The 144,179-nt window shown below is 37.8% G+C and overlaps 5 protein-coding genes across 6 annotated transcripts; 3 read left to right on the top strand and 2 right to left on the bottom strand.

Annotated features, from left to right (window-relative positions):
- Positions 1 to 40,224: 40,224 nt before the first annotated feature.
- cd109 (CD109 molecule) lies at positions 40,225 to 65,551 on the bottom strand. Its single transcript, XM_079889229.1, has 33 exons — positions 65,469 to 65,551; positions 64,381 to 64,553; positions 64,114 to 64,142; positions 63,740 to 63,976; positions 60,145 to 60,270; positions 57,972 to 58,011; positions 57,808 to 57,889; positions 57,638 to 57,731; positions 57,398 to 57,530; positions 57,162 to 57,271; positions 56,080 to 56,355; positions 55,864 to 55,962; positions 55,721 to 55,783; positions 54,674 to 54,850; positions 53,604 to 53,756; positions 53,010 to 53,099; positions 52,836 to 52,905; positions 52,031 to 52,121; positions 51,454 to 51,568; positions 51,261 to 51,374; positions 50,402 to 50,620; positions 49,502 to 49,643; positions 49,213 to 49,389; positions 49,051 to 49,132; positions 47,923 to 48,151; positions 46,954 to 47,125; positions 46,515 to 46,705; positions 44,646 to 44,792; positions 43,978 to 44,043; positions 43,166 to 43,302; positions 41,489 to 41,645; positions 40,581 to 40,683; positions 40,225 to 40,469 (listed from the first exon to the last, which is right to left on the bottom strand). The coding sequence occupies exons 1-33, from the start codon at positions 65,537 to 65,539 to the stop codon at positions 40,273 to 40,275; spliced, it is 4,362 nt and encodes a 1,453-aa protein (XP_079745355.1). The 5' UTR covers positions 65,540 to 65,551; the 3' UTR covers positions 40,225 to 40,272.
- Positions 65,552 to 66,879: 1,328 nt separating this feature from the next.
- Positions 66,880 to 71,635, top strand: naa20 (N-alpha-acetyltransferase 20, NatB catalytic subunit). The gene is made up of 6 exons (XM_079888015.1): positions 66,880 to 66,998; positions 67,409 to 67,433; positions 67,578 to 67,668; positions 69,768 to 69,903; positions 70,045 to 70,190; positions 71,496 to 71,635. Exons 1-6 carry the CDS (start codon positions 66,946 to 66,948, stop codon positions 71,579 to 71,581), a joined length of 537 nt encoding a protein of 178 aa, XP_079744141.1. The 5' UTR covers positions 66,880 to 66,945; the 3' UTR covers positions 71,582 to 71,635.
- Positions 71,636 to 71,752: 117 nt separating this feature from the next.
- On the bottom strand, positions 71,753 to 82,711 carry crnkl1 (crooked neck pre-mRNA splicing factor 1). The gene is made up of 14 exons (XM_079888003.1): positions 82,535 to 82,711; positions 82,224 to 82,376; positions 80,245 to 80,336; positions 80,005 to 80,163; positions 79,218 to 79,384; positions 77,552 to 77,730; positions 77,301 to 77,471; positions 75,890 to 76,081; positions 75,746 to 75,805; positions 75,415 to 75,495; positions 74,470 to 74,709; positions 73,261 to 73,362; positions 72,927 to 73,175; positions 71,753 to 72,842 (listed from the first exon to the last, which is right to left on the bottom strand). The coding sequence occupies exons 1-14, from the start codon at positions 82,580 to 82,582 to the stop codon at positions 72,462 to 72,464; spliced, it is 2,274 nt and encodes a 757-aa protein (XP_079744129.1). The 5' UTR covers positions 82,583 to 82,711; the 3' UTR covers positions 71,753 to 72,461.
- Positions 82,712 to 82,745: 34 nt separating this feature from the next.
- Positions 82,746 to 113,848, top strand: cfap61 (cilia and flagella associated protein 61). Of its 2 annotated transcripts, none has more exons than XM_079887980.1 (25): positions 82,746 to 82,782; positions 83,093 to 83,242; positions 85,552 to 85,702; positions 85,792 to 85,868; positions 86,152 to 86,219; positions 86,320 to 86,437; positions 87,178 to 87,310; positions 88,093 to 88,302; positions 88,610 to 88,710; positions 89,460 to 89,499; positions 90,247 to 90,386; positions 90,946 to 91,072; positions 91,157 to 91,234; positions 91,311 to 91,517; positions 92,129 to 92,257; positions 98,482 to 98,609; positions 102,464 to 102,556; positions 103,582 to 103,750; positions 107,283 to 107,457; positions 108,909 to 109,201; positions 109,937 to 110,264; positions 110,607 to 110,689; positions 111,378 to 111,583; positions 112,778 to 112,874; positions 113,227 to 113,847. In XM_079887980.1, exons 2-25 carry the CDS (start codon positions 83,100 to 83,102, stop codon positions 113,422 to 113,424), a joined length of 3,492 nt encoding a protein of 1,163 aa, XP_079744106.1. In that variant the 5' UTR covers positions 82,746 to 82,782; positions 83,093 to 83,099; the 3' UTR covers positions 113,425 to 113,847. The 2 variants fall into 2 exon arrangements, with proteins under 2 accessions (XP_079744106.1, XP_079744107.1); XM_079887981.1 differs by lacking the exon at positions 82,746 to 82,782 and adding an exon at positions 82,788 to 82,860 and having other exon boundaries at positions 113,227 to 113,848.
- Positions 113,849 to 114,096: 248 nt separating this feature from the next.
- On the top strand, positions 114,097 to 117,383 carry insm1a (insulinoma-associated 1a). Its single transcript, XM_079889171.1, has one exon. The coding sequence runs from the start codon at positions 115,035 to 115,037 to the stop codon at positions 116,205 to 116,207; it is 1,173 nt and encodes a 390-aa protein (XP_079745297.1). The 5' UTR covers positions 114,097 to 115,034; the 3' UTR covers positions 116,208 to 117,383.
- The last annotated feature ends 26,796 nt before the right edge of the window (positions 117,384 to 144,179 follow it).

Below are 144,179 nucleotides of genomic sequence, written 5' to 3'. Positions count from 1 at the left end.
GATTTCAATTAAATTAAATTAAATTCTTGTGATTTGATTTAATATTGACTCATTTGGATAAATATTAGGTACACAAGATAGGCGTTAATTTTTCTCAAGAAAAAAAAAATCTCACCTAATGCTGTAAACATAAAGCCCTGTCAGCTGGTATTATTTAAGGTTAAAAATAACTCAAATTAAATATAATGCGTTTTTTTATTATAATAACTTTAGTAAAAGTAAAATAAAATATGTCAAGTAAAAATATAATAAATATGTAATATAGTAGGCTACACATATTTAGCAAAATACTCTATAGCTCTTTTTTTCTAGCCAACTAACGTGCTATAGACTATATTATTAAATGGCTTTCCTGAGGTAAATGTTATGTGACATAATTGTTCTCCAGCTGTGTTATTGACCTCTTTACGCTGATAAAAAACACTGACTGATCTTAATCATGTAGCCTATGAGGAATATACATTTCGGTAAGTTGTAGGCCTGTATCTTTCAACAGTGTTCGTGTTTATTTAGGGGAGACCGGGGACGGTTGTAACACTTTTTTCTTCAGCACCTAAAACGACCTTTTTTTTTTAGCTACACGTCTGAAACTTTTAGGCAAAGTACCCATATTTGTCTACTACAAATGGCAACAATTTACATTTCTTCAAATATATCAAAGACTTTGTGAGATGATCATGAATACAAGGTGGTCCTTTGTTACAACCTACCCCACTACTGGGGTAGGTTGTAACACATACTGGGGTAAGTTGTAACAGACAAAATGCACAAAAACTAATGGTTTTTATTAACAACATTTTTATTTTAAATCATATGTGTGAATATGGGGAATGTATGTGCATATTTTGTGTGTTCTTCTCATCCCAGGTTTGTGGATGCTGTATGTTGAATTCCACCGCGAGTTGATAGGCAAACTGCATCTTGATTTAAGATTTTTTTTATATTTGGACTGGAAACAAGACAAAAATACTAAGTAAGAATTTTTTTTTTTTGCAGTGTATGTGTTGGTATTTATTTAACTTTGACCTGATTTTAAATATGTTATTTATCATTTAAAAATTAAATTGAGATTGCATAAAAGGTCCAATAAAAATTAAGGTCACTTTCAAAACACGTGTTACAACCTACCCCGCCACTGTCACTATTGTTTAACTAGCTGTATTAGCATGGTGCTTTGAAATTAGTAGGAGGTTGATACACCATTCTTTACTATAGAAACTACAGTTTGACCTGACATAACTCATACAACATTATCTACAACGGTAGAAGTACTAAACAAAATATTATTTTGTTATGTTTTTCACTTTTTTTTTACTTTTTTACCTAAAAATGTGATTTTCTGCGGTAGCTTCAGGAGAGATTGCAACACAGACTTGAAAACCTCCGTGTGCGATCGTAAAGAAAGCCTGAGGAAACTGAAACTGCCACATAACTCCTATCTTATCCCTGATTGGTGGAATTGGTAGTGTTACAACTAACCCCGTGTTACAACTGTCCCCGGTCTCCCCTACTATTAGCGATGATCGGTTCACGTGCTGCTAGGGATCTGTCAATCACATTTACAAGCGCCCAAACGGTATTTATTGTTTGAATTTCGTAATAAAATTTACAGAATCTGAGAGCTGAGATATTTTTATATCATAACTAACCTGCTCTGTCTAGTCTGTCGGTCTCCGTGTCCTCTTTGCGTCGCGATTTTTCTGTGCGTGAGGAAATGGATGTGTGGCGTGAAAGCGAGTGAAAAGTGTCAGTCGCGTGAGTCTCACGGTGAATGCGTGAGGGTTGGCAGCTCTGCAGATACAGCAGCCTTTAAATATCCAGTCAATGTAGGGATTTTTTTCAGGATATCTTGGTCACGTTGTTCTCTTAAAGGAGAACTCGGTAACTCTAGCGAACTCGAGTCACTTCTTCGCTGATTTTCCCTTTAGTTGTCGCATGTTTTCCCCACGAGCTCCCCCTACAGCTGTGGGAGGGTGTATATTTCACAACACAGTCGTAAAAAACTCACTTGCGGCGGCCTCCTCCCCCTCTCTAGTCTCTACCGCTGTTCATGTGCGTTTGTTTTGATCGGAGCAAGCCAACTGTATCGCGTGGAGCTATGTCTACCGAGGTGGGTAATCTGGTAATGCATCATACATGCGTGTGTTGTTTATGTCGAATTGCCGTAAAGCAATTTGTGTTTCGCGCTCGTTCTCGTTCTAGTTCTCGCTTCTCACGAGACTTCCAATTTCTATCTTGCCGGGACGGTAGTGGCCAAGTTGCAAGGTTGGTTTTCCGCCTGGGAACGCTGGGGGGAGCGGGGAAAGTCACCAATATCACCAGAACAGGTTGTTTAACCATCCAAATGATTTCTAGACAGTTTTATTAAGTTAAAAAAGTTACCAAGTTCTCCTTTAACCTTTGTATTTTGCGTTTTTGTGCTCCTCATGCTTTCTTTCGGCTAATCTGCCACTATGCCGTCCAGCAATAGCAGCGACATTAATGAAAATGATTGACATGTTTTGACCAGCAGCAGCTGATTGGATAGCCAATTTACAATCTACCCAATCACCTGCTTGTTTTTTTATTTTTTTTTTATAAAATGGGCCAATTGGTTTCTTATGGGCCAATTAGGGTCTTTATTTTGTTCGCGCTTAAGTAAATAATAATAAAAAAAAAAATTGTCTGGCCAATCCGAGGCCCCTGCACACGTGGCTGCAGCCTATGTGTGTTCGACATCGGCTGCGGCTGGATGTAACCGATCGGCGAGAGTAGCCGCGTGCAGGCAGGGAGGAGCTGCAAACGGAGACGTGAAGTCGGACACTTTCTGGTTCCCCTAGTGACCGCTCACGTGGTGTTTGCATAATTTACCACAGCTGAAGTGAAATAAATGCAATATTTGCCTAATAATGCACAGATGTTTCAGAGACATTTTCATTCAATACTTTATGTACTGCTTCATACAGCATCTGTTTGAACAAGAATAAAGTTCAACATAAGCTACTATCAATGAAGTGGAGTCTACGTTTTTTAATCAGTTTTAATTTGATAAACATGACACAATACAACTACATGAAAAGAGTGTTTACTGTGATAAAAAAAAACTGATTTGAGAGCTTTAGAGGAACTAAAGGTGTTCGAATAAACACGAAACACACGTGATCGTTGTCATGCGGTGAATCCGGCCAATCGTGGAACAGCTGTGTCGTCATCAGAGCTCCTGCAGCCCAGTGCAGCCGCTCTTGAGAAGCTGCGCTGGCTGAGTTCTCCGGCTACTCTCGAATCGCTCTCGCGGTACTTTGATGGCAGACGTCACAGTCACGTGGCGTCGGCGCTGCATCAAGTCGGACAAAATTTCTAACCGGCATGCACTGCTTCAAGTCAGCCACCGATCGGTCTGCGCAGAGCTGCATGAAGTCGAACAAGCCTTATGCAATGTGCATTAATCCGCGCCTGCATCATGGTGACATCACAGCAATTAAAGGGGAAAAACGCTCATTCAGGCAGGTATTCCAGATATATCACAAACCATTTTATGTGAATTATAACAACCAATAAATATGTTTTAACAGTACACTTTCTGTACACAATGTATTTGCGGGTTGTTTTGAACGAGCGGTAAAACGGGGACATTTCAGGGGACAGAACACCAAAAACCCCGTAAGAAGAACACAGTCCCCGGAAAACTGGGACGTCTGGTCACCTTCTTTAAAGTATCTATTGTGTGTTCAACAGAAGAAAGAAACTCAGACAGCTTTGGAACAACATGAAGGTGAGTAAGTAATGTCAATGTTTTTCATTTTGGGGTGAACTATCCTTTTAAGCTTATTTAGCCTACCATATGAGGCTTCTTCAAGTCCGGACGCTCCAAGGTAATCATGTCTAGCATTGCTTAGCCATGTCTGCCACCTAGTGGGAACCTAAATCCATTCAGGCTGAGTCTGTTAGCATCTATAATGTCTGAATTAAGTGGATATACAGGCCGTTGAATCATTTCTTCTGAGACGCTGGGGAGGAAGTGTTGAACCTCCTCTTTCATTTATCACTCCCACGCGCTGCCTCTGTGGATTAATACACTTCCGTTTAGAGTTACAATGAGCTAAAATAAAACTTGATGTAATGTGAAATCATCTGACGTTTATTCCTTTGGAAAACACAGTGGGAATGGGGAGTAGCAAATGCTGGATTCTCTTATGGGAAATGAGTGGAAATCCTTAACAGTACTTCCTCAATTATTCATTAGGCTATATAAGACAAAATGATAGATAGATAGATAGATAGATAGATAGATAGATAGATAGATAGATAGATAGATGATAGATAGATAGATAGATTGTTAGATTTTTCACTGTTTAATAAAATGTATTTGAATGTTAGTGTATTGCAGATTAAACAGAAATATGGAGCAGCACAACTGTTTTCAACACTGATAATAATGTTTCTGATAAGAAATGTTTCTTGAGCATTAAATCATCATATTAGAATGATTTCTGAAGGACTCTGAAGACTGGAGTAATGATGCTGAAATTCAGCTTTGATCACAGGAATAAATTACATTTTAAAATATATTCAAATAGAAAACACATTTTAAATTGTAATAATATTTCACAATTTTACTGTATTTTTGATCAAATAAATGCATCCTTGGTAAGCAGAATAGACTTCATTCAAAAACATTGAATCGTAATTATTCCAAAGTTTTGACTGGTAGGCTGTATATCGTTCAAAGTTTTGGGGTCAGTACGAATTTTTTAATGTTTTCTTAGGTTGTATTTGTTAACCTTGTGACTAGCTGTGGATGTGAATGTATTTATGTGAAAGGGATGCAGATGCGCTTATGGTATTTTGAGGAAAAATGATAGTGTTATAGCATGGGATGTAATGTTTATCTGTTGCTATTTGCTTTAGCAAAGTGTAAAGTTACTAAGTAAGAGAATAACAGCCAAATAAACAGAAGAGAATGGACAAGGAATGACTCAAACTAAGGGCTATAAATACACAGAGTAACTAAAGGGCTAAACGAGGAACAGGTGAACAAATCAAACAATGAGTCACTATGACAACCAATGAAACAAAAAGGAAACACAGAAAACAAAGAGATACAAACTAAAAGTCCATGAAATTTGAAACAAAATCCAAACTGAACGTTACATAACTCTCCCCTCCCGAAAGACACATCCTCGCTCTGTAAATGTCCAACTGAGGATGGAGGGAGGGGGCTATGGTGGTGGACAAAGAACCAGAGACAGAACAGACCCTGGAGGAGCCGGTAGAGGGAGACACCAAAGTGGAGCCAACAGAGGGAGAAGCCAGAGAGTGATCCAGCAAAGGCCAGAGGAGGGAGGAGCCAGAAATCTGACCGACAGAGATGGAGTCGGGAAAGGTGAGACCCTGGCAAAACCAAGAAGACGAAGAGAATGGGCGACGACGAAGGACCAGAAGGCCAAGGCAGAGCCATGGTGAGGAGCGGCCACGGTGGAGCCAAAGTGCTAGAGAACTGAGGTAGATGACGTCCCAGGTAGAGAAGAGGGAGCGAGGAGCCGACTGGTCGATGGGCCGAGGCGAAGCCAGGGGATCAACACACCAAGGTGGAGCTGGAGACCAGAAAGCCCAACGAGGATCTGAGCAGCTGACCGGAGCCACCAAAAGAAGAGCCAAGGGGCTGAAGGGAGCCAGCGGAGGTGGGGCGAGGAACTGAATGGCATTGTCAAAAGAGGAGGGAGCCAGATCTAAAAACTCACGGGTAAGGTGGTCCTTGAAGGAACGATCCTCTTGTGTGAGGCAGAGAAGCTGGACTGCTGGTAGATCCATTATAATCTCTTCTGGGTCTGTTCATCTGTCAAGGTTGGTTGCGTGAAAGGAAGAGGAGAGGCAGGATCTACAATAAACTCAGCAGTCATGTTTATTAATAATACTTGGCAAAAAATAAATAAAAAATATGCGGGAGCACATCAAACCCAGCAGGAGAATAACAGCCAGAGAACTACATGAAGGTCTAAATGAGGAACAGGTGAATCAAATCAATCAAACAATGTGTCGCTATGACAACCAATTAAACCATTGTAAACCATTCCATTCCATGGAAACAAAAAAGAAAACACAGGAAACAAAGTTACAAACTAAAAGTCCATGAAAGCAAAACTGCACTGAACATTACAGTTATATTTTACAGCAAATAAAAATGTTTTTATTTTGGATAAAGAACATGAAGCCTATTTTTTGCATTTCATTACTGCAGTGCAATAAATTAATAAATAAAAATAAAAATTATATATTATTTAAATAGCATCTGTTTTAGTTAATTTGTGCATTTATTTATTTAACAACTACAAAAAAAATCATTACTGTATTACAGCAACTATTTGTCAGAATATAACGCCAAACCGACTGATATACATTTTGAAACATCCTTTGAAATAAATCTCTAGCTGGACAGACGGGGCTTAAATATAGAAATCATGACTCAGAGATAAGTTCCTCTTACACCACAGCATCCATGTGTTTACACTGAATCAGTAATCTGCTGTTTACAAGGATGCGTAGATCACACTGTCAATGTGAAGGTGGAGGATTTGGACTTCAAAAGGAAACGCAGGCCTGCGGGTCAGGATGGAACCGTGTTATGATGCGTTTCCTGTTAGATAAAGCTCTCCATGTGGGCCGCACTAATGAGGTGGCAGGAAAAACATCCCGTACGGCTCAATCATGTGAACATGGAGAAATGAAGAGATTGAACCTCACCATGCTCAGTAAAACAGACTTATGGATCTCTAATGAATCCAAACACATCTTGGGCTCATTACGATACTTTGTCGTAAACACTCATTCAGGGTGACTACAACAGCTTCTGCTCTCGTCATAAGATCAACTAAGTCTGTGGTTTTGCCATCTTGAATTGCGGTGTTGTGTTTGATTGGCTCAAATGGAGCACATTTGTCTCGTTTTCAACTCTTGGGCCAAAGACGTTCATCACTAAACGAAAACATATTTAAGACCAGCACATTACCTAATAAACTGTATTTCAGCAAAGATTTGATGTCACATTGTGTAAATTGATTTTATATTGTCTATACAGTTTGTGTACAATATTGTGTTGATTCGTTTGTTAGGCCGCACAATAAAAAGGCTAGCTTAGCATGCTAACCACATAACTGAAAATACGAAACACAAGAGAAATCAGCCATCAGTGTGTTTATCGTATCACGGTGTAATCTTGCATGATGGATTCAAACTTGAACATTTGCAAAATAAGAAATGTTCATGTTGGTGAAATTGCTGCAATAATGATACAACAACCATATTGTACACAGAGCAGCTAAATTAATCATTTCTATGGCATCACTTATAATGCCAAAAAAAAAAAAAAAAAAGGATAATAGAGAAATGTTACAAAAAAAACATAACAAATAAAGTACCCTAAAGTACATCCTGTTTTCGGCTGAAGTCCACAGTAGTCGATTGTCGAGTTCGGGCACATGATTGTACGTACTAAACCTATGCGCGTGAACTCGACAATCGACTACTGTGGACTTCAGCCGAAAACAGGATGTAAATACAGGTATGAGCGCTGGCTGAAATTTTATCATTTTTATCCATATCTTTCACATCTACTGCAGTCAGATTCACCGCGTGTTGACTCTGAAGGAATCACTCACAATGGCTGGGCACTTGCAATGACACATCAAGGATGTTAAGAGGCTAAAAGCAGGTTTAAAACTGGCCCCATTGAAGTCAACAGGGTGCAAATTTTAAAAAGAGGATAACACGGTGTAGGCAACACCGATTTTTGTCGTTGTTCTCTGTACTAACAGCACTCCAAATTTACAAAAAAATTAGCTCAATGTTAAAATTGACCGGAGTTCTCCTTTAAGTAATTAAGTTGCTAAGAGGAACTCACCATGTCTAAGTAAAGTACTGTATAACTCAGCGTGAAGGCGTCTCTACTCTTCTGACTAGATCATCTATCTGGACACCATCTTGGGCCAAACTGAAGCCCGTGAGTAAACTCACGTCCAGTATGGCTATACCTGTCTGACTCAGGCCCTGGCCTTCCCTCAGACTTAAAAAAATGGACAAAATGATGCTTTCAGACAGATTTCTACTCAAATTTGATTGATTCCATTAATATCTACAGCGGCCCCAAAAAGTATTTGGACATAAATACTTTTGAATTTTATGATTTGCATTAGATATAGAATATATAATGCAATATTGCTAGTTGTCTAATAAACCTGGCATTGTATATTATGATTATTGATTAATTGCTTTTGTTCTTTTCTCTTTGGATAGGATAACAGCATCTGCTAAATGCATAAATGTAAATTTTGATGATGTAGAATATACATATTATTCAAGGATGCTTGCTTTGAAGTCGACACTGATGTTTCTTTTTACATCTATGAGACTATACTGTTTATTAATATTATACTTTTATTATCTTATTGGTAAACGTGCTAAATATTTGTATTTAAATTGAGCTTTTTGTTTGTTTGTTTGGGTAAAATTAGGTAAAAATGGTAAATTTATTTCAATGTTTATTAATGTGCAGTGTCCCTTTTTAAATAAACTTTTTATATAAATAAATGCTATATGTTTTGATATTTTGTTTTGTGAAATTACATGAGCAAAAACAATTTCTAAAGTTAGGTCTCCTAAACATTAGATCGCTCACACCTAAGGCAGTAATTTTAAATGAAATGATCACAGATAATAGTTTTGATGTACTCTGCCTTATCGAAACCTGGCTTAAAACAAATTATTATTTCGGTCTCAATGAGTCTACTCCTATACTGTTATAAACACGAGCCCCGTCAGATTGCCTGTGACGGCGGTGTCGCAACAATTTATAGAGATATTCTTAATGTTGCTCAGAAAACAGGACACAGGTTTAACTCATTTGAAGTGCTTGTGCTAAATGTTACACACTCAGATATAAGAAAAAAATCCCTACCATCTCTTGCTTTGGCTACCGTATACAGACCTCAAGGGCCCTATGCTGATTTCCTAAAAAGAGTTTGCGGATTTTCTTTCAAAGCCTTTGGTCAACGTCGATAAAACATTGATTTTTGGAGATTTTAACATTCACGTCGATAATTCAAATGATGCATTAGGGGCTGCGTTTACAGATTTACTAAATTAATTTGGGGCCAAGCAAAATGTCACTAGACCCACCCATCGTTTTAATCATACATTAGATTTAATTATATTGCATGGAACCAGTCCTACTGAAACAGATATTCAACCGCAAAGAGATGATATCACTGATCACTACCTTGTAATTTGCATATACTGCGTACTGCTGAAATTTGCCATGTCGCACCGCGTTATCGGCAAGGTTGAACAATTCTCCCAAATACTGTCAATATATTCACAAATAACCTACCTGATCCGTCTCAGCTGCTCAGTGTACCCAAACACACAAATTAACTAGAGGAAATGGCTAGCAGTATGTGCAACATTTTCTCTAGTAGCCTCAATTAGAAACTGTTGCACTGATCAGATTAAAAAAAGTTTATGAGAAAAGTACTGCACCATGGTACAACAGGGTTACTCATCACGCTATCAAGAGAAAAACTCGTAATCTAGAGCACAAATGGAAACAAACTAACCTAGAGGTCTTTAGAATCGCGTGGAAATACAGTACTTCCCGTTATAAACAAGGCTTTAAAAGCAGCCAGGGCCGAGCATCTCTGCAAACTTATAGAAAATAACCAAAACAATCCAAGTGTCAGGTTTAGTGAAGACTCAAACAGGTGAGTAAATAAAGCAATGTTTATTGAGAACACAACCAGCAGATGTAATGGTGAGTTGGTCATGCAAACTTGAGATGAAGATAGAACTTAGCTGAATAGTAATATGAATATCTTAGTTTGTAGGTGGAGTGGAAACCAGAAAGGAGAACAGATGATGAAGATGATCAACGGAGAAGGCAGATGGCAGATCGGAATGAAGAATGAGAATGAGTACCTCAGGTTGGTAGCTCAGGTACTGTAAGTAACAGGTTGTGAGTCTTGTGCATCCATGTAAAGATGAGACCAGACACAGAACAGAAGGTGAAGGGTTGTATATAAAGGGAGTGAATGATGAGGTGATGATGAGGTGCAGGTGTGGTGAATCAGTATTCCGGGGAGAGTGGGTGGAGTGTGCAGATCTGGTGGATCCCTGACAACAAGATTATTTAGTACAATGGCGAGATTTACAAATAAACAGACATCACCTGAACAAATTATTCCATTATACAGTTTAGTAGTAACGACTTTATGAATTTCTTCAATGAGAAAATCGAATGCATCAGAAATACAACTGTAAATGTACTACCTTTAACAGCGTCTTATGATTCTGCCTCAATTATCGCCCCTCAAGAACAATTGCACTGCTTTACAACCATATGACACGAAGGGCTAAATAAACGTATCTCTGCATCTAAACCAACAACATGTTTATTAGATCCAAAACCCACTAAATTACTGAAAGAGTTGTCACCTGTGGCAAAAGAGCCTCTTCTCAATATTATCAACTCGTCTTTATCTCCAAGTTATGTTCCAAGATCGTTCAAGCTGGCAGTTATTAAGCCTTTCATAAAGAAATCACAATTAGATCCAAATGAATTAACAAATTACAGACCCATTTCAAATCATCCATTTATGTCTAAAATACTAGAAAAGTATGGAATTCATTTCCACTGTTATGCCGATGATACTCAGTTATACATTTCATCACGACCAGATGAATTCTCTAAATTGTCTAAGTTGACAGAATGTGTTAAAGATATAAAATATTGGATGACCTGTAATTTTCTTCTGTTAAATTCAACTAAGACTGAAGTATTACTTATTGCACCAAAAACCTGTACACAGAATCTCTTAGAATACAATTTGCAGTTGGAAGGATGTACTGTAACTACATCCTCTACAGTTAAAGACCTGGGTGTTATATTAGACAGCAACTTATCTTTCGAAAATTATATTTCGAATGTTACAAAAACAGCCTTTTTCCACCTCAGAAACATTACTAAGCTCCAGAATATGCTATCTGTTTCTGATGCAGAAAAGTTAGTTCATGCTTTCATGACCTCTAGATTAGATTACTGTAATGCATTATTGTCTTGCATCCTCAATAAACAAGCTACAATTAGTCCAAAATGCAGCTGCTAGAGTTCTTACTAGGTCAAGAAAATATGATCATATAACACCAATTTTATTAACTCTACACTGGTTAACTATTAAGTTCCATATCAATTACAAAGTATTGCTACTGACCTTTAAGGCCCTAAATGGTTTAGCTCCTGTGTATTTAACTAATCTTCTAATCACCTTACAATCCATCACGCTCTTTAAGGTCCCAAAACTCTGGTCTTTCGATAGTACCTAGAATATCTAAGTCCACTAAAGGAGGGAGAGAGAGTTTTCACATTTGGCTCCTAAACTCTGGAATAGCCTTCCTGATAAAGTTCGGGGCTCAGACTCACTCTCCCAGTTTAAATCTAGATTAAAGACGCATCTCATATACTGCATCTCCTACCCTTATACTGTTTGCTTCTCTGTTTTATCTTGGGATGCCCATCCTGAGATAATTAGAGAGTATGTCAGCTCCAGTTTGGATCCAGCCTATTATGAAGACTTCAGATGCCAAACACCTATAAAGAGATGGTGCACAACTCCAGCGAAGATTTCAGATGAAACTCTGAATTAACATGCACCAATGCTGTATTTTCTAAATGTCATAATAATTTATTAACAAACAAGTATTCATTACTTCAATGAGCTCATTGTGTCTGCATTAGATTATTACATTGTTTAAATTAATACATTTTTAGCTAACTGTGACTTTGTATATGTACATTTCTGAAATACTCGACTTAGACAGTTACCTCTGATAACGGAACACTCTGTAAAGCTGCTTTGAAATTATCTCTATTGTGAAAAGGGCTATACAAATAAACGTGAATTGAATTGAATTAATTGAATAATTGATCCGTTCAGTTCGTACAGCTTATAAAAGATTAAATTTTTAACGTTAAAGATCAAAATAAGCGCTACAGGTCCAGAGCATCATTGACAAATATAGTTTCTTGTAAAATATGCGGTGTTATCAGTAACAACAGTGTTGTCACAAGGTTTTAATTAAACAAACACATAAACACAGGTAATGTATGCCCAAATGTAGTCAAAGCACAATCTCCAAACACAACTGCAGGCTGCACGGCGACAGCACATAATAAACTCATCTATCAGCCACAAGAAATATATCTCCAATCAAGAAATATAAATGGGCCTGCATGCACAAATCTAAGAGTGGCCTTTCTCCCCGGATTGACACTGATGAAGTCCCGCATGAGGGCATCAATGTCCAAACTGTCTACTATATCTCCATGAACATGCATCAGAGCAAGGTGGGTCAGTCTTTTATGCGTCATGGTTGTGTATAACCATGTCTTCAGACAGCATCTGAAAGTGTCCTCTCCTAATGAAGCAGCTGAGATGGGGAGACTTAGGCAGAGTTTGATGAGGTTTTCAACTTCTCTTGAGCTCTTGTTTGTGGAATGAGTTTAGACATGTTTTTTTGCAATGTCTTTTACAGTCTTGGGAGAATCACTGCAGAGGTCTCCCATCATTTTCAGCTGGATCTCCAGTCAGGCTTTGTCAAAGTGCAAGGGAAGGGAATCTATATCCTCTATTTGTTCCTTGTTGGCTGCCTTAATAAGCACCTTTTCTCTGAAAGCTGCTGTTTTCATACCATCTTGATCAAATCTCTTCTTTACTTCTTTACAGCTTCAAAGAAATCTTGTCTCCATGATGAGTGTTGCACAACTTGTGGTTGTGGCTGGTTCTGCTGTGTGTCGATAACAGGCTGGGGTTTTTGTCACCATGTCCTCACCTGGCATTTTAAGTTTAGCTGTGGATACAGTTTGTAGCATGTTATCCACCACTGCATCATCCCGAAGGACCTCCATGCACCTTCTAAGCAATTTGGCACACTCAAGGGCGCTCAGTACGCTGGCTTTGATATGGTTTAAATTCCTTGCCAGTGCCACCAACTCGCACGGCTCGAATATTGCTTCACAACAGAGGAGGCCATAGTAGGTTTTAGCTTTCATTGCTTGATTGAGTAAGCCTCCAATCTTAGATCTTGTCTCTCCTCTCACACTTCTGTCATCCTTAAGCTGCTCCAGTGCTTTGATGATTTCTTTGTAGGCACTACACACATGTTTGATAGCTATTGATCATATGCACCATCATGTTGGACATATGGCTAGTAAGGCAGCCAAACATAGACTCTTAGAGATCCTTGCGCTTTGCTGATTCACAGATTACCACAGCTACGCCCTGAACAAAATTAAGTAAATCTGCGATGAGACCCACCTCACGAAGAACTAGGTCAAGTGAATGGTTGGCACAGGGGATGAAAAGGGAATCTGGGCATGTTTTTTTAAGCCATGCATGAACACCCAAAACCTTCCTGACATGTTAAAAGCTCCATCGAAACAATATCCATGGAGATGCTCAATTGGGATGTGCAGTATGAAAAATTAATTTCTGATGCACATGAACAGGTTCTCTCTGCTGCTGTCAGGAACACTTTTAAAATCCAAGGTATTCAAAGTGAATATCCAAGTTCTCGTCCACATACTGCAGCATCAATGAGAACTGCTCTATTGTACTGTAGTCTGTGGTACCATCAGCTGTGAGTCCATAGTACGGACTATTTATGGCACAGGATACAATCTCACGTTGAATAGTGCAGGAGAATGCAGCCAGATATCTCTCTTCTGAATCCACTTTCTCTCTCTTGGGAGGTTGTAGGTACCATCAAGCATCAGTTCAAAATGCCATCACGGGTGCTGTCACCCCGAAAAACCACCCCCTTCTTTCCTAGGAAGGACACTGACCTGAATATTAGCTCCAAAACATGCCTAGTTGTGTCTTGAGTTTGGCGGGCAGTGTCAGGTAAAAGGGCAGTATAACAGGTTTAGACTTTTCATGCTCATTACATTTTTCTGTGGCTTTCCACCAGTTTGTAAAGCATCTCTTGACAAAACTGCTGTCAAACATTACACTATATTCATTGATGAGACGTTTCTCCACTGCTTCCACACAGCTGAAACATACAACACGATCACCTTCCTCAATATAATGCAGCCACTTCCATTATTTTAACCAGTTTGCATTGAATGAACAAGAAAACGTCTCTTTTCCAAACTGCTTTCCAGGAAAAAGGAAGTTGGTTGATTGGTGTGGAGAGATTGCCTCCAAAACTACATTAACGCTAGAATTTTGTCCTGGTATTGCCGTGATGAACTGAAATCAGTGTAGAAGCCTTCGAAGTCAAGTCAAGTCACCTTTATTTATATAGCGCTTTTTACAATACAGATTGTATCAAAGCAGCTTCATAGTGAAAATATGAAAATAATACAACAAAGTTTGTTTCTAGAAGAAAATTGCGTCATTGCCCACCCTAAGTAAGGCAGATCAATAATATTGTTGAATATTAAATGTCCCCAACTAAGCAAGCCAAAAGCCAAGTTTGAGCAAACTCTGTTTTGTTGGGCTAAAGAAGGTGTAGGCTATGTGTTTTTTTTTTTTTTTTTTTTTTTTTTTTTTGCAGTGTTCATCGCAATATTATCTTGCACTACATGTATAACCTGCTCCAGAGCAGGTTTTATACTGGGTTAGAGATCGCAAACCAAAACTGGACCAATCAGCTGTGTGCCATGTGACATATGCAATAAAGCCACTCCCAATTAGTTATTCACTTGCATTTAAATAGTCAGATATTTTCTGTCAGCTGCCTTCTCAAACTTTCACTGCAGCAGCAGTGTTTATTCCTGCACTGTAAATGTTTTTAAATTCATGATATTTTTCATAACGATCTCAACTTCAGTAGAGAAGTGAACTGATGCTCTGGATCAAACCCTGAGATGACAGGGAACGTTTATATCGAGCATTGTGAGCCGGCTGAACCTGATCTAAACCAGGTTAGAGTTATATTTTTTTGTCAACTCTAAACCTACTCTGAAACTCAGCCGGTGTTTCATTCTCCCTCTTCATTCTATAAACTGAACTGTTCATTTCCACCCGTTAACTGACACTTTACATAATAAGTTATGTCTAAGAAATAAAAAAGGACAAGATTCTACCTGATTTCTTTTATTTATAGTTCAAGTACTCAACCATTTTGAGTTTTCGGAATTTTGTTTAAAGCAGACATGGCAAGCAAATCAATTTTAAATGAAGATACATGCAATATAATCACTGTGTACAGTATTTTAATATGACAGATCACACTGTTGTACAGTCTGCTCTACTCTGAGGTTCAGATTCAGGTCATGGGAGATGAAGCGGCTCCAGAAGATGATGCTCTTGGTGGGGTTGTGCCGGATGAAGAAAAGGAAGGGATGGTCTGCCACAAAACTCTCAATTCCTATCTGGACATTTCTACCACTGCCTCCAGCTGCCAGATCAACGAAACTCTTTTCAATTTCTCTTTTCTTACGGAGATAAACACCCTGGACATCTGAAACAGTGCCTCCAGCTGCCTCTGTGCTTTCCACGTTCACCTCCACAGAATACTCATGTCCCACTTTGGACAGCTTCATCTTTGCAGATGCCATGCCAGATAAGTTACAATTTTCATCCAACACATCAGTCATGCCCAGAGTCTTCAGGACCTTCTCCAGATCATATTTCTCCTGCAGCTTAAAAAGGGGTATTTTAACAGCCACCTTTGTAGGAATCATATTGTCCGGCTCAGTCCACTCCTGAAGCTTCTCATAAGTGATTGATTCTACCAACTTAGAGGAAAGGGAGAAAAATAAGAGACAGACAGGGAGAGACTTTTAATTCCCATTTCACGTAACACCAAACCTACACAACAATCCATTTCATGTAGACTTTATCTTAATCCATAAACAGTTCCAACTGAAGTAAAAGCAGTAAAGGAGGTTCAGTTGCTGTTCATGTGACTGCCTGTTTTACCTTCGGTAGCCCATCGCTCTTGTTTGGGAGTATAATGAGCATGCTCAGATCTTTATTCGCATAAGGGATCTCCAGAATCCGAGCTTCAGTGGGAAGTTGGTATTGGCTGTGTGGGATGTTACCCAGAGGAAATGTATCCGTCCGACTCATCATTGGCCATTTGAATCCTTTGTCCTGACATTTAAAACACAGACAGATTGGACATTAGTGATGCTGATGTGTTATCTGTGCTCATGTCTCACTTCCTTTACAAAAAATAAGTGTACATCAAGATCATTTTTATTAAGTATACTTAAGTAAATTTCAAGTATATTTTTAAGTATACTATATGTAATAAGTATACTGATATCAATGTAATAGTAGTAAACTTGTAAGTGTACTATTTAAATACTACTTGGGACTAAATTGGCTCACTTTTTAGTGTATAAAAGTATACTTTAAGTTTTAACTTTAAGTACACTAAGTGTAACAGTAGTAACTTTGAGAACAACTAGTTTACATCTAGGTTTTTTGTTTGTAAACTTTATGAAAGTTTATGAAAGGACACTTTGAGGTATTCTCTCAGTAAACTACTATGTATACGAGTATGTTTTCTATAAATTAACTTAACATCATACTTATAGTTTACTATCTATATATTATTTTTGCACTTTAAGTATACTATGTTCCTATTGAGGAACTTTTTGTACTTAAAATATAAAAATGCAAAACTTTTAGAGTCTGCACTCTAAAAATAGTTTTATTAAGTTTATTAAGTAGAAAGAAGTTAAAAAAAAATCTAACTTCATGCATTATCATTTATTTATTTTTAACCAACACTTGAATGTGGGAAAGTTTAATAAAAAAAACAGCAACAAAAGCTGAGAAAATCGTGTTTTTGTCAAAGACTACACATCTGGATCAGATTCAGAACGATGATCAAAACATAGATGGAGTAGATCGAGTCCATCGACACCCGAAAGCTTCAGTCCATGTACTTCGTCCTGGGTCAACATTTTATTCGGTAAGGTTAGGCAGTTTTGATTTATTTGCTGAATTCTTATTTTTAGTTTAAAAGAAGTATTCCAAAAGCACATTTTTTGTAAAGGGTTACGCTGAGTGAGTTGACAAAAACACTAGGACTAAAGCAATAAGACAAGAGAATCGAGATCATGCTTTATAGTGATTAAGGGGTGTTCTTTGACACGATGACAAGCTGAGAATTGTACAGCGGTTTAGATGTGGATCATCCAGTTTTACCATTTTTAGCAGACAAAGCTGAATTGTCTTGATAAAGTTACCTTGTATGTGGGAACAAGTGTGAATGGCTCGACCCACTTATCATTGAAGTGCACTGCGCTGATTAGAACAAGACGTATGTCCTCCATAGACACATCTCTTTTATCCAACAAATTCTTAATTTTATCTAAAATAGAAAGATAAAATCCATCAGAAGAGTGAGAAATTATGAGAAAATGGTCTAGACTATAGTCTAATAGTTAAAAAACGAATCAACAAAAATTAATTGAATTACTCCCGGTCTTTTTCTCCACCCAGTAGTTGATTTGCTTTCTCGCAGCTTCAGGATCTGTCTTGAAGTCAGTATTCCTCACGCTGGCGAAACACCACTCCTCACACTTTTCAAGGAAATCCTAACATCATCAATAGGAAGAGAGGGAACATGGCAGCATGGGATTAAAATAACATCAGTGTTCTGACCCAGGCATCTCACTGAATGACGCATTACTTTACTGTAGATTTCAGGAAGTAAATTAATCATTTGCTGTGCTTTCTCAACCAACTCACGTCATTAAAAGTTTGTGTGGTTTCTCCAAACATGCGGTTCACCAGCTTCAGGCTTCTGTTCTTCCCTCCTTTGTAGAGCTCCTCATACAGATCGTGGTACATAATAATTGTCTCATGGTTAAATCTCAAGTGGAGGTTCTTAGGGGAAACATAACAGGATATTGTTTAATTTTGAGTGAAATGTATTCAGAGAATTTGATACTTTGAAGTCAGAAATGTTTTGAAGAAAGTACTGTAAAAATTAACATGTATTTCGCGATGTAGAATAGCAGCCACTAATGCATTAAAGGGGACATGTTATGCAAAATTCACTTTTACATGGTGTTTGAACATACCACACAACCACCCCTATAATGGTAAAAATCCACCCACTGCTTTGTTATATTTCCCATAAATCATAAACAGTCTCAAAATGAGTCATTGGCATTTTCTATACATAAATGTAACAGGCTGGTTCACGACTGGTGACAGAACCTGCCCTGTTAGCTTAGCTCCCCGCTAGAGCAGCTAGTGGAAACACAAGAATGTCTCAGCTACGTGATAAAAAAAAAAAAATCTAAAATGTTCTGTTGTTGGCTGTATCAATGAACACAGTTTTTTTCCGATCCACTGTGCTACTTTTCCATTGATTTCACAGCCTCTCGCGCAGGAAAGTGTTTTAAAAATGCAGCGCTCAAGTTAAAAGAAGTTTCAACTTTTAAAAAACGCGTCTCGACACCTTGTGTTTTCAACTGCCCATGCGTTTTTAGAGCATTCATGAACATGAGATGAGAGTTTATAGAGCTATTTGGAGGCTTGAGCTCACCTTAAGCATCTGTTCGGCAGTGTTGTACTTAGCACCCAGGACGACCAGGCCCAATGCAGAGGAGATGCTCAGGGGTGAGAATAACACATTGTCTGTGTTGCCCTTACACAGCACTTTTAACATGTCAATGGAGAATTTTGAGTTTGCCAAAATCACAGGTTCAATTACTTGTTCCATTTCGTTTACAGCCTAGAAAGAAGGAAATTCACTTTAAACATCATGTTAGACCAGCACAGAAAACAGAAGTAGAGGAATGAAAAGATCAGAAAACAAAGTGTACATCCTGTTGAAACCATGTTTTACCTGATGTGCTCTCCTAATTTGTGAAAAGTCAAATGCGGAATTTTTATATAAAATCAAATTTATCAAAACAACAGAACAGCCCAAAACTCTTTAGCTTTAAGAAAGCACTGAAAGGAAGCGTCTTTCCCTCTTAATGAAAAGGGTTTTCAGCTTTTATCCTGGTCTCAGGGATGGATTACTGACCGGGCCTATGGGGCCAGTGCCCAGGGGCCCTTGCCTACCAGAAGCCCGGGGGGGCCCTGGGGTAATCCAGTTTGGTTCAGAAAACCCATTAACAATGAAAACAAATGTTTATTAATTCTGTAATATATGTGTACCATAGCCTACACAAGGCCTCTTAAACAAGGCACTTGGACTATGAGGGCTCCCTGGAACTTACTGTTGGGCCCTATGTGTGAATATGAAGGCCCTGTGGAGTTACAAATTTAAGAATGGGAGAAAAAGAAATATGAAGATGAGGAGAGAGCAGGTATTGAAAAATAATCTAATGACAAGTTTTTTTAAAGCTAGCTGGGGGGGGGGGCCTTCGGAGATAACTGGCCCCAGGGCCTTTACAAGTCATAATCCGTCCCTGCCTGGTCTAATATGCGTTTTACATCCAAACTCTTTAGAAGTTATAGTCATCTGGTGGAAATAATGCTGTATAGAGACAATGGGTCTCGTTCATGAAACACGAGCAGAACGAATTTGTGTAAATCGTGTGTAAAGTGGTTCTGGCGTAAATTTTCGGATTCATTAAAATGTTCGTATTTTCCAAATGTTAGTTGGTACGAAAGAAATCTACACCTGCTCCAAGCCACACGTAAATAGTGCGTTTAACATCCGAACGTTTTGTTCATTAATAAGGCTGCATTTTAATTCACCTTAATCGGGTACATATTTACACAGCGTTTTGAAAAAGTATTATATATAGTAATTACATACGGTTTTTCTTTTTACTTTTATTACGAGAGCCAGCATCTGCAAACGGAACACAAGTGAAGTCACAAGTGTTGCAGTCAAGCTTCATGTCGAACCATTTTCTTTTCACTTCTGGGACTGTTCGATTAACAGATGAAACTCCATTAACTGCATCTTATGCTGCCAAGCATTTTTACCTAAAGCATTTAGGTAAAAGCATTATTACCTAAAAAATCCTTTTTTTTTTAGGACCTGATACGCCTGTAGGCTACGCTTGAAAATAAAATGTGGCGTTTTGAATGAACTTCTGATAATAAAACTTCAATTTCTGCATCTGAGAAATATCTCTTCTTCATTCGCTTTTTGTGAATCAGGAGAAGAGTTTTCGGGAAGGTCTCTTTACGCGCAAATCACTCACATATTTACTTCTCCTGATTCACAAATAGCCTACTTGGTAAACGTCAGATGTGATAGTGAAATGTGTGTGTGTTAATGAATTCCAATCAGTCGTAAATTAGCGCGTGCACGCTCATTCTCAATTACCATAAATCCCGCCCATTAAATCCGACTGACAACTATATATGGGCATCATATTATGACCAAACGAAGGATTTCAACATGTCTTCTCAAAAGCGAATGAAAAAGAGAAATTTCTCCGATGCAGAAAGTGAAGTTTTATCAGAAGTTCATTCAAAACGCCACATTTTATTTTCAAGCGTACATAGTAGTCTCTGAAAATACGCCTTTTGCGCAGCGCCCTATCTGCCAAATCTAGCAAAAGCGCTATATCAGCCATCGTAAATGTTTCTTGTTATGCCTGATTTTGGCCATTTTATAGGAAACAATTTCCGTAACAATTAAGGGGCTATTAGTTTACCCAGCCCTATTGAAAGCAATTAAGTATTAAGTGTTCCGTTTGCAGATGCTATTACTGGCTCTTATAATAAAAGTAAAAAGAAAAACCGTATGTAATTACTATATATAATTTTTTTTTTTCAAAATGCTGTGTAAATATGTACCCGATTAAGGTGAATTAAAATGCATCCTTATTAATGAGCAAAACGTTCGGATGTTAAACGCACTATTTACGCGTGGCTTGGAGCAGGTGTAGATTTCTTTCGTACCAACTAACATTTGGAAAATACGAACATTTTAATGAATCCGAAAATTTACGCCAGAACCACTTTACACACGATTTACATAAAAATTCGTTCTGCTCGTGTTTCATGAATGAGACCCAATGTTTTCAATAATACTGCCATGAATAGTTTTTATTTTTACCATTTAACCTCAAACGAAGTGCAGTAACTAAAAATAATAGCCTACCCTTTGCCGTCAGAGCACCAATTGCTTGATCTGGAAAGTGTCTCAGTGTACAAAAATCTCACTGGAAGATAACACTGTTTGGTGAATCTGAAATTAGTGGATCTCATTCATGAAACACGAGCAGAACGAATTTTCGGATTCATTAAAATGTTCGTATTTTCCAAATGTTAGTTTGTACGAAAGAAATCTACACCTGCTCCCAGCCACGCGTAAATAGTGCGTTTAACATCCGAACGTTTTGCTCATTAAAAGGCTGCATTTTAATTCACCTTAATCGGGTAGGCTACATATTGACACAGCATTTTGAAAAAATATATAGTATAGTAATTAGCCTACATACGGTTTTTCTTTTTACTTTTATTATGAGAACCAGTAATAGCATCTGCAAACGGAACACAAGTCACAAGTGTTGCAGTCAAGCTTCATGTAGAACCATTTTCTTTTCACTTCTAGGACTGTTCGATTAACAGATGAAACTCCATTAACTGCATCTGCTGCCAAGCTTCCTTTTTTAGGACCTGATACGCCACTATGTAGCCTACGCTTGAAAATGAAATGTGGCGTTTTGAATGAACTTCTTTTTCATTCGCGTTTGAGAAGACATGTTGAAATCCTTCGTTTGGTGTCATAATATGATGCCCATATATAGTTGTCAGTCGGATTTAATGGGCGAGATTTATGGTAATTGAGAATGAGCGTGCATGCGCGTCCCATTTACGACTGATTGGAATTCATTAACACACACACATTTCACTATCACATCTGACGTTTACGAAGTATTTGTGAATCAGGAGAAGAGTTTTCGGGAAGGTCTCTTTACGCTCAAATCACTCACATATTTACTCGTATATTTACGAAGGTTTCATGAATGAGACCCAATATTTCTTACTGACACAGTAAAGCAGAAGATATAAAATAACCATCTTTTTGCACCGTACATGTATATCATATGTTATTTCAACTACTGTTGTAGTTCAAATTCATGAGCTTCTGAAATACTTACCGATAAAGAAAGCGATGATTCGATCTCTCCTTGATACGACGTGCATCTTTGCGTCTTAAGTATTCCTGTGAAAATAATTATGTGATTTCCTATAATATACCTGTGTAACAAGACACCACTCTTTCCAGATAACCTGAAAGATTACCTTGAGCTGGCTTGGCCTCAAGAACATGTATTGATACAAAAAGAAAGCATTTAATGATACAAAAATAAAGCAACAAAATTAATCTGCAGATTGTCCACATCATGCAACTTATCTTTAGCCTGGCTAACGTCTGACCTCTTCTCATTGAGACGTGGTCTGGGAACCACATGTTCATTTTCTCATATTTGAGGCGTGGTTTACGAATGCCCAGAGCCGTTTATTGGGCGATACGAATGTCTATCAAATGCGCCTGTACGTAGCCCATAGCCAATCGTTTCAATTATACCAGATGAAATTCGACGAGGAAGAAGATGAAATAAACTTGCTTTCTAAACTACTTAGAACACTATCTAAGGCTGCATCGAAAGGTAACTTCGCGTCTGATGCCATGTTGGATCCATATAAACAAACTGCTTCGGTGTGTCGCATAGACGTCGTCATCGTCTTGCTGCTCCCTCCCCGTTCTGTGATTGGTTCCCTTTTTAAGGGGAAAATCTGGTCCATGGTGTCCAGGCTGGCTAGCAGCGTGAATAAAATCGAGGCAGCATGGGGAAACCCAGGCTAACATATCTTGGTGCTCTTTTACAAATCTAACTTCACATCAATGCTGAATAATATCAGTTGAGACAAGATTAGACACAGATTTCTGTATGCTGTTAGAAACTTTCCATAGAGCAAGCATATCTTGGAGAATTGGTGCTGTTCTGTAGGCATAGGGTGGGCCCAACAATCATTGAATTGATTTTTTTATTTGGTTACTGCACTTCATTTGAGGTTAAATGATAAATAAAAAATATCCAAGTATTATTGAAAACTTTGTCACTTTACAGAAGTTTTCCACCGGTGGCCATAACTTCTTCAGAGTATGGATGTAAAATGCACATATTGAAATTACGACCGGGATGAAAACTCAAAACCCTTTTCATTGAGAGGGAAAGATGATTTATTATTATTTTTTTAAGCTGCACTGTCTTTGGACTGTTCTGTTGTTTTGATTGTGTATAAAAATTCTGCATTTGACTTCACATTAGGAGAGCACATTAATGTTTCTTGTCCGTGGCTGGAACAGGATGTACACGTTGTTTTCTGATCTGGTCATTCTTGTATTTCTTTACTGTTTTCTGTGCTGGTCTGTTTTCTAGGCTGTAAATGATGGAGCCTCTGATTGTGACAAACACAAAATTCTCCACTGACCTGTTCAAACTGTAAAGGCAACACAGTCAGCGTGACCCTGATGAAAGCCTGCTTGAGCCGATATGTGTTTTATTTTATTTTATATGTATTCCTGCTCTGCAATAAAGTTTTTAAAAATATATAAAAAAATCTATGTGAGTGCCTGGATGTTGAATTTTATCTCTTCTATGCAAAAGGATCCACTTTTACCAAATGCGCTGTTGGATAATATTTTTTTCTATTACAGGCCATGTGTTATTCTCACCCCTGAGCATCTCCTCTGCATTGGGCCTGGTCCTCCTGGGTTCCAAGGGCAAAACTGCCGAACAGATGTATAAGGTGAGCTCAAGTTCAAATAGCACACTCTCTGTCATCTCATGCTTTAATGCACCGATTGCTGCGATTTTACATTGCAAAATGCACATTTGTTTTTACAATGCTTTTCTCAAAACACTCCTCGCTTCACAGTCTCAAAGAGAGAGAACAGAAACCTGAAGCTGGGTAATTGCATGTTTGGAAAAAGGACACTCGATTTTTTTGACGCGAGTTGTTTGAGAAAGCACAGCGAATGGTTAATTTACTTCTTGAAAAGGATAGTATATGGAAGCATCATTCATGAAGAGCACAATGAGATGCCTGGGTCAGAACACTGATGTTATTTTAATCCCATGCTGCCATGTTTCCTCTCTTTCTATGGATGATGTTAGGATTTCCATGTGTGACAGGGTGGGTAAGTTCCCTGAACATTTGCGAACTACATGATCTCAGCCGACAGTGGGGAACTGATGTCAGGGAGGAACACACGATTCTTTTGCTCGCCTTACGTCTTGTGCTTTTTGTATTTTTAGGACAAAAAACAGTAGATAAGGCAAACAATTTCACCCATACAAAAATGTAATATATGGCCATATATGTACTTATATTTTAAATAGCATGACATATATCTGTACATATATTTGACTTATCTGAGAACACAATATATGCCTGCAACATGAACATTTATGCGTCCAAACATGTGAAGAAAATATTTGAGTTCATCCATATATGATACCATATATCTGCATATATTACAGTATAGTATTGGTTTCTCCCATATATGGAAAACATTAAGTATAAATATGTGACATACATATTTGTTTTCCACATATTTAATAAATGTATGTACAGGGGTGCACATAACTGGTGCTCACGTGTGGTAAAAATAAACGACGCGCAGCAGAAAACATGGAAGGAAGCGCTTTTGAGTACCAACATTCAAATGTTGGTACTCAAAAGCGCTTCCTTCCATGTTTTCTGCTGCGCGTCGTTTATTGTACATACTTTCACTATATATTATTCACTTAAATATTTTTAATACAATAATGCAGTGTTTTCTTTGTCATTTATGACAAATACATCCACAAAGTACCATAACCATATGCCACAGCTTTAAAAATGCATCAGTATCACATGCATGTATGTTACATACACAGGGGTGCACATAACTGGTGCTCACGTGTGGTAAAAATAAACGACGCGCAGCAGAAAACATGGAAGGAAGCGCTTTTGAGTACAATGTTGGTACTCAAAAGCGCTTCCTTCCATGTTTTCTGCTGCGCGTCGTTTATTTTTACCACACGTGAGCACCAGTTATGTGCACCCCTGTGTATGTAACATACATGCATGTGATACTGATGCATTTTTAAAGCTGTGGCATATGGTTATGGTACTTTGTGGATGTATTTGTCATAAATGACAAAGAAAACACTGCATTATTGTATTAAAAATATTTAAGTGAATAATATATAGTGAAAGTATGTACAATGGAAATAAGTACATATATGCATGTATACATATATGCGTCTTACATATATTTCACATTTATGTGCATATATGGGAAAATATGGCACTTACATGAAAACGGCCATTTTTGCTATATTTTGAAATATGTTTCATATATGTCTATGTGTTTTACATATATGAATTTTGCATATATTCTCATATAGGCAGCAAACATACATGGGCACTGACATTAGCCTATATATGTAATTTACATATATCGACATATATTACATTTCTGTATCAGAGCGCTTGCTGAGGCACAGGTCACAGCAAGGTGAGTCATCCCACCTGTGTTGTTCCATCATGCCATTGGACTGATTTCACACACGTGCTTCAGACACAATCATGAAGAGACGCAGTGCGAGTTCCCTCGAAAGGGAACATACATATATATCGATATGTTTGTTATCGATATATATCTATGTTTATGTATTAATTTTGATAGTCTCTCATGTCTGTTGATCATTATAATTCTATTTTGTCACACTTTTTTTTTTTGACGTGTTCGCCCCTAGGAGAGAACATGTTGTTTCATTTATTAAAATCATCCCTTTGGTACACAAAAGTATAGGCAGCTTGAATGCCAATACAAGAAATCAGGTTTAACTGTCCATATAAGCTCATGTATGATGAAGATTTGAGTCAATACACTGAAGCCCCTAAAGCAGCAAGAACAAAGTACAACTCATCTATCGTTAGTGATGGAGCTGCAAACTCCCAAAAAGATTTTTTAGACAATCATCATATTCTTACACCAATTAACCCACCAATTTGTTCCTCTGTGCAAGAGTGTAACAAGTTTCTTAGTTTCTTCATGGAAAAATTTGAGAACATCTATAGTTCTGTCCCTTGCTCTGCAATTCCTGAGAAATTCCTCCAAAACCCCCTCTGGCCCCCCTCTGTTGTTCTGCCACAGTGCGAGGTTGCACATTGCTGGAGGGGGGCGATATGTCACATTACTTCTTCTTCTTCTTCTTTGGTGTTTATTGGCGGTTGGCAAACCCATATGTCACATTACGTTCAGTTAGTTTCATTATGGACTTTTAGTTTGTTTTCATGTTCATCATGTGTTCCTTTGTTCAGTTTTCCCGCTCCTCATTATTAGTTCATATGTGTCAGCTGTGATCTATTAATCATCCTAATTTTTGTTTGCTATAAGTTGGTCCCTCACATTCATTCTCTGTCCGATCACCGTTACCCTATGTGTGTGTTATCCTGCTTGTTTGCCTTCCTTGTGGATATTTATCATTAAACATCATGTTGGAACTTAATTCCTCTGTCTTCCTGAACCCACACGTGACAATCATTGCATTCTTTATGAGATGGTGGGTTGGACACCACTAACTAGGCTATACGAAGAAAACGGCATTGGTACATTTTTATAAAGCAATGCTAGGTAAACTTCCAGCGTCTCTTTGTACCCTTCTTTGTGTTAGTTCTGGCAGGTACCAGCTACGCTCTTCGAAGTGTTTGCTTTTAAATGTACCTGAGTTTTTACAGAACTGGGGAAACTGCATTTTCCTCTCACGGACCCTGGGCATGGAATAATTTGCAAAAAGATTTAAAACTAGACAAATTGTTGTCTATTGGTGAATTTAAAGGCACTGTAAAGACAGTGGTAATAAAGGCTTGTGATTGTTTTTGTTGAGAGGATACATGTATATATATATATATATATATATAGGCCTAAATATATATATATATATATATATATGTGTGTGTGTGTATATATGTGTATATATGTATATGTGTGTGTCAGTGGCGGCGCCAGGGGGGAGCTAGGTGGTGCTGTAGCTCCCCCTATAATAGCCATAGCACCTGCCCAGCACCCCCAATAAATGTCTGTAATTTTTTTATATTTATATTTGATTGTCATGTTTGAATAGTCTTTTTCATGTTGTTAAAAATAGGAATTAAATAATAATTTAAAAATCGCGCGCGGGCGGGCACGGGCGCGGTCGCCGTGAGCGCTGAGCGAGCAGGAACGAGTAACGTTAGTGAGTTGTCGGCGAAAAAGATGGATAAAGCAAAAAAGCTGTCGGGGACTAAAAATAGAAAAAGAAAGAGGAAAAGGAGATGGCATGTCAAATGATGCGACAGCAGCTACTGTAAATAAGTGGATGGTGAAAGGCAACAGGTAGGATTTAAAGTGTGACGTCCAGGCATGTAGGCTACTTTGCCATCGCGACTACCGGGAGATTCCCGGTGGGCCGACGTGCTTTTTGGGCCGATACATCTCATACTTTTTTTTTTTTTTTTGTCTTAACGGACCATAAAACTCGTACATCGGCGGCCCATTCGTTTTGTTTTGCTTAATTGGCGGCGCATGGGTTAGTGCCGGTGTAATGCATTGGTTAAAAAAAAGTCAGCGTTAGTTGTTTTTTTTCTGACACCCCATGAAACCCATGAAACACGTAAGTTAGCTCAGCGGCCCATTGGTTCTTTTCTTGATTGACACTGGGCTGGCCCAATCACATCTTTAATGTGAAGTATAGAAATATAGTCTTTCAAGTATAGAAATTAGTACAAAATTAATTATGGAAGTTTCCTTTATTTTTCAGTGCATTTGTTTTACAATATATGGCTATTACTATCATGGGATTAATATTATAACTATTATTATGTAGTAGTGTAATATAGACTGACACTGCACTAAAAGAGGTTTGAATTTTTCTTTGTTTAATTTGCACACTGAATATGGGTTGGAGCTTTTAATTTTTAACTCTCAAAGTGCACCAGATTGATGATTGCCAAAATTGTTGCTGCATACACCTCTGACACTGGGTAGTTGCGTCCCTGTCTATATCCCTTGCGTTGAATACTTTTACATATATATACAGTAGGCCTATATATATATATACTGCTTATAGTCGCAGAACGAGTATAGTTAATGCGGGCATGTACGCATGTGTATACTTTCATTATGGTGTTGTTCATGATGGCGTTTCATTATGGTGGTCCAATGCGATCTCCATAATGAAATGCCCCAAAATTCAAAGCACCTTCTCTTAAGTGTTGAGCATCCCCATAGCACCTGCAACAGAAAATCTCTGGAGCCGCCACTGGTGTGTGTATATGTGTGTGTGTGTGTATATATATATATATATATATATACTATATATATATATATATATATATATATATATATATATATATATATTAGGGCTGAGGGAATTAACGTGTTAATCTTTGCGGTTAATTTGAGATGTTTAACTTGTTAAAAAAATAATACAATTAACTTTTTTTTTTTTTTTTTTTGCCTCGTTTTAAAGATTTCCTGTTGCAGCTGCTATTGAAAAAGCTCCTCCATGTTCGGCGATCAGGTTTCATTCTCGCGCAGCTTTCATGAGCGGGTCTTTTTCACTCCGTGTGTGCGTGTGCGTGTGTGTGTGTCGGCGCGCTGCCGCGTTCTATGCTCAATGTTTCGCTCTGTGTTTGCGCTTCGCGTTCTGCTCTGTCCTTAATGGCCCAAACGCTCCAATCATGTACCGATCACGCACCGGAAAAGCAAAGTCCGCTCAAATAACGTGACATTTCACAGTAGACTTCTGTTTGCTGAGCTGGTATATTCATGCTGGGCAACAGTTAAATGACTTGCTCTGATCACATGCTCTGGTAATAATAGCTTTGTAGGACTATATTTTATTTTGATAATTAGTAAAAAAAAAAAAAATTTAAAATCTGTTAAATTGATTATGTTGATTATTGAAAAAGAATAATATATTGATATATTGATGTTTAATATTATTTTAATAGGGCTTTTTTCTGTTCCTTTTTTTCCTGTGTTGTTTAATTTAATTAGGTGATTCTAAGTTTAAATATTGATGATTACAAGCTTGGGGGAAATGCAATTAATTACAGCAAATTGTGCAATTAATACGTTTTTTTTTTTTTTAATCGATTCCCAGCCCTAATATATATGTATCATTTCTTTTTTTGTATTTGTTTTTGTCATATATTTTAAAATGTTGCCTTAATGAATGGCTGCTACCTTGGCCAGATCTCCCATCTTAAAATAGATTTTAATCTCAATGAGACTTCCTGTTAAAAAAATTACACTATCTATAAATTATATATTCCTATATATATATATTCCTACTATGTTCCTAGAGATTGGCATGGAGTACTTTCCATAAGATCATCTCTCAATGCAAATCAAACCAGCTATTAGGCTAACTGAAATAAAACCATGCCAATCTCTAGGTATGGTGAAGGCTATGTGATGATGTGGGGCTATTTTAATTCCAAAGGCCAAGGGAACTTTATCAGGATGCATAGTATCCTGGATCCATGTAGTAACTGGCCTTTAAAAATAAAAATCTGCCTGCCTCTATGGGAATTTAACATAGGGGTGTCCAAAGGGGTGATGCACCCTGTATTCTAAGGAAGAACATTTATTTATTTACGATACATTATTCATTCACAAAGAAAATTGGTGTCCTTAAAGGTTGGATTTTTCCTAATTTTTTTAATTAAGGCATTGTTCAATTTCCAAAAGATGATTTTTTATTCCTCTTTTTAGTCAACTTTAGCATGGGTGTCTAAACTTATGCATAGCAGTGTATATGTAGCCTATATATATATATATATATATATATATATATATATATATTACAGAAAATGTTTTGCACTGTTTTTTGGGGTTTTTTAGGAGTATAATAAGAGACATCAAGAATCAACATATGAATCTCAACAATGCTGACAATCAACAAAGCTTTTTTTGTGACTTTGGTATAGCTTGTTTTGTGACGAGGTCAGAGTTGATCTGAATTGTTTTCATTGTCACCATTGTTGCGATTCATACACTGATTTTTGATGTCTGTGTGAGTCTATATGATCCTGTCAAAACTTTTCTGTATAACAACTTCATAAAATCTTTCAGATAATCACAGAACAGTATTGGCATGCAAAATTTCCAACCAATATTTAACAACTTAATCAGATATTAGACTTAAGGTGCACCACTACATGATGACTATCATCACTAAAAAGTGACCAACATCATCTGATCTGAGTTTCTTTTGGATTCCTACCATAACAAATATTTGTCAGCGACACACAGTTAAAGCAGCCAGAGAAAAACTAATGTTTAACACTGAAGGGTCAATAGCCCAACTAAAGCAAACACTTATCATCAAACTTCATTATTTTCAATAAAACATCAACTTCTAAACCTCTGTTAATTCTCAATAAGAATGTTAGTATGAAAGAAATAAAGTCTGGATTGTAACAAGTGAAGATGCTGAGATCTTGAGAGATCTGTTAGTGTTTAATTTTCTGTTAGGATTTAGCCTAAAGGGTTTCTGTTGAGTTTTGTGGGTCACCATTGTACTGAAGAGTAGAGCCTGTGCTTCAATCCAGGATGAGCAGAGAAACACTGCTGTTATGCTGCATGTTGCTTTATTTAAAAGACAGTAACTGTGTAGTCACAGAAAATCATGCATGCACTTTAATGATCAGTAATCCCAAAAAGTGAATAAAAATCATGACCATAAAATATTTTGATCAAGGTGATCATGCAGTCACACTCAGACATCAAGATTTTGCATATGCATCACAACAAGGGTGACAATAAAAACAAAACAAAAAGCTTCATGCTGCAATTCATGATGGGTAGCTTCATATATACACTGAACAAAATTATAAACACAACACTTTTGTTTTTGTCTTTATAATCTAAACCTATACATCATCTTTTTCTGAGGCAAACTCTGAGAATTTCTTCAGGAAAGTAGATTTACTCAAATTTAACCCGATTTTAAAACGACAAGTGACTGAAAAGTATTTTTTCAATTTGAAAATTGAAGAAATTGATACAGCAATAAGGAAAATGGCTTTAGGGAAGTCACCTGGTCAAGGTGGACTTTCTTTTTTCTAGACTGACATAAGAGAAATGCTCTTTCTGAAACACTCAAAAATGTAGGTATTGTCCCTGTTTTTTAATTAATAGATCATATATATATAAAATATGCTAAAATATTTGTTATTTGGACATTATATGTGCCTTATTTAAACCTACAAGTGTATTTTTATGATAGCAATAACTGTAAAGGGACTATTGTTATGGGGTAAATCAAATGTAGGCTAATATACTGTCATTACTAAGCTCAGATTCATCTTACTAGTTAGAATTTATACTGTGCTTTTGTAATTATTTATTTTTCATTTTGTGATTTTAAAAAGCGTTTTTTTGTGTGTGTGTGTGTTCTAATGTTCTTCTAATAATCATAAACATGTACTACAGCTGCCAAACAAAACCAGAGAGAAATGTATTCATAAATCTTTAAAACAATCTAATTAAATCTTGGGCACAAAACATTCAGCCAGTAAAAAAAGAAAACCTGTAGGATTTATATTGTATTTATCTAACTATATATACATATATAGTATATATATATATATATATATATATATTGTCTAATTTATCATTGTAGCCTTATATAAGTTGATTTTCTGTATATATTTATTTTTGGACTAATAGTGGTTAATAAAGTCCAATAATGGTATTAGAGAGTGTCAGTGGTAATATCATTGTGTTCTTGTCGGTCAGTGTTAGAGGATCTGTGTAACAGCTGGGGCTTAGCCTGACCGTTAGCCTGCCCTGGACCAGGTTAGTTTCCCAGCATAAGTTGCCAGGGTAACTGACTTTGAACTATTTTAAGTTTGCTTTATGAAACAGAATCCACCAACAATAAGTCTGACTAACCAAAATAAGCCTGGCTTGTATTCTAATCTTGTTTTATGGAACAACCCTCTGGTTTAGATCAGGTTTAGCCGGCTCACAATGCTCGATATAAACGTTCCCTGTCAACTCAGGGTTTGATCCAGAGCATCAGTTCAAGGTACAATATGTAAGAATTTTGCATTAAAATATCCCATAATCTCAAGGCCAGTGTTATATATTTTGTTAAGTTGATTACTTACAATATCCCAAATGTTTCCAACTATTTTTAAATCGTGAGAAAATTGCGATTTTAACCAAGGAAACGGGGCGTTAGAGCAGGGGGGAGCTGGGAGTCGCCGGTCAATTGCGTCATATCCGCGTTACCCTCGGTTTCCGCTCGTACTGCGTGGAGTCCTGGAAAAATGCGGAAGTTGTAGTTGTAGTGTCTATCAAGCAACACATGTTAGCTTGTTTCTTGCAGTCGTTATGGAACACAATTATTCTTTACCGATTGCAGCTGGTTCTGTCGACAAAGCATGCTTAATTTTATATTTTCCAAAGGTAGCATTCGGTAATAGTTATGTTTGTGTAAGGGAAGTATTATTGCTTTAGGTTTGTGTTTAGTTTATTGACATTGTTTATCACGTCTGGTGTTTATGGCCATGTAAATAAATATAGCATGTGTTATACATAAAGATTAATCAGTATTTTGGCAAATGATGTGGGTATGTTCGAATGTACTTTTACAACAATTGTTTAGAACACGTAAAACTGCGCCGCATTATCACAACAATGAATTCGACATACAGTAACATCTATGATAACCAATTTAGTATTAAACCTTACTTTTCTTGCGGTTAATTCATTTTAATGAAATAAAAGTGTGATGAGGTTCAAGAGTCAGGAAGGAAGAAGACAGGGATCGGCGTGACTGGGACTCGTACTTTATTAAAATAAAGCAAAACAAACAAAAGTCGTGCACAACGCGCGTTCACCGTGGCAACCGCGACGGCACAAAACAGTTCAAAAATGAGAGCTCGGATCCACCGGCTTTCTTTCTCTGCGTCCAATTTTTTCTCCTGTTTCTCTCTCTCGTTCCAGCGTGTGGCTTATAAGCGGTCTCTCCACGCGGATCACAGCAATAAGACACAGGTGTTCGTCATTTGCACTTGACCTACTTGCGTCCCGCTCGTCTCTTCTCTCTCCCATTACAGACCGCGCTGAACCACGCCCCCCTCGCCACAAACAGCATGTCATTATAAAAAAAGAACTTAGCCTCATCCATGAACATGATTTTTCGATTCCCGTCTGACTGATTTACATCCACGGTGGAGTTGAAAAGGACAGTTCCCATCATTCCACGCTCCTTCACATCGTCATCAAGCTACGCCGTTGTTGTTGTTTGGAATGTAGCGCCCTCTAGCGGCAAAACATTCTTGCATATTGTACCTTTCACTTCTCTACTGAAGATGAGATCATTATGAAAAATATCATGAATTTAAACACATTTACAGTGCAGGAATAAACACTGCTGCTGCAGTGAAAGTTTGAGAAGGCAGCTGACAGAAAATATCTGACTATTTCAATGCAAGTGAATAACTAAGTGGGAGTGGCTTTATTACATATGTCATTTTGCACACAGCTGATTGGTCCAGTTTTGGTTTGTGAATGCGATCTCTAGCCCAGTATGAAACCTGCTCCGAGTTACCATTGCAATGAACACTGCTAAAAAACAAATTCACCTTATTTAGCCCGAAAAGCAAGTGTTTGCTAAAACTATTCTCAAACTGAAACAACAGGCCTCAGAGTCTCTCTGTTTGTGAGACAGTGCCTTATCCACTGGAGAGGAGCTGTTCAGTGTGCTTCTATTGCATCTTACTTAACAGATTTGGTCCAAATTGTGTGTGCGTGAGTCGGTGATTGTGTAGGGACACAATACAATCACCTTAGTCCATACCACAACTATAACGATAACGACATAGTGGAACAATATCATTGGAATCACTTTTCGATAGATTTTTCCCTGTTGATGAAAGATTGACAGCCGATCATTTTTGCTGCTTTAAAGAGCTTGAGCAAAAGCGACAGACAACAGCAACAATACCGTCTGTTGGTGTAGTACTATAGCCTGGATGCCAGCCGAACTTAGCCCCTCCCACAACATTTTTAAGTCGGGATTTTCTTTCCTGATTCGGCTGAAACACGTCCCTTGATCACAGCCCAATGGAGCAGTATCAGACTCATATTCTGACTAGAATCTGAGTATGACGACGTCAGGCTAGTAGTACTACATAGATTGTAAAAAATAAAATAAAAAGAGGCGCTAGTAATGACTTTTAATTTTTGAATTATTAAAATGAATGAAAAAAATGAATTTTTTATTATTATTATTAAACAGAATTCAAGTGCAAACAATTGGGTCATTCCAGAATTGCGGGTACATTTCAAGTATAGAAAGAAAACAAAAAATATGTTTTTCTTTTTCTGTTAAACCTTTTTATTTTCATAGAAGGCACTTTAAATTCAACATTTTAAATATTTGCTGATCTTAAACTTGTAAGTTTTAAAATATTAATGCTGAACATCAATTTACTAACTGAACATCAATGTAAAAATCTGTCAACTCTGTTACAGACAAAATAGGTTGATTTATATGGGTTGATAACAGAGTTGACATTTTCCACCATTTTTTGCTTTATCTCAAAATGCTAACCTCAAACCAGATACCACATGGCATGTCTAAAATCATAATTTTATGGGTTTTCACCATATTATCGTTTTTTAAAAAGTGAATGAGAGATTCACTGCAATATCACAATAATAGATTTGACAAATAATTAATCTACTATTGGTGTATATTAAACATTTTGTACAAATTAATGAGATTAGAATAATGACATACTTCACGCTTTCCAGAGTTTCCCACCAGAGGAAGTGACATCTCTTGGTGCAAGTCACATGCTTTTTCTACAAATGCTTTGGAGGTTTTTTTGTTGTTTTATAACAGAGGTAACAGAGTTGACCAGAATGTAGGGACAGACACAAAGGATCAAGTAGAGTCAGCGTAGCTCAACGCCATCTGTTAAATTATCACTATTCCCATAACCAACAGGCTGCTGTATGTTGGTCGAGCTTTTTTGCAATTGTAACCGGTGGCTCGCGACACCAGTTAACGTTATATAAACACTTGTCTACGTTGTGTGGCATTGTGGAGACAGACACGGGAAAACAGTCACTGGATTTTATCTGATGTACAAAACAAATAAAAGCAGCCTCTGAGTATATCGCCCTTATTTTGCTCTATAAAACAAATGTGATGTACATTTAATCACCATGTGCTTTCATTTCCACATATAGGCCAAAGACAAAAATATAACTTAAATGGGGCAAAATGACAAAAATAACCACACAGGTAAGTAAAATAACACAATACACATAAATTGCAGTGAAAATATAGACATAAAAGCAACCATTAAAATAAAGATTAATTAAGATTAACAGGAGCCAAAAATAACTCACCTCTTCAGTGCATTAACAATGCCAAGAGGAAGAGGAGGAGACAAAACAGGAAATTATGTAGGCTCATCATGGTGACATTCACAGCAATTAAAGGGGGAACACGCTCATTCAGGCAGGTATACCAGGTATATGAAAATAAACCATTTTGTGTGAATTATAACAACCAATGCATATGTTTTAACAGTACACTTTCTGTACACAATGTATTTGCGGGTTGTTTTGAACGAGCGGTAAAAAGGGGACATTTCAGGGGACAGAACACCAAAAACCAGGACAGTCCCCGGAAAAAACTGGGACGTCTGGTCACCTTCTTTAAAGTATCTATTGTGTGTTCAACAGAAGAAAGAAACTCATACAGCTTTGGAACAGCATGAGGGTGAGTAAGTAATGTCAATTTTTTAAATTTTGGGGTGAACTATCCTTTTAAGCTTATTTAGCCTACCATAGAGGCTTCTTCAAGTCCGGACGCTCCAAGGTAATCATGTCTAGCATTGCTTAGCCATGTCTGCCACCTAGTGGGAACCTAAATCCATTCAGGCTGAGTCTGTTAGCATCTATAATGTCTGAATTAAGTGGATATACAGGCCGTTGAATCATTTCTTCTGAGACGCTGGGGAGGAAGTGTTGAACCTCCTCTTTCATTTATCACTCCCACGCGCTGCCTCTGTGGATTAATACACTTCCGTTTAGAGTTACAATGAGCTAAAATAAAACTTGATGTAATGTGAAATCATCTGACGTTTATTCCTTTGGAAAACACAGTGGGAATGGGGAGTAGCAAATGCTGGATTCTCTTATGGGAAATGAGTGGAAATCCTTAACAGTACTTCCTCAATTATTCATTAGGCTATATAAGACAAAATGATAGATAGATAGATAGATAGATAGATAGACAGACAGACAGACAGACAGACAGACAGACAGATAGATAGATAGATAGATATTTTGTATTTGAATGTTAGTGTATTGCAGATTAAACAGAAATATGAAGCAGCACAACTGTTTCTTGAGCATTAGCCTATATCATCATATTAATTATTTCTGCAAGGACTCTGAAGACTGGAGTAATGATGCTGAAATTCAGCTTTGATCACAGGAATAAATTACATTTTAAAATATATTCAAATAGAAAAAAACATTTTAAATTATAATAATATTTTACTGTTAACTGTATTTTTGATCAAATAAATGCATATTTGGTAAGCAGAATAGACTTAAATCAAAAACATTGAATCGTAATTATTCCAAAGTTTTGACTGGTATGGCTGTATATCGTTCAAAGTTTTGGGGTCAGTAAGAATTTAATGTTTTCTTAGGTTGTATTTGTTAACCTTGTGACTGGCTGTGGATGTGAATGTATATATGTGAAAGGGATGCAGGTGAGCTTATGGTATTTTGAGGAAAAATAGACAATTGGTCCGCAGAATGATAATGTTATAGCATGGGATGTAATGTTTATCTGTTGCTATTTGCTTTAGCAAAGTGTAAAGTTACTAAGTAAGAGAATAACAGCCAAATAAATGGAAGAGAATGGACAAGGAATGACTCAAACTAAGGGCTATAAATACACAGAGTAACTAAAGGGCTAAACGAGGAACAGGTGAACAAATCAAACAATGAGTCGCTATGGCAACCAATGAAACAAAAAGGAAACACAGAAAACAAAGAGATACAAACTAAAAGTCCATGAAATTTGAAACAGAATCCAAACTGAACATTACATAACTCCCCCCTCCCGAAAGACACATCCTCGCTCTGTAAATGTCCAACTGAGGATGGAGGGAGGGGGCTATGGTGGTGGACAAAGAACCAGAGACAGAACAGACCCTGGAGGAGCCGGCAGAGGGAGACACCAAAGTGGAGCCAACAGAGGGAGAAGCCAGAGAGTGATCCAGCAAAGGCCAGAGGAGGGAGGAGCCAGAAACCTGACCGACAGAGATGGAGTCGGGAAAGGTGAGACCCTGGCAAAACCAAGAAGACGAAGAGAATGGGCGACGACGAAGGACCAGGAGGCCAAGGCAGAGCCATGGTGAGGAGCGGCCACGGTGGAGCCAAAGTGCTAGAGGACTGAGGTAGATGACGTCCCAGAGAAGAGGGAGCGAGGAGCCGACTGGTCGATGGGCCGAGGCGAAGCCAGGGGCTCAACACACCAAGGTGGAGCTGGAGACTAGAAAGCCCAACGAGGATCTGAGCAGCTGACCGGAGCCACCAAAAGAAGAGCCAAGGGGCTGAAGGGAGCCAGCGGAGGTGGGGCGAGGAACTGAATGGCATTGTCAAAAGAGGAGGGAGCCAGATCTAAAAACTCACGGGTAAGGTGGTCCTTGAAGGAACGATCCTCTTGTGTGAGGCAGAGAAGCTGGACTGCTGGTAGATCCATTATAATCTCTTCTGGGTCTGTTCATCTGTCAAGGTTGGTTGCGTCAAAGGAAGAGGAGAGGCAGGATCTACAATAAACTCAGCAGTCATGTTTATTAATAATAGCCTACTTGGCAAAAAAAATAAAAAAATATGCGGGAGCACATCAAACCCAGCAGGAGAATAACAGCCAGAGAACTACATGAAGGTCTAAATGAGGAACAGGTGAATCAAATCAATCAAACAATGTGTCGCTATGACAACCAATTAAACCATTGTAAACCATTCCATTCCATGGAAACAAAAAAGAAAACACAGGAAACAAAGTTACAAACTAAAAGTCCATGAAAGCAAAACTGCACTGAACATTACAGTTATATTTTATAGCAAATAAAAATGTTTTTATTTTGGATAAAGAACATGAAGCCTATTTTTTGCATTTCATAACTGCAGTGCAATAAATTAATAAATAAAAAGAAAAATTATATATTATTTAAATAGCATCGGTTTTAGTTAATTTGTGCATTTATTTATTTAACAACTACAAAAAAAATTCATTACTGTATTACAGCAACTATTTGTCAGAATATAACGCCAAACCGACTGATATACATTTTGAAACATCCTTTGAAATAAATCTCTAGCTGGACAGACGGCGCTTAAATATAGAAATCATGACACAGATAAGTTCCTCTTACACCACAGCATCCATGTGTTTACACTGAATCAGTAATCTGCTGTTTACAAGGATGCGTAGATCACACTGTCAATGTGAAGGTGGAGGATTTGGACTTCAAAAGGAAACGCAGGCCTGCGGGTCAGGATGGAACCGTGTTATGATGCGTTTCCTGTTAGATAAAGCTCTCCATGTGGGCCGCACTAATGAGGTGGCAGGAAAAACATCCCGTACGGCTCAATCATGTGAACATGGAGAAACGAAGAGATTAAACCTTCCGTGCTCAGTAAAACAGACTTATGGATCTCTAATGAATCCAAACACATCTTGGGCTCATTACGATACTTTGTCGTAAACACTCATTCAGGGTGACTACAACAGCTTCTGCTCTCGTCATAAGATCAACTAAGTCTGTGGTTTTGCCATCTTGAATTGCGGTGTTGTGTTTGATTGGCTCTGATTATGGAGCACATTTGTCTCGTTTTCAACTCTTGGATCAAAGACGTTCATCACTAAACGAAAACAAGCAGGACGTAGAGTCAAAGTTTGCAGTTAACATGTCCTGCTGGTTCAATCCTCTGCTCATTGGGTCTGCTATTTATTCCACAAGAGCTGTTTTACAAGCCTAGAATCAGTTAGGCAAATTGTAAATCCTTTGCATTAATAGTGTGGCAATGCTGGGGGAAAAAGAGCTTACACAAATATAAGGTGGTTAGCTAGTCTCACAACTTAACTGGTCTGATTGGGTGGATTCAGAAGTCTCATCTGATGGTCAGGCTGGGAGACCATCTTTAAGACCAGCACATTACCTAATAAACTGAGTATTTCAGCAGAGATATGACTTCACATTGTGTAAATTGATTTTATATTGTCTGTACAGTTTGTGTACAATATTGTGTTGATTTGTTTGTTAGGCCGCACACTAAAAAGGCTAGCTTAGCATGCTAACCACATAACTGAAAATACGAAACACAAGAGAAATCAGCCATCAGTGTGTTTATCATATCACGGTGTAATCTTGCATGATGGATTCAAACTTGAACATTTGCAAAATAAGAAATATATGTGTTCATGTTGGTGAAATTGCTGCAATAATGATACAACAACCATATTGTACACAGAGCAGCTAAATTAATAATTTCTATGTCATCACCTAATGCCAAAAAAAAGGTTTGTAAGAAATTAAGAAAAAAACATAACAAATAAGGTACCCCAGGTAAAATGATCTAAAACATGTGACTAAAATAGCCATTTAGCCTCTGATATTTAGTTTTTAAGGTGATACCGGCGTTAGTCTGGTAGAAGTCAAAACTTTTAAAAAGATTTCCAATTTACGAATTAAAGAGGTTTCAACTTACAAGATCAAAAAAAGACATGAACACATTTAATACTGGGAAATTTGTAATTGTGGTAATTTACAACATGATGCATATTCAACACAGTGGATTATTATAATGGTGACAAGGAATTTAAGAATCACAGTGTTCACATTTCATTGATCAGTTTTGCACCTGACCCTGCATTACCATTTCAATTACGCTCAAAATTAAAACAAAAACTAAAAAATGGAAAATTCTAAAAACAAAAGCATCCCTTATTCACTCATAATTAATTAATTAATTAATCACTTATTTTTCATTAAGTTGTCAGTAAAGTCATTTAAAGAAGCAAAGTTCTGTCTAAACTGTTTGTAAAATCATTCACGGTTGCACTAAATTAAATGTAAATTTTCATAAAATAAAATACAAATCACATTTACAGAACTTTTTGAAATAATTTACACAAACTTTGCTTGTGGTAGAGTGTTATTGATTATAATGGTTGCGGTGTAGGGAATACACTGATTAGTTGTAGATTGACAGGAGGATGATGAGTGCTGTGGTCAAGCTCAGAGCCAGAAGTGGATGTTGGCTGATGGAGGACGTCCCATCAGTCACCCTGATGTCTTGAGCCCCACACTGGGAGCAATCTGACCCACACAGCGAACACACAGACATGTGCTGTCTTATCTCAGATGTGTAGGACCGCACTGTCCTCCGTTCTGCAGAGGATAAGAGGATGAAACAAGGAACTTGAAAAACATACTGGAACACAACAGCAAATGAAGGACCATGAATTAGATTGTTTGGAGCAATTATTGAAAGAGTCTTACGCGGCTCATAGTAGTCGTAGATCATCATCACAGCATCTTGGACATTGGCCACCTTAAAGTCCATTATGGTGGAAATTTCAATGCACTTTTCGAATATGGTCACCTGTGATGAGAGGAAAGATGATAAAATTGGAGATACAGCCACGAACCATCTGATGCATAATGCACACAAAAAAATAACCAAGTAAACCATCATAAGAACAAAAACACACCGCAAAAATGGATTTTCTTGCTTAGTATTTGTGTCTTGTTTTCCAGTACAAATATCTAAACATTCTTAAATCAAGGTACATTTACTTGAGAAGCAAAATGACAGGAGATATTAAGTCTTGTTTTCTGAAAAATGTATCAAAATTGAGTTTTTGCTTAAAACAAGAAAAACAAATCTGCCAATGGGGTCAGAAAAATAAACTTAATTCATTTCATAGGGAAAATAAGATTATAATTAAGTTATTTTTGCAGTGCAGACTTAGCACCCTAATAATAAAATATTGTATGAATATAAGTAATGGCTGGCCCTCACTACAACGTATTAGGGCCGATTTTAGGCCCAATTCTCCCCTTGCATTCATAGGTAAAGTCCCCATTATCTTGATGGATTTACATGTTATTTTATCAGATTTTCCTGTAGTGTGAGATGTGTTAAGAGTGACTGTAAATATCCAACATGTTAAATATTAAATTAAAATGGTAATTTAATATCAGAAATCCTGTCCAAACACTATTACGGCCATTTCTTCTTGCTCGTCGTCCGCCATGTTTGTTTACTCTTAAGTCACGTTTGACCACGAGAGATATTGTGAGAATGTCATGTTTGTGATCTCTCACTTTTAGAAAATCTGATACAATTTTAAAAATCTGTTAATGTGGGCCAGCGTTAAGTAATTAAGTTGCTAAGAGGAACTCACCGTGTCTAAGTAAAGTATAACTCGTCCTGAAGGCGTCTCTACTCTTCTGACTAGATCATCTATCTGGACACCATCTTGGGCCAAACTGAAGCCCGTGAGTAAACCCACGTCCAGTATGGCCATACCCGTCTGGCTCAGGCCCTGGCCTTCCCTCAGACTTAAAGAAATGGACAAAATTATGCTTTCAGACAGATTTCTACTCAAAAGTGATTCCATAAATATCTATAGCGGCCCCAAAAAGTATTTGGACATAAATAATTTGAATTTTATGATTTGCATTATATATAGAATATTGCTAGTTGTCTAATAAACCTGGCATTGTATATTATGATTATTGATGGCTCATTGATGAATTGCTTTTGTTCCTCTTTTCTCTTTGGATAAGAGCATCTGCTAAATGCAAATTTTGATGATGTAGAATATACATCTTATTCAAGTGCGCTGCTTTGATGTCGACACTGATGTTTCTTTTTACATCTATAACGACACTACTGTAACTGTTTGTAAAAATGTTATACTTTTATTATCTTATTGGATAATAATATAAACATGCTACTTATTTGTATTTAATTGAGCTGCATGTTTTTTTCTTTTCTTCCTGATAACATCAGATAAAAATGGTACATTTATTTCAATGTTTATTGTGCAGTGTCCCTTTTTAAATAAATAATTTTGTTTATATAAATAAATGCCATATTTTTATTAGCGCAATTTTCCACCGGACAAAATTGCGATTGTTAACTCGTGATTTCTGTTCTGTCTGTGCGCACCAATCTTGCACTTCTATCTACTCCTCAACCAGACCACCTAGAGACTTCGGGTTTTCGGCATTATGTTAAGGAAGGTCTAATCTCGGGAACGCACAAAAAAAATCCAGGAAAAGATTTTGGATTTCCTGGAAATTCCAGAAAAAAATCCGTTTTCGAGGATATTGAGTGAACACAAGATGTAAAAAATAATGAGCTAATAAAAAAAATGATGTTCAACTAGTCAAGTGATTGTGCCTTTTTTATTATCCATTGCTGATTTGATTTCAGAAAGTTCATTTGAATTTCAAGAGAAAGTTATATTCTCGAGCAACTTATTTTCTCTTTCATTTACTATCTCTTAGTGTTGTGATCCCATGACGTGAGAAAATTGCGCTAAAACACTCACTGAGTTTTTATTACTTGTTTGATAGTTTGTTATGTAAATGCAAATACATTTTTAATTGCAGCTCAAATGTAAATACTTGTTTGGGGCCGCTGTATTTTGTTTTTTCGAGCTGGGCAATTCATTCAAATTAATTTTCATGATTTTGAAAACAATCAAGATTAAACAATAATTGTTGATCTATTATTTATGTAAATGTGTGTGTATATATATATATATATATATATATATATATATATATATATATATATATATATATATATATATATATATACACATACATACAATTATTTTTTTACAAGAAAATTTTTTTTTTCAATAAATGTGTGATGTTTCCAAAGTCAATGAGTAATCTTGTTAAATAATCATGATCTGAATATTGACCAAAATAATCATGATTATGATTTTCCATAATCGAGCAGCCCTATTGTTTTGTTGACTTTTTGTTGATCACATTTTTTGGTGCTGATGAAATAATTTTGGCAAAAAGCGAGTCGTGCGTGTGTGTTCAGTCCAACCGCTCACCTGAAACATATGTGAAGGTTTACACGAAACTCCTCATTGTCCATTACGTCTATATACAAATAAAAGGCCTCATCTGTGTGTGTATCACGCCGTCTGAGAGACCCTCTCGAGTTCATCACGTTGTAGAACACAGTAAGCTGAAACAGCAAGAGAAAATTAATGATAAAAGTCTTTGGGAGTTGTTTTCCCATTTTCCCGCTTTGTAAAGTAACAGCACATCTCTCCTCAACAAGTCAGATGATTTGAGGGATCATTCACGTCTGAAGCACAAATGAACAAACATCAGGTCAAGTCTACTTTCGTGAATCTTCTGAAGAACAGAGATCTGGACACAGTTTTACTGTTTCACTGCTTCTCAAAGCAGCTCAAGATGTTGTTGGTGTCTCAGCGCCTGGGCCTGTTTACGTGCTCCATGGCCAGCAATCAAAGGTATGATTACACACTGGACTGAGAAAGCCATTACGTCTCTATTTATCTTTATGGGGATTTCAGCTATTATCCACAGCTGCTGAACCTTCATAACCTGCTGTTTGGCAGGTGATAGCTTGATCCTGCTAAATTGTCAGGACGGTCCACTTGTTCAACAAGCAACTTGTTTTACTTTTAGCTGTTTTGTAGCTATAATATTTGCTTTTGTACCAGACCAAATTCTCAACCGGGGTTTTAGTGTGCTAACAGAAGTTTTCGTATTAAAAGGCCTGCCGTATGTATGCAGTAATTAAGGCCTGTTTCGCACACACTGCATCTGCTGTGCATGACATCTGTTTTGATCACAACGTACTGGCAGATGTTAACTATGAGTTTAGACATACCTGAAACAGAGCAATGCCTTTACCCTCTGCCACCACTTCAACGTCAATCCCCTCACTTCCATCAATCTGTAGAGGCAAACCAAACATTAGCATGCTTCGCTTAGCAGATCTTGACAAATTACTAAGGTCGCAAACAGTTAGCTAGTTATTTGCAATGATAACTTTGAAATTCTTGTTATTCACTACTGTTGGGGTCGATAAGATTTTTAAATGTTTTTTAAAAGAAGTCTCTTTTACTCACCATGTATTTGATAAGAAATACAGCAAAAAGAGTCATACTGTGAAATATTATAACAATTTTAAATAATTGTGTTCTATTTGAATATATTTAAAAATTTAATTTATTCCTGTGATCAAAGCTGAATTTTCAGCATCATTACTCCAGTCTTCAGTGTCACATGATCCTTCAGAAATCATTCTAATATGATGATTTGATGCTCAAGAAACATTTCTGATAAATAACAATCTTGTCAAACCATAACTTTTTTCAAGTTCAAAACAACAGCATTTATTTGAAACAGAAATCTTTTGTATCATTAAATGTCTTTACCGTCACTTTTGACTAATTTAATGCATCCTTGCTGAATAAAAGTGTTTATTTCTTTCAAAAAAATCTTTTGAATGGCAGTTGGTGTCAGCACAGATCTAGATCTGTGTATTATACATACGGGAAGTTCTTGGCTCTGTTGCAGCAGGTAATTGGATCTGTCTATGTTGAACATGGCAGCTCCGTTCACTGTGATGGTGAGATCCACGAACTCGCCGCTGTTGATGGTGGCGTAGACTGACAGTGCGTGCAACGCCATCACCGTATCCTGACAATAAAGAAAAACACAGAGCACAGATATTACAATAAAGCTTCAGAACTGATAAAGACAACAAAAACAGCATTCAACAAGGGAAAAATGGGATAAGCATGTCCATTTTGATTTCATGTGTAAATGGCAGATGTGTTCATCTCTCAGGTTTACAGCTGGTATTAAGATGCTTTTTGGTCGATCGGATCACAAGTAGACGAGGGAATCACATTCCCATTTACACCTGGTGTTTTAATCCGTCTCTTTTGTCCACTTTCATCCACTTCTGTCCTGATTTCTTCAAGGGGAGGGTCTACGGGCGGGTGAATGTATGGACTTTTTCAGATCTTTCGATCTAATGGATGAAATAAGCTCACGCAATTTACACATGAACATGACCGGAGAAAACAGAGAAACACACGAAGAGCATCAGCTTTAGTTTCTGCTCTGACAGCCGAAAGACCAGCCGAACGCTGTGAGTGTGTGTTAGAAATCAGGAATGGAGAGAGAACATTGTGTTTGGTACGTTTTTTATCTTCCAACCAAATGTGGGTCTTTAGGTGACAAAGTTTAAATCCCTTCTAGCTAGAGCTCTTCCTATAATGTTTACGCATTAGGTCAGTAGATGGAGAGTAGAGCGTTTACATCACGAAAGCAATCCGGTCGAATGTGTTTTCAACTACCTCAGAAGTGGACAAGCTCCAGCAAACCTTTTAGACCCCATTTACACCTGTATTTAGCGTTGTCCACTTGTGATCCGATCGACCACAACGCATCTTAATACCAGGTGTAAACATGGTCTCCAGTGCATCTGTGTCACAGAAACCTAGCTTTCAATCTCCTGCCACCTGGTAAATAACACCCCACATGTGCAGAGCAGAGCACAAAAACAGCCACACATCCATTAATCTTTACATGCTCAAACAAACTCTCTTGGCAAGCGCAGTCAGATGTTCTCCTGTTGGATTCAAGTTGTTTCAAAGCAAGGCGCTTCAGCATGATTGCAGCACTTTATCAAAGCTCACAGCCCAGAAACTGCTAGTCCTCATTGAGGTTAGTGTTCCTGACAGAACGCAGGCCGCTCGCAGCCAGACATCCGGGTTAATAACATGAGGCTCTTTTTAAAATTAAAAGTACATTTTCTTTTCTCACCTCGATGGCCTCTCACAGATCTTGATTTCCAGTTGAAACATTCGCCTGCCAACAAATTCATCTCCCTGAATCAGTGGGTTTGTTAGATCAAAGATGTGTGTAATCATAGACACTGGGACACTAATTAATACCTCAATAGATGTATAAGCCTGTTTACTTTCTTAAAGGAATATTTCCAGGTTCATTTGTGGTGTGATTTCCTAGCAAAAACCTAAGGCTAACAATGGTGAATAAGTGAATCCACAAACATTCAAATACTCACTGTTTCAATAGTACAGCAATAGATGTGTTATATATGATTTTAGTATGGAAAAAAATGCTTACTAATATCTTCTGTTTAAAGTTCAAATAAGAGTTTTCAGAGAAAGACTAATGTAAGTGCTTTTATAAAATTATAAGCAACACATTTCTGCTTTTAAATCTTCAAAAACATTGGCCATGTGACTTCCATTGTAACCCAGTCTATCTAAAATGTCGACATTCATTTCAGGAGCCCGAATGCTTAAAAGTGCGGTCTACGTTCGGCCATTCTGTCCCATATAAACAGTTTCTGTTGTCTTTCATGAGTCGAACGTCTGTTTAACACACCTGAGTGGATCCGTATCCCCCGAGATGGTTTCTTTGCTGACTGAGCCACTTCATCAGACTGAATCCTTCATCTATTAGTTTCAGTCTGTACATGGAGAGCAGTACATACGCAGATATCTCAATGTCGGCTGAACGCGGCTGCCAGGAATTGTACAAGATGTCGCCTGGAGATCTCCAAGTTGGCACTCCATCTGAAAGACCCAGAATGCAGCGTCACCATCCAGCTATTATAAACACATTAGCGTTTAACACATTTTACTGTGCCAGGTACGACACTCGTCATCCATAAGAGTACAGCTGGTCGCCACACTGTGTGGAATTAAAGGAAACGTATCGGTAATTTTCTAATGGGTTATGTATGTTTCACATCTGTGGCATGCTGTCGATTACCGCAGACAATAGTTTCACTCCTCAGAGAGTATATGTAGGGTATATTTACCGACAACTAGTGCTCTGTTCAGCAGCTGTGTGAGGGCAGATGGAGCGCTGGTGCTGTTGGCCAGTGACAGAGCATAGGTGACTAAAGACAGGCTGTAGTTACTGGAGATTCCCTGAGCCAGTCGAGACTTCAGGAAACTCAAGGCAGAAGACACACTGCCTTCATATGTACTCTAGCAGGAGACAAAAACAGTCTTCTATCAATCTATCTATCTATCTATCTATCTATCTATCTATCTGTCTATCTGTCTATCTGTCTGTCTGTCTGTCTGTCTGTCTGTCTGTCTGTCTGTCTGTCTGTCTATCTATATGTCTGTATGCCTATCTATCCATTCTATCTATCTATCTATATATCTGTATGCCTATCCATCTTTCCGTCTATCTATCTATCTATCTATCTATCTATCTATCTATCTATCTATCTATCTATCTATCTATCTATCTATCTATCTGTGATAATCAATCTATCTATCTATCGATCTATCTATTGATCCATCTATCTATCTATCTATCTATCTATCTATCTATCTATCTATCTATCTATCTATCTATCTATCTATCTGTCTGTATGCCTATCTATCCATTCTATCTATCTATCTATATATCTGTATTCCTATCCATCTTTCCGTCTATCTATCTATCTATCTGTGATAATCAATCTATCTATCTATCGATCTATCTATTGATCTATCTATCTATATATCTGTATGCCTATCCATCTTTCCATCTATCTATCTATCTATCTATCTATCTATCTATCTATCTATCTATCTATCTATCTGTGATAATCAATCTATCTATCTATCTATCGATCGATCTATCTATTGATCCATCTATCTATCTATCTATCTATCATCCATCCATCCATCCAGCTATCTGTCTGTCTGTCTGTCTGTCTGTCTGTCTGTCTGTCTGTCTGTCTGTCTGTCTGTCTGTCTGTCTGTCTGTCTGTCTGTCTGTCTGAACTCACCTTGTATTCAGCGTCCTCCAGAAGTGCAATGAGGACGTACGCTGCGAGAGACACAGGTCCATCCAGACCGCCCTGGAGCTCTGTGTGGATGACCTGACCTGGCTCTCTGAACGACCCGTCAGGGTCCTGATGGACAGACAGCCAATATGCTGTCCTCTGCATCACCACCGGGTCAATGGAGATGAAGGCCTGAGCCTGGAGGAAACACCTGAGCACGAACGCTGACAGCCTGAATATCACAAAGCAAACCACCAATCACTCATACACTTGATTTGTGTTTGATTTCATTTTCACCCATCGGTTCTGAAGTCAGTACTGCACTTGTGAAGTATCCACTTTTGCTAGTTTGACGATGGGGAAAATGGTCGGCGCACCCAGTGCATGGTCTAAAAGGGTTGTCTCTATTCTCTTAATGAGTAATGGGTGTGTTTTGGGCATAACATGCGTTAAACCAATCAGAGTCTCATCTCCCATTCCCAGTTGCGCTCGCGCCATGGCGTATTCACCATTTACATGGCGCAATTTGCAAGTGGTAAGACTGAACGCTACTCCAGAGAGGAAACGGTTTTGCTCGTGCGCAAGATTATTAAAGCTGTGTGTGTGTGTGTGTGTGTGTGTGTGTGTGTGTGTGTGTGTGTGTGTGTGTGTGTGTGTGTGTGTGTGTGTGTGTGAGATTAATGCTCGTGAGCAGACCATCTACGGGACAAGCCCGATTCCACCATATCTTTTTGAACACAATATTAATCTTTTACATTGTAATCCTTTTTTAATATTTTTCTAATCCTTTTCTAATTTTTTATATTTGGCTAGTTTGTGTGCTGCAGCGCATCCCTATGTGTGTAATAAGCAGAGTGGACCCGTCTATAGGCATTACTAATGGACCTTTTAAATAACAAAAAAAAATAGCAACGCGCCAACAATGTGCCTGAACACACCTCGTTTTCAGACCAGCAGCCCATGCATTTGCTATTTAAACACCGTGGCGCAGGACGTGAAAATGATAACTGCGTCGGACTGAAACTAGCAAAAAATACTTGCGTCGCGCCTGGTGCCGCATTGCGCCGGGTGTATGATAGGGCCCTAAGTTTTTGGGGTAGATTTTAAGCTGATGTATTTATTTATGTATACCATGTGCTGCCAGAATAATCACTGTCTCCAAAAGCACTGAAGGAGCCATCAAGCCTTTGGTAGGAAAGCTCACGTTCATATGCTGCAATCAAACAGAACAGATGTGTTAACTACAGGACTTCTGCTGTGTTTCTCAGGACTATAAGACTTATCAACACTCACCTTCCATCATGTAGCTCATAGCCTTGCTCCTGGTCTGTTCCTCGGCTTGCTTGGTATTTCTCAGGTACTCCAGAACATAAATATTTGGAGCAAAATGGATCATGTTCTGCTCACCACAACCGTAAGGCATCTCAATGAGAGAGTCCAGATTTCCAATGGATGGGCCCAGAACGTCACCTTCAACATAGATACATATAGAAGAGGGTCAGATAAGATGTTTGCACTCAAAAGAAGCCTGATAACAGCCAGAAAACCTCTTACAATAGAAACACAGAGTGAGGACACATACCCACAGCAGATACTGTGGCCCTCTGACTGTCAGAAACCACATCTGCAGGAAAACTAAACGCAATCGTCCTAGACAATGTGTTCTGGTTCAGGGGGAACTCCAGAAACAATGTTTGAGTTGACGACTGCTCCAGTCCTTCTGGCTAGAGAGAAATCATTCAACACAAAAAGAGTTTAGGATTTTCCACTTTCCCGGCTGCTACACACTATGATAGTATTTGTTGTACGTTAAATATAGAATCATAATTTTTATTATCATGAAAAAAATTGAATAATGCAAACATGTATTGTTGCACTGTCTTTATTTTAATATGAATGTGTTACAGATTTTGCTTTGCTGTAATAAATATAGAATGATCAAAAATAATGAGAAAAACAGCTAAAAATGTCCAGATGCTTTACATTCATGAACATTACATGACTGAAAAAATTGGCAAAAATGGGCTTTTTTTTTAAATAATTTTTGTCATGAAAAAATGTTTAAAAAAATATTAAAATAAATTGTTGTATTATCTTTATTTATTTAAAATAAAAATATCAACTTATTATTAAAACATTGCTTTGCTGTAATAAATATAGAATCAGCAAAATATTGAGGAAAAAAAATCTAAAAATGTCCAGATGCATTACAGTCATAACCATATGAGGAGAAAATTTGGTCAATTGTCAAGAAAATAATGTCAAAATGCAAAACTAAATAGTTTTACTGTCTTCAGTTTGTTTAAATAAAAACTTAAATGCATTACAAATATTGCTTTGCTCCAAGAAATATAAAATCATCACAAATGTTTCAAGAATGTCCAGATGCACTGTAGTCATAAACCTATGAGGCAAAAATGGGCTTAACTGTCATGAAAATAATGTCTAAATACATTTTTTATATCATGCTGGCATGAATCACCTTGACAAGAATAGTCTTGTAGACCCAGTCTGAAGAGTAGATGGACGTGGCTTTGACAGAGATGGGAATCTCTCCCAGCGCTGTGACTCTGATGGGGAACAGGAGCGTCGTAATGTTCTGACTCAACACTGAGACTTTCCTCACATTGTTCATAGAAAATTCTCTATTGTCTGGTGACACAAATTCAAACTCCAAACTCTCTGCAACAACAACCATCACCTGTGACGGAAAAAGACATGAAGAGACTATTATTCAATTTACAACAGAACAAGTAACATGTGTCAACGTCAACATGATGGAACAGTATTCACAAACTGTTTACTTTCATTTAGCTGTGCGCCAGAGTTTAATTTTGTGAGTCAGAGGTTTGTTCAAATAACTTGAGCAACAATAATAATAATGCTGAGCAAATACTTGAGTGCACAGTCCAAGCTAACAAAAATATGTTCTAGGAACATTTTGCTAACGTTTTCATTAAGTTGTAAAAACGTTATTTCTGAATGTTCCCTGAATGTTCAAAACGTCCAGTTTTTTTTATGTTTTTCTAAAAAAAAAAAGATTGGCTATACGAATGTTATACTTTTAGAATTTGACAAAAATTATGGAAACGTTACTTTTTTTTGGTTCTCTGAACATTCTAAAAGAAGTAATATTCAAAAAAATGTTAGAAGAATGTTTAACTAAAAACGTTCCATTAACGATGTATAAAATAACATTTTTGTGTTAACGTTTTGAAAACATTAGACCAGATAACTATGAGCGATTATTCTATTAATGTTACTAGAAGATTGTTCATAACTTTGAGAGAACATTCCCCGTTAGCTGGGTTACTGACTGTTTTTACAAACACAAATCTCACCTCCAAATCCTCATCCTTATAGTTAAATAAATTGACTTCCAGCAGTAGCAGTTCCCCACGGATCAGGAACGCCGGGAGATTCAGTGACAGGAAGAAATCTTTAAACACGGTGAGCTGAGAAACAAACTCCTTTTTAAAAATCACTTATACATACTAATATTCAGTGATAGGTAAACTGTACACAATGCCTCACCTCAGCAGGAGCGCTGATGCCCAAACCCAGATTCTCTGACATCACGATGGCAAAGGCCACCCAAGAGGTCAAGCTGTCCGGCACGGTCACCGGGAAGGAAGCCGAGGCAGAATTACTGCAACGTAAGAAATAAAAACAGACATAAATGAGTCAGTTGCTTGCATGAAATTAATGTGAACAGAGACCTTTTGAGAATTTGATGGGAAGCAGTTAAATTCATATTGTGATATCTAACGTTTCCTTGTATCTTGGCAAATATGAGCACAGTTTGAGACATTGTTGAGAAACTCTATACGATGACTGATAGTCCTACACTCTTTTTTTTTTTTTTTTTTAGGGAAAATATTTGCAGTCTTCAAAAGTCTCCATTTGCTCTCCATTCCGTCTCAATGCTGTCTAGGATTATATAGAGATCTCATAGATTTGTGATTTTTCATTCCTAAGTGATTGCATAGTGTAAACAATCAAAGTTATTACATCAGAAGTTGCTTGTTCATAGCTCAGAAAGTATTTTTAATACAGTTAGGTATTATCCTAGTGAAAATCAGCTCAATGACAGACATATTTCTCCCCGTACCTCATATTAGCATCCAGCCAGATCCAGGTTTCAGGAAAGTCTTTTCGAAAACCCACATCAGCCATCTGATTCAGATAGAGTCCCTCCCCTGCTGTGGAACCCATGAGCATTAGTGAGAAAATGACTGAACCAGAATCCAATACAGGGAAACCATTGTTTTTTTCAGGCACTGGTCAATTTTGAGCTTTTCTGCTTCAATAACATGTCTTCTTATAACACATAACATCCAAAATACATATTTAAGTGGTGTGCCTCAAGGATCGGTTCTTGGTCCACTACTAGTTCTAATTTATATCCTCTTGGCCAGATCATTAAATGTCATGGACCTAATTTTAATACACTAATTTATTTTCCCAATTCAGTCTTTTCAATCTGGGAGAACTGTTTGATTCTAAACTATGTTTTGAACCATATCTGCCAGCTTGTTAAATCTTGTTTTCTGCACCTTCGCAATATTGTTCGCATAAGTCCATCCCTTAACCATAAAGATGCTGAAACTGTTATCCAAGATTTCATAACCTCATGTAGTGGCCTACCAGCTAAATTCCTTAATCACCTGCAATTGGTACAATTGCACTGACCCTTAAATTTGAGCAACAAATGAGCTGGAATATTAATGTGGATAGCATAATTTGGTCTTGGAAAAACTTGAGAAATGTTTGAGTGCATATTGAGATCAATATGTCTTGCCTTAAGAAAATGTGAGTGGTGCAAATCTGTGTTTTAGGTGGTTGCCAGGGTGTAACTATGTGGTTGCTAGGGTGTTCTGAGGGGTTGCTTGGGGAGGTTTAGTCTTAAGACTTACGAAACGCAGGGAACAACTGACTCTTTTCCTGATTCAGCCTGGCATCTGTCAGAACCGTGACACCGCACATCTGCAGAATGAAACAGTGTCCATAAACCATGTGTGAAAAAGTGATACATTTCTGTTCCTGAGATAACAAAGAAACATCATATGACATTCATGTGTCTGATCTACCATGAATATGGAATACGGATCTCCCATTTTCATGCTGCTGTAATCTGTATGGGTCATCTCTCCGCTATATGACAGAAATTCTTCAAGCACCTGCAAAACACACACACACACACACACACACACACACACACACACACACACACAAAAGCTCATTTTGCTGATCTTAGATCAGGACAAATTGCTCTGGAGTCAGTGTTTGCTGATCACAAACCAGCTATTGTTATAAATCACATCCAGAACAAAAAACTGAACTACACAATGGTGTCTGCACTATCAAACCCGTTCACCTAGTTCTGATAAATACAATTACTCTCAGTTTCTTCCTTTTGTCAACAAGTGAAATTCGGGAGTGGTGTTGGCCTTTGGTTACATAGGATGACCAGCTTTACTTATCATGAGATCTTTTTGTGGGAACAAACAATCGTGTGAAATCCCAAAGTTGATTTCCCACACTTTAAACCTCTATACACTGAACAAGACACGACGTCAGGTGAGAGAGTTGGAAAACAATGGATCTCCATATTGCCCCAGTGTTGATGTCTCAGATTATTCTGTGAGCGTAAATTATCTATAATCTCTAGTAGACCATATTACCTTTGTCTCTGTGATGCCATTGTCTTTGTTGGAGTCCATTGTTGCTTTGTCCACAACCAGAATTCCCACCAGAGATCCAGGCTCGGACACAGAAACAGAGAGAGATACAGATTCTGCTGGCCCGGCACGATCCTGACTCCAGCTCAGAGATACCTGCAATTGAGATCAAGTCAAATTCATGATTATAATGACATTACAACTCATTTTACTTCTGTAATGTGACACAAAAGGATATTCAACAAGAATAAATAAATATTCAAATAACCACATTTAATATAAATTTAAACTATAATTCATTTTCATTTAATTGCAACTAACATTGATTGAATGAAGAGTCCAAAAACTTTACATTCAGTTTGCACTTAATTATATGAACGTATATTATTTCTGTAATTAAAAGCATGCAAAAGCAGACTGAACTTAGTCAAATTATTTCACAAATTTATTTCATTGTTAAATGTTTCATCAAAACATCAGAAAATAATGTTATAAATATATTAAATAATATGCAAAATAGTATATTTGCATGTCCACATTCTACACAATTGCATTTAATGGGTTACATGTAATTCAATAAATTATTAAAATATAATTTGAGTAAAATAAATTCGACTGAAATTTCAGAATTGCTGATTTTTTTCTGTTTAACCCCATCATGGTATTTTGTCCTTCATATAATAATTGTTTGACATCATATTTAATGTACTGACGTCATTTCTTTCTAATACAGTCTTTATCAGTACTGTCTTTGTCAAGCTCAGCAGTTACATTTTTGTCTTAAAATCGACATATTTCAGGATATTCAACAAGAAAATCCATCTGGAATCAAGTATGAAACGCTTTAAAAAGAAATCTTTTGTTATTTGATTTTCTTACTGTAACTTTGATTATATTAACTTTACCCAGCATTAAGTTATAGGTAAGATAACCTACAGTAGTAGCCTAAAATAATGACTATTTAATTAATTGAAGATTAAAATAAATCACATTTATGAATATCCACCCTGACCTTTTCTAAAGTTGTATTTACTATGTAATGCCGTGATGTTTCTGTTGTCCTGAACTCTTACTGTGTTTCTCAGGACTTGTGTGAAAGAAACTTGTAGAGCATCATTGACGATCTCTCCGTCTGGAAGCGTGTAGTACACCATCACACAAGCCAATGGAGTCCAAGACTGATCTGTGTTCAGACTGAAGGAAGAGGAATTTACCGTTCCAGCATCCACCACCCGACCGCGGGACATCACCTACACAAACACAGGCTCATTCTCACAAATGCCCAATTGACTACAGATATCATTAACAGGATACCCGTGTGAAAAAGAATTGTGCTTAATCGTATTGTAGTGTACTTCAAATCTTAAAAGTGTAACGTACTTGCAGATAGTATAATATCACTGAAATAAAAGGTCACTTTAGTGTACTTCGAAAGAGTACACTTTCATGACTATGTGTTTCTTAACACACTTTAAGTACACTTTCAAAAAGTACATTGGTAATCATGTTTTAATAATCTTTTGTAGTGCCTTTAAATAAGTAAACTTATTTTGATCTGTTGATTAACATCCTAAAGCACATGAAAGTACTTGATTATAGTGTTATTCAATATTACATTTAAAGTTAATATATTTCAAATGTAACGAATTATAACTGCATCATTTGAAATATGCAACAACTAATATAATTAAATAATTTGACATAAAAAGTTGAAATTATGACATATTAAATCAAAATTGTGAAATCATAATTTCAACATTTTATTTCATAATTATGATTTAGTATTTAATCATTTAGACTTTTTTGTCATAATTTCCCCTTTCCGTCATCATGACATACAAAGTCAAAATTATGACTTGTGATTTTTGACATTTTATGTCTTAATTTCAAATTTACCAAAGCAATTCTGTCAAAAAGTCAAAATTATGATTTAGTATGTCATAATTATGACTTTTTATCTTTCTTTTTTTTCATCAAAAACTCAAAATTATGATTTAGTATGTCATAATAATTTGACTTACAGTATGTCATAATTAAGATTTACCAAAGCACTTTCTTTCTTATGTGGTGGAAATGGGCTTCCATATAAAATGGATTATCCCTTGATGGAAAATACTTACAAGGTAGTGGAATTTGGTCAGGTTAAAATTGCTCTCCAAAGTCAAGAACAGCGGCTGTCCGACCTGCAATAGTCACCCTGTCAGTGCAAACTGCAGTGAAAACAAACATAACAGCTGGAAATATGCACAGACAGCTTGAGTACCTGAGGCTCGCTGTCTCTGTGAAGCTGTATGTAGGATCTACTGGGTGAAGAATAACTCCTGTAGAGCTGAAGACGGTGGACTGTGTCTTCAAACCGGGCCTGAAACCAACATCAGGAGGAAGCACTGTTTAGTGCTTGGCTGCATCCCAATTTATATACTTCTAGTATGCATAACGCATATCAAGACCATGTAAAATGTGGATGAAGTGTTCGCACCTCTATATCAAGTGTGGCAACGCTGTCAGAGAGCTGGACCTGAAATGACATCACCCCATCAGCAGCAACTGGAAGCTGGATATCTTGGACTGGAATATCGAACATGGTAGAGAAGCTTGACGTCGTTGTGCTGTTCATCATGCGAGGCACCATGGCACCATTCTCGTTCCACGTCCACGTCCAGGGGCTGAACTTGTGCTGGGTCACCGTCAGCTGGACACTTCTGCTCTGTTCTTCAGCACTCAGGGCCCGCTGGTCATAGCTGGTTAACTTCACCTTGAGAGAATGAATCTCATAAAACCTGTTGGTTATGTCTGGCTCATATTTCACTAACTAACTATCTAATTCTAACTAAATAAATAAATATTGCATAAAGATAATTTACCAATTTCTTGCATAATGACATTATTGTCATGACACTTAAACAATTAAAGAAAATTAAGCATATTCTTTAGAACCATTAAGGTTTGTGCATCGTGACAAACTGAAAATCTGAAAGTAATGATATTTTACATAAATTCTGTCATTAATGTGAAAATAATTATATCTTACATAAATATTTTCATTAATGGGAAATAATTATATTTTATTTAAATACTGCCATTAATGAATTTTTTTTAATATTTATATATCATTATAGATATTTATAAATCATTGTAGTTTTTTTTTGTCCTGCCTTTAATTTATGCTAATTTATATAATTTATTTTAATAAATAAATCATTATAGGTAAGCATAAGTAAAACATATCTACACAGTAATGAAACAGAGATGTTTTACAATTCAGATTTTACAATACAATAAATTTTAACGTTTCTAAAAATAGGCTTTATTTTTTTTATGTAAAGTATAAATTCTTATTTTCCTCTGATTTTTAGGGTGAAACTTAGACTTAGACTAAAGTCTTAGACTAGTCTTAAAAGTTAGTCATCTAAATTGTTTCTTCAAGACTGGTCCGAACTTTTTAAAGTCTTGGTCAAACAGCGTTAACATAGTGGCCCCTGGACATGTTCACACAATTCACCAAAATCACTCAAAATATGGACCGAAATGTAATGCTAATGATTTTTCTTCTGTCTTTACCTGAGCTGTGAAGGTCATGGAGGGTTTAATGATTTGTGGATGTTGCAGAAACTCTAGGTTATATTTATTATCCACTATAGAAACCCTCACACTGCTGTTGCATGTTAAACCTACAGGCAGAGAAATGAAAAACAGCTCAAATCAATTAGTAATTTGTTTATTAATATTATGCATGCAGATTGGTTAAAGTTATTTGACAGCTGGATTCATGTCAACAGGACGGTCACGGGACATACCTGTAACGCCCTCTGTGACGTTCACGGTAATGTCGATATATTCTGTCCCATATCCATCATAATATGAATATGTGTAATCAGAAGACAGTTTGTACAATGACGCATCAAATGTGATATCAGCAGATCCGTCAATCTACACCGGAAATAGAAGTCAGATTAACAGTTAAACAAACATAAACTTCAATATTCAATCGTATAATATTCAACCGTTTGAATTTGAACCGTTAGTGGGCTACTCACCATTTCATTGTGTTCATAACGTCTGTCGAGGCCATTGAATACGTGAACATATGTCACAGACATCAGCCCACTGACGGGCTTCCCATAAAAATATCTGAGAAAAAAAAGAAAAAGTGTTATTTTTGTGTTTTTAATGAATAATACAACTATTGTTCAGGTCAAACGCTCACTTTGCTGTGACCGTCCCTGTAAGTGTGTCTTCATAATGCAGGATGGAGGGGACGTTCACCTTTACCTCAAATCTAGGAAGCACTGTAAACATACATTTAAGATTAATGTCTAGGAAAATAAAAACATTGATCATAAACGCTAAGTATCATATGTGAAATCTCACCATAGTAGTCCACAATGAACGATCTCTCCTGTACAACATCCTGCATGTCCAAAATAAAAGTGTTAGAATAAAGAGCATTAAATTAAATCACTAGGCCCGTTCACACCAAAGGCGATAAAGATAACGATAAAGATATTGTTCTGGTGGACATTCCTGCAGTCAGCATGCCAATTGCATGCTCTCTTAAAACTTGCGACATCTGTGGCATTGTGCTGTGTGATAAAACTGCACATTTTAGAGTGTCCTTTTATTGTGGCCAGCCTAAGGCACACCTGTGCAATAATCATGCGGTCTAATCAGCATCTTGATATGCCACACCTGTGAGGTGGATGGAGGAGAAGTGCTCACTAACACATATTTAGACAGATTTGTGAACAATATTTGAGAGAAATTGGCCTTTTGTGTACATAGAAAAAGTCTTCGATCTTTGAGTTCCACTCATGAAAAATGGGGGCAAAAACAAAAGTGTTGCGTTTATAATTTTGTTCAGTGTAGTAATGGTTCTTGGTGTGAACAGGCCTTAAAGGGTTAGTTCAACCAAAAATGAAAATCCCATAATTTACTCCCCCTCAAGCCATCCTAGGTGTAGGCCTATGTGCCATTCTTCTTTCAGTCAAACAAAATCAGAGTTATATAAAAAAATATCCTGGGTCTTCCAAGCTTTATGATGGGAGTGAATGGTTCCTTAGATTTTGAAGCCCCAAAAAGCAATCCATGATCCATCATAAAAGTAATCCATACGACTCCAGGGGTTAGTAAAGGCCTTCTGAAGCAAAGCGATGCGATGCGTTTTTGTAAGAAATATATCCATATTTATAACTTTATAAACTATAACGACCGATTTCTGGTAACGGCCGTACGCGAGTCTAGTTCCGGCAGAAGAGTGACCTCTGACCCGACGCATGACGTATTGATGAATGCTGAAGTGCAGAGGAAAGAGCAAAACAAAAAACCAGTCATGAATTAGAAGTCTAAAATGAGGATTTTTAAAGAAAAATGTCAGAGGAGCTTGAAGTTTGTTGCCCAGCCCTATTTGTTTGAACCGCAAGAGGTATCTACTCTCACTTAAGATTACACTACTCCAACTTGACTCGATTGTGAACGCGCAGACCGACGTTACCTGAAGTGATTACAGTTTATAAAGTTATAATTCATGAGTTCATGTGCCCATATAATCTTAGTGTATAAGTGGTAAACAGATTTGACTTGCTGTCTGCTATAGAGGGGCTCAGAGAGGATATTCTACTCAAGATCCGATTGCCCCCCTATAACAAGACAAAAAAATTACAAAAAGGAGGAGAAGGGGAGGAGGAAGAATGCCGAAAGAACTAACACCGGGAAGAGGTTAGACGCTGGTTTTTATACCTTGGTAATTCGTAGAATATTAGATCGCTGTACTCCTCCGAAATTACGCTTAATAACTTCACTTATGGATATTTTTCTTACAAAAACGCATCGCTTTGCTTCAGAAGGCCTTTATTAACCCCTGGAGCTGTATGGATTACTTTTATGATGGATGCATGTGCTTTTTTGGGCTTCAAACGATTGTGTTTGGCTGAGAGAAGAAAGTCATAAATACCAAGGATGGCTTGAGGGGGAGTAAATGATGGGATAATTTTCACTTTTGGATGATCTAACCCAGGGGTGTCAAACTCAGTTCCTGGAGGGCCACAGCCCTGCAGAGTTTAGCTTCAACCCTAATTAAACACACCTGATCAGCTAATCAAGTCCTTCAGGCTTATTTGAAAACTGCAGGTGTGTGTGTGTGTGTGTTGAAGCAGGGTTGGAACAAAACTCTGTAGGGCTGTGGCCCTCCAGGAACGGAGTTTGACACCTGTGATCTAACCCTTTAATTCTAAATCAGAATAAAGCTTTTTGCATTTTCTGGGTGTGCACGATGAATGTCTGCACAAAACTTGCTGAGCAATTCTAGGGTGTTGTGGGTGGTTGACAGGACAATTCTATGCTTTTTCAAGTGGTTTTTAGAGTGTTGCTATGCAGTTGCTAAGGTGCTCTTAGTGAGTTTTTTGTGTGTGTTGTGTTGCGATGCAATTGCTAAGGTTATATATGGCTTAACATTGTTGCTAAGTCCACTGGTCATTCCTATGTAATTCAGTGGTATTTTTTCAGCTGTTTTGTCGTTCACCAGGTGGTGAGTTTTCACACAACTCACGTGGATTCCGGCTACAATTTTCCATGGGCCAAGCGGTGGGTTCTGAGAGAGTTTCAGCTCTTTTGAAACGACACCTAGAACACCGTCCACAGACAGCCACTGTCGAATCATATTCCCCTTGGGATCCTGCTCACATTAAAAACACACAAAAACAGTGGAATAAGGTTTGTTCCATCCATCCATCCCTCAGTACTCCAGACCGTAGTGATGGGTGTATTGAAAACACTGCTTCGTGATGCTTTGAAACCTTTGCGAATCATTTTCTTCAAACCAGTGATTCAGGGCACGCATCAAACTGCACTGTAAAACCTAATGAGTTAGTTCAACTCAAACCGTTTGAGGAAACCGATTGCCTTAAATCATTTAAGTTTATTAACTCAAACAATTTGATTTGTGTCCAAGTAACTCAATAACTTATTGTTAAGATAACTTGGGTATATAAAGTAAATAGTACTAAGTCCATTCAATTAATATAACTCAAATCTATAAAGTACACTGTAAACCCGAATAAGTTGGCAGAACTCAAAACATTTAAGGAAATCAATTGCAATCAAAGTTTAAGTAAGCAGAACTAGCAGATTTTTATTTTGTACTAAACAGTTCAAGTTAAGAACAATTAAAATGTATGAGTACATTAATTCATACAATTAACTTAAAACTTTCATGTAATCTCAATGTGAACACTTTTATTAGTATAAACTTAGTTAGCTTTTAAAAGCTAATATGCTAACATATTAATTTGCTAACATATTAGCAATAGTATGTTATACAGAAGCACTTGCTGTATGAGCGCAACAATATAAAGGGATTATTGGCTCTCAAATCAAGCTGCATGCACCACTTGTCACCATGATGGTAACTATCCAGCCAACATTAACAGAAATTCTTCTAAATTAGCAGTTAAACTTAAGTTTGTCTAAATTAAAATAAATAATTTCATAAAACTCTTACTTAAAATATATCAGTTATGTGAACTTGAAAGAAAAAGAAAGTGCTAAATACTCATAAAAGTTAATTTGACTGTACTAATTAGTTTAATTTAAGTTTGTCCTACTCAAACCAATTAATTATTTTGAGCGTTAGGGTTTACAGTGTACGTCAATAAACTAGTGTTTACTACGTCATAACAGTTTTGAAATGTTTCAAAATTTTAGTGGTTCACCGCTAGGAGGCGATGATCTCTGTGAACCCATGAACCAGTGTCTACATGGTTTTTACCTGATCACGGATCAACTTTATAAATTTGTAGACATTTAATGGTACATTTGTATAATAAAAGGGAAGAGTAAAAAATACAACTATTTTGACTCTCGTAAGCTTTTCGAAAACCTTTTCTTCTCTTCTTAGTTTTTCTCCTCCCCCTCCTTCATCAGCTGACAACTTTTCCACATTCTTCATAAATAAAACAACAACCATCAGCGGCCAATTTTCCATACCACAAACCGGCACACGCATCTTAAAACAAACACACACATTCTCCCCTCCATCTCTCCGCTCTCAGAGAAAGAAGTCTCCAAACTCGTCCTTTCAGATCACCCTACTACCTGACCGCTTGATCCTATCCCCACTCATCTCGTTCAAGGTATTTCTTCTTCAGTTATACCTGCACTTACTCACATCATCAACACCTCTCTTCACACTGGTACCTCTCCCATTTCAGCAGGTTTGGATAACCCCACTGCTTAAGAAACCCACTCTAAATCTAGAAAACTACAGACCGGTATCCCCTTTTCCATACATTGCTTAGACACTTGAATGAGTCATATTTAACCAAATCTCTGCCTTTCTTCCACAGAACATCCTGGACAACAATCAGTCTGGTTTCAAAAGCGGACACTCAACTGAGACTGCCCTACTCTCGGTTATTAAAACTCTGAGACTGGCAAGAGCACCTTCCAAATCCTCAGTTCTCATCTTGCAAGATCTGTCTGCTGTTTTTGACACAGTTAACCCCCTGATCAAGGGCAACTCGGGAACTGCACTCCAATGGTTCAAGTCTTGAAGTTGAAGTTTTATTTGCCATTTGTACCAGTACAGCTAGTACAAGTACATAGGATTTTTCTTTTAAAGCTCATTGAGTCAACATTAAAAAGTCAACATAAAAGAAGAACCTAACAAAACTACACACAATAAATAGACTTTGAGAAGGTACAGTAAACGAAGAACAGTATAGGTCCACAACAAACAAGCACAATAAAGATGATTACCTCCATATAGGAGGGAGTATTGCACTGTCCTGAGATAATACATAATGTACAAATTTACTAAAAATACTGTAATAAAACATTCTCTGTTTAACAGAGACAGACACGTAAACACATCACAGGCATAAACTACCCTTTCTAACATCTCTATATAAAAGGAGATAACACTTGTCATCTTATAAAAATGAGACAGACATATTTGTTCCCTCTGCCATACTCAGTCATCAGTCTGACTGTGGCTGGAAAGAAACTGGTTTAATAACATCGTAACATCTAGCTACTGGTGTGCCTCAGGGCTCAGTGCTGGGACCACTTCTCTTCTCCATCTACATGTCATCACTAGGATCTGTGATTCAGAAACATGTTTTTTCCTTTCACTGCTAAGCGGATGACACACAACTCTACCTCTCATTCCAGCCAGATGATCTGACAGTAGCTACTCGCATCTCAGCCTGTCTGACAGACATTTCTTGCTGGATGAAGGACCACCACCTTTAACTCAACCGAGAACCGAGACAGAACTGCTTGTGGTCCACGCCAACCCAACACTTCATCACAACTTCTCCATTCAGCTAGATTTGTCAACCATAACTCCACCTTGCAGTCACCTAAAAAAGAACCTTGGAGTTGTGATTAATGAAAAGTTAAACTTCACAGACCACATTGCAAGAAATGCCCATTCCTGCAAATTTGCCTTAAACAACATTAGGAAGATTAGGCCCTTCCTATCGGAGCATACTCCATACACAACTCCTTGTCCAAGCTCTTGTTCTGGAAGACCTGCTTAACTTAACCCGAGCTACTGAGTCTTTAGCCATTTTCAAAGATTCATTAATATTAAAAAAAAAAAAAAAAAAAAAAAAAGATCGATAACTCCATGCTACGTGTACTGTACTAGACTAACTGGGACTAGTCACAGCACTTACATATTGTTGCCCTATTGTTGCTTTGATTGCTTCTATTGTTCTCCTAATTTGTAAGTCTTTGGATGTAAAGTCATTTAAATGTAAAAGTAAATGTAATAGTCTCTTATTGGTCTGATTAAGCACTCTGTAAAACAAACAAATAAGCACTATACAATTTATTATAAATAAATATCCTATTATAAAGACACTTTGTACTGATAACATAATGGTATTAGATGATTTGTTAAATCATTTAATAGATTACACCTCCAATAATACAATTGCAAATTTTTTTTGATGCATGTCTAAGCTGAGTTTTTGCTGCATTTACACTGTTCTGATCAGCATGTGTCATCATTTTGAAAAATTTCAAAGTTTTCAAAGTTTGAACCAAGCTTTGTTTCTTCCATCACTACTCTCATGATCTGTTCACATTCTGCCAGAATAGGGTTAAAATAACCATCACCAATCACTTGAGACACCCACCCTGATATAAATGTTGATCTGGCCCTTGTACGGCTTTCCATCGGGTGTAACTGATACAACCCGAAATTTCACCGTCTCCCCTGGTTGGTAATTGTTCTTGTCAGTCTGGATAAAGATGGACATGCACTTGGGGCTGAAGACCATCGCGGTGGAGTTTGAAAACACTTGAGCAGCTCCAACAAACCCCTTAACGTACAGCTGATATGGATACCAGTAACTCAATTCATCATAAAAGACCTGAAGAGGGAAAATAACACAGTATACTCTGTATGTAGGTCACAGACAAACAGCTACTGATGCAACCTTCTGGTTTAAATCAATTCATTTATTTTATTTGGAGATTCAGTCATAGAAACTACAGTTCTGATACTCACAGGCGGGAGAGAAAGTAGTCTGGTAGAGCCTTTAAAATCAAAGCAGAACAGACACGAATACTTGTTTGAACAGGGTGGAGTTGTATATTATATAACATTATATTTACATTGTATAGGTCATTCTAAAAAGGTCCCTTTTTGTGTTTGACAATGCAATTTTCAATGTAAATTTAAAGAGTTCAGACTAAATATATATACATCTGAATATATGTTGTTATATATGTTGTGTCTTCAGAAATGTTATATATATATATATATATATATTACCTGCTGGAACAGTGCTCTGTGTTTGTGCCACACTGGTGTTTCCATGAATGAGTTCAGCTGTGACTTTGATGGGATAATCTGACAGAATGCTGACTGATATTGTGGTGGGAACGCCACAGCGCAGAACTTCAGAGACGGATATGAGATACGAGGGATCCTTTGCTGGGCTGAAACTAAAAAAAAAAAATCTTATTTTCATGGAATTATGAAAGAGATACATAATATATTTGTAAAAATATTATATATTATATATTTCTCTCAATGATTAGAGTTTTTAAATATGAATATTAGCATGAATTGAGCATGAACTTTTTTTTTAATCTAACTTAACATTCTCAACAACTCTTAATAATTAACAACTCTAAATAGCTATACTTTTCTATCTTTCACTATAGCGTTTTAAAGTTTGAGTTCTGTACAATTTGTTTTAAGAAATTAATACTTTTATTCAGCAAGGATGCATTAAATTGATCAAAAGTGCACAGTAAATACATTTATAATGCTGCAAAAGATTTTTTTTTTAATTTTTTTTTTTAATGCTGTTCTTTTGAACTTTCTATTCATCAAAGAATCCTGAAAAAAAATGTATCATGATTTCCACGAAAGTATGAAGCAGTTTTCAACACTGATAATAAATGTTTCTTGTTTCATTTCTAAAATGTATTTAAATAGAAAAGTTATTTTAAATTGAAATAATATTTAACAATATTACTATTTTTACTGGATTTTTGATCAAATAAATACAGCCTTGGTTAGAATAAGAGACTTGTTTCAAAAACATTTAAAAAAATCTTTCAGATCCCAAACTTGTTACGCCACTGTGTATTAAAATAACGAAGCATGAAAAATTCCAGAAACTTGTCAAAAGACAAAAGATACAGATTAAGAATATTGAGCATGATAAAAAATATTATTTTACATATTTGCTAAAATGTCTATATCAGTTCATCACTAAATCATCAACATCAAAAACAATAAAAAAGTTCTAATCTGTGGTAATTTTAAGTAATGCATTTTAACCATTTTAATTACCTTTTAAATGACTACTACAAACATGTCACTATAATAGAATTGGACATTTGACAAACCTTGGTGTGACTAGAGTTCCACTGCAGAATAGTAAACATTCCAGAACTCCAAAGACTTGAATCCACTCCATTTGCAGGTGTGACACTCCAGTGAAAGCACTTACTGAACTACTAAGACTAACAGATCCTTTTATAGAGCGATCCAACACCTGATCCTTCATCATCTCTCCACCTACACACCTGAGGGAATAACAGCCCTTTCACTTAACAATGAAGGGACCTATACAAAGACTTGCATAACATGTTTGAGAACACTGTAAAAAAAAAAAATAAAAAAAAAAGTATATATATATATATAGGGGTGTAACAATATATCGTGTCACAATATATCGCAATACAAAAATGCAACAATATGTATCATGAATAGTGACAATATGTATCGTGAATAGTTCACCCAAAATAAAAATTACTGTGAGAAAAAAATTAAGTTTTCAGAGTTTTATGGTCAGTACTACATTAAAATATTATATATAATGTTGAATATAATGTATAATAATGCGATAGGTGATATCTGTGTAAAAAAGTGGCCTACATTATTTTAAATATATCTAGTCAGTGACAGAGAAACATATTCGTTTTAAATAATTCTGTATTTTCAGCTTCAGAATCATGAATATTTTTATTCTGGTGTCTCTATTGTCCTGTTCATTGGGTTTCCAGCACCAAGTCCAAGAATTTTCATTTATACACACAATGTAATATCAAATTTATCAGTTTAATAAACAGTAAATTTTTTGTTAACCTTTTATCATATGTCTTGGAGTATCACAATAATATTGTATCGTGAGTTCAGTATTGTGATATGTATCGAATCGTGACACGAGGGTATCGTTACACCCCTATATATATTTATATATATATATATATATATATATATATATATATATATATATATATATATATATATGTATGTATGTATGTATGTATGTATGTATGTATGTATATATATATATATATATATATATATATATATATATATATATATATATATATATATATATATGTATGTGTGTGTGTGTATATGTATGTATGTATGCCAGTAATTGGTTAACAGTAAGTTCCTGTACTATATACCTGGTAAAAAGTACAAAACAGATTTTAGTAGCAGCAGCAGAAAAGGGCTGTTGGATTAAAATTGATCAAATGGTTTTTTTTATTTTATTTTTTATTACTGATTTAAATAGTAGAATTTACAGGCTGTAGGCAATTAATTTTTGCAATTACATAATTATTCTGGCAACCACAGCTGCCAGTTTTATTTTGTAAAAACAATGGATTTTTTGTTCTTTTACAGTGAAGAACAAACAGAGCAAACGAAATGTGGAGTAAAATCAAATAAAAGCGTTGTATTGAACACAAACTGCATGTGTATTTTTCCCTCATGCCGACAGATGTCGCTGTTTAAAAAAGACAACGGAACGTCATGCGTGTGACGCAGAGGTGAGAGGTCGAAGCGTTGTCCTGCACACACGGGAGAATGACAACATTACGAGCTTTCACGTGCGATGACCTGTTTAAATTCAACAATATGTGAGTTATTTAATTTCACATAATATAATAGCGCTGGTAAATCCCATTTCAAAAAAGTACTGTAGCGTTACCATCGTAAAGTGAAGGTAGTTAATACTATGATACCATCAATTCAATCCCATGGTATTACCAGCAAGCAGCTTCATTGTAACGTTACAATTGTTAAATGTTAATTAAGATCATATTCAACATGAGGATGCCGCACAGTCTGCTAATAGAAAGTAGCATGTTTCTTAAACGTATTAAATTATTTACACGTTCAAAAACATGCCAACTTTACTCTCTGTAAGTAGACTGCGCTGCTTTATATTGATTATTGTTATGTTCCTGTTGTATAACATCTAGTGATATCCAAGTTTCACTTATTAATTTTACAATTTTAATAATGATTGTGTATTTGTATCCCACAGTAATCTGGACCCCTTGACAGAAACTGTATCCTTTAAAACAATTACGAGCTGATATGCTTATTATCTCAAAATAATCAAATATTGTTTAAATGAATCAGCCTGTAATGACTCTTACAGAGTTGCTTTTTTCTGTTTTTTTTTTTCTTCTTAACTTTCATTCATTGTACAGTATGGAATTCCCTTCTATCTTCAATATTTGGCTCACTGGCCGGAGTATTTCATAGTAGCAGAGGCTCCAGGAGGGGAACTGATGGGCTACAGTGAGTCAAATGTGTTTTTAGTTGAACATTTTAGTTGAGAGAACATGTAAAGGGTGAACATTCAGACATTATTTACTCACGTCATTCCAAATATAAAAGAGACGTGTTTAGAAGAACGCTCATGCTGCTCTTCTCTATACATCGAAAGCATTGAGTGAGGAACAGACAGAAATTTGGCTAACTCAAGTCAACGTTTGACTTCACTTTTAATGAAAGCTATCCAATTTTCGTTCTAAATCTGACTTAAATATAAAATATGCAACAAGATTAGATTGTGAATTATGGATGTTACGTACCAGAATGAGGGACTGAAAATGATGTCATCTGAAAAGGAAAGTTGTTTAAGTTTAAGCATATCATTTCTTTTTGATCCAAAATTATGAAGACAAAAAAAATTTCTTTGCAAAAAAAATGCACTGATGAATCGTTCACAATGAGACCCGCAACTAGGGTCAATTTTGATTTCATGTCTACTTTTAAAGGGATAGTTCACCCAAAAATAAAAATTCTGGGTAACACTTTATTTGACAGTGTCCTTGTTACATGTTACATGTACTTACCATAGTAATAACAGTAAATTATGCATAATTACATGCAACTAACCCTCAACCAAACCCTAACCCTATAGTAAGTACATGTAGTTAATTAATATTACTTAGTACTTAAATATATAATTACACTGTAACAATGACACCTTAAAATAAAGTGTAACCTTCTGTCAGTAATCACTCACCCTCATGTCGTTCCAAACCCGCAAGACTTTAGTTAATCTTGATCGCTGATCAATGCTTAAATGAGAATAAAAGCATAAATTCAATCTGTTCGTCATATAAAGCGATCATGTCTCTTCTAAAACTTTGGACTAAACCGCTCAATTCATATGGATTAGTTTTACGATCTCTTTATGAACTTTTTGAAGACTCAAAGTGATAGTTGCGTAGCTGTCAATGGAGGGACAGAAAACTCTCAGATTTCATCAAAAAGATCTTCACATGCATTCCTGAAGATGAACGAAAGTCTTACGGGTTTGGCACGACATGAGGGAGAGTAATTCATTACAGAATTTTCATTTTTGAGTGAACTATCCCTTTGCCAGTCAGATTGGAGTGTGTGTGTACAGGTGCTGGTCATAAAATTAGAATATCATCAAAAAGTTGATTTATTTCAGTAATTCCGTTAAAAAAGTGAAACTTGTATATTATATAGACTCATTACATGCAAAGTGAGATATCTCAAGCCTTTATTTGTTATAATTTTGATGATTATGGCTTACAGCTTATGAAAACCACAAAATCAAAATCCCAGAAAATTAGAATATTACATGAAATCACACAGTAATTACACAGTGATACCATGGTCATTGAACCAGGTTTTGGTTAATTTGGCAGTGTGGGCAGGTGCAAATCCTGCTGGAAAATGAAGTCAGCATCTCCATAAAGCTTGTCTGCTGAAGGAAGCATGAAGTGCTCTGGAAATGTCCTGGTGGACGGCTGTGTTGAGTGGACAGCACAGTGGACCAACACCAGTCGATGACATGACTCCCCAAACCAACACAGACTGTGGAAACTTCACACTGGACTTCAAGCATCTTGGATTGTGTGCCTCTCCATTCTTCCTCCAGACTCTGGGACCTTGGTTTCCAAATGAGATGCAACATTTGCTCTCATCAGAAAAGAGGACTTTGGTCCACTGTGCTTTATTAAATCCAGACTCAACGCAGCCGTCTACCAGGACATCAGAGCACTTCATGCTTCCTTCATTTTCCAGCAGGATTTGCACCTGCCCACACTGCCAAAAGAGCCAAAACCTGGTTCAATGACTATGGGATTACTGTGTAATTACTGTGTGATTTCATGTAATATTCTAATTTTCTGAGATTTTTATTTTGTGGTTTTCATAAGCTGTAAGCCATAATCATCAAAATTATAACAAATAAAGGCTTGCGATATCTCACTTTGCATGTAATGAGTCTATATAATATACAAGTTTCACTTTTTTAACGGAATTACTGAAATAAATCAACTTTTTGATGATATTCTAATTTTATGACCAGCACCTGTACAGTATATATAACCTGTGTGTCAATGGTCCTCCTGTAGTCATGGGAAAGGCAGAAGGGTCCGTGGCCAGGGAGGAATGGCACGGGCACGTCACGGCTCTCTCTGTGGCCCCAGAGTTCAGACGACTGGGTCTGGCTGCTAAACTCATGGAGATGTTAGAGGAGATCTCAGAAAGGTACAACCGACTGTACAAAAGCATCTATAATGCATGTAAAGATAAAAAGCAGGCAGAACCGTAAAAAACTGAAATCGTATTGTTTATTTGCTGTAACATGATTTTTTTAAACTAGTTATTTTGTGGTTCTCCTCTATTTAGGAAGGGCGGATTCTTTGTGGATCTCTTTGTGCGGGTTTCCAACCAAGTTGCTGTGAATATGTACAAACAGCTCGGCTACAGCGTGTACAGAACGGTTATAGAGTATTACTCTGCCAGTAACGGTGAACCTGACGAAGATGCTTATGGTGAGCTGTTCACTTGCGTGCTAATTGCACTACTGTTCAAAAGTTTGGGGTCAGTAAGTTGTTGTTTTTTAAAGGGGTGATGAACTGAGAAATAAAATTTTCCTTGAGCTTTAGACATATTAGAGGTCATCATACTGTAAGAATATCCTGTAAGTTTCAGAACTGAAAACTTCCTTGTTAGTCCAATAAAAGCTTTTATTGACACCAGGCACAGCGAACGACAGGTTTTTCAAAGTGGGGATCTATGAGGTCAAAGGGTATCAAACCCCGCCTCCGCAGAAGATCAACGCCTACTTCAACACTGCCTGTTTAGCCCCGCCCCCGATTCACGCATTACCTGAAACTCATTATAATATGCAAGACTGTTATCCAATCATAGCAGTGGACGTTTACTTCCAAGTCTTCAATGCGGCACGCCCATAAAAACCAGGGTAGAAAATAGCCTATTCGTTTTGATGCTTTTGAATGTAAAAACCAAGCAAACGTCATAAGTTGACCTCAGACAACAATATATATTTTTTTAAAAAGCCAGTTCATGACCCCTTTAAAGAAATGAATACTTTTATTCAACAAGGAAGCATTTACTTGATCAAAAGTGACAGAAAATACGTTTGTAATGTTACAAAATATTCTATTTCAAATAAATGAACTTTCTATTTGTCAAATAACTCAAAAAAAACAATTATCATGGTTTCAACAGAAGCAGCACAACTGTTTTCAGAATTGATAATTATAATAATTGAGCATTTTAGAATGATTTCTGAAGGAAGACTGGAGTAATGATGCTGACAATTCACACTTTGATCACAGCAATAAATTACATTTTTAAATATATTCAAACATTTATTTTAAATTATTATAATATTTCACAATAGCACTTTTTTACAGTGTTTTTGATCAAATTACCGACCCTAAACGTCTGAACGGTAGTGAACATTACGGGTAATTTCAATTGTCTGATGTCAGTAGATCACATTCAGGTTTTTATTGGTGTTTCTAAGGCAAGCATCATGTTTATTGTTGGTCATATTTAAGGTTAGAGATTTGAATAAACCCATGACCTTAAATATTGAACTCAAGGATAAAGCATAACCTGTCTTGCAACATTTGTGCTGCTTGTTAACTTTACTAAGCAATCAAGACTTTTCACCTGGCAAACAATAAAAGGCAGGAAGAAAAAAAAAAATAGGCTTAAATTGCAACATTTTCAGTGTATTAAAACCCACCGAGATTTGTAGCCTCACTGCAAAGCTAAACCCATGTTTATATAAAATACTGATTTAAACTGTTCTTTCATTTTGACAGATATGAGGAAGGCTTTATCCAGAGACACAGAGAAGAAATCCATAATTCCTCTTCCGCATCCTGTCCGACCAGAAGATATTGAATAACACTAATAAGTGGCTCTCTGAAATGATCAACATCCAACTGGGAAAACCGACATTTTGCTTTTTTGTGTCACAATATTGATGTGAAATGTCAGAGAGTCACTGCTTTGAACGGATTCTTTGAATTGTTGTTTTCTATTGGGTTAATAAAGCTGAAACTAAAGGACATTGGAAATGTAGTTACATGAAATAAAAATGTTTAAGTGAAAACTTTGATTTGTCTTATTAAACAAAATATTAAACTTTTGTTCAGGCTGACACCTAATTAGCATACTGGAAACATTAACAATCGGGTGTCATGTACTATTTTTACCTCTCATTTTCCCCGTAACACTGCAAAGGCAGTCAAAATAAAACAAGGGGAAAAATATAATAAACTTTATCCTGTAAATGTGTCCATTCACAGCTTCAGTACATAATGCAGTAAATAAATTCAATAAACAGGATTCTGCCTGTGCATTCTTATTGTATTAGTTATTTAAGTGTAGATCCACAGCAAAATACTTTGCACATTATCATGGATAGCAAGATTGCGAATCAGCTCGAGGATGCCATTTTTAAAGTCACGATGAAACGGAAGTAGCGACAGATCTTCCGTATTGTGATGTGCAACAGATATTCGAAAAACGGTCCGTCTTTTTCCCCCAGGAAGATCCATTTATGACATTTCGATTAAACATTAAACAGGTCAAACATTTAAAATTGAAACGTGCATGGATTAATTGTTTAGAATAAGAAAATTCAGAAAATGTTCATTTCACGACTTTAAAGCGAAGATTAAAAACAACGACCGGCACAAGAATATTTGGTTCGCACCTTTATTTTGTTACAAAAGAAAAGAGACAAAGAGTCAAATAATATGTTAAGTTCCAACCACACCAGTTCACTGTTTTTCTGCATCCGCCTTTGTTTGTTCGCTCTTCTCTTTGTCGTCTTCGTGGTTGCTATCACTCTCGCTGTCGCTGCTGCTGCTGCTGCTGCTGCTACTCTCGTCATCATCGTCGCGATCGTCATTTTCATTTTCCTTTTCCTTCTGTTCTCTGTGGGCCGCCGGTTCCTCCTCTTCGGGTTCTGAGCTCTCCTGCGGTTCCTTCCCTTGAGGAACCTGCTGTTCTTCTTCTTCTTCCTCTTCTTCCTCCTGCTCTTCCTCAACCTGCTGCTGTTTCTTCCACATCTTGGCCATGGCCAGCAGTTTGAGGTTGGGCTGATTGGCAGCATCCTCTGGGAAGATGTAGTCGTAATATTCTTCCCAACCTGCATCCGACTAATAAACCAATGACATCGTGTTAGGTATGACTAGTTGACGCAAGAAAAAACACCCACAAAACAGACACGAAAAGACTCTCACCCCATCCTCCGCTGTGATCTTCCTCCTCTTCTTCACCTTCTCCGGCAGGAGTTTCTGGACTCTGTCCTTGTTGGCCAACGATCCAAACTCCTCCTCATAGTCTCTCCAGGACTCCAGGAGCATCAGACGTTCCTCCTTCTCCTCACAGCCCTGCATACTCTTATTGGCCTCCTCGTAGATTTGTCTGCATCGCTGAATGCGGTCGTCGCTGTCAATCGACATCTCAAACTGGGCATAACTGATCCAGACCTATAATACGACGAGAGTGGGATCAAATGAGTCAGATATGCATTTAAAATAAGCATGTTGTGTTGCCGTAATTTTGATTGCTTACTTTGACATGTTGAGTCCGCTGTAACAGTCTCTTGTACAGTCCTCGTGTGTTGTCGTATTCTTCTTGCTCGATCTCAAAGTCGATGTATGACTTCCACAGCACCTGACGTGAACAATACAGAGGAGAAACAGTTAAGAATCACTTTAACCCAGTAAAGCCTGACAAATTAAATAATAATCGGATTTCTTTTTTTAAATTGAACCTTTAAAAATACAAAAAAGGTAGAAAACGTGTTTTATGTTGAGTACCCTATTTGATACAAAAGGATTTTATGGCTCATACAGTCCGATATAGTGAGAATATGGAGGAGAACACATCTTAATTTTATTCAGAGGTACAAACTAAGCCAAAATATGCAATTTGGTGGACTTCTTGATATTTATATGGCCAAAAAGATACAATTCTGATAGCTTGTAAATTAATGAGATCTTTATAACAGACTACTTGCATAAAATCACATAAATATCGGTCTTCGCTCTATATTTCCCAATTATACGTCTTAGTAAGATGATATTTCAGTGCTTAGTTTTATGATCAAAGCTCTGTAGTTTCAAAACATATCGCAATAATTAAAATTATGATCGAGACATGAAAAAAATAAACGTTCCAAAAGCCTGATGGATGGTATTATATACTCACATTTGAACATGGTCTGAACCAGACTTTGATCAAAATTAAATGGGGAAATGGCCTTAAAGGGATGGTTCAGAGTAATTTCAACCAAGGGTCCTTTGCACCATGACCTCGAGCATTCTTGGAACTGGGCGTCGTTACACTACATCCTTATGCATCGCTTTCTGCCAGGACTTTTACGGGCTTTTCCCAAATCACAGAAGTGACGTCGACGTCCGGGTTAGCAGTAGCATAAGCCGTCAGGCAAGTGTTATTTAAATAAACTCCTGATGTACTTACAAACTTTCCAATGCCTCGTTTTAGGAGTACAGAACCTATTTGTACTGCTGTAGAAGTTTGGTACCATTCTGGGCATTATTAGTGGGGTAATTTACGAGATTAAACCTTGGATCCATTAGTGCCTGCACTAAGCCATCCGGCTGATATCTCTAAATAACCTCTAACTTTAATAATGTTCAACCAAGGGAAAAAAGGCTTCTGGGGGGGTGTTTGGCTCGAGGTCATGGTGCAAAGAACCCTAGGTTGAAATTACACCGAAACATCCCTTTAAACTTTAACATGACTTGACGTTCTGACCTCTGGCATGTCCAATCGTGGTTGTCCAATGGCCAGTTCAAATATAGCTCTGGCCCGTTCTGTGTCTCCCAAGATTGTCTCCAGCTCAGAAAACTTGATCCAGGTGGTGCAGTTCTCTGGACTGAACTCCAGGTACTTCTCGTAGAGCTTCCTGCAGCGGTCAAACTCCCTCAACTGAAGCTCCAGCTCAATGTAGCCTTTAAACAGTTTGTTTTTAGGACATTTTCCAATGGATGTGCCCTGATAGGACAGAGGTCAGAGGTTATATACACTACCTTATAATAAACTTAAACCATTCAAAAGTTTGGAGAACATTTTTGAATGAAGTCTTTCAACATGATGCTTGCCTTAGAAACACCAATAAAAACCTGAATGTGATCTACTGACATCAGACAATTGAAATTACCCGTAAGTCATGTTCACTACCGTTCAGAAGTTTAGGGTCGTTACAATTATTTATTGTTTTTGAAAGAAGTCTCTTCTGCTCGCCAAGGCAGTATTTATCAAAAATACAATAAAAACAGTAATATTGTGAATTAATATTATTTTATTTAAAATAAATGTTTTCTGTGTGAATATACTTTAAAATGTAATTTATTTCTGATATCAAAGCTGAATTTTCAGCATAATTTCTTCAGTGTCACATGATCCTTCAGAAATCATTCTAATATGATGATTTGCTGCACAATAAACATTTCTGATTATTATCAATGTTTAAAACAGTTTTGTGGGGAATATGATAAATATTTTTTCAGGATTCTATGAAAAGAACAGCATTTATTTGAACTTTTCTAATATTATAAATGTCACTTTTGATAAATTTCATGCGTATAAATACAATGCGTATTTCTTTCTTTCTTTCAAAAAAAAAAAAAAGTCTAAATGACCACACTTTTGAACAGTAGTGTAAAAGTATATAAATCAGTTTTGGAGTGAAACACTTACCAGGCCTCGTCTAGCATTCTGGAGGTTCTTTTGTCGGATTTCAAACTGCCCATATAAGAGCCAAATCTTGGCAAATGTAAACTGAGAATGAAAAACATGTATAATTAGAAAACTATTTAAAAAATAATTAAACTTAGACATTGTAGCTACAGCATAATGTAAAATCCTTTCAGTCAAGCACAACACTGTCATTTTTTCAGCTCTTGACATGGTTGCAAACTCTCCAAAAGGGAGCACAATAAATAATTTTTATGAAGTTTATTAGTTCACCACAAATGACATGAGGTTGTGTAAATAATGTTTTTAACCATTAAGACGATGATAAGTTTACCTTTTTGTGTGGAATAACCTCCAGACATGCCTGGTACACCTGCCTCGTTCTCTCAGGGTCCTAAACAAACGCATTACATCAAACTCTGCCTCATGTAATTACAAGACTTGACTGAATGCTGAATACTTCAGCTGTCTATCATACCTTGACCTCCAGCTCCTCATAGAGAGCGTAGTTAATCCACAGGTAGATGTAGCGTCTCCAGTGTCTCTTCTCTTGGATGGGGGGTATGTTGGCTATCGCTCTCTCATACACTTCTCTAACCGTGTCCGCATCTGCGTCACTCTCCACCAGGCGCAGGTAATCAAACCAAGCATCATAATTATGTGGGCTGGCCTATACAGGAGGAAATTATGTTAATAAGCAACAATGAGTCGTTAAGAAAGAAACTGATGCTTTGCATTTGTGTAAAACTACAAACTGGTTTAGCAAAGACCAAATAGTTTCCATCCTCAAAGAATGACAGAAACACCACAGATTAAACTCTAACAATATTCAGAAAACCCTCAAAGATGATCTGAAGTTGTCTGGAGAGTCTGAGGCATATATATATATAACTTCAGGGCATTTGGATATTCACTTAAAATGTGAGTCTTGACCAGGGGCCTTATTCACAAAGCATTTTATCTCACCACTAGGAGTACTCCTAAATCGCACTAAAAGATTTTAGCTAGGAGTTTTCTCTTAAAAGTTATTCACAACACCTTTCAGACCTACTCTTAGTAAAGAAAAATGACAACTCCTAAACTAAGAGTGAGTCTTCGTTGCTATGGATGACGTCATTACTCATGCACGAGCTTGACTGAAGTGACCACCTTGATTGGCTGATGATTGTAACGCGGGAATGATTCCTAACACCGCCCCTACGATGATGAGTGACAGGTGACAGGTCTGAGAATGCGTGCGCTACACAAGTAGTGCGAAGGACGGAAGATGATGAATAACTGAATAAATAGCCTAAATGAATAAAGAGTAAGGCAAAACAAATAGCCTATAGCCTAATGAAACATATGGATTGATGCAATATCTTTGCAACATTATTGAATTAATCTGTCACTATATGCCTCTGCCTACGTTTGCAAAGAGAAGAACATTTTAATTTGATTCACAGTGAAACGTTACAATTAGTTTACATGCAAAGAGTAGCCTAGTTTTGGTTGTTGTTGGTGGTGTTATTGCATCCCTAGTTATGCCTACAATGCAGAATTGTTCCCTCGCGATTGGAAGCTCCTGTAGCCGCCGCATACGCATTTCAAAACATCGCAACGTGAAATGCCACAAAAAGCGGTTTGTGAAGGTCTTAGTGAGTTAGGAGTCCTCTCGACTTCTTTTAAGCTGTCCCAGGCTTAGGTGCTACTTTTAGGGCTAAAATGCTTCGTGAATTACTCTTAGTGAAAAAAATTAGGAGTCCTAAAGTTAGGAGTGACACGCCCATTATTTTTAGGAGTTGCTCTTAAATTCGCCAGTTAGGAGCTACTTTTAGCCTTAAAATTCTTTGTGAATACGGCCCCAGATGATTATATAATAATAATAAATATAATCATGCTTTACCCACCTTGACTTCCTCTTCATACTGAAACCTCCTTTTGCTGACGATCACGTCTTCGATTCCTCTCCTGTCTCCAAACCTCTTCTCAAACACTGTGTAGTTCTTAAACAGCTCCTGGGCCTGTTGCTTGGGGATTCGGTCCAAAGCGTATTTATAGATGATGCGAACTCTCTCAAACTGAAAGACACAAAGCGAATGGTCACGCATGAAAAGGAAACATCTAGTTTATTGGATGACACGAACACAGGATGTCATACCTCTTTCTGCTTCTCCTCAAATCTGGCAAAAGCCACGTAGAGGCTCTCGCTGATGTGATCCTCACCAAAAAACTCCACGGCTCTCTCAAACACTTTCCTCCCGAGAGCGATGTAGCCGTGCTTATCTTCAAAGTTAGCGTACTTGATCCAGTTCTTCACTTCAGGATGGACCATCACGAGTGCTCTGCTGTTAAGGAATGTATCTACATTTTTTACCTAACAGCCATTCAATCTCAAAAGAGAAATGATTTAATAAACATGATTTAAATGCATTTTTCTTTTCTTTTTTTACATATTTCAAAGTAGCTTTTTCATGTTATTGTCTATAATATCTTAATGTCTTCATGACTTATAGTCACATTTAGCAGATTAGAACTGGGCAATCGTATTTATTTATGGCAATGGCTATATTCATGGCAAAATCAGCAGTATTTCAATTTTTTTTTTTAAATTATGATTACAATATAATTTCAATACATTGTTTACAATAATTTGACAATTTTGTCTTAAAAAAAACCAATCGATATACAAAAACATACATATACATATAAAACAACAATAGTAATAACAACAATTATATAGAATCTTTCAATTTAATATTATGATTGATTAAAAATGTCTATTAATATATTTTCTGAAAAAACATTGTCTAATATCATTTAAAAAAATGTTACATTCTATTAAAATATGTTTTACACTCAAGAAATTCTTATACAAATCCCAAAACAGCTTCTCTTCCCCTTTCAATAAATATGAATGAGTCACTAAATATCATGAGACTCAATTCTACATCTAGTATAAACAACCTGTAAACGATACAAGCAATCAAACAGTTTAGGTATGTTATATAGAATATAGTGTATATTTTCACTACATGAGATTACTGTATGTATGTGGATAAAGCTGGACAAACTTACATATCCAACTTTATACAGAGCTGGATGATAATATAGTTACATTTTGCAAGAAAATAAATTAAGCCACTGGGATTTACTATTTAGTGTGTGTGTGTATATATATATATATATATATATATATATATATATATATATATATATATATATATATATATATATATATATATATATATATATATATATATGTGACCCTGGACCACAAAACCAGTCTTAAGTGTAATTTTTTTTAAATTGAGATTTATACATCATCTGAAAGCTGAATACATAATCTTTCCACTGATGTATGGTTTGTTAGGATAGGACAATATTTGGCCGAGATACAACTATTTGAAAATCTGGAATCTGAGGGTGCAGAAAAATCTAAATATTGAGAAAATCTGCTTTAAAGTTGTGCATTTCTATTGGCGATAGTGCTGCATCCATTCACAAAAATAAATGTTTTATATATTTAATGTATGAAATTTACAAAATATCTTCATGGAACATGATCTTTACTTAATATCCTAATGATTTTTGGCATAAAAGAAAAATCGATAATTTTGGCCCATACAATGTTTTGTTGGCTATTGCCACAAATATACCCGGGCAACATAAGACTGGTTTTGTGATCCAGGGTCACATATATACATATATATATATATATATATATATATATATATGCTTAACGTGAATGTACTGTATGTATCCGAATTCCGGATAAAGTTTTATATAACATTTCAGAGTAAAATAGATCATTAATGAAAGGATATAATTCTCATAGATGCTCCGGGCCTTGTCCACCTCCTTATAGCGCAGCTCAAAGTTGATGTAAGAATGCCAGGCCTGTTCCTCCGGCTCCCACTCCATCCAGCGCTCAAACACCTGCCTGCAGCCGGCAACGTTCCCCAGCATCTCCTCCATATAGGTGTACTTGTACCTGGTGCATAAACATACGAGTCACAAGAAGAAAAAACAGAGTATCTTTGTCTGAATACATTATTGTCTATATTAACAAGTCACGACTGAGATTTAAAAATGTGATGATTACAGGATTTCTGAGTACTGGGTATATTCGGTTCTTTCAAACACTTCCGTGTGTATCTGTGTAAGCGCTCTGTGAAGAGCATCAAAGGTCTGGATTGACAACTCAACTGTATTTAAATGTGCGATTGAATCCAAAACTGCAATGATTGACAGTGATATAACCACAGCTACAGACGGGACAAAACAATCTGATACTATACTTCAAAACAAATCTGTGCATTAAATCTTAGAGTGTAAATGCAAACTAATAGACTTTCTAAGAAATGTGTATGTGTTTCTTGTCCATTCTATTACTAATTTTTCACTTGATCTTTTTAAAAGCAATGTTTATTTATAAACATTTCAAGGCTACATGCATTATAAATAATAAAATCATTTAATTTAATATTTTTATTTTCAAGTAGTTCAAGAAAATAGTTCCAACAGTTTTTGCTATGGTACCAAAATTAGTGCTGAGAATCTGGAATTTTGGTACCATGACAACCCTAATATAATCATGAGGAGAAAGCGTACCAGAACTGATTCACACGGGGCAGGATGGTGATGGCTCGGTCCCAGATGTTGCGAGAGTGGTTCACCTGCCGGTTCTTCATCTCCATCTCTGCATACTTCAGCCACAGTGTGATATTGCGGTGATCCACATCGAGCGCACGCTCGTAGATGGAGCGAGCTCTGAAGACAACGAAAAGAAAAAAGTTAAGGAAATCACCTCCAGTCCACAATTCAACCAGTCGGCGCTGAACAGAAACTCACCTCTGGACCTCTTGCAGGCTCTCCTCCCATTGTGCGTACTTGATCCAGTTGCTGATGACAGTTCTGTTCTTCCTGATGTTGTCTTCAAACGCCTGAGATGAGAAAGAGAAAAATTAACTTTATTGATTTCTTTGGTTTATATAGTACAGGCCAAAAGTTTGGACACATTACTATTTTTAATGTTTTTGAAAGAAGTTTCTTCTGCTCATCAAGCCTGCATTTATTTGATCAAAAATACAGAAAAAAATGTAATATTGTGATATATTATTACAATTTAAAATAATTGGTTTTCAATTTATTATACTTTAAATTATCATTTATTTCGGTGATGCAAAGCTGAATTTTCAGGATCATTACTCCAGTCTTCAGTGTCACATGTGACATCCAGTCAATCACATGATCCTTTAGAAATCATTTTAATGTTCTGATTTATTATGAGTGTTGGAAACAGTTCTGCTGCCTAATATATTTGATGAATAAAAGGTTAAAAAGAACTGCATTTATTCAAAATAATAAAAAAATTTTTTTAATATAAATCTTCTTTATTATCACTTTTTATCAATTTAACACATCCTTGCTGAATAAAATTATTGATTTATTTTAAAAAAAATAAAGAAAAAAATTACTGACCCCAAATTACTGACCAGTAGTGTTTTTTTCTTTTCTTTTCTTTTTTTTTTTAATTCATCAAAGTATCGTAAAAAGGTATCAGAGGTTATGAAAAAATATTAAGCAGCAGAACTGTTTCCAACTTTGATAATGAATCATCATATTAGAATGATTTCTAAAGGATCATTTGATAGACTGGAGTAATGATCCTGAAAATTCAGCTTTGCATCACCGAAATAAATGATAATTTAAAGTATAATAAATTGAAAACCAATTATTTTAAATTGTAATAATATATCACAATATTACATTTTTTTCTGTATTTTTGATCAAATAAATGAAGGCTTGATGAGCAGAAGAAACTTCTTTCAAAAACATTAAAAATAGTAATGTGTCCAAACTTTTGGCCTGTACTGTATATATATATACATATATACATACATACTATGATGGTATTGACAAAACCATGGTTTCTGGACACGTACTTTGGTAAAACCATATTTTTCTGGACATGTACCATGGTAAGGTCATGTTTTAAACTATGAACCATGACAATAATATGTTTTATTGCATATACATTGCTAATGCTATGCTTTTTGAGGCATATGCCATGACAAAACAATGTTTTCTAGACGTGTAATATGGTAATACCATATTTTTCTGGACATGTAACATGGTAAGGTCATGTTTTTAAACCATGAACCATGATAATATGTTGTATTGCATGCACATGCTTTTTGAGGCATATATCACGACAAAACAATGTTTTCTGGACATGACGTAATAAGGTAACACCATGTTTTGGACATGTACTATGGTAATACCATATTTTTCTGGACATGTCATGTCAGGCACATACAACACCATGTTTATAGTATACCATAGTAATGTCGTAGTATTGCCATGGTGCATGCCCAGAAAACATGTTTTATTGCATGCACCTTGCTAATATTATGTTTATGAGGCATGTTATGAACCATGTTTTGGAAATGTCATGTTTATAAAACATGAACCATAACAATGTCATGTTTTATGCCATGTACCTTGCTAATGCTATGCTTTTTGGGGCACATACCATGACAAAACCCTGTTTTCCAGGCATGTACCATGGTAATTTCATGGTGTTGCCATCTTACATGCTTTAAAAACTAATTTTATCGTAAATACCTTGCTAACATTATGTTTTTGGGGCACATACCATAACAACAGGATGTACTATGGTAATACCATATTTTGGCCAATATCCTGACATGCTAATAGTAAACATACAGCACTATGGTATACATCAAGTACCATAGTACTATATTTTGATACCATGATGTATTTTTGCAACATAATGTCGTGATCATATTGAGATATGGCGCTCATACCTTTCTCTTCCTCAGCTTATAGTCGTTGAGCTCTTCCTTGTCTGTGATCTTCTGTTTGGGTGGAGGAGGCAGCAGCTCTAGTTCTCTCTCCTTCGCCTCTCTGAGCAGCTGCTCTGCGGTGATTTGCACCTCCGCAGGGGCTTTATTCTTCACCTGAACACACAACGTGCAATAAATACACATGTAAACAATGTTTGACACGTTTAATTACAACTCAAAATATAATATAGCAGTTGTTTACAGAGGAACACAACACAACAACTTCACGTTGTTTTAATGCTAATGCTAACTCATCAAACATTATTTGTTACCTTCGCCACTTTCGGGATCCTCTGTTTACCCGCCGCGGTGGACGCCATGATTATCACGCTCCTGTCACTTTGGTATAAGGAACCTTTACGTGTTTATTTAAGTTTTTAAACTTCGATAACCCGCTAAAGCATTAGCGACGTTTCAATTCCGTGTGTCGCGAGTCGCGTCCGTCGTGACGCGCGCTGTAACCTTTGACTTCAGCTACGTCATAGAGTCCCGTCACCATGGTTACAGACGCTTGCTAACGGTTAGCGAACTGTAGATTAAATATTACGTGCAATTTACTGCTTTTAAAACACTGGTTTTTAGTATCCTCAAACGAAAGGTCTGTCTATATTGTCTTTATATTATACGTTTTTACAGTGTAAGTGAATGAACATTGTTTTTCATATTTAAAGTGACGAAGCTCAAACTAAACATACGTAATTGATCCAATTCAGTGTGTGTCTAAACGTTTGACTGGTCGTGTAGATATGAAAATAAAATTAAATAATTATTATTTTACAGCTACAACATAGTTTGTGTCTCTATGTAATCATATTTGTTTATTGTATTAGATTTGAAATGAGCACCATAACTTCATCCACTGGTGAAGCTGAAAGTGTGACTGTGATGAGGACAGAATGGTCTGATGCTGAAGAGATCGATCATCTGATCAGGCCTGCAGCTGTTGCTGTGTTTGGGAGACTCAATGTCATCCATCTTCTGTAAGTGTTAAGAGGCAGTCAGTTAAAATTAGTTTGTTAAAAAAAACAAAATCAAAATGAAACCATTTTCATACATACATGTGTGTGTATCGTATATATATGTCACACACCTATATTATATTTAACACAAACATATTTTAGATGTGATTAATCGTGATTAATCGATCTGACAGCACCTATATATATACAGTGGTGGTCAAAATTGATGGCACCCCTGATAAATATGAAAAAAAAAAAATTCTGCATTGTTTATCCTTTTGATCTTTCCTTCAAAAAATTCGCAAAAATCTAACCTTTCATTGAGGTAAAAGAATTGAAATTGGGGGGTAAATCACATTATGAAATAAATGTTTTTCTCTCAAAACGCTGGCCATAATTGTTGGCACCCCTAGAATTTTTTATGAGAAAAATATCTCGGAAGTATTTTCCCATTAATATTTACCTTCTTTAGCACACCAGGGTGACTAGGACCATGAAATTGTCCAGCTATGACTTCTTGTTTCACAGGAGTTTAAATATGAGGAAACACAAAGGCCAAATCCCCTTAATCATCCATCACAATGAGTAAAACCAAAGAATATACTGTAGTTCTGATGTGCAGCAAAACATTGTTGAGCTTCACAAAATAGAAAGTGGCTGTAAGAAAATATCTAAAGAATTGAAAATCCCCATTTTGACCATCAGGGCAATAATTAAGAAGTTATAATCAACTAAAGATGTTACGAATCTGCCAGGAAGAGGACGTGTGTCTATATTGTCTTAATGGACGGTGAGGAGGAAAGTTTGAGTGGCCAAAGACTCTCCAAGGATCACAGATGGAGAATTGCAGGGATTAGTTGAGTCTTGGGGGTCAGAAAACCTAAAAAAAAATTATCAAACAACCCCTACATCCCCACATGTTGTTTTGGGAGGGTTTCAAGAAAAATCCTCCTCGCTCCTCCAAAAATAAACTCCAGCATATTCAGTGGTCAGACACGACTGGATCTTCAAAAGGGACCGGATTCTGTGGTCAGATGAAACAAAAAAAAGGGCTTTTTGGCAGCAAACCCAGCAGATGTGTTTGGTGCAAACAGGGATGAAGAGTACCCCATGCCTACGGTTAAATACTCTGCTGGATCTTATATGTTGTGGGCCTATTTATTTGCTGGAGGTCCTGGACTTCTTGTTCAGATACATGGTATTATGGATTCTAGCAAATACCAACAGATAAAAAATCAAAACCTGACAGCCTCTGCTAGAAATCTTATAATGGGCCGTAGTTGGATCTTCCATCAGGACAACGGTCCAAAACAAACATCAAAATCAACACAAAAATGGGTAACTGAGCACAAAATGAAGCTTCTGCCATGACCGTCCCAGTCCCCTGACCTGATGAGTGGAGTGAACTGAAGAGAAGAAGCGCCAACATGAATCTGGGAATCTGAAGGATCTGGAGAGATTCTGTATGGAGGAATGGTCTCTGATCTCTGGTCAGGTGTTCTCCAAACTCATCAGGCATTATAGGAGAAGACTCAGAGCTGTTATCTTGGCAAAAGGAGGTTGCAAAAAGTATTTAATAACAGGGTGCCAACAATTATGGCCAGCGTGTTTTGGAGAAAAACATTTATTTTATAATGTGATTTACCCCCCACTTTCAATTCTTTTACTTCAATGAAAGGTTAGATTTTTGTGAATTTTTTGAATGAAAGATCAAAAGGATAAACAATGCAGATTTATTTTTTACAGCCATTTTTTATCATATTTATCAGGGGTGCCATCAATTTTGACCACCACTGTATATATATATATATATTCTTATCTGTATATATATTATCTTATATTTGATTAAGCTTGCATCATTGTTCGTTATTTTCCTGTTTATTACTGTAAAGCTACTTTGAAACAATCTATATTTAAAATGCGCTATATGATTTTGGTGTGGAATATGATCTTTTCTGAGCTGGATATTGTGAGATTTACCCATAGATTATATAAAATCAGGAAATGTTATAAACATTCTCAGTCAAAATCAGAAGTAGGTTATTGCTCAGACTTGTTTCTTTAGGCTTCTTTACACTGCTGATTTAAGGCTGCTCTGTGCCAGCTCACAATTCTGTGTAAAGACATAATGCTGCATAAAAGCCAGACTAAATGACACACCTCAGCTTTTGTAGTACAAAAGTACACTATTAAAACTGCTGTGTAAATGCATTTATGCCACAGTCTGTGTAAAGACACCGGATTGCCAGTTCAGAAGCACTTCTGTGCCATATTTAAAGTGTAAATTGGAGCATTATAAAGAATATTTTTGTTTTAATTTCTCATTGCAGTGAGAAAGCAAATTTAGCCGTGACCCTGAGCACCACTAAGAGTGAAGTGCTCGCCCATGCATCTTTCTCAGATCACCCCATTGAAGAGCTAGTGGATCAGGCATGCTGGGAGAATTTACTTCAGAATCATGTAGATGGCCAGAAATTCACTGTAAGCAAAGCAAATATGCCAAGGTGTCCATTAATATTTAACATATATTTTTGAACACCCCCTGATAACCTTGTTTCTCTTTGTTCCAGCCCATGAACACTCTTTTCCTGCGTCTTTTTGTGGCTCAGCCTGATTTCTCCATAGGGGGCGCTAAAGAGATAGTGAGGTAAAAGCAAACTCTTTTATAAAGGTGAACAGGCCTTGTGAAGTTCACCTAGAAGAATTACAGTTCGGCCCTTTTACATGAATACACACAGTCTGCTCATTGGTTTATATTTAACTTAATAAAACAAGACAGATTTTTCTATTGTTATTAGGTTAGAGTGAATATGACCTTAGGCAGCACAAATTGTATTGACTGTATAGCAATGCCTTCCTGTATCCACTCAATCATGTTATATCAAATTTCATGATCAAAGATTTTTATTTCCTTACAATATAACTTCTAGAACAGTTTTCAATGCCATTGTGGAGCTGGAATACATCTGCCTTCTGACTCCCTACAGAGGCTCACTTGGTAAGAATTTATATCACTTTGGATGTGTTTTGTATGCTGGCATTGACAGTAACATTGTTCAACGTGTTAAGGCATGTTTCTGTCATGCTTTTCATATCAGGGGCAGCACTGGAGAAGATCTTTGAACCCCTGACTCCTGTTAAGGAGGACGTTCAGTATTCGGCCTACGTCTGTCATCGACACAGTCACTGCCCTCGACTTCACATCCGCAGAGCCAGGTTTACAAACACTTCTCACTCACTCCTGGACTGGTGAATGTCATGGAAATAGAGAAGAACATGGCTGGGTCATATTTCACTGCATTGTGACATTTTGTTCATAAGAATTAAGCACATTAAATACATTTTAATTAAATATTTTATTTATATATATTTTGTGTATTTTATTAGATTTTTTATTAATATAGTAAATGTTAAAATATTGAATTACAATTTATATATATGTAATCTTTTTTAATTGTAAAGCATTTTAGTATCATGGTACTGTTATGCTGATTTAAATTTAAAATTGTTAATGTTTTCTGTATTAGTGATAAATATTTCAATATTCTTGTATCAGTGCAAAACTAATGAGAATCATCAATAAGAGCAATGAAAATAACAAAGAACTACAAAGTAAAACCTCCATAAACCGTACAATAATAGGGGAAATGTGCTTCATTGACATAAAATATAATGTCACAATTGAAAGAAATCGTGATGTCCTAAAATATTCATTTTCTCTGTGCATTTTCTCTATTTTTCTTCACTTGTATTTGGGGTGAAATATGACATAGCCATGTTTCTGTGAAATTCACTCAGACATTTGTGCATTTCATCTGGTGTAAAGCCGATCATAATCCACGTCTAGACTGTTTCTGTCCTGCTGCACACATTTTTTATCAATATAGAGTTTATACAGGACATTTGCAGCACAGCGATGAATTAAATTCCCGATGCAATAACTTCAAATTCCCCAGAGTAGAGGATCTCGATGACATCATGCACATATTTGCGGAGCAGATCACGCCACTGGTGGAGTCCCACGGGCCGTACTTCCTGTCTGAGCTCATCGAGGCTGAAGATGAGGAGAACCATACAGTCGTCTGTGAAGTTAGTCACGGTTGTTGTTGTTTTTTTACAATTGGGAGCTTATAGCATCTTTAGAGATAAACAATGAATGTGGATAATAAAGCTCAGATCATTTGGTTTAAGAAGAAGGTCATTTTCCTATGTGCACATGAAAAAAACATTTTTTTTTTCCTTAGACAACAAAATGGAGAGCAACTAGCGAATTTTGCATGCCTCTTGCTTCTATATATTGAAAAAAAAGTGGGGCAGAAATTGTGTTAGTTCGTGTTTTCTCAGGAATGACAGGACGACAGATCGCCCCACTCTCTCCCCTGCGGCGCATGCTGACATGTGTTCATGCAACATATGGCAGATGAGAGCTCATGCCCTGCCAAGACATACTCACACTGAACATATTGTGTCCAGACATCTGTAGCGGTTTTGCCTTTTGTCTGAATGTCCCGTCTATTCAGCAGGACAACTGTACTACATTGCCCAGGAGGATTACAAAAAACATTTTTTCCAGAGAAAATTCATAAATTATTACAGAGGTGTTGTTTTTCTAGGTCTTTTATGAGAGTTTTAAATTATATATGGGCGAATTTCATGAAATCTGTCAGGAACATGTCCAAGTCATATTTCACCCCAAAAATAAAAAAGAAATAGAAAGGAATTATATGTTTCTTTAAAAAAATTAAGCCTATTTAGTATCATTATTTTACACCAAAAAATGATTATCATATGATTAAAAAACTGTCATTTTTACTGTAATGCAAAAAAATGCAATATTAATCAAATTAAACTGTGTGTGTGTTCTTACACAGAGTGAAGGAGCTGTCGTAGGCTTTGTCACTGTAAGTGGTCAAATGGATTTGAAGCTTCTCAATCAGTGCTTTGAACTTGGAGCATTTGAAGGACTGAGAAAGACAAATTCAGCACATCATGAGGAACCACCAGAAGAACCGCAACCACTGGAGGAGGAAAACCATGTCACTGACGCCCAGGACTCTTCTGAAGCCAAAGAACCTGTGCAAGTGAGTTTCAAAAGACACGTTCAGCATGTTTAATGGTGCTCATTAGGGATCATTTATGTAGGATTTCCAGCTCCTTTACTAATCCAAATGAAATTCACAGGTTGAACTGACAGCAGAAAAAGAGAGTAAAGACGAGCCTACTGGCATATCTCAGGACAGAGCTAAACATCATCTTTGAGACATTTCTCACTTCTTTTGCATTTTAATAATGGTTACTATATTTAGGAACCATTATTAAAATGTGGTTCATGTCAAGTATCTCATGTAAAATGCCTATTTTTGTCTCTCTATTGATTTTTCTAACTAGCTAGAGTATGTTGAGTCAAGCATTAAAGACTCTAATCCAGACGGGCCTCCTAATGCATTCTGCATCCAGCTCTTCACCATGGAAAAGAAGTTTGAAATGAGGTAAGGACGTCTAGTACAGAGGGGGCGGGGCTGGGGGGGGGTGCTAGTAAATTCTACAAATAATGACAAAGAAATGGTGAGTAACACATTGAATTAAACTTGAAAATTTGAAGTAGGAAGGCTAAAAACCTACTCTAATAATCTTTGTTTCATTTACAACTTTTAGATATAATTTTTTACAGTGTAAAACCACCCAAAACATTGTAAAGCCTGCCAGAACATTCTAGCAACCAAGCCAGCTTAATTCAAGGTGTCATAGAGAGGGTGGACAGGTTTCATGAAAAAAACTCTATTATGACTGCTTTTGGTGCAAGAAACCATGACTTTAATGGGAATTAATGGGAAGCTATAAAAGTGTAAAAAAATATAGCTCCTCTAAAGTATGTTAGCTACCAAAAGTCAGTAGAATTTGTACTGGTTAAATGAAATTTGGCTAAATGAAAACTGTCTGGCCGAGCTCCAGTGGCTTTCAGTGAAGAGCTGTTGTAAAAATCAGTCTGAGTGTTATTTGGCTCCTGCTGAGCTGGTCTGTGTGCCACCTTATTGGCCAGCTGTTGTGGAATATGGAGGCCTGTCCCACACACAGAGCATGAACATGTAATTAATGAGTAGAATGCTTAAAGTGACAGCGGGACCAACTAGGCCACACTCGCTTTCTAGTGCCCAACATGGCAGCCTTTCTCATTGCTCTTACAGGACAGATGATGCTCATAAATGATCATTTCTGTTGTCGTCTTCTTTCCTCAAAGATCAGCCGATTTCTTGCCGTACCTGTTTAAACTGTTTCCGGTAAGTACATAAATCAGCTTATTAAAGGAATCACCCAAATACACTAGTATCAATTCACCCAAAAATTTAAATTGGCATCATTTACTCCCCCTTATGTTGCTCCAGCTGCTCTATGACTTTTTTTTTCCCTACAAAAAGTACCAAAGGTAGTTCATAGATTATTATGAATATTCATAGATTATTAAGTTTTTGTCATATCTGGAAAATAGCTGAGTGACATTCTTTAAAATATCTCCTTTTAAGTACTGTGAAAGAAAAAGTCATACCGGTTTAAGGCAACATGATTTTTAAAAAGTTTGGGGTCAGTAAGATTTTTTGCAAGAAACAATTATTTTATTCAGCAAGAATGCATTTTATTGGACAAATGTGACATTTATAAAGTTACAAAATACTTCTATTTCAAAAGAAATTTCTATTTCATTCATTTATGAAAGAATGCTGAAAAAAATTGTGTTTCCACAAAAATATTAAGCACCACAACTGTTTTCAACATTGAAAATAAAAAGATATGTTATTATAATTCAGCATATTATAATCATATTATAATCATGTGACACTGAAGACTGGAGTAATGATGCTGAAAATTCAGCTTTGATCACAGGAATAAATTACATTTGAACATATTATAATAGAAAACAGTTCTTTTAAATTGTATTAAGATTGCACAATATTTTTTACATCTGACATGTAACATAATAAATCTAATAAACATGATATTAATTGTAATGGTGTTCATGTTTTCCACAGGATCGGGACTTCTGTGTAATCTCAGTGCCTAAACTGACTCCAGATTTCCCACTGCTGCAGTCCTTCATCAGAGTCGCCCCTCGTGAAACCAGCATCTTCCCGCAGGAACTCTACCTGTGTCACCGCTGGGCTCTGCTCAGGTACACACACTCTCAATCATCTAAAGCAATCTCCAAAGGAAGCATCCATTGTTCCTTTTCTTGGAGATGAATTGTAAAATGAAGCATGGTTGAAACCATAATGTACTAAAAGAACAATACTGTGGCCTTGAAAACCAGATTCAAAAGATCATCTACTGAAGATAAATCAATTATTCTGTGTGTTCTAACATATTTGCCAGTCGTTTTTTAATCACGGGGCAACATTTCTACATTCATTAAGAAATTAATTCATTACTTATAAAGATCTTTTAATGTTAGTTAATAAAAATACAATTGTTTATTGTTAGTTCATGTTAACACGGGTCCATTAGATCATATTTACAGATACAACTTTTGATTTTATTAATGTATTAGTAAATGTTGAAATTAACATTAACTACTGAATGAATGCTTTAGAAGACTTTTTCATTGTTAGTTCATGTTAACTAATGTAAATGGAACCTTATTGTAAATTGCTACCAAAATAAGTATTCTACAAAATACTGACTGGCATGCTGTTTGGATTCCTGTGTCAGACTAATGTTTTTCTGTCCATCAGGACGTTGGAGGTGCGTGTGGCAGTGTCATCAGATATCCCAACAATCCAGAGTTTGACTGAGAGTCTCAGCCAACGGGAGTCCATCAGTGAAGATCTGGATCTGTTCCTGCAGGCCCGAAAAGACCAGGTCTGCCACCAACCACACACTAGACTGTCTCAGTCCGTCGACGAGCCGTGTTTGTGATGTCTGAGCATTGTCTCTCATTCTCAGGATGGAACTGCTCTCTGGGAATTTGTGGCGCAGGTCGAGGGGCGAGTTATTGGTTTGATAATCATCAGAGATGAAGAGGTAAATATTTAATGACGTGTCATGATGTTTGCTGTTACTTACCATCAATCGTTTGCCACATGTTTTGTTCTCCCAGGACATCGAGTTCATCCGAGCCAACTTTGACATCGAGAGGTTCATGTACTTTAGCCATCAGCAGCGAGAGGAACACGGTCAACTGTGTCACTTTCTCCTCAACCCTGTTTTCCAGCATCACGCTACATATATCTTAAAGGAGGTGCTGCGCTTGGCACACAAGTCCTGCCTCTATTACCTCCTCCATCCACCCCATTACAGCCATAAGGTGGGCAAAAGATTTTTCTCCTGTAAAAAAATACCACAGTAATCTCACGTGTGTCCTCTAGAGCAGAGGTTTCCCAAATGGGAGTTTGTGTGTTGATGAAAAGCTACTAAATAATAAAATTGTATAAAAAATTTGACTTAATAATTTCCAGCATCACCAGTATTCCGCCCCAAAATAAAAGTTTGAGGGTTTGAATGTTATAGTATATTATTGTTGTAACTTGTAGAGTCAGATAAAATTGTTATTATAATTATCAAATATTAATTTTTTTTCTCAGGACAATTGTAATTTGCAGCAATAATACATTTATGTCTAATAATAATAATAAACCTTATATAAAAACAGTGCTATTTTAAAATAAAATAAAATAAAACACTTATTGTTTATCTGTTTACTTGCATGTCATGTGACCATTAACCAAAATCAGAGAACCACAAATGCCTTATTTTATTACTAAAATAATAACTTAAAATCTCAGGGCGTACTTCAAGTAAATATTTAATGTCTAAGGGATTCGTCTGACAAACAACTTTTGGGACCCTTGCTTTAGAACCTTTTCATTCCACGTTATCTGCTCAAACATTTCTTAATTTGTCCTTCTTTGCTCTCAGAATGTCAGTTATCACTCTCTGACAACAGTGCTGAATTACATGGTGCCGGTGAGCCCGAGACGACAGATAATCTACCCGCTGGAAGAGCTGGGTATCAACGCGCCGTCCCAGCAGATCACCAAACAACAGGTCAGACCGAAACCAGATTCTTGAAATATGAACATAATTGTGCATTTAAAACAATTTGACAATTAAATACTGAAACAATGTAAACAATGGTAGCATCTAGTTCCATGCAACTCACCACCATAATGCTTGGCTGTTGAATTTGTATCTATATATGTAGCACAAACAGTGGCAGATTGAATAGACATGTTAGTCATCACATTTTTGTCTGTAAGACTGGTCGTAACTTTTTTAAGTCAGTTACATAAAACATAGATTGGTCTAAGATTGGTCTAATTTGTATCCGAAAAGTAAGACTGACTGGTCAGACTAGTTCTTAAAAAGGTCCTATTATGCCCCTTTACAAAGTCTTGATTTTGTTTTTGGGGTCTACTAGGTTTTCATGCTTGAATGTTCAAAAAACACATTATTTGTCCCATATTCTCCATTGTTGCAGCTCCTCTCTTCCCAGTCTGTCAGTAACGCTCTGTTTAGTAGAGTTGTGACGTTCGCGAACGAACCGATTCTTTTGAACGGCTCATAAACATGAACGATGGGAGCCGAGTCGCGGCTAGAGGGGAGCCGTTCTTTCTGTCGTTCTTTTTTTCCTATGCGTGTTTCACACAGATGCACACAAATTAGCTCCTCCGCGAGACAGAACAGTTATAGGGGGAGGGGCGCACCCAGCGCAGGGGTGCTACAGGTGTAACAGCATGATGATAGTTGTGCATGCATGGACTGTATGTAGACATTTCCATTTTATTTATTCTAATTTTATCTACAGTATATATTTAAAACTTTAAATATTTTTTGTTTTCTATCAAAATGTTCTTGTGTGATAACAATGTTCTTGTGTGGAAGTGTTCGTAGTTAAAGCTGTTTTGCACTGAAATTCATTGCAGCCGGCTTTGTTTTTGATGTTTATTTGTGAGTAGGTATTGTATGAATAACATAAGTCAACGTAGCTTTACACATACACACACTTTGTACTAAAGGTAAATCCAAAATATTGATGTCACTGTCTAAGCAGAGGGATGTTGTGCAACCCTATGGAATATAGTCCACACATGACAAATGAGGTAATAATCAATATTTCAGAATAATTCAAACTCAGATATTGGTGTGTGATATCTGAGTTTTAATTATTTGACTACAAATCTCACCTCATCATTCCTCCCAGTGATTATTTCCAGGATAAACTGAGATCCCCCCAAGCTGGCTTCTTAAAACTGACTAAATATTTAAAAAGAGCCAAAAGAGCCGTTCTTTCGAACGGCTCTTTGAAAGGAACGGATCGCCAAGATCCGGATCCCCTCAAAGAGCCATAAATCCCATCACTACTGTTTAGTTCCTGACTCTATGAAGCCCCTCCTTCAGAAAAGCACACTGTGCTCTGATTGGTCGGCTGGACCAATGTGTTGTGATTGGTCAAGCGCTTCAAGTGCATTTGGGAAATGTCCCGCCTCTCACTATAACCGTGAGTTTCAATACACTACCAACTAACTCAACCAGGCCCCGCCCCTTTATTCTGCATATGAATTATTTAAAGCTGAAGACTACAATGGAGGCGTTTCAGGAGTTCAGAAACAGTCACACTGATATAGAGAATAACTCCCGCTGGAGGGACTTTGTGCTTTGGAACTTTGCAGAACTTTTTCATTCTCAAACAGCAACATTAGACAAGAAAGATAGACATGGAAAAAAGCATAATAGGCCCTCTTTAAGACACAGTCTTAACATAGTGGCTGTGTTTATGCAACTGCCCCCAGTTTTGGACTAGTTACATGCTGAACTGTACTACTTAGGGCTAGGGGTTTGTTTAAATCCCTAACCCTCAATATTTCAAATAATAATAACAATGCACATTGAGTAGGAAATGATGTGCCACAAGAGGGTGCTGTGCCGTAAATGAATGTGCCATGATCACACTTGTAATTTGACACACTTGTAACTCTCCATCCCTAAACTGTCAAGGGACAGCATGACATCTTTGTTTCTCACACTTACGTTTATCAATAATTAATGTTGTAGCTGTCTGCATTATTCCACTCATTATGCGTTTTCTGTATCAGAATCGTTAGCCGCATATGAAGCAGACCACAGGGCCGTTGTTGCCTGAGGTTATTGAACATCTAGTTGTAAAGAAACAGATGGATGGATGGTGGCAGATGGCGGTGAATGTTTACGCTGGTTTCTAACAGGTAAAGCAGCAGCTTTCTTATCCAGCCATCATCAGAACAAGCAACATCTGCTGTAGACGTGCTTGTGTGTGTGTGTGTGTACTCCTGAGTGAGATTCCACACACCCCTAGCCAGAGGGGGGATTTCACTTCACACAATGTTTCTTCATCAATACAATCTAAATGAGCTAAATTAATCATGAGGCGTTATAAAAGCACATTCAGCCCACATTAATTCACAGTTTTCTTCAATAAAACACCTCAGTAGAGCATGAATAGAGCATTTGAGGTGCTGTCTATCCAGCTGGCGAAACACAAACACAAGTCTAAAAAAGCTTGTATAGGTGGGTTGCAAACCCTAAATAGACACCATTTTAAGGAATCATAGGTACGTTCACAACTTGTTTATGGAACGCTTTTCATCTGACGGCACTCAAATCACAGGGCGGACAAGAGGACATGCGTTTCATGCGTTACGTTTATTTATGTAACACAAGGAGAAAGACTTTTTCTCTGCTGACACAGATCACACATATACACATGCATATATCTCAGCATGAGATAGAGGGAGGGATAGCTTTCACAGGTAAAAGATGAACAACCCACTTATTACTTATTGGGAGGTCACACAACAATTATTAACTGAGCAAAAGGTATTTTCTTGTAGTCAGTCAGATGCTAAAGTTGCATCTTATTTATTCTTCACAAAGCCAATCGCTGCATGCACTGCTATGAAGTCTATCCAAGATGGTAGACAACATTAATGAAATGCTTATTATAAAAGCAATTTATTATTTAAAAATAGTTCGGGCTCCTGAAATATCAGCTTTGCCATCGCAAATAAATTACTTTTTAAAATATATTCAAATACAAAACAGTTATTTTAAATTGTTATTACCATTTGACTGTATTTTTGATCAAATATATGCAGCCTTATTGAGCATAAGAGACTTCTTTCAAAAACATTACAAATGCGACAATGATTTACATTTAATAACGACAAGATTTTGGAACTGAGCTGCTGTGTCATATGCAGTTTTTGTGTGTGTGTGTGTGTGTGTGTGTGTAGTGCATTAGCAAGAAACACAAGCTGTCACCCTTCAGTCCACTTTAGAAAGCTCCATTTGGTAGCGCAGCAACGCCAGTGTCCAGGCAGCCCTGCAGATAAGAGCGCAATGACTGCGTTAATCCTCCGTCTGGTTCAGATGAATTAATCAGAGTTAAAGCACCTGTTCGGTCTTCGTCAATAGAGTGTTGTGTTACGAAGGGCATTATGTCTGCATATAGAAGTCCCGCACGTCCACCAGTGTTTGATACGGACGCACCTGTGCTGGCCTTACCTGAGCAGAGAGGACAGGGTCAGCTCCGGTTTGACATCCTGTTACTGTCATATCATTATCAGGAGCAGATGAACACCATCTAAGAACAGTTTTGTAGTTTTGAAGAAATGAACAGAATCACAAAAATACGGGCCGTTTTCAAACACTTTCACAGTCTGTATTGATTACCACACGTCTTCTGTGCCATCTTCACAGCAGCTGTATATGGGTTAAAGATGTACAAGAGAGAAAGACACATCACAATTCAGTTTGTAAACTATTACAATGACATATTTTACTTGTTTGAATATGATGAATCATCAAATATCATCATTTAAATTTTGAATGCTGAGCATTCTATCGATATCGGTGGGTGATTTTCAAATGTTAGTCTTTAATCTCTTTTTTTTTTTAAATTATAAAAAAGAAAAGACCAAAATAGACAGAACAAAAATAGATAGCAAAATCAATATATGTATTCAAAAGTTTAGGTTAGTGAGAGATCTTAAAAAAAGAAATTAATACTTTAATTCAGCAAGAATACATTTAATTAATCAAAAGTAACAGTAAAGATTTTTACATTATGAGCAAAGATTTCAAATAAATGTTGTTCTTTTGAACTTTCTATTCAAAAATGTATCACGTTTCCACAAAATAAATTAAAAAAAAGAATTAAGCATCAAATCATCATATTAGAATGATTTCTGAAGGATCATGTGACACTGAAGACTGGAGTAATGATGCTGAAAATTCAGCTTTGATCACAGGAATAAATTACACTACAGATACAATTACACAGAAAACAGTTCTTTTAAATTGTAATAATATTTCACAATAAAAACATTTGATCAAATAAATGCATGCCTTGGTGAGCAGAAGAGACTTCTTTCAAAAACATTACAAAATCTGAACAACTCCAAATTTTTAAAGGTAGAGTACGGTATATATATACACACACACACACACACACTCACCGGCCACTTTATTAGGTACACCTTGCTAGTACCCGCTTTTGCCTTCAGAACCGCCTTAATTCTTCATGTCATTGATTCAACAAGGTGCTGTAAACATTCCTCAGAGATTTTGCTCCATATTGTCATGATCGCATCACACAGTTATCAGTAGATGGTGCACTGTGGTCATTAAGGATGGACATGGTCAGTAACAATACTTTTTAATAAATAAAAAATTTCTTTGTAAAATTCTTTATGACATTCAAAACTTCAGAAAATGACGCCTGTGTGATTTTCGTGCACATGATTCCTGTTGTGCGTTTTCTGATTTCTGCCTTCAAGTGGCCCAACATGTCCAGAATTTAAACCTCCTTGAGTCCCAGCCATTGATTACAGCAATTAATGAATGACTTTGAAGAGCCAATCATTGATGGCCATGTAATCAGCTACGTTTCCTTAAATTACAATGACAATTTGGGCCTCTCCCTTCCCAGAGTCCACCGCGTCTCTATTCTTTCATGTTAAATCAGATAAGGTGTACCACAGAACAAATCCCTCAAATTATTCATGCTCAAGGGCCAATTAGAGAAGCAGAGAGAGAATGATTAGGAGAACACGGCAGCTGTTCGCTTTCAATTGATTCAGAGACGGCCAAACATGTCCCTCTCTGTAAATCTGCTCGAAGAATTGACCATTTCAATGCTTCATATTAGGTGCAGAGCCTATTGAAGTGGTCTGCACTGTTTTTTATAGAGTGGGTTTCCATTCTTTCAATGGAACTCGGCACATTTCAATATTTTAGACGAGTTATAGTGTTCGCTAATGCAATGCTTTTTCCTGTTTGCTGGTATCTTTCTAGCTCAATAAGTGCTCAGTGAAACATACTGTCACTCTCGCGCTGATTAAACTATTGTCATGCAGGGAAACCCTTCCAAATGGACTAGTCTATGTGTAGGACATCAGCAGTGCTTTTAGGAAAACTGCAATTACCGTTAGCCGCTAAGTAAGATTAGCTGTTAGCTGTTAACTCACTGGTTAAAGGACAAACATACACCTGAAATCCAACACACGACCATTTCGCTGCATTGACAAGCAAAGGCTTATGAGATTATCCAGGGTTCAACAATAAGGCCCGGTTGAGCTGGTAGTTCAAATGACCACAAATATGATAAACCGCGTGTTAGGAAAACAAATGTGTAGTTTTCATTATATTTTTTGTCTCTTCTGCTCACCAAGGCTGCATTTATGTGAATTCAGTAAAAGCAGTAATATTGTGAATGTGAAATATTACAATTTAAAAGAATATATGTGAATATATTGTAAAATGTAATTTATTCCTGTGATCAAAGCTGAATTTCAGCATCATTACTCCAGTGTCACATGATCCTTCAGAAATCATTCTAATATCATGATTATCTGCTCAAGAAACATTTCTGATTATTATTATCCATGTTGAAAACAGTTGTGCTGCTTCATATTTTTGTGGAAACTGGGATACCGACATTTTTTTCTTTGATTCTTTGAATAGAAAGTTCAAAAGAACATATATTTTCAAACTTTACAGTCACGTTTGATCAATTTAATGCATCCTTGCTGAATAAAATTATTAATTAACATCTCATTTGCTGTAATTAAATTGAATTGCCCTTTATATATATATTAGTTATTGACCGCCCCACTCTCTAGGTGTCAATATCAGCATTAGCCACTGAAAAACCCGTTCCAGTTAACCACCGGTGAGCATTTATATGGGTTAGATGACACTAAAGATATTGTGTTCTCATTTGTTCCTCGCAGGCTCATTTTGCCCTGTACCACACAAACAGAAAACTCACCATGGAGCCGAAGGTCACCGTCAATGCCAGAATCGTGGTAGTGGGAGCATCTGACACTGGTTTAGCTTTTCTTGAAGCACTGACATTCAGGTAAGCATGCCGTTTTTGAAACGGTACTTCAATCAAATGGTCGACACAGGTAAAGAAGCCCTAAATAGCATTTCTGATTTCTTTTTGAAGACACAGCAAGACATTTCTGTCTGAAACAGGGTTTTTTTTCCAGGGGGGGGGGTGGGGGAACATCGTCTCAAGTGTAGTTATAATTAGTGAGAGTGACCCTCAGGGATTTGAGCGAAACAATGATTGCATGAAATCTGAGCTTAGGGCTTTATATAATAACACTCAGCCCAACACACGCCAATTAATACCTGTATTCTGGATCCTTCTGCCTCTGGACAGAGATCTCTTTGTGTTCTAAAGAAAGACAATGCATTGAATCTGAAAAACAGCCATTTATAGATTCTTCAAATAAAATATTGATTATCTTTATTAAAAGATGATTCCCAACCAAGTGTTGGTTCCGAGGGGAAAGACGGGAATTCTGGTTTAGATTGAGAGAAAACAGATATTTAAACAGTTATTTAAATGTCATTTTAGAAAAAAAAGAACTGTTTTCTATTTGAATATATTGTAAAATGTAATTTATTCCTGTGATCAAAGCTGCATTTTCAGCATCATTACTCCAGTGTCACATGATCTTTCAGAATCATTCTAATATGCTGATCTGATGCTCAAGAAGCATTTATTATCAAGGTTGAAAACAGTTGTGCTGCTTTATATTTTTGTGGAAACTGTGATGCATTTTTTCAGGATTTAGTCAAGTCAAGTCACCTTTTCAAAGCAGCTTTACAGTGATAATAGGAAATTAAAGTAACAGAGACCGTCTTGGCTCTACAGCAGCTCCAGGATAAAGTTATTGTCCAGCTAAAGTTAGTTTTGATTGATTCACTTCCGTCGCAACGATCATTAGTTATTAACTTATGGGCCGCTAACAAGACACCCTTAAGTTCTCTCTACGCAAACTTTAAAAACACGAACCTGTGAGAACGCTGATGGCGCACACATGCGTATCACGTGTTTAGTCTATAGGTATGCACGTTTGAATATATATGCAGGCGTGTAGTCCTTCTTTACAAACCAACCCTCAACAAACTACTTGTCTGGCCTTAAAATTTATAATACAGAATTTTTATCGCTTCCGCATAGCCACGTGAACCGGAATTATCCCGACAACGTTTTATCTGTACAGAAGTAAAGGGAAGGGAAGGAGGCTGTCACAGGGGAGAGACTAGTTGACACTTCAGGACTGCGTTGTGGTCATGTCCAGGCGCAGGTCCTTCATCAGATCTGGATACAGCCTTTATGGATTTAATAGGAAGTTCAAAAGTACATCATTTATTTAAAATGATAAATATTTTGTATCATTATAAATGTCTTTATTGTCACTTTTGATCAATTTCATGCATCCTTGCAGAATAAAAGTATTAATTTCTTTGAGAAAAAAATCGTACTATTAGTGTACACAAGACACACGTTTAACTTTTGAGAATGTCATTTTATCGAGAGGATTTCAGGAGATGTCAGGTGTTCGAATGCAGCTTCTCGCAGAGCGCTTGACCAAACAAAGCTGTGATTTAAGGCTGTTCTTGTTTCCTGAAGCTGATAACTGCCTGGCAACCAGGGGTCGCTCTGCGGTTGTGTGTGTGTGTGTGTGTGTTAACTCCTGCTGCTTTGGCAGGCACTGTGGGCACGCAGCTGTCTAGAGCTGGCAGTGTGCGGAGGTCACGCGCTGGCCCTTTAATTAGCCCTGCCACTGTTCTCTAGGCTGCAATTGGTGTTTGCTGTCGCTAATGACTTGACTAATGAGGCAGTTAGTGTCCACTAAACTTATGGCCGGTCAGCCCCTGTAGAGGCCGCCTGACTAATGGAGAATGTGGAGGCCATGGCCGACAGCGCTTATCTGTCAAGCCAAAACCGTAGGCCCCCCTCACGCTCGCTCACTTGTCCTTTATCACCCCTGAGGATGGGGTGAAACGCGGGACCATAGAGGACCGATAAAGATGCTTGGCCCCTGCTTGGCCCCTAAACTTAGCAGTCAGACACTGGCCACAATAGAGGCCTGTCAGCTGCTGATAAGACCAGAACGCTGTGAGCTGGTGGTCAAGAACAGCCTGTGGAGAGAAAACACACACACAAGATTAACATTTCACATTGACACACATTCTGTATTTCTTTTTTTCTAATATAAAAGATGGACAAATTCTGTTCTTCAAGTAATTTGATCATTTATTACTGAGAGAATATTAATTAAAATAGTCAAAAAGTTAGTAAATAATCACATTTTCTTAATTTTTCACAAACAGTAGTGTGTACTGCATTTTTCAAGCTAAAAACAAACAAAACAAAAACACTTATTTGTATGAAAAATTGCATGATCAAACAAATGTTTCTTTAAATTGTGTTTATCAATAACTACAACATTTGATCCCAAACTAGCTAACTTCTACTGAATACATCATTTAGGCTAAATGTGCAATTTTCAGTTTATTTGTGTTAGTAATATTTTCATATATTTGTATAAATGTTTAAAAAAAAAAAATTTAATTTAATTATTAACATTAAATGCTTAACATTACTTTAAGGTTATTTTAGCAATAAACATTAATTTAACATCAATGTACTGTAGTTTTATTTATTATTAAGTGTATTTAGACATGTCCCAAATTAAAAATTTTAATGTATACATGGTTCTCAAACTTTATTTTAATGTTATTGATTATGTGTTACTGATTATGTATTGAAATATTTTAAATGTTATACATATTTAGATACATATTTTAAAATGTTAATGTTATTTTAGCAATAAACATTAATTAAACAATTTAATAAAACACAAATCAATTTATTCTTAATTGTTTTATTTCTTTTATTATTTTTAGGCATGTCCCAAATTGTATTAACTATTTTATTTCAACCCCATAGAAAATAAATAGAAAATAAAATGCATAACAGAATGAATCCCTTTGTTGAAAATAAATAAATTGACTTCATTTAAGTTTTAAACCCTATTTTGTGCACTGCTCGAGGTGCTGTTATAAAATGGCCATTTCTCTGAAACATTTGCATGTAAATGTTTGTGCAAAAAAAATCAAACATGCAGGAAGGAGTTAAGTGAATGAAAGACAGATATCTGAAGATGACAGTAGCAGCTCTGTCTGTCTGCATGGCTTAGAGCGCTAGAACGCAGACCTGCGGGTGTGTGTCCAGCGTCTCCCGTCTGATCAATCGTGACAGTCCGCAGGCCTCACACACTCCTCTTTCTACACACGCTAGCCTGATTTCCTCTCCCGCCACTGATAGAGATCATGTCTTTCTTGCACATACAAAACAGGTCATTTACATGACAAGAGACCTTTTTACACTCCTGAGGGGACGGGAGGAGGGTGACGGGGGGAGACCTCTACACACAGGAAACAAAACAAGAGGGGGAAAAAAGACAAAACAAAAGGAAAGGCTTTTACTGTGATGGTTGGAGAAGAAAGCGCTTTAATGCAGGCCAGCGCTGCGCTGGAAATTAAGGGATTTCAGCATCTGTCCGTCGAGTGTTTGCAGAATAACCTCACACACCCCGCATGCTTTTGTTCAGACGTCGTCACTGTCCTCTCTTCATTCAATGGTATTCATTTCTGGACAGAAAAAAAGAACAAAAAACTGGACAAAAATAGCCTCATTATCCAAAATGGACAAGATCTGTTCTACACAGGGTCTGTTCTTCAAAAGAGCACAAATCAAATATAGCCGGACACGTTTTCTATACCTGAAAGAGTATGAGCATCAGTGTTACTCGTTTATATAATGTCAAAATGCAGAAAGTTGATAAAAAGATGTTTGATTCTCACTTGTCTACTGTAACACATTTCTCTCTCGTGCTTGTATTTGACCAGTCCTCATCTTCGATTCAACAATCTCACTCTCATCTCCACTCACGGTCTTCCAGATCGCTGCTCTGATGATAACACGAGATTTCTGGCTACAAGGTGAGCGATGCATTACAAACGAGAGGCATTTAGACTCCGAGCGGCATATTTCCACTCCACTAGAGAGGGGGAAAATGCGTTATTTCCCTTCTATCATACAGATGTGAAGTGCTAAAGCATTAAAGCTGTTCTGGCCCCTCATTGAAGTCCAAACTTGAAACATTGACTTATATTTTAATATTGCAATCCAGAAAGTCAATTAAATATAATAAATATTCTTAATAATTTCTTAGGAGACCAGTTTAGATGGCAGAATTGCATAGCTCTAAAAAAAGAAAATTGCAAAAATGTATACAACTTGTTGACTGATCAAAATGCAGAAAGTTTGAAAATGATTTATAGTTTTGGACTGCTTTCATGACACTTTTATACAGTGTAAAACATTTTTCCCTAAAACAAGAAAAGAAAAAAATCAGTCTTAAGTACTATAAACTTAATTTTGGAAAAAAAAACCCAGAAAACAACACTTAAGACTAAGTCATTTGACTTCTTAAGTGTATCTCGACTAAAGAATGTTTAGATATTTATACTATTTTCTTTTTGGCAGAACATCTTGTGTTTTTCTTCAAAGAGGAACAAATAATACTTGGCTGGAACAAATAAATCAAGATAAAATTGGGTGAAGTGTTACTTTAAAAATGCTTTGGTCTCTCAGGAGATTCTGACCAAGAGCTCTTACCTTAAATTTTACATTAGTGCGGTTTCACTTCCTGGTGCTCGTGATGAAAAGCAGGAACTGAGCTGTTTATCATCACTTCTGTTAGTGGTTCTGCATGACTGGCACATCTAATCCAATCCACCGATCCAAACAACTGATAAGACACACTGTATCAGAGCTCTGGAGGAAGAGCTTAGACATGAAACCTTGATTCTCAGCATCTCAATTATAGCGTGAAACAGTGAATGAGTCAGTTAACCTTGAGCATTGAGAATCTAAAGCGCTTTCACCGAAAGATTTCCTGATGTCCTTCTGGCCGCTCTTGAAGACTGCTCTTTTCACGGATGCTGGATCTGTTCCTCTACAGTCACTGCTACAGCGATCAGGATCAAGCCCAGCTGTCTTTGCGCTCCTGGATCAGTGTGGTGACGGGTAAGATGAAGGCCATCGACCGCGAGGACAAACACGTGGAGCTGATGGCAAATGGTAGAGTGAACTATGACTATCTGATCCTCTGCACCGGCCTGCAGTATCAGGTCAGAGACACAACATTAACAATTCAAATGAACCAAGATGTTGCTATGAATTATGAAATGTGTATTATGTGCCAGCTTAGCTCAGTGTTTGCAAATTAATGCAATGCTAATTTGTTATCCATGCCGAGCACAATAATTAGTACATGAGAAATCAGCTCGTGTGGATGCTGCTGAAGTTGAGTCTGACAATACATTTGCAGAGAGAAGCTGGAAATATATAATCAATTAATTTTATTAAATTAATTGAAATAAATTTGAAATACTTTAAATATAGGTAAATCATTTAAATACAATATTTATTTATTTATTATTTATGTTTATATCTCTCTGACAGCGAGTTGACACACATACCCTCATTTGGCTTGAATTTCAGCGTGGGATTGCGCATAATTTTACTCATTCCCGCAGACTTTGTGCTCACACCCAAAGTGCGTGAACATAAAGCCGCCTCTCAGTACTAAATTGAGTTCTTTTTCACTGCTTACTACGATTCATCAGTCAAACACACAAAATAATGTCAAAATGCCGATCTTGGCGAGTATTCACGCAAACGCAGTCATTGTTTCAAGTGAACATAAACAGTTGAGATTGAGAAAGAAAACGCATATGTAACAGTATAATGGATCCGTGCGCCTGGTCTTAAAGTGACAGCAGCCTAATATACCCGATGCCATATTATATTAAAAATATCTAAATGGCAGTTTTTCCCCATGGTATCAATGTCAAAATTGTGGCCAGAGCAAATTCTGACCGGCTAGTAACTTTAGAAAACCACTAGCCACAGTGGCTGGTGAGCAAAAAAGTTAATGTCAAGCCCTGTATAGATGTATATATATACACTCACCTAAAGGATTAATAGGAACACCATACTAATACTGTGTTTGACCCCCTTTCGCCTTCAGAACTGCCTTAATTCTACGTGGCATTGATTCAACAAGGTGCTGAAAGCGTTCTTTAGAAATGTTGGCCCATATTGATAGGATAGCATCTTGCAGTTGATGGAGATTTGTGGGATGCACATCCAGGGCACGAAGCTCCCGTTCCACCACATCCCAAAGATGCTCTATTGGGTTGAGATCTGGTGACTGTGGGGGCCATTTTAGTACAGTGAACTCATTGTCATGTTCAAGAAACCAATTTGAAATGATTCGAGCTTTGTGACATGGTGCATTATCCTGCTGGAAGTAGCCATCAGAGGATGGGTACATGGTGGTCATAAAGGGATGGACATGGTCAGAAACAATGCTCAGGTAGGCCATGGCATTTAAACGATGCCCAATTGGCACTAAGGGGCCTAAAGTGTGCCAAGAAAACATCCCCCACACCATTACACCACCACCACCAGCCTGCACAGTGGTAACAAGGCATGATGGATCCATGTTCTCATTCTGTTTATGCCAAATTCTGACTCTACCATCTGAATGTCTCAACAGAAATCGAGACTCATCAGACCAGGCAACATTTTTCCAGTCTTCAACTGTCCAATTTTGGTGAGCTCGTGCAAATTGTAGCCTCTTTTTCCTATTTGTAGTGGAGATGAGTGGTACCCGGTGGGGTCTTCTGCTGTTGTAGCCCATCTGCCTCAAGGTTGTGCGTGTTGTGGCTTCACAAATGCTTTGCTGCATACCTCGGTTGTAATGAGTGGTTATTTCAGTCAAAGTTGTTCTTCTATCAGCTTGAATCAGTCGGCCCATTCTCCTCTGACCTCTAGCATCAACAAGGTAGAGCCCTGCATTTCAGCCCGAGCCCGACGGGCCCCGACTTTTTTACGCCCCTAGGGCCGGGCTTCGGGCCAATTTTCACGTCATAGTTCACATGCGGGCCGGGCCTCGGGCCTTTTTTGAGTTATCCTTCTTTTTATATTTTTGGACATTAATAAAAAAAAATATGAGAAATTGACGTCGATGATAGAAAAACAAACATAGAAAGACATTTAATAACCTCATAACTTTAATAATCTTATAATTATTTACACTGACATATGATTGACATGACAGTCGCACGCAGGCACGCGCAGTCGCGCACACACAAGTGGTTTCCAGTCAGCGCAACCAACGATTCACCTCATGTGCAAATAATGGAGAATATTAAGAGAAAAATCGCGAGTGATAGAAGAGAGGACTGGGTTAAAATCTTCCACTGTGGATGCTATTCTTTTTCTCCACGATGCTCTGTAAGAGACTATTCTAACTTTTCGTTTGATTGGACTTTATTTTCGTTTAACTGTTGGAAACTTCTGATGTTTTTCGTTTTTCGTTCGATTGGACTTTATTTTCGTTTAACTGTTGGAAACTACTGTAAAAAAGAATGGCCCTGTTCTGTGGTGCATTTTTGAGGTAAGATAACCTGCAAGTTTGTTTTTTATTTATTTTATTTAATTTGTTTAGATTGACTATTGCTCATTTCGTTTGCGAGCGCTGTTGCGAGCAGCCTGAGCCTGCCTCAGTATTTCAAAAAAAAATTACTCACTGTGGTTTAATAAATAAACATTAAACTAACTGTCTGTGTGATATGCTTGAAGTGTTTTACATCTATGGATTTTATTGTAGCTAAGTAAAGTATTAGCGTTGATTTGAGAGGCTAAATTGATCAAACATGTTTTACTCGCTGTTGGCTCGGCTGCTTGGTCGTCATTTTTTTTTTTAAATGCTCCCAACATTTGTCTAAATTAGCTTAATAAAGAAATGAAAAGAAAAGAAACATAACTAACAAAACGAACATATTTTAATGGCAGTCTGCCGCTGTGAAGAAAAAAAAAAAAAAAAAAAAAAAACGGGCTCGGGTCGGACTCGGGCTGATAATTCTGATGAGCTGTCGGACACGGGTCGGGCTAGGGCCTGAGCGTCTCGGGCCAGGGCCGGGCTCGGGCCTAGATTTGAGGCCCGTGCAGGGCTCTACAACAAGGCATTTTCGCCCACAGGACTGCCGCATACTGGATGTTTTTCCCTTTTCACACCATTCTTTGTAAACCCTAGAAATGGTTGTGCGTGAAAATCCCAGTAACTGAGCAGATTGTGAAATACTCAGACCGGCCCGTCTGGCACCAACAACCATGCCACGCTCAAAATTGCTTAAATCACCTTTCTTTCCCATTCTGACATTCAGTTTGGAGTTCAGGAGATTGTCTTGACCAGGACCACACCCCTAAATGCATTGAAGCAACTGCCATGTGATTGGTTGATTAGATAATTGCATTAATGAGAAATTGAACAGGTGTTCCTAATAATCCTTTAGATGAGTGTATATATATATATATATGAGATAGAGAGATTTGGTTACACTTTATTTTAAGGTGTCATTGTTATGGTGTAATTATACATGTAAGTACTGAGTAATACTAATTAACTACATGTATTTACTATAGGGTTTGGGTAGGATTAGGATTCGGTTGAGGGTTAGTTGCATGTAATTATGCATTATTTACTGTTATTACAATAGTAAGTACATGTAACATATGTAACAAGGACACTGTAAAATAAAGTGTTACCAGAGATTGTTTTTATTTTCTTTATTTTTTCTAATGACCCTTCAGATGCCCAGTCTCACCAGTATCGACATCATTGACCAGACCCCCAGCAGTCTGAACCTACATCATCCCAGGCACAGATCCACGTGGCCCGTTCCGTCTAACCTCTTCACCCTCAACGACCAGCACGACTGCTCAAACCTCCACCAGTGGCTCATGGACAACTTCGTGGAACTGACAGGTGCATTTATTGCTAATTTAAATAGAGCCAAGTCTAGATCAGTGTGACATGGCAGACCTCTCTCATGCATAATCTCATTCACCAAGCCACTGTTATTCTAAAGCTGCATCCAACTGTCAGAGCATAACAAGTAGCTAATTAGCGTGAGTCAAATCTAATCTCCTTCCATCCATTTACAGGGGAATATTAATATTAGCAGAGTGAGCTAAGAATTAATCTCCACAGGCCGAGATGAGCCACTGCTATCTGTCTGATTAAGCCTATTATATTTACTAATTACAGCATCCTTTAATAATCCGGGAAGTAGCGCAATTATCAGTGAATGCTAATTATACCGTCTGCATATGAAAGATATCAATTTAGTAGCATGAGAATTTGTATTTGGGTCAACCAGAGAGGCATCGCTGGGCCTGGCTCCGAATAAGTTGTCAACAGAAATGAGCTGATAATAGTTTTGGCAGGAATCCTGTTGTGGTTGAAAACATCCCTGTGCTCTGAGGTTGAGTGCTGTGCGATGTGGCTGTGGTTCAGCACCATGGACAGGGCATTGAGCGCTGCATTCATTCACCACACAGATGATATGTAAATGACCACCATTACAACATCCTATTTAACATATACTGGCATCAATATATATGACATTGCTACAGGACTGCATGTGTGAGAGATGTGTAGAAGACAACGCCACATTTAAAAAGCAGACAGTTCTGGCTCTCAAATGTGATTGGATTTGCCACGTTCAAAGCCACACACACACACACACCCCATGACTGTTTTGATGCACATTCAATATTATTTTGTTTACATTAATGTTTTATTCTGATAATGGTAACAGCAATATGATGCTTTAGTTTTAACACAGCCAAACTAATACTCGTGTATAAAATGATTTTACTAACCGACCATCTGTCATTATACAGGATCATGCATGTGCGCTCTGTGTCATTCTGTTATGTGAGCTCAAACTGATTAGTTTTATACTTGAGGACTCTAATATTAACATCAAAGGCCGTCCTTCACAAAAGATCTCAATTAAATCAATCCAGCACTAAGAGGGTTTCTGACACTGTTTAGATGCAGCAGTGAAAGGACATCACTTCCTTCATCTTCTCTTCCTTCTTTCTTTCCTATCCTCAAACCTAATGGGACCTTCTCCAGGTTGCTAAGTGACCCTTCTCTGTTTCATAGCCACTGATATTATCTCTCCAAACGGCCGTAATAAATTGCTTCCCCTTCCCCCTTGTGGAGGGTAAATGGCCTTAAGTTTATTTTACTGTTAAGTAAACCATCTTTCTATTGGAGGGAATGTAACCTGATGAATTATCTTTGGTGTAGATGTGGAGGAAGTCTAGTGGCTTTTTACAATTATGTTGTCAAATCAGGCCACTTTATTAAATGTGAAGTGTGTAAATGAAGCACCACCAAACGGACATGCGTGTGTCTGTCCGCAGGCAATGCTGTGGTATATGGAAACACCATAGACGTGTTCACCTGTGTGGAGACGCTCATGCGCCTCGGTGTCAGCGGCCGCCGGATTCACGTAGTCCATCCTCCCAAAGACGGCACATCTTCCTGTTTCCATGATGGCTCAGTGGATCACGCGGTGAAACAGGCTCTGGAAAAGGAGGAAGTCCAAGTTCATCATGACTGCCTGTTGAAGAAACTCAACGATGGACAACACACAGATCCTGTGACATCGGTGTCCTTCAGCACTGATGGTCCGACCCTACGGCTGGAGTGTGCGGTTAGGAACAGAAAACATTCTTAAACATCAGTTCACATGTATAAAGGAGTCGTATTACACATGCATATAATGTTAGTAAAGGATTTGGTGCCAAAAAACACAGTACCATTCAAAAGTTTGGGGGTTAGTAAGATTTTCCTTTAAAAATGTAATTTATTCCTGTGATAAGTTGTATTTTAAGCATCATTACTCCAGTCTTCAGTGTCACATGATCCTTCAGAAATCATTCTATTAAGCTGATTTGCTGCTCAAGAAACAATACTGATTATTATTGATGTTGCTGCTTCATATTTCCATGGAAACCGGGATGAATAAAAAGTTATTAAAAACAGCATTTATTTGAAATAGAAATCTGTAACATTATAAATGATTTTACTGTCACGTTTGATCAATTTAATGTAAAAATAAAAAGGATAAAAAATCTTACTGACCCCAAACATGTACATATTTTACTTTTAAGACTAAATTGATTTTTATTCAACATTTCCTTTATCTTCCTGCTGTGCCTTTAAAATATTCTTTCACCCAAAAATGGACATTTTGATTTGAACAGAATGATTTCATAGACCCTCAAAGTATTTTAAACGATCAAGGACATTTGCGCTCTTCATGATACGAGCCGTTGACATGCGTCCATCAAATCTTTGTGTAATGGTTGTGGGATGTTTAGTCCATCATGATGTGGAAAACACTTTAAATGCTGCATGTTTGTCACTTGCATTCAATTTTTTACAGGTGTTCTTCAGCTTCTCTTGTAAAACTGTCGACCGCGACGCCTTCAAGGCCGTCAATGATGCCTGTTTAGTGTTCGATGGCCGTTTGGTGGTAGATACCACCTTTCATACAAACGACCCCTCCATATACGCCGCTGGCCCTTTGACCAAATACTCCCGCCGTTACCATGCTGACCAATGGAGCGATTCCTGCTTTAATTCCAAGGAGGTGGGGCAGAGTTTGGCATCTGTTCTCCTGCCCTTATGTGACCCGACCCTGGAGCGTCCCGCCGACCCACCGTCTGATGAGGAACAGCTCATTCCTCTCTACACTCAAGCCAAGATCCAAGGTCACTATTCTCCTTCTGAATTTCTGAATCACAAGCCCTGTACATTCAAGCAGGGGTTTAAGACGTTTAGCATGTGTTGTGTCACCCAGTTCCCCCCCCCACCCCATTTCATCTAATTCTGACCGACACCACACTATTGACAGTTAATTTGCATAATCTAATCACAGGCTAAGTGATTAAAGCATAATGGACCATCTGTTACACAGAAACACAGTGTCTGATATGAGATAAACTGCTTTATAATCATATTTGTGGTGTTCGGTGGGGAAATGCTATTAATTCTGTGTTTGTAAAAACAAGAGTTATTAGGAATAACTTGTAAAAAATACTCTGAATTCACAGGGGGAAGATTACCAGGCGGCTACAATTATCTCCATGTCGCAAAACCGACATCCAAAGGCCATGAAACTCCATCAGCTCAGAAAGTACGTTTAAATTCTGCAGGTCAAAATCAAATATTAGTTTGCATCATATCAGAGAACAATCTTAGTAGATTACCAGGGTGTGTTCACACTTTTGGTCCAGACCAAAAAAGAAAATGATACATTTAGTCCTGGTTTACTAAGCATTCACAATGTCTTTTTTAACACCGAATCCCAAAGATCTAAAAATTCAAATTAAAAGACAATGCTGTGTGTGGGGCTAAATGCACGTACATATGATGGAGCTGAGAATTCATGAAGAGCTTATAAAATGTGTAAAGGAGTCAAAACAGCAGCAGGAATCCCTCCGTCACACACACAAATGAAGATCTGCTGCGAGGAGACGCGGTTCTGATGTCTGTACCGAACTGTGATGTACTGAACTATGACCCTTTTTAGGGTCGCATCTTGTGACATCGTGTCCCGTTTTTGGTTTCTTTACATGTCTTTGGTGTGTTGTGTTCATATTTCAGTCAAACCGCACCAGAGTTAGTTTGGAACCATCTTTACAGCGGTCTCGGTCCGCTTGTTTGGTGCACCAGGGTTTCGGATGGCAGCGTTTATACTTCTTCAAATGAACCGCACTAACAGATCAATCGCACCAGAGTCCGCTTTAATCGAACCAAACATGACAAGTGTGAACACACCCTAAGAGTTGCAAAAACATCCATCTTTATTATCTGTCCTGCAGGGTCGTGACATGGTGACGGGCCGCACTGAAACGGGGAACTACTTTCATCTGCATCTCAGCCAGGATGACGTGGTGGAGAGCATCACATGCCTCTCGAAGAATGCACTTCCTGTCTCCAACCTCCTGTGTCTCTACAGGAAACACCAGCTGCTGCTGAATCATCTCTGCTCACGCTACCACGAGGGTTTGGTCCATGACATGTACAGGTCCAGCCTTGTCACATAAATCTTGTTACAAAAATTCATTTTTCTGCTACAGTCTAAATCAGGGCTGATCTTAAATTACAATGTACAGCTTTCAAATCAAAGACTAATTTCAAATCTACAAATGAAGCGAAATTATACAATGAAAATTCTACACCACAACATTCTTAAAACCCTTAAAAATGCCCATTTAACATGATACTCACCTTATTCATGGTGGAAAAAATCTAACAATAAAGTCAAATTTCATCCTAAAAACAAAAGGGGACAATATTTTGTATAAAGTTGCATTACAAATTTGTAATAGATCTGGATGTTTTACTGATAAGTTAATTTATATTATTCTCAGTGCACATTATATACATATATATATATATATACACATGTATGTATATATGTATGTATGTGTCTGTGTGTGTGTATAGTTTCCCCCCTTTTTTTTGTGGAGATATTTGACCTACACATGTTCTTGTTAGATTCACCCTAGAACCAGTTTTGATTGTTCATTTCAATACCGAAACAGCAAATCTAACAACTAATTCCCTTGAATTAATGCACAGGATCATTTATGACACTCCAACCCGTAATCATATCTGTCCTCATCTGGTCACACTTTGTATGAAGATTCATTTCCAACAGTGTGACCTCTGCTCCAAAACTTTCCCACCACTGACCCTTCACCACCAGAGCCTTTGTCCTGCATTAGTAATCTGTTTATGTAGGTGTGCAATCCGCTTCACCACACCACCAGGAGACAATAGTTAAGCCACCCACCCATCAGTGCTGATCACACTTATTAAAATGGGATTCTTCACTGGTCTTTTGTCGTGACTGAATGTGGTCGGCGCTCAATGTCATTACGGAGAACGGCCGATCTTAAAGACGATCATGAACATAATTTATCAACCGTGCTGCTAAATGGAGGATGTTAGATGAACATTGTGAACATCCAGAGTTAAAGTGACAGTTCACCCAAAAATTTAAGTTCTGTAATTATTTACTCACCCTCATGCCGTTCCACACCTGTCGGCTGTTTTCCATGGAATGCAAAAGGCACAATTATCTTTATACAGATCTTTTCCAGACCATTTCAAACATGACATTACATGGTCTTTACTGTCACTTTAAATTTAATTCATCCTTGTTGAACATTTTGTTTAAATCCAAAAGTAACTTTTTTATTTCCTCTTTCCCCAGTTATTTTAAAGAGAACTGGTGCTTGGCTCTTTATCACGACCGCTTTGCTGACTTTGAACAGGAGGTGCGCCAAATCATGGACTCGGCCAAACTAGAGGTCGGTTTGCTTTACATCTATGTTATCTGTGTTTAAAGCATTTACCCTCTTTCCAAAACATCTGTTGAAGTCAGATAAACACGGTAATGCAATTACGTAACATGGTTGCACATGTACACGTCATGCACCGATCATTTTAATGCAATGTATTTTATGCATTTAGAATGCAACTAGATCAGATGTTAAAAATAAAACAAACTACAGAATAACAAATGTGTTTGTCCACGTCTGGCAAACCATCTTGCAAAAAATTGGGTCTTGAATGTGGAAATATTCTACAAAAAAATTTTAGAAGGAACACAAGATTTGCATATTTTAAAAACAAAACTTGTATTGTGTTTTGTCCTGATAGGGTGAGAGTGGTTCTGTGTCAATTCAAGAGGCTCTTCAGAAGATAGTGGACGATAAAGCAGAGTCCGATCAGCTGACGGGTCTCAGCGAGGGGTTTCAGAAAAGCGAGGCTTATTCTGCTCTGAGAAAGAGTGTTCTGGATTATCTGAGGTACAACAGATACCATCTGACTATGTACGCCCGGCCGGGACTGCTCTAATCAATATCCATTTTACATTTAGGGGCATTTATTCAGTACTTTATCTTTTGTTTCTTTATTTCTTTACATTTGCTGCACCATATGTTTGTGTGGGGGGGGGGGGAAGCACATTGTGGGGGGTTGGGGTCAAAGAAGTTGAGCAAATAAATAAAGCTTCTGGTTTTGTCAAATGCAAATATTTGGTGTGTACTGAGTGACAATTCATTAAAAATAACTGACTTTGCTGGTTTGAATACTCGGTGTATGTGCTATCCAGTATAGGGTTGTATATTAAGTGGAGATCTGAAGGCAGCAGAGATAAGAGCAGCAGAATGAGAGCGCAGCAGCAGCTGTATGATAATGAATGTGGGGCAGAAAATCACAGGCGCATGATCCAAAAGTCCACCGTCATATAGCTCATGTAATGCAACCAGATCTGATGTTTAAAAAAATAATAATACAATTAAACTATTTCAGATGCAACAAATGTGTTTTTCTAAAAGCTGGGTCTTGAATTCAGAAATAACAAAAAATGTAAAAAGGCAATAAAAAAACTACACAGGTTTCTCTAAAATGCACATCAAGTGAAATAGTAACATAAAATAAAAGGTTTGCACATCAGATATCAGGTGCAACAAATGTGCTCGTCTAAGTTAGGCAAGTAAACCATCTGGCCCCCAAAAAAGATCTTGTATGTGGAAATTTAAAAAAGGCAATATGTTCCTCTAAAACCCTCACAACGAGTTATGAAATCACATACAACAAATGTGCTAGTCTGGAGCTACAATAACGCCGGAGATTACGCGAAATTCCGCTATTACGAGACCGTTGCATTGGAATGACATCATCACATGCACGAGCACAATGATGATGCTGCTGATGATGATGGCACGGGTGAGTCTGAGACCGGAATGAGTCCGTTTGAACAGAAGGATGATGTGCGTCTGTCCCGGCAGCTCGCGCAAGCGTGTCTTTTGTGATGCAAACGAGAGGAGCCTCTTTTATGAATTATGTATGCGCGCAAAGAGTGATTAATACGTCCCGCATTCAACTGTCGCACATGTCCTAAGCCTGCAGGCGTCTGATTTATACATTTAATTAGTTTCGAGACAAATTACGCATGCACCTTGCAGCCCTTTCGCCGCACTAACTGATTTCAAGACATTTTTGTTACGCCGCGCTGCTTTGCAAACGCGAGCATGGGCCTATTAAAAATTGAACATTGCACGACTTCTTTGTTGCCATTTCCCCCTTTTTAATTTGAAATTCTGATGCTCTAAGAGTGAAGGAGCCCCTAAAGGATGCTGACAAAGGCAGGGCACGTGCGCATTGACGGGACGCATCAAAGCGTGAAAAGAGGAGGAACCAGCGTGTGCCTAAAGCATCCTAATATAATAAACCTCAGGTACATCTGCCCGAGCAATCTGCAGACCCTCCCATCTCCAAATCCATAGGGATTCCAGCTCCATCTGATTGGACGAGGCAGCGAGGGGCGAGAACAATGTCATCATTCCTGCTTAAAAAGACTGCTGCTATGCCTCCCTGATGGAAAGATCACCGCACGCGTCCAAATATAGTACCAGGTGTGCCTCTGATTTCAACCCGTCTGAAGTGCCTTTCAGCTGGCGAAGATGCCCAGAGGATTTTTAGTCAAAAGAAATAAGAAAGCGACACCTGTTTCCTACCGCGTCCGCTCGGATGAGGATGAGCAGGGCGCGTTTCCAGCCGCGCAGCAGGACGCGCTGTGCGCGCGCCGCCCGGTATCGCCGGTGCAGTTCGGGAACCCCGAGACAGTCTACCGATCCATGTACAGCCCGACCCGACCCGTGAGCAGAGAGCACGAGAGGGCATGTTTGGAAAGGCGCTTCAATCTCGGCTCGCCTATTTCAGCGGAGTCGTTCCCGGCGGCGCCCAACAGCTCCGATCTCGCGCCGTTCGCGCCCGTGGATCTTAAAATCGGCACCAGCAACAGCAACCGAACCGGCACCACAACAACCACGAAAAGACCCGCACCAGACGCAGAGCGCAAAGGCAAAGCCGCGTCCAAGAAAGCCAAAGCTATGCGGAAACTGCAGTTTGAGGACGAGATGACCACTTCTCCAGTGCTGGGCTTGAAGATTAAAGAAGGTCCACTGGAGCAGAAGCCCAGATCTCAGTGCGCAGGAGGAGACAAGCCGCTCGGAGAGTTCGTGTGTCAGCTGTGCAGAGAGGCGTACGCTGACCCCTTCTCTCTGGCCCAGCACAAGTGCTCCAGGATCGTCCGGATCGAGTACAGGTGCCCCGAATGCGACAAGCTCTTCAGCTGCCCGGCGAACCTGGCCTCGCACCGGCGCTGGCACAAACCCAAACCGGGGAACCCGGAAAGCAATAAGACGCCCGCGCCTGAAAAAGAGCACGAGACCTCCAGCGACAGGGACACTCCTAGTCCTGGACTTTCCGAGTCTGGATCGGAAGACGGTCTGTATGACTGCCCGCACTGTGGGAAGAAGTTCAAACGTCAAGCGTACCTGAAAAAGCACGTGACGGCGCTTCACGAAGCGTGCGATAAACCCCAAAGCCAAGCGCCTCTGAATCTCAGCGCGTCCGAGTGCCACCTGTGCCCGGTGTGCGGGGAAAACTTCCCGAGCAGACTGAGCCAGGAGAGGCACATCCGACTGCAGCACTCGGCGCAGGTGTACCCGTGCAAGTACTGTCCCGCCATGTTTTACAGCTCACCGGGACTTACGAGACACATCAACAAATGCCACCCGTCGGAGAACAGGCAGGTCATCCTGCTTCAGATGCCGGTGCGTCCAGCCTGCTGAAGCTGTGCCTTAAACCAGTGCTTCCCAGTCCCAGAACAGTGCACATTTAGGATCTGACACAACTGTTTGATTATGGGAGGAAGAAGACGTCCAAAACGGGTCTGGAAGCACTGCCTTAACCCACAGAATCCTCCTGGATGAGCACCTGGACGCGAATCCTGCTGGTTTCAAATCCACACTCTTAAAAACAAAGGTTCCGAAAGGAGGTTTTCGCAGCAACCACCATTTTTGGTTCCACAGAAGAAGAAGAAGAAGAAAAAGAAAAAAAGGAAGCAGTTTTTTTCCTAGCGTGAAGAACATTTTAAAGTTCTCCATGGAAGCATCGATGTCAATGCAGAGCCTTGATTTTGAACAGTGTAAGGTAGTTTATCTGGAGGAGGTACAACAGGTTAGACTGTTTGCTTATTTTTCTAGGATCTCCGCACAAGTGCTTTTAGCTTTTAGACCTAAGAATCCTAGAACATGCCTTGAATTCACAGGCTGTACATACGTTTCCATCGTTTCTAGCTTTAATAGAGCTTGTGAATCTGTGGACTTTGACTGTAGCTTTCAACACAACCTACTGACAAGGGTTTCTCCCTTTAGTGTAGCCAGAAATGCCTTGAGTTAGATCTCGACATGCTGTAAAACTGCCTTAATCATGTAAATGTTGGAGTGATTGCAGTTGCTGATATTCATTTTTATATTGTTATTATTATTATTGTGTGTGTAAATGTTTGTGATTATTTATCTTATCATTATTATTTATTTATTTCAAATGTTTTATTTAAATTATTTGCTCGCCTAATTCATTTGTGATTGATTTTTAAATTTGTCTCCACAGCCAAATGTTTCATTCATTGATCTAAAGATCGATCTTCGTCTGCTGAAAGTCTGAAATTCACCTTGCATTAGATACAATCGTTTATTAATTTATTTGTTACGTTTTTCATGTTCGGCGCTTGTGTGTTTCTGCAGTTGCTATTTGTCCAAAAATGCTTCAAATAATAATAATAATAATAACAAACAGTCCAAAAAGTCAAAATGGGATCCACTTTTGATGTGACATTCCAGTGCGTGTTGTCATGTGGAAACCCAGACACTGTGAACACAGAGAAATATCATCATCGTCTTATACAATGAAATGTGTCCAACTGGATTCTGTACCAAGATACATCTGCACTTAATAAAACACATCAACCTAAAACAGTCTGTGTGTCCGTGATTAATGACATCCTCGTCACAACTGATTATTAACCATCATCAGCATCATGAAAACAGTTGGAAAAAATAGATAGAATTCCAGTAGAATGTGAGACATCATATGGAGAACAAATGGAATATTTGTACTTTTTAACTGGCCAGTTAAAAGGTGATTAAAATGGTCAGATGTTTTACTTTTCCACTGGCACAGGGCAGGAAATAGTTATATTAAAGATGTCATTGATGCAATTCTTCATCTAAAACCATTTGAAACATTTTTCTAATTCCTATAGAATTCGTGACGTCGTACGGAGACTAAATGGAACTTTTGAAATGATACTTTAAAAAGCTAAAAGGTGAATAGAAATGGTGACTCAACGGTGAGCAGGTACAGTATTTCTATGTTAACTGTAAACTATCCAAAAAATACTAGCATATGTATTTTTATCCGAAAAAAATAAATTGAATAATTAAAATGATAAATAAACTATAAACTATATAATGCACTGTAGTGTAATGTTAATGTACTAATGAAAGTTAATATATACTGGGTTGGTTGGAAGAAGGGAAATTATGGTTGAAATTCTTTGAAAATACTGTAATGAAAACAGAAAATAGCCTTGCTTGGTGTCGGCATGCAGGGGACTTTCTGCAGATCTGAAGAGAGAGTTCACCATAGACACCAAATCCCACAATGCAGCACCTCAGACACACTGCTGTTATGCAGACGCCTCCCAAAGGTCATGAGTCTTCACACACACACACTCACGGCCACAAACCGCCTCACTTCACAGCTGAGAAATAGAGCCTTACAGATCTGACAGAAACTCATATCAAAATAACGTTATATGAGAGCCCGGGGCAAGTTGTCACATTTTGTATTCCAATGAATGACTTTCCCACTGTTACAGGGCAGGATATGGTGATTGATCACATGTCGAGTCTTATACTGGGGCAAGTCGTCACAACAGGAGCATGCTGTTAATTGACACGGATTGGAGAACAATTTGCTAGTTTGAAAAACGAAATGCTATCTAGAGCGTAAAACAAATCTATATGTGTTTAATTGTGCTGCCTGTTATTTAATAGCCTTTCAATCAAATTTAAACAGTAAAACAAAAATGTAAACAGTAAAACAATGAAGTGCAAAACGAAATTTTAATATATAAAATGTTTTGGTAGACCAAAATTTGTGATTCATAAACTGTATAAAATGTACACATATAACACACAAGTGACATCTCGGCCCTGCCTCATATTTATGATAAATGTTCTCGTCTACTATTCCACCAAAAATCTGTTCATTATATAGTAGGCCTATATCTCGTTTACATTTACATCTTGTAGAAAACCTGTTAGTGTAAACAGCAAAAAAACTGATAAGGATGTAAAAATTGTCTATATTATTACATATTATTTTAACATATATATATACACATACACAGTATATATACAGAATATATATAATCAGCACAAAAAAATGTATATAAAAGTTAAGTACAAATATTCCATGCAGTCTCCTAAGTAGCGTGATCTCATTAAAAAAACTCATATTAATCACTTGCACAAGAATTAAAAAAAAATTGCACATCACTGCCTGACATTACACATGCAATACTCAATGTTTGCATGCATTCCATCAGAGTATTTTATTACAGAATGCAACCCTCTGCGACCCTGTAATCACGAACTCACAGCGCATGCACACACACACACACACACACACACAGCTCAGACCACGAGCACCACGAGCACCACTCCCTGTGTGAGTGACAGGTGGAGAGCAGCTGCAGAGCGGGCCGGCGGAGATAACAGCAGATAAAGCCTTTCACACACACACACACACACACACACACTGAGGCCGACATTTACAAACCAGAACAAAACAAGGTAAAGGCATCTGAAGATACAGCAAACAACAAGCTGGTATGATTTACAGCTGAAACCGATCACACACACACACACAGTGTGGCAGTGATCAATCAGCGTTAGTTCAGCATCATTGAGAGGGCTGGATGTTGACTTTACTTGCCTCTCTGAATGACTGGCCTGTAGTGTGTGTCCTAATGATTTAACTGGACACATTTCAGCTGGTATCCATCATCTGAGGCCGGATCCAGGGAGCTGGTGCATGCTGGGAGAGAGAATGAGACTGATTAATTGCACTTCCTTCACTAACAATAAAATACCAACAACCACCACGGTAGTACCATCTTTCTTTTTCCGTTTGGATGTGTACCACAAGTTTGGGGTCAGTAATTTTGTATTTTTTGAAAGAAATTAATTTTATTCAGCAAGGATGAATTCAATTGATCATAAGTGACAGTAAATATATTTGTTATAAAAGATTTCTATTTCAAATAAATGCTGTTCTTTTGAACTTTCTATTAATCAAAGAATCCCGAAAAACAGTTTCCACAAAACTATTAAGCAGCACAACGTTTTTCAACATTGATTATAATAATAATAATTAAAAAATGTTTCTTGAGCAGCAAATCATCATATTAGAATGATTTCTGAAGGATCATGTGACACTGAAGACTGGAGTAATGATGCTGAAAATACAGCTTTGATCACAGGGATAAATTGCATTTTAAAATATATAACAATAGAAAACAACTATTTCTATTGTAATAATATTTTACAATATTACTGTGTTTGCTGTATATGTGATCAAATAAAAGCAGCCTTAAGAACAGAAGAGACTTCTTTCCAAAACCCCAAATCTGTGAACAGTAACAAGAGCAAACAGCTTTCCACATTCACTTTACAGCTCGATACTGTTATTGTGTAAACAAATATCTCATTTCTGTCTATTTTTAATTCCCACAAGTACAAAAGTGATACGACAATGAAACATAACTGAGATCAGCAATTAGCATCCTCGGCTATGAAAGAGCATTACAATGCATGCGCTTGTGATTGGTGTGTCACAACAATGTGTCATTATGAAAAGAAATGCGCCTGCTCATCTGAGGCGGTGTCGTGTGTGTAAGCGTGTCTTGTGCAGGTCACACCTGCCTGCTGCAGGTCACACTCGTCTGTTTGTCCTCCCTCTCTCCTCCTCAGAAGTAAACACTGGTCTGCTCTTATCTGGCCTGCGCTCAGACAAAGACACGGAGAGGAAAGTAAACACTTGCACTTTCAGGCTCACAGTAAAGCACACAAACCTCAAGGCATTTTCCAGTATGGCAGGTGTTGCTGTTGTGAACTAACACACACACATACACACACAGGCAAAAAAAACTTACAGTAGGGTGAAAATACACAGCATGGTGTGGCTGTGAAAGAGAATGAAGGCTTTTTTAGGGACAGTATTTAAACTTTCCATCCGATTCAACATGCAGATAAAGGTGTAATTCACAGTGCTGTAGCTCAGAGATTCTTAAACATGTGGACGGACGGACGGATGGATGGATGGATGGATGGATAAACAGACAGACGGAAGGACGGACGGAAAGATGGATGGATGAACCGATAGCTAGAAAGAGGATGGATGGATGAACAGATAGAGGGATGGATGGATGAACAGATAGATGGATGGATGGATGAACAGATAGAGGGATGGATGGATGAACAGATAGAGAGATGGATGGATAAACAGATAGAGGGATGGATGGATGAACAGATAGAGAGATGGATGGATAAACAGATAGAGGGATGGATGGATGAACAGATAGATGGATGGATGGATAAACAGATAGAGGGATGGATGGATGGATGAACAGATAGAGGGATGGATGGATGAACAGATAGAGAGATGGATGGATAAACAGATAGAGGGATAGATGGATGAACAGATAGATGGATGGATAGATAAACAGATAGAGGGATGGATAGATAAACAGATAGAGGGATGGATGGATGAACAGATAGATGGATGGATGGATGGATAAACAGATAGAGGGATGGATGAACAGATGGATGGATGGATGAACAGATAGAGGGATGGATGAACAGATAGAGGATGGATGAACAGATGGATGGATGAACAGATAGAGGGATGGATGAACAGATGGATGGATAGATGAACAGATAGAGGGATGGATGAACAGATAGAGGGATGGATGAACAGATAGAGGGATGGATGGATGAACAGATAGAGGGATGGATGGATGGATGGATGGATGGATGGATGGATGGATGGATGGATGGATGGACAGATAGAGGGATGGATGGATGGATGGATGAACAGATAGAGGGACGGATGGATGGATGGATGGATGGATGGATGAACATATGGATGGATAGATGAACAGATAGAGGGATGGATGAACAGATGGATGGATGAACAGATAGAGGGATGGATGAACAGATGGATGGATGGATGAACAGATAGAGGGATGGATGGATGAACAGATAGAGGGATGGATGGATGGATGAACAGATAGAGGGATGGATGGATGGATGGATGGATGGATGAACAGATAGAGGGATGGATGGATGGATGGATGAACAGATAGAGAGATGGATGGATGGATGGATGGATGAACAGATAGAGGGATGAACAGATAGAGGGATGGATGGATGGATGAACAGATAGAGGGATGGATGGATGGATGGATGGATGGATGGATGGATGGATGGATGGATGGATGGATGGATGAACAGATAGAGAGATGGATGGATGGATGGATGGATGAACAGATAGAGGGATGAACAGATAGAGGGATGGATGGATGGATGAACAGATAGAGGGATGGATGGATGGATGGATAAACAGACAGATCTTTTTCATGCTCAAACAACATCATTACACACTAAAGAATGTTAAAAATGTAAAAAAATAAACTAAAACACAATAGGACCCCTTTAAACAAAAGTCCCTCCACGGCCTTGGAGAAACAACTCTGAAATCAAAGAGATCATTTCTCTACAGAAGGCTGACATTCTTGAACATGTGTATCAGTAAAAATAACCTTATGTATGTCTGTGTGTGCGTGTGTGTGTGTGTGTGTGTGTGCGTGTGTGTGTGTGTAAGTGTTGGCCGGTTTGGAGTGTCAGTTAAACGTGGCACATGTCTATTGTGTTTTGGGACCCCGGACCCTCGGCACAGTCCAGCAGGAGGTTTGCAGACAGCTTTCTGTGGGGGGGGGGAACAGCTGATCCACACAAAAGACTGGGACCTCCTGTTCACAAGCCGCACACAATACCCCGACCCTAATGCTTGTAAATCTATTCACTGATCAGAGCGCATGGCAGCACGCCGGTCCCGATGCACTCACCAAACCAGACCGCAGGAGCCCAGAACCACCACATCGGACACTTTCAACAGGACACACATTTCAAGTGTGAAAGTGTGTCGTTTCAGAAAGCGACAAACAAAACTAGATAACGTCAACTAACAATTAACACTATATTTTTTAAAGCATTTATTAATCTTTGTTAACATTAGTAAAAAAAAAAGTTCACAGTGCGTAAACAAATGCCAACAAATTATTCAAAGATGTATTAGTAAATGTTGAAATTCAAGTATTGTTCATTGCTAGTTCATGTTAACTGATGTAAGGCATTGATTTAAGGCTGCTCTGTGCCGGCTCACAATTCTGTGTAAAGACATAATTCTGCATAAAAGCCAGACTAAATCATGCTCTGACACATCTCAGTCCCTATAGTGCTGAAGTACACTATTAAAACTGCTGTGTAAATGCGTTTATGTGTAAAGACATTGAATTGCCACTTCAGAAGCACTTCTGTGCCACCTTAAACTGTAAATTTAACAAATTAAAAATGTAAAAATGATTAAAAACCCTAGAACTGAGAACAACCTCTGAAGAATCTACAAGCATCAACACACACACACACACACACACTCATTGCTGTGTGTTTCTGAGCTGTTCAGTATTCGGGTTGATGAAAGGTCGTCGGTGGGCGTGGCCTGTGTTTCAGGAAGCGAAACCATAATTATGCAGATGAACCTGGAGCTCCCGCCTCCTCCAGTCACTGTCAGACTGCACACACACACACACACACACACACACACACAGATGAGGTCTCTCCCCAAAGTGCTTGGAGCGATTACATCAGACTATGTGATCTATGACATCAACCTGTGTGTGTTTCATGTGTTCGGTTTGGTTGAACATGCAACAGAGGCTGAAATGCATCTTGGCGAAAAAACACAAAAATATAGAGGACAGAGAGACATATTTCCACTAGCTTGAGGATAAAATGCTGATAAATCCTCAGAGGTCTTTATTATTCATAAATAAAAGTATATCATGCTTTTTCTTGCTTTTGTAAACTTTGGGGTTTAGGATTGTTGGCTGAGAAGTGTTTGGTATTTCCTCATTTACATACCTCTGTAAACGTGTGTGTGTGTGTGTGTGTGTGTGTTCTTTTCTCCAGTTGAGTTTCAGCTGCTGTTTAATGAATGCATGGAAACAAACACTCACCCGTCACCCCTCCTCTTCACCAGCAACAAAGAATTCATTACTCATTTACTGTACAAGAAAGAAAGAAAGAAAGAGAAAAAGAAAGAAATATTTAAACTGCTTTAAAACACTTATTTTTAAAATGCTTAAATTGTTTTAAAATGCAAGTGTGTTTTGAACATTTTATTGTAGTATTATTTATATACTATTACAGATTTTATTAAAATTTTGAATGAGCTTTTTTTAATTTAAAAAAAATTCTTTTTATTTCAGTTTTAGTTTCAGTTACAAGTAAATAAGTAAATTGTCATTCTGAAATAAATAACTTCTAATCTAATATCTATATTTTATTTTCACTTTTTAGATTTTTAATGGTTTCAGTTTTAGACACAACACCACTGGTTTATAGGCAAAATGCTCTTAGAAAACCGCAGCAACAGAAATATGATTCAACAATAAATAAATACTAGTTACATTATTAATAATAATCACAATAAACCACTGTTCTGACATTACGTGTAGACTATTTATAGTTCCCAATGCATTCATGCAATAATAGGCCAATAGAATTAGTGTTTGTACCATTGTGTGTTAAATGTGTTAAATATCTATATTTTACAATGGCTTTAAGAGAGTCTCATCCAATCACAATCTAGAATCAGAATTATCACTTTTAATTATTATGGAACATTGATGAAACCATAAAGTTGGAAGCTGTGCCTGAATCTGACCTTGTCTCATCCCGACTCGAGCAAATGAACAGTCTGCAGAGCTGCAGGGTACAGCGTGCGTGTGTGTGTGTGTGTGTGTCCTGTGGGGGTTTCTGTCTGGCCCCTGTGCCTGCATCTATTCTGGGTAGGGGTTGTGTGTGCTTGCGTTGGCAGGGCTGGAGCCGGTGCCCGGGTGACAGCAGTGCTGGGCCGTCTGGCACACAGGGAGCAGAACGCTGTGGTGGAGATCTGGCACGTGCCGTCGCAGCAGGGCCCAACAGAACCGTGACAAATCGCTGAAAGAGCCCGATTCAAGAGCGCAACACCATGCACCTGAGGACGCTGTCAGAGGAGACACACACACACACACACACACACACACGTCAGAATTCCAGCATCATTAAAAACACATGCATCCTGTTCAAAAACACAAACCAGCCTAAAACTTGCCATGCATTATTCATTCATATTTTACAGCTCAGAGACTGCTCTTTGATAGTCCATAATTCCTTGTTGGTTCTGTATGTAGTTGCACTGTGGGACAAAGAACTAAGAGAGAAAAAACATTGGCTTATTTGGTTGAACTTCATTTTACAGTGTCCTTGATACATATGTTACATGTACTTACCATAGTAATAACAGTAAATGATGCATAATTACATGCAACTAACCCTCAACCAAACCCTAACCCTATAGTAAGTACATGTAGTTCATTAATATTGCTCAGTACTTAAATATATAATTACACTGTAACAATGACACCTTAAAATAAAGTGTAACCCTTTATTTTAAGGTGTTTTTGTTACACTGTAACTATACATTTAAGTACTGAGTAATATTGAAGAAGTACATGTATTTACTATAGGGTTAGGGTTTGGTTGAGGGTTAGTTGCATGTAATTAGGCATCATTTATATCTATTACTACACCAACCACATGTAAAATATGTCACAGTGACACTGTAAAATAAAGTGTCACCAAATAAAGTGTAACCAAAACATTTCACTTGCATAATAAAGACCATTATTTTAGACGCTGGTATCTTGGCAAACCCGAGCAGTTTGAGACAAGTCTGAAACCCTGTCCGAGACACATCAACAGTCTCCGAATGTTTCCTTTTGCTCGCCAACTGGGATAAAATTGTAAAGAGATCTCACTTGTGACCCGTCTTTCCTGCAGACATGCACAGACAGACTCAGCGGTGTGTCCTGAACACATTTCCACACAAACCTTTCTTCTTTATTAGCTGGGGGAGAACAGAATATCTGCCATCCATTGAAGACAGCAGACCAAAGGTTCACGACGGACCTCCCACCTAAAGCAATTTCATTAAAAATATGTTGCGTTCTGTTGGGGATGGGAAGTGTATCACTATCCACGCTGCCATAGCAACAAGGACCATGTCATAAAGGGTCATTTCCTGAGTACCGTGGTATTCAGCACAGAATACAATGTGAGGACAGCTGAAAGGGCTCTCACACTCACAAACAAAAAGCAATGCTCATTTGCTGATTGTGTCTTTGTTTTGAGTTTTATATATTTATTTATGCATTTAGTCAATGTATTAATGACTTGTGGTGCAACAGATTGAAAGCATCAAAGCTATATGGACGTTCATTGTTGATTAAGTGCTTCGGTTTTAGCGAATTTGTGTAACATCTGATTCAATTCTATTGTGCTTGAGAAAGAACAAATATTTTGTTTTAGAACCTTTCAAATGCAATAGTTTATGAATATGCTAATCATTCAGTAACTTAGCTTTTAATCAAAGTACTATCTGATACCATTACTATGTTATCACCAAACATTAAAGTCCCCATGAAATAATTTTTTTTTGTTTTTTGGCTTTTAGTATGAATATGTTAGCCTTACTGTTATCTATAAGCTAGAGTGCTCTAAAACAATTACAGAATTCGCATTTAGAAGATAAGCGTTCAAAACTTACAGTCTCTCACTTCCACCAATATGGATCAGTGATTTTGATAACATCACTCCACTTCAGCTTCTCTTTAGATTTTCTGTCCAATCAAATGCTCTCTAGAATCTGAAGCTCCGCCCCTTACACTATAAAAAGACTGTAGGTGAAATCGGTCACTTAGTCACACATTTACTATTTTCTTCATGGTGAAGGGCCCATAGTGCACTATATAGGGGATAGGGAACGATTCAGACAGTGTAAATATGCTTTCCATTGGGGTGAATGAAGTCTGGTTTCACGTTAGTGTCACGCGAACCACAGTAGCGCGCACAGTCTGCTCCGGTCCAGAGACACAATAACACAGAGCGGATCATATGTGCGAGTCGGCGCAGACCACAAAACGTATCGGACCCAATTGAATTCTGCACAGAATGCTTTATTTTAAAGTGATATGGAGGAGATTATGAGGAGAAACGGTTAGAGATTAGGAGGAAACTGCAGTTTTACCGAGATGTGTCATATAAACGAAACACTATTGGCTATATTAAAAAGGGGAGGAGCTGCTCGATATGCCCCGCCCTGTCTTCCTATTTCAGTCAAGTCAAGTCAAGTTTATTTATATAGCGCTTTACACAATACAGATTGTATCAAAGCAGCTTCACAGTATTAAATTAAAATAATACATCAATGTTTGTTTCTAGTGGAAAACGTCCACGTTTGGTAATGCTGATCAATAGTATTGTTGATTGATTAATTAAATTAAATATCCCCAACTGAGCAAGCCAAAGGCAACAGTGGCAAGGAACCGAAAAAAAAAAAAAACCTTGGGAGAACCCAGGCTCAGTCGGGGGCCAGTTCTCCTCTGGCGTCTATCAACTAGAGGTCGGATTTAACTGTAAGAATAAAAGTATTATATGAATGCCTGGCTGAAGAGATGCGTCTTTAATCTAGTTTTAAACTGGGAGAGCGAGTCTGAGCAACGAACAGTATCAGGAAGACTATTCCAGAGTTTTGGAGCTAAATATGAAAATGCTCTCCCTCCTTTGGTGGATCTGGATATCCTAGGTATGACCAAAAGCCTCGAATTTAGTGACCTTAAAGAGCGCGATGGATTATAGGGCGATAGAAGGTCCGTTAAATAGACTGGAGCTAAGCCGTTTAGGGCTTTATAAGTCAGTAGCAATACCTTGTAATTAATACGGAACTTTATAGGTAACCAATGTAGTGATGATAAAATCGGTGTTATATGATCATATTTTCTTGATCTAGTAAGAACTCTAGCGGCGGCATTTTGGACTAACTGTAGCTTGTTTATTGAGGATGCAGGACAACCAGCTAATAAAGCATTACAGTAATCTAGTCTCGAGGTCATGAACGCATGAACTAACTTTTCTGCGTCAGAAACTGATAGCATGTTACGTAGCTTAGCAATGTTTCTAAGGTGGAAAAAGGCTGTTCTTGTAACATATGAAATATGATTTTCAAAAGACAGGTTGCAGTCTAGTATAACACCCAGGTCTTTTACTGTAGAGGATAAAGTAACAGGACATCCTACGATGTTAAAGTTGTATTGTGAGAGGTTTTGTGGGCGTTTTTTTGAACTGATGATTAGTACCTCCGTCTGGATTTAATAAAAGAAAATTGCGCGTCATCCAATCTTTTATATCTTTAACACACTCTGTCAATTTGGATAATTTTGCGTTTTCATCTGGCCGTGATGAAATATAGATTTGAGTGTCATCAGCATAACAATGGAAACTAATTCCATGTTTCCTTATACTATTTCCAAGTGGCAGCATATATATTGAGAATAACAGAGGGCCTAACACAGATCCCTTAAGGCTATTTCAGTGAAAATTACGTCAACACACTGAATAAAGCTGCACGTTTCAGTGTGACTTTAAAGCATCTGAAATGTGTTGTAAAATGCTCAGCGTGGTCACAAGGGGCGCTATACGCTGATTTCACGCAGCCGTTATTTTGAAATCGAAAGCGAGGCTCCGGTGGGAAGAAAACCGGAAGTGTCGCCTTTAATCATAGGAGAGTCTTGAATGCGATGGCGTATTGTTGTGTTTAATGATGTTGTGTCAATTCTAAAACTGTACATACATTTCTTTAATACTTTAGACTATATACAGTGAAATTCATTTATAAATAAAATAATTTTTTTATATAATTCAGAAAGTAAAAAAAGAAGCAGGAATGAACTATATACATATCCTATATTGGATATTAAGGGACCGTTCGGTATTTATGGAAGGGGCCACCGGAGGAAAATAGGGGAGGGTCATGTCTTTTTATTCTTTGTTGAGGGGAGGGTCATCCAACTTTTTTTAGTCTAGGGGGAGGGTCACCCAACTTTTATATTCATTAAAACAGCAACATTTCAAAGTGGCTTGTTTGGTGCTATTTTTTTCCATTTAGCTCCATGTTGATCTCGCGTTATCAGCCCCCCTTCGATATCAGATGGGTCTGACCCAACAAAAATCCAGTTTGGCGCTGTTTGACAGTGTGCGCTTCAGTTCGCGCTTAGAAAAAGTGCATCATGTCAGAACAGAATGCCAAAGAAATGTTTACCCGGCAAAGCTTTAAAGCACGAGCAAATAATGAACTTTTGTTAAGTGCACAGTGTCCTGTGAGTAACTCTACCGCTGCATTAACATGTGATGTGAACGTACGTCGAGTTTAACAGTATTGGGACTGAGGCGCCAGAACTGCTGATAGAATGTGCGCTGTAGGGCAAAACTGCATATTTTAGTTTCCATTCTTATTTTGTTTCCACGATGTGTAAGATGTAGGGCTACCACCAGCCGCGGCGCTACCATTGGGCCCGGGTGGGCATTTAGGTCCGGGCCCACCCATTTTCTATAGCCTTTTTTTTTGTACGTTTCTTCATTCGGATCTATTTGCAATGATCGATCCAAATTCTAAACAAACATGCTTCGTCCTTGTTACATTATTCATTAAGATAATAATTAATAAATGCACGCATAATTATCAGTGAACTTGATAAATGTTGCAGATATGTTTTACATGCATGCACAAACAAATGCCTTTCATCTTGTGTGTGCAAAATTCAGAATAAAATGAATGTGCAGCAATTTGTACAAATACAGAGTCTGAAGGCCTACTGTGTTGTTACCATTAAATAAGCTCATTTAGTTTCATTTTTGTTAAAATATAATGTTATTTTTTCATCTATGTTGATTATGAAAAGTGAACCGCACACACGAGTATACACAATATCGAGAGACATGGAGCGGGTCAGACATGATTTTGACCACTTAATTCAGTTTTGTTTTGCAGAAAGCGATTTTTTTAAGTGAATTTCGTTTTGTATAAATTGTATCTTAATTTTAATATTTTTTTTTATCAACCAATTGCCAAATACCAAATATAGCAGACAACACAATCATAGAGGCGCCCGCGTGGTCACTTGCACTGCTCGTAAACAGGAGCGCATCTCATCCTAACTTAACGAAACTCAGCATATGCCTCACATACATGAAATATATCTTAAGAAAGCTTGAAATGTCTTTTTAACAATTTAAAACGAAAAGAAATAGGCTACTCTCTGGTTATGTAATGATGTGCATTTCTCTCTATAGGCGTGTTCACTACTACGGAGATGGCGATCGTCAACTTCATCTTTACAGCTGTTGTTGCTGTTAATAAACTAAAAATAATAGGCTTTTAATTTTATTAAACAATAAATTAAATGAAATTTTTATTGTATTAAAAAAGCAACAAAAAAAATCCTGTTTATCAATATTGTGTGTGTGTGTGTGTGTGTGTGTGTCGAAATAATTTGTCCGCAGCTGCTCAAAAAAAATAAAAAAATAAAAAATAAAAAAAAAACAGTCAAAAACCCCACTGTCAGTGTTTTGTAAGGAACAGGCAAATATGTTCAATATAGCAGGAGACATTTTAATTGTTTACTAATAAAACAGTTATTTTTTTATGTCAGTGTCGGCTAGACAGATGAATTTGACGACTCGCGATCTTCGCAGCCCTACCACATCTTTAAATCACTATTAGTAGCCTAGGCTATTATTTAAGTTAACATAAAATACATAGACCTACACCACAAAAACTAGTTGAGGATAAATTCGTTAAAATTGGGCGATTCCAGTGAATGGACGTGACATTTGCAGTCAAAACTTAAAATAAAAATTCTCAGAAAATGCATTTATTTGAAACGTCTGAAAGGAGTCAAGACATTAGAAGAATATCAGTCACATGCGTTTTATATTTAATATGAGGGAAATACACATGTGACGTGACACAAAAAAATCTTTAACTTTTAGGTGGCAAAATATTTTTTAGTAGCCTAATTCTATAAATTACACTGTGCAAACCAAAATATATATACCCACCGGATGAATATCGGCCTCCACAGAAAATTAAATTTTATATTATTTTTATTTTATTTTTCGTGTTTGCATTTATGTGAAAAAAATAAATAAAAATGTTACCGACGTGACAGTTCTCCATTACGCACGGACATGACTGCTCTGAAGCGACTTTAAAAATTGCACAGAGACCTCAAACAGAAAGCACAAAGCCTTTCTTTAAAGTGAATTTCATTTTTTAAATTAATTTTATCTTAATTTTAATCAATGTCTCATCTGGATTTAATAAATAAGAAGTAGTCTAAATATAGTAGAAAATAGATAATCATGACACGGAGGCGCGGGCGAGTGAACTGGACTCTTGTCTCATAAATGAACCGAAACTCAGCGTAAGGTATGCTACTTGCCTCATAGACCTGGGAAATATATAGACAGCTTGAAATGTCTACTTTTAAACATGCAGAACAATTCAAAACGAAGGAAAACAGACTGCTTTCTCCTTATGAAATGTGCATTTCTCTCTGGCGTGTTCTGAGAAGATCGCGACGCATCGTCAACTTCATCTTTGCAGTCGACACAGAAAACACTTGTTTATTAAAAACAATTAAAATGTCTAGCTATATATGACATATTAATAATCATTACTTTTGCCGGTTCTTTGTGACAGCTTTTAGATGCTTTATTCGCAACGCCACCCACATGTTGAACGAGTCACACCGCATCAGCACCGAAAACATTTTTTTTTTTTCAAATCTAAAATAAAAAATCGTGATACGAACCAAATCGTAGGTTTGGTCTATCGTTACAGCCAGATGAGAAAGCAAGAGTTTATGGTTTAAAAAACAAACAAACAATGGCTATCTGAACATCTTTGCCAAGCGCAAACCAGTACAGAATTAGGCTAATCAATAAATTATCGGGGAGGGTCATGCCTTTTTTCACAATCATTTTGGAGGGTCATAGAAAAAAATATTGCTGGCGAAGGGAGGGTCATGTCTTTTTTGACAACAGATCTCAAAACTCCTCCGGTGGCCCCTTAAATAAATAACGAACAGTCCCTAACATCCAAAAGTGTAAATCGCGGCAGCAGCTTCAGGTTGGTAGTCCAAAGGCATTGTTGTTTATCTTTACTTCCGGGGTTTTTCCCACCGGAGCCTCACTTTCGATTTAAAAATGGCGGCTGCGTGAAATCAGCGTATAGTGGCCATTAGTCAGTTTTCTCCTTTAGGTCAACTATTGTCATGGCAGAGCAATGGTTTGTTAAACTGTTGACATGTTTATATCTGGCTACCTGAATATCAACACATTATGTATACTTGGGTACCGACTTCAGGTACTGAAGTAAAGCACAAAAATGAATTACGAGCAATATTAGCTACAAGCAGTTTAGCAATTTCATCTCTAATTTGCTTAGAACAAAAACCAAACCAGCTCTCTCAAAATGCGTAAGTGCTAATTTTGTGAAAAGAACATTAAGGACTAAGGCTAAGGACTAAACAAAATTAAATATCTTACACAGACCAGTACCTAAATCCAAATATTAGTTTCATTATTAGTTCTTTGAGTGAAATATACTAAGCATGCATGTAACGTTTCAAAGTACCATGGACAGCGCAAAGCAATGCATCCATTTACCATTACTATTGAACATATTTAAGTGAAGGAAAGCCCTTTGAATTCATTGTTCACTTCGTATTGTTTGTCCTTTTGGAGATGGATGACTTAACGTTCGTGAGGGTCATGAAGGGTCAGCAACGGTCTACTCCGACATTCAACGTGGTCTAGAGTGGGTGTGTTGACCAGACGCAAGGCACAAGCCCAAGACAGAAGACCCTACAAATCTATTATAGATGCGTGATAGTTTAAGAGGGACAGCATTCAGAATACAAAGACGCAGCTATTAACAAAAAACAGACACAATTTTTAGCAAAGAAGGTCAGAGCTCAGAGAAAAGGAGTACAACATCCCAGCACATGGAAAAACGGCGGCTACCTTCACAAGTTATCCTCCGTTGGATGAGGTCAGCTAATTAACCTCTACGGATCAAGATGCCCTTCCCTGGCGCTCCTCAACTGGGCCGACCTGAATCCCTGCGGATAATTGCCTTGTTGACATTCAGCCAATCACAAGATCCAAGCCTATGAGAATTGGGTCTGTGCGGACGTGCCACGCGCTCTGCCAGTCGTGAGATTTGCCCCTTCGAGTCATTAAAGCCACGCTGAAAGACTCCAATTAACCTCATCAGCTCCCGCTTCTTAACAAGGTGCTAAAAGCGGACAAGAAAATGCGTCCGCTGTCATGATGAGGACGGAATCAGAGCCTGCTAATCCAATCTCATCTCCATTACTCAAAATAAGCGCACTAATTACATTTTCATATGCATTTCAGGGCCGGTGTAGATCAGTTTACGGCTAGCACCAACAGGCACAGCTTGATTATGCAGCAAGCGTTTTCTTTTTTCAGGAAGAAGTCCACGATGCGTCAGCACGAGGGTGAGTGTGTCGAGGAAAATGAATGCTGTTAAAGTAATTACACTCGTGAGTAATCACATTTGGGCTAAATAAATCTGACATGGACACCGCATTAGTCAGGGAAAGATGTTTTGTGCACGTACCTTAAAACATGACACCTCAAAACTGCATGACTAATTTTCTCTCTCATGAATGACAAGGAGAAAGTGTTACCGCGCTTGTCCAAAAAGTTGCAGAAGACTCGTAGGAATTCCAGTGCACTCTCAGAAAACACCTTTGTACCTTATTTACCCCATAAATAGCTTTCCTGTAGCTCAAACAGTAGAGCGTTGGCGCTTGCAACGCCAAGGTCATGGGTTTGATTCCCAGGGAAAGCAAGAACTGATAAGAATGCAAATGTGTACCTTGAAATGCAATGTAAGTCGCTTTGGATAAAACGCATAAATGTAAATAAAGAGTGCATATTAGTTCCTCAAAGGTACATATCACTATCGAAAGAGTGCATATTAGTACCTTATGAAAGGGTAGCTTTTGTACTATTTTTTTCTGAGAGCGTGGGATGTCTGCAGGGTAGGAAGGTTTTGCCTTTGTCTCATTACCTTGAAATGGGGTGCATCCGGAATTGAGCTGGAATCAGGAGTTAGTTACCATTCCTGCTTTAGAGATGACCTCAGTGGGCATCTGTGGGAGAGGAGTGTCCCGCGGCCCAGTTCTTGCGCAGCGACGTCTCAGTGCTGTTCTGGCAGGCACTGAAGCCATCTAATTAACACAGGGGGAAGAGAGCGCTGTGCTGGCAGGTTAATTGAGCCTATGGGGCATTCTCTTACAGTAAGGGCTGAGTCAATTTCCCAGAACGTTCACTCCGCAATGTGGAAAAGAAGTGAGGAAAAAGAGGTGGTTATGGTGGAGATGCTTGGTCTGAATCTCGAGACCAATTCCACCATTTTTGGTCACCACAGGTGTTTTTCCCCACTATTATTTGGTCATCACAGCACCCTTGTGTCATCAACGTGTGTGAGTGCCATTGTTGAGCACCAGCAGCAGCTGTTTACCACTGTAACTAGGTAACAACTCAGAGGGGGAAGACAACAGAATCCCATGGTTTTGTCTCTTTGGTTTAACTATCAAAACAAGCATCCTGAAATAGATGCAACAAATGCATTGTACTAAAACAGGCAAATTATGTCATCAGAAGCACAAATTTCTTGCATACCAATTCAAGAGTCCACATTAATCCAACCTTTGACCAGTGATTCCTAACCAGGAGGTACTTGAGCAGGTTCCAGGTAAGATTTTGCTATTGTTTAAACCTGTAAAACCATGAGTACAACTTAAAGGGATAGGTAACCCAAAGTGAAAATTCTCTCATTATTTATGTCAGCCAGGGGTATTCAAGGGCCACTACAGAGTTTAGCTCTGACTTGATTCAACACACCTGCCTGGAAGTTTCCAAAATGCCTGAAGAAGACCTTGATTAGCAGGTTCAGGTGTGGTTAATTGGGGTCTGAAGTCGGCAGGACAGTAGCCGCGTTTCCCATTACAGATTTAAGCAAAACATTTTTTTTTTTGTCGATAAAAAGCTATTGCAAAATAACAGCATTTATGAACCGATGTTTTGCGATTGAAACATATTTTTTTCCTCTAGCTATAAGTCATTCCAAAAATCATGGCGACGGATTTGGTAGGTTTACGAATAACGCAGCCACTGCACTAGCCATTATTTTTAATCAAAGGAGACGTAGACTTGTTATCTAAACATTAATGGCAAGGAAAGACTCGTCTCTTATACTTGGGAGCGGCACATATGAAGTGTTTCTCCCTCTTATTGTGGCATTTCTTTGTGGTTTAGAATCCAGTATTCACATTATTCTTTTATCTTTTATGAGTTTGATAAAGAGCTCTGTCTCGTCTTCTGTTCAAACATACGGCGCCATCTATGTAAGGTGACCTGTAAATGCGCAAAAACTGTTTCCATTGCAGTTTTGCGAAATATTCCTTTTTGAACTGCCTGAAAAACCACCTCATGGGAGTGCAAAAACTTTTTTGCGATATATGGGAGTTTCCATTTCGCAATTTCAATTTGCGCAATTTGAAGGGTAATGGAAACCCGGCTTGAGGCCCTCCAGGAGTCGAGTCACTTTAAGGAGCTTCACAGTAATAAACGGAAATAATAGAATGAATGATGCAAACTTCATCAAATATGAGACTAATTCTGCTGAAAAGACAATAGTGTCATTATTCAGGTCAAGTCAGGAGCAGGATTGGACACCACTGATTTATGTAGATCCAAACCTGCATGACCTTTTCTTTTTCAGAAAAGACACAAAACATTGGATCCCATTGAAGTTCAGTATATGGACCAAAACAATAAAACAGACATCTTTTGTGTTCAACATGACTGTGATTCAATGATGCCAGAATTTGTATGAACTATCCCTTAATAGTGGCCTATATAATGTCTTAATATTTATTCTTAGGTCTAGTTTCTCTATGGTTGTCCCCCAGAACCAAAGAAACATGTGATAGATAAGACTGAAAAGGTTGAGGAAAACCTGCTCCAGATACAGCTCAAAGGGTGATGTGCATTTGAGTTTGTAAAACAGCTTGCACACCAACCAGACAAACCGAACTCTGACTTCAAAATCTCTAGTGTGAAATCAGCCTGAGGCTAACTTGTCACCTTTATTTCTAGTTGAGTGCCTACCCATGATGTCAGTGGATGAAGAGGTGTGTCTGTGATGTCAGTAGGCCAGGCCTGTCGCTGAAAGCTCAGGGGACCGTCTCTGCCACCGCACCACATGGTCCCACGTCGGCCCAACGCCCAATGGACCACAGTGATTCAGCAGATGTGCGCATACCATCTTGCAGATGGTAAACACACACACACACACACACACAGAGAGAGAGAGGCCAATTGACATGGAGTCTGCTCGTTAGATGGACCTAACGATGCCAGATTATCGCCCCTTCGGACCTGGCACCGCAAACCCAGCTCGATTTTTTCATTCCTAGGGCCTTTTGTAAATAAATAACAACAACAAACAGCAACAAGAGTGCTATCCCCAGCGGGGCTTCTTGTGACATATGGGATGTCCCTGCTTTGGCCGCACGGAGCGACACGGACACAGATGGCGGCTCTCAATATGGCCTCCCTCTCTGTCTCGCTCTGAAAGCCCCCCGTTCGCTGCATATTCAAATTAGCACGCTCGCGCTGACAACTGCTACCCTGCGACTGCGTTTCCAATTGTTGAGTGCTGTCAGAGGCTCAGATGGGTTAAACACAATGGCGAACAATTAGACGAACGGTTCTAAGAGCAGCGTTGCATTAAACACAAGTTGTAACGAGCTTGAAAGGACAGAGGAGAGGTTGACTCGCGTCTCTCCACGGGCTTTGACGGAGTCTCCCGAGGCCAGGGGGGGAAAGGGTGGGCTAACTAGTAAAAGCTCTGCGTGTTTGCTGAGACAGGGGTTGTCATTCTCACATTCAGCTTTAGACGGAGATCTCCAGAGGACCGCAGACATTACAGCACTGAGTATGGTGTTCACACCACTTACACACATGGATGCAGATGGCCTTTAAGTGCATTCGCAATACAACACACAAAAAATACATTACAAACACTTCTATGCACATCATAACTTGTGTTGGTTGGGGTAAAAAAAAAAAAAAAAGTGCTATTAACTCTTTCCCCACCACTGACAATTTTTTAGTCACTTATGAGACAACGCTCCCCTGCCATTGACGGAATTTTCCGACTTTCCGTCTGCGAATTTTCTGTTTCCACTGTTATACAGTAGAGGGCGCTATTACGCATCTTCTGAAAGATTACAGAATCTCCTGATCAAAACACAGGTGAAGAAGAAGCAAAAAACAAGCGATAAAAACATTGCTTATACACGTTGTAGTCTATGAAAAAAGAAATGCGATTTCTGAATGCAAAAAAAATTGCGTTTTTGTGAAACTTACCCACATTCAAGTATTTATATAAAAAAAATGCATAAAGCTAGAATAAAACATTTTGTTTGTTGTTGTTTTAAAGCAGAGGCTTTGTTCTTTATTTTGACATATTGCATGTTCAGATGTCAATATGCAAATATTCCTGGGTCCACAAAATTTTGTGAAAATTATCAAAAATTCAGGCGGCGACTGCCAAGTTTTTTAACAAACACTGGCGGGGAAAGAGTTAAGTTATTTTATATTGTTCATGAGTATCAAATTTGCCTCAGAGTTTCTACAAAAATTTAAGAGAAATGAAAACACAAATGAGAAGATTCTTGTCATGCAGTAATAAGTTAAGTGTATATAAAGCTATATACAATTTGTATACAATAATCTGGTTTTGAGAAAACTTAATGAGAAATGTTCGAGTTCATATTAAAATAGTCAAGTTTTGATTACAGAGTTTTTGGAGCAAGAGTAACCCATCAATATCTCCAATTGAGCGTTTTTTCATTCGTCTCGAGGTTCAGAGATTTACAGTCGACTGTATTTTAATGAGGTGTAGGAGTGTCTCAGTCTCCGATGAGTTTCAGAGTCATCAAGCTCGTAAACAGATGGAGCCAATATCTCGCTTTCTCAAAATCCACTCCAGGTCTCCACCTCCAGTGTATTAAACAATACGGCCGGGTTCTCTCCCTCTGTCTGTCCGCCCTCATCCCTAGGTCTTTCTTGGGAGGAGTGCCGGGATTGTGGAGGATAGGGGGTGGGGCGGGGGATCTTGAAAGAAAGAAAGAAAATGGACTTCTGTGTCAGCAACAGCGTCTTTCTTTGCTCTAATCCTCTCGCCCCAAGCCTCACTGTGCAGTCAAGCGCGCTGTTACATGGCAACAATTAGGAGAGCTGAATCTCAGCACCTGGTCCTCCCCAATCTACAGCAGCTGACTGTACACACACACACACACACACACAGCCAGGTGGCACCTCTTCAATCACATTAGCTGGCCACTGTAGGGTTAATAAAGACTCGGCCCCCTCCCTGATCTGCCTGCCGCCCAGCCTTTTCACCCCAGGGCAGACACTATGTATTCTTTACAGGCCCAGAAACAATGTTGTTTAAACCCGGTTGAGGAGCTGAAACCTTGCGAGGAGGGCCGGGCCGAATGTTTAAGGGGCCTCTGTGGTTTCTTCAGGTCTATTTATGCCAAGTGTACTGTATAACAATGAGGCCTTTACAGGAACAAACAAAACCTAAAACACTACATTTTTACATTTTCAGAAGAAAAGGTAAGTGGTGCTTGCCGTTAAAAACCCACTGGTGAAATCTGACCAATAATTTCCACAGCATTCGTTAAATCCATCGCTAATAATTCTGAGTGGTGTTGCTAGGGTACTACTAAAGAGTTACCAAGGTATTCTGAGTGGTTTCTAAGGCATTCGAAGGGGTTCTGAGTGGCTGCAAGGGTTTTCTGATTGGGCATTCCTCTGATTTCTGGTAGGTTGCTAGGGTGTTGCTAAGGTGCTCTGACTGGTTGCTAGGCAGTTTCTAAGGCATTCTGAGTGGTCTCTTTTCTGGGCAGTTGCTAAGCAATTGCTAAGATGTTCTGAGTGGTTTGGCTGTTGGAAGGGCATTATGGGTTGTTGTTTGGATGATGCTAGGTGGTCGCTAAGGTGTTTCTAGGGCGTTGCTTGGATGTTGATAAGTAGATGTTAATGTGTTCTGATAGGGAGATTCTACAGATTTCTGGATGCTGTTCTGTGTTGTCGCTACGTTATTCTGGGTGGTGTTTAGGGTGTTGCTAAGGTGTTGCTAGGCAGTTGCTAATGTGTTCTAAATGGTTTCTGGGCCATTGCTGGGTGGTTGTTAGGGTGATGTGGGTAATTACTGATCCAAATCTCTCTAATCATTCTAGGCTATGGCTTGGGACCCTCTTTCGTTGTATATCTGTGTGTTTATCTGTTGGGCAAAAGTCATAAAAATAATGAGGTAATATCGATATACCATACTTTGAGAGATATCTTACTAATTTAACTCCATGTAACACGATATTTACATGGCATTCCAAGGTACTTCAAAGCATATTTTAGTAGGCCTATATGTCAAAAACATTGTAATTCCCCAGTAGACTACTTAGTGACACGGCCGTTGGACAGTCATTACATAGAAATGTTAAAAGAATAAGCCCACAACCTTTTGTTTGACCTTTTGTTTCCCTTAGTTTTTTGTTTGCTTTCTTTTGTTTCTTGTCATTGCAATGAGAGCAGAGAGAACAGCGCTCATTTTAATAACAATACCTGTAGATTTATACGCTAGGGTCGTGATCAACGGCGATTTGTGAACACAAATTACAAGTGCGAATTAAGCAGCCTCGGCTTGAGCTGAATGCTATCGGCGATCAGAATGCCTGTTGCTTTGTGTTGCAGTAAGACGCCACAGAGCCAATGAATGAGTAAACAGACATACGGAAAGATTAATTGAGCAAACGAACCTCTCCTGAATGCTGATGAATTCAAATGGAAACACAAACGAACGGAAAAAAAACACAGCTAATCCTTCTATCTGCCAGGCTGATGATATTCTACATTTGTCAAGCGCTGAGGGAACTTTAATGGTTTACACAGGCTGTGCGCTCCATTAGACCCATGATTCATTTCTTCACATGCATTTCTACATCCTCTCTGCTCTCCCCTGCCTTTCAGGTTGACACACACACACACACACACACACACACACACTGAAGACGCGCCATTTAACACATCAAAGCTTGGGGACTGAAAGCTGCAAGCTGGAGGACAGACAGATGCAACGCTGCATCACTTTAATCCTCTTTACCCAGCCACGTGTGGAGAGAGAGACAGGGAGAGAGACAGAGACTAACAAATTCCACTCAGAGTAAACATGCTAAGGTGCAAGAGGTGAGGAACGCTCACACACACACACACACAGTCGTTTCACGAGCCTTTGAACTATGGAAAGAGGCATAATGCACATCCTATTAATGATTAATCAGTTCTGGTTCAAAATAAACATTCGCTTTTGGCTTGTCAAGACAGAGAGACCATGTATGATGGATGGAAGGAAGGAAGGAAGGAAGGAAGGAAGGAAGGAAGGAAGGAAGGAAGGAAGGAAGGAAGGAAGGAAGGAAGGAAGGAAGGAAGGAAGGAAGGAATGGAGGGAGGGAGGAAGGAACGGAAGGAAGGAAGGAAGGAACGAATGAATGGAGGGAGGGAGGGAGGGAGGAAGGAAGGAAGGAAGGAAAAAGAAAGAAAGAAAGAAAGGAAGGAAGGAAGAAAGGAAAAAGAAAGAAAGAAAGAAAGAAAGAAAGAAAGAAAGAAAGAAAGAAAGAAAGAAAGAAAGAAAGAAAGAAGGAAAGAAGGAGGGAGGGAGGGAGGGAGGAAGGAACGGAAGGAAGGAAGGAAGGAACGAATGGAGAGAGGGAGGGAGGGAAGGAGGAAGGAAGGAAGGAAAAAGAAAGAAAGAAAGAAAGAAAGAAAGAGAAAGAAAGAAAAAAAGAAAGAAAGAAAGAGGGAGGAAGGAAGGAAGGAAGGAAGGAAGGAAGGAAGGAAGGAAGGAAGGAAGGAAGGAACGAATGGAGGGAGGGAGGAAGGAACGGAAGGAAGGAAGGAAGGAACGAATGAATGGAGGGAGGGAGGGAGGGAGGGAGGGAGGGAGGGAGGAAGGAAGGAAGGAAGGAAGGAAGGAAAAAGAAAGAAAGAAAGAAAGGAAGGAAGGAAGAAAGGAAAAAGAAAGAAAGAAAGAAAGAAAGAGAAAGAAAGAAAAAAAGAAAGAAAGAAAGAGGAGGAAGGAAGGAAGGAAGGAAGGAAGGAAGGAAGGAAGGAAGGAAGGAAGGAAGGAAGGAAGGAAGGAAAAGGAAAAAGGAAGGGAGGTAATATTTACCTTAAGTCAAATAATAATAATAATAATAATAATAAAAGTAATAATAATAATAATAATAATAATAATAATAATAAATAAATAAAATTGTTAAAAAGTAACAAAAAATAAACATGATAGATCACAACAGAACTTTTAAATAAATAAATGTTAAATAAATCAATAAAATGTAAAAAAAAAAAATTAAAATGTTAAATTAATGTATATTTAAATAAATAAATAAAAATGCTTAATTATTAAAAATGTTATTAGATGCAGAGAAAAAACATCAATTGAACATTATAGATCATGACAGAACATTATAATAAATAACGTTAAATAAATAAAATTAAGAAAGAAATTTTAAAAGAAAGAATAAATAAATACCAAAATGACAGAATATTACAGTGAATAAATGTTACTACATGCAGCCTACTATAGTAATAACAGTGAACTTTGCATAATTACAAGTAACTAAACCTAAACCTAACTCTAACTCTATAGTAAGAACATGTAGTTAATTAATATTACTCATACTTCTCTGAGTAAGTATGTAACTACGTCACCTTAAAATAAAGTGTAACCAAATAAATTAATAAAATAAATTAATAGCAGCCAAACCATAGTAACATTACCTCAACCAATGGTGTGAGATTGGGCCATGGAGAAAGTGTTCAGGAAACCTATATGAAAACAGTCATTCATTTAGAGATTTTTGACACAGAAAAAGGCTTTTGAATATCAGTCGTGGATGAAGAAAGACCTTCAGTGTGACCTCAGACGTGTGATGACCTCAGATGAAACTCCTCCAACTTTCTCCCAGAACAGGAGTGTGTGGAGACCTCTGCGATCAGCTGTGCTGAAGCTCTCGCCAGAAGAAAGACAAGACAATTCCGTCAAACCAGGAGAAAAAAGCACCCAGGGTCTCCGTGATAGTCACATGACAGAACAGCGGCCTGTGAAGAGAAGAGACAGAAGACAGATAAGGTCAAAATAAAAAGAGTTATTGATTTATACCACAACAGATAAGCAGCATTCACCAGATTAAAATATTATATATTCAATTCTTCAGCCCAAAACCATCTTTGCTAATGCATGTAAAAATATGATCACTGACAAAATATCAGCATCCTTGACATAATGATAACATTTTTAAAAAGGATTCAATTTGTTAACATTAGTTAATGCATTAGGTATCATGAACTAGCAATGAAGACCAATTTTTTTTCCAAATACTTTCAAATACTAGATGACAAACTAAATTTAATATAGGTCAGTGCTAATCAATAAACATATATTCAAAGTTTAGTTTTTGAAAGAAGTCTCTTGTGCTCACCAATGCTGAATTTATTTAATCAAAAATACAGCAAAATTAATAATATTGTGAAATATTATTTAAACAGTTTTCTATGTGAATACATGTTAAAATGTAATTAATTCCTGTGATCAAAGCTGAATTTTCAGCATCATTACTCCAGTCTTCAGTGTCACATGATCCTTCAGAAATCACTCTAATATGATGATTTGATGCTCAAGAAACATTTATGATTATTATTGATGTGCTGCTTTGACTGTGGATTATTTGATGAATAAAAAGTTCACAAGAACAGCTTTAATTTGAAATAGGATTTCTTTCTTTGTCACTTTTGATCAATTAAACACATCCTTGCTTGAATAAAATAATTTCTTTTAATTATTTGAAAAACAAAAACTCAAACCCTTGAATATTAGTGTATATAATTATTCATTGTCATGTTTGCGCACACCACATCAACTAATGTTAATTTATAGAACTTGAAATGTTAGAAAAATGTACGTGTATAAACTAACGTCAACCAAAATGAATAAATGCTGCTAGCAACCACAAATCTGATGTTAGTCTCACAGAATGAAGAACCGGAAGAAACACAAAGCATTTGCAAAGCATCCATCTGAATATAACTCTCACAGGCTTTTGTGCTGATTAAAAATTACTGGAGTACGAGCATCTCCTTCAGTGAACCAGGAACGGGCGACAGCGAATCCATTTCACATGGCTGTGATTTCATTTCCAACACACAGAGAGAGAGAGAGAGAGAGAATCCCAGAGGAATAACAGCGCTCCACTGGCAATGACAAGTTTGACAGCTTCAGCCACAGAGACAAAGACAGGACAAAAGTGAATAATGAGTTGTTCACATGAGGGGATTCCTGTGGCTGAAGGTGCCAGCGAGTCAGAGCCACACACACACACACACACAGGTTCATCCTCCAGCGAGTCAGAGCCACACACACACACACACACACAGGTTTCTCCTCCAGCTGCCTTCTTCACCAACATGTCCTCACACGCCATTCCAACATGCTCTACGACACGCTGCCATGCTGTTCCTGACAGCAAACACACAATCTCTGAACTCCAGCATGAGGGAATAAGCAACTCAATCAGCAACACTACTTAACTTATTCTGGAGCGTTCCAGGAATAAATGAGTTGTGTAGTGACAAAAGGCTGGTTTTTATGCTGCAGAAACATAATGCAACCTGAAGCAACAGTCAAACGCACGTCTTCTCTCAAATGTAGTCCTGGAAGGGCCAATTCATTTAAGAGATTTATGGTGCTTAATGAACTGATTCAAAGAAACGATTCAGTGATTTATTTGGGTCTCTGCACAGCATTTTACATGTGCGTTTTGTCAAGAATTATGGGTCCAACTGAGATATTTATTTATATATACACTTACATACATACATACATACATACATATTTATATATATATATATATATATATATATATATATATATATATACACTGCTCAAAAAAATAAAGGGAACACTTGTTAATCAGAAAATAGCATCAAGTCAGTTAAACTCCTGGGATATTGATCTGGTCAGTTAAGTAACAGAGGGGGTTGGTAATCAGTTTCAGCTGCTTTAGTGTTAATGACATTAACAGCAGGTGCACTAGATGGGCAACAGTGAGACAACCCCCAAAACAGGAATGGTTTTACAGGTGGAGGCCACTGACATTTTTTCCCTACTCATCTTTTCGGACTGTTTTTCACCAGTTTTGCATTTGGCTAGGGTCAGTGTCACTACTGGTAGCATGAGGCGATACCTGGACCCTACAGAGGTTGCGCAGGCAGTTCAGCTCCTTCAGGATGGCTCATCAATAC

Source organism: Squalius cephalus, assembly GCF_949319135.1.
Source record: "Squalius cephalus genome assembly, chromosome: 12".
NCBI classification, from domain to species: Eukaryota; Metazoa; Chordata; class Actinopteri; order Cypriniformes; family Leuciscidae; genus Squalius; species Squalius cephalus.
The sequence above is the reverse complement of the archived record's forward strand: the minus strand, read 5'-3'. Positions and strand labels throughout refer to the sequence as shown.

What these genes read in the sequence shown, in the direction of transcription:
- crnkl1 (XM_079888003.1), bottom strand. Translation starts at nt 82,582, where the DNA reads ATGGCGTCCACCGCGGCGGGTAAACAGAGGATCCCGAAAGTGGCGAAG. An exon ending in AGGTTATTCCACACAAAAAG is followed by an intron (nt 75,496 to 75,745) that starts GTAAACTTATCA and finishes TTTCATTCTCAG; the next exon opens with TTTACATTTGCCAAGATTTG. An exon ending in AGAATGCTAGACGAGGCCTG is followed by an intron (nt 74,710 to 75,414) that starts GTAAGTGTTTCA and finishes CTGTCCTATCAG; the next exon opens with GGCACATCCATTGGAAAATG.
- cd109 (XM_079889229.1), bottom strand. Translation starts at nt 65,539, where the DNA reads ATGGAGTGGATTCAAGTCTTTGGAGTTCTGGAATGTTTACTATTCTGC. An exon ending in GACTACTTTCTCTCCCGCCT is followed by an intron (nt 63,977 to 64,113) that starts GTGAGTATCAGA and finishes TTCCCTCTTCAG; the next exon opens with GTCTTTTATGATGAATTGAG. An exon ending in GATTATTCTGGCAGCACATG is followed by an intron (nt 48,152 to 49,050) that starts GTATACATAAAT and finishes TGTGATATTCAG; the next exon opens with GCTGTCAGCGTTCGTGCTCA.
- cfap61 (XM_079887981.1), top strand. Translation starts at nt 83,100, where the DNA reads ATGAGCACCATAACTTCATCCACTGGTGAAGCTGAAAGTGTGACTGTG. An exon ending in AAGCCAAAGAACCTGTGCAA is followed by an intron (nt 88,303 to 88,609) that starts GTGAGTTTCAAA and finishes TTTTCTAACTAG; the next exon opens with CTAGAGTATGTTGAGTCAAG. An exon ending in TAATCATCAGAGATGAAGAG is followed by an intron (nt 91,235 to 91,310) that starts GTAAATATTTAA and finishes TTGTTCTCCCAG; the next exon opens with GACATCGAGTTCATCCGAGC.
- naa20 (XM_079888015.1), top strand. Translation starts at nt 66,946, where the DNA reads ATGACAACATTACGAGCTTTCACGTGCGATGACCTGTTTAAATTCAAC. An exon ending in AGGGGAACTGATGGGCTACA is followed by an intron (nt 67,669 to 69,767) that starts GTGAGTCAAATG and finishes GTCCTCCTGTAG; the next exon opens with TCATGGGAAAGGCAGAAGGG. An exon ending in ACCTGACGAAGATGCTTATG is followed by an intron (nt 70,191 to 71,495) that starts GTGAGCTGTTCA and finishes TCATTTTGACAG; the next exon opens with ATATGAGGAAGGCTTTATCC.
- insm1a (XM_079889171.1), top strand. Translation starts at nt 115,035, where the DNA reads ATGCCCAGAGGATTTTTAGTCAAAAGAAATAAGAAAGCGACACCTGTT.